Here is a 144,179-nt window from a genome sequence, read left to right on the forward strand (position 1 = left end):
TTATTGGACATTGATAAATGGCTACATGGGATGCAAAAACAAAGGTAATTGGGGAGTTTCCCATACCATCAACAAAAACAGCGGGTACTACGATTGCTGGGATTGAATGGATTTTATCGAAAATTCGGATCAAATTTTGGCAGTGTGGCTGCTGTACTCACTGAGTGGGTAAGGAAAGGCAAGAAGCTTCAGTGGACAGCTGACTGTCAGAAGGCATTTGACAGCCCGAAACCTGTGTTAACCACTGCCCTGGTATTAGCCATACCTAATTTACGCTACATCATCGCTGATGCCACACGCTCAGTGACTTCCGCCACCCCTACTGCCATGGTCACCACCACTTCCGCCCCCACCAGCGCCACTCACCTGCATTCTGCTGACATGCCCCCCACAGACCCCACTGTCACTATCCCCACCCCCCAGAACCCCAAAGGGAACACTACCCCTGCTCATGACTCCACCCCCATTCCCCCCACCATCACACCCACTCCAGTTACAGGTTCTGCCCCCACTCCCAGCTCTACACCCACACCAGATCCCAGCTCCCAGCCCTGCCGAGTTTTCACCATCCCCCCAGACCTCCCCCTCACTGAGGACGAACGATCAGTCCTCAGTAAAGGACTCACCTTCATCCCCCTCCGTCCACGCATCAATGAATTTAATACACGCCGTGACGTCGAACAATTCTTCCGTCGCCTCCGCCTCCGAGCTTACTTTCACAATCAGGACTCCCGCCCACCTTCCGAGGACCCCTTCGCCCACCTCCAACACACTGCATCCACCTGGACACCCCGCGCTGGCCTATTACCTGCCCTCGACCTCTTCATTTCCAACTGCCGCCGGGACATTAACCGCCTCAACCTGTCTACCCCCCTCCCCCACTCCAACCTCTCACCCTCACAACATGCAGCCCTCCAATCCCTCTGCTCCAATCCCAACCTCACCATCAAGCCAGCGGATAAAGGGGGCGCAGTGGTAGTCTGGCGCACTGACCTCTACACCGCTGAAGCCAAACATCAACTCGAGGACACCTCTTCCTACTGCCGCCTCGACCATGACCCCACCCCCATCACCAAACCATCATCTCCCAGACCGTACAGAACCTCATCACCTCAGATCTCCCACCCACAGCTTTCAACCTCAGAGTCCGGGAACCCCGCACTGCCCGGTTCTACCTCCTTTCCAAGATCCACAAGCCTGACCACCCTGGCCGACCCATTGTCTCAGCATGCTCCTGCCCCACTGAACTCATCTCTACCTACCTCGACACTGTTCTATCCCCCCTAGTCCAGGAACTCCCCACCTACATTCGAGACATAACCCTCGCCCTCCACCTCCTCCAAGACTTCCGTTTCCCCGGCCCCCAACGCCTCATCTTCACCATGGATATCCAATTCCTCTACACCTCCATCCGCCATGACCAGGGCCACCAAGCCCTCCGTTTTTTCCTGTCCAGACGTCCCCAACAGTACCCTTCCACCGACACTCTCATGCGTTTGGCCGAACTGGTCCTCACCGTTAACAATTTCTCCTTAACACTTCCTCCAGACCGAAGGGGTAGCTATGGGCACACGTATGGGCCCCAGCTATGCCTGTCTCTTTGTTGGCTAGGTAGAGCAGTTGATCTTCCGTAATTACACCGGCACCACTCCCCACCTCTTCCTCCGCTACATTGATGACAGCATTGGCGCCACTTCGTGCTCCCGCGAGGAGGTTGAGCAATTCATCAACTTCACCAACACATTTCACCCTGACCTTAAATTTACCTGGACCATCTCTGACACCTCCCTCCCCTTCCTGGACCTCTCCATCTCCATTAATGACGACCGACTTGACACTGACATTTTTTACAAACCCACCGACTCCCACAGCTACCTGGATTTAACCTCTTCCCACCCTACCTCTTGCAAAAATGCCATCCCGTATTCCCAATTCCTCCGCCTCCACCGGATCTGCTCCCAGGAGGACCAGTTCCACCACAGAACACACCAGATGGCCTCCTTCTTTAGAGACCGCAATTTCCCTTCCCACGTGGTTAAAGATGCCCTCCAACGCATCTCGTCTACATCCCGCACCTCCGCCCTCAGACCCCACCCCTCCAACCGTAACAAGGACAGAACACCCCTGGTGCTCACCTTCCACCCTACCAACCTTCGCATAAACCAAATCATCCGCCAACATTTCCGCCACCTCCAAAAAGACCCCACTACCAGGGATATATTTCCATCCCCACCCCTTTCCACCTTCCACAAAGACCGTTCCCTCCACGACTACCTGGTCAGGTCCACACCCCCAAACAACCCACCCTCCAATCCTGGCACTTTTCCCTGCCACCGCAGGAACTGTAAAACCTGCGCCCATACCTCCTCCCTCACCTCTATCCAAGGCCCTAAAGGAGCCTTCCACATCCATCAAAGTTTTACTTACACATCCACTGATATCATTTATTGTATCCGTTGCTCCCGATGCGGTCTCCTCTACATTGGGGAGACTGGGCACCACCTAGCAGAGCGCTTTAGGGAACATCTCTGGGACACCCGCACCAATCGACCACACCGCCCCGTGGCCCAACATTTCAACTCCCCCTCCCACTCTGCCGAGGACATGGAGGTCCTGGGCCTCCTTCACCGCCGCTCCCTCACCACCAGACGCCTGGAGGAAGAACACCTCATCTTCCGCCTCGGAACACTTCAACCCCAGGGCATCAATGTGGACTTCAACAGTTTCCTCATTTCCCCTTCCCCCACCTCACCCTAGTTCTAAACTTCCAGCTCAGTAACTGTCCCCATGACTTGTCTGGACATGTCCTACCTGCCTATCTCCTTTTCAACCTATCCACTCCACCCTCTCCTCCTTGACCTATCACCTTCATCCCCTCCCCCACTCACCCATTGTACTCTATGCTACTTTCTCCCCACCCCCACCCTCCTCTAGCTTATCTCTCTACGCTTCAGGCTCACTGCCTTTATTCCTGAAGGGCTTTTGCCCAAAATGTCGATTTTGAAGCTACTTGGGTGCTGCCTGAACTGCTGTGCTCTTCCAGCATCACTAATCCAGAATCTGGTTTCCAGCATCTGCAGTCATTGTTTTTACCTTCCTAATTTACGCTAAGCCATTCAAGGTAGATGTGGGTTTTGGTGCTGTGCTGTTACAGGAAGACAACACGAAGATGGAAAGACCTATTGGGTATTTATCCAGGAAGTTGAACAGTCATCAGCAGAAATGTTCGATGGTTGAAAAGGAGACTTTGAGACATTTCAATGTTTATGTTACCAGTAAAGTATCTGAGAGAATCATACACACTGACCGTGGAAGTTTGTGGGGAAACTTAAGGATGAAAATTCCAGACTGTTTCAGTGGAGCTTGTTGTTACAGCCATTCAACTTGAAAACTGGGCATGTGTAAGGATGAGAAAATGTGATTGCCAATGCACTGTCCAGACTCGGATGAGAAACAGTATTTGGTGGCGGGAGTAAAGTAAATTAATAGAATGTAGTGTGCATGTTCGCATGATTATTGTCAATGTGATGTGTATTTCTGTTATAGTATGCTATCAGTATAAGATTAAGTGGGTTTTCAATGTAGCCATCTTTGACTATTAATGGTGCATATCTTTAAAGGAGGAGGTCAAATGATGTTGCTCCTTTAACAAGGTTAGATTGTCCTTGGATTCTTTTCAGAGGAATTGTAAAGACAGAGGTTGCATTTTGTCTGCATTCATCTTCTTGAAGAAGCTTTTAAGTTTAAAAAATACACTTGCGCAATGTAAGGGGAGTGGCTAGTTCTCCCAGCTTGGATGTTCTCTGGTCTGGTTTGGTTCGAGCACTCTGGCTATTCAGAGCGACTGCTCAGTTGTTGGCTAGGAATCCAAAAGAAGCAGCTACATGGAAGGTCTTCCATGCTGAATCTCTCTGACATCTCTCTCTCTCCTGTAAGATCCCGTGTTTGATTTTATTTTATGTGCCAAGAGGTGTTTATGGGGATTGTTGCAGGAATTTGGAACAGCATCATTAAGTTGGGATAGTCTATTGGGTTTTTGGAGATATTAAGTTATTCTGCATTCTGTCCTCTTTTTTTTTGTTTTGTTCTGTACTCTGAAAATAAATTCTGTTTTGTTTAAAACTGAGGGGCTTTGAGCAGCTGCATCAGTCCTGGAATATCCATTCTATACCTGCCCAAAACAACTGGAAACATTCAGGCCTGGGCTAGCTTCCTGAAACGTTTTGAGGGGGTCTGGCCTAATCCATAACAAGTTGGTCTCCGAACGTTTGTTAAGTTGAGAACTGGACATGTTCACTATATTGCTTATGAACAGATGTAGCTTCCAGCCATCAGAAATTAATGCAATTATTTTCAATATCCTAAAACCAACTCCTGTCTCCTGATAGAACCAGGTAATGAAGTCATGTCTAGCCATTTCAAAGCAGGTTTCTTACGGGCAGTGGATTGATTTGGAGAGCACTCCCACTCCCCCAATGTTATCTCTGTCAATCAGGTTGTCTGTGGATGGCAATTCTACTCAAAGCACCTGTCAGTTACATTCTGCAAGGACCAACTGAAAACCTGTTCGGGGTTGCTTGATCACACTGTCTACCACCTCCCCCTCCCACCCTCGACACCACCACCACCACACTGCACAAGACTCATTCCCCAGCTAAAGTCCTCTGAATATTGTTTAGTCAACCAGGAAATACCAGCTCTATATATGTTCCCTATCCTCTACATCAAGCTCAACTCTTGCTACGAGGGTTTGAATGACAAGTGTGGAGTCACAGGAGGTTCCCTCAATCATTAACCTCCTCTGACTGAAAAATCACAAGATCCATATGTATCCGTACCTTTTTATTTGAAAACCCCTTTGCAAAATATCTATAATTCCAACATTAGCAATCACATTTTACATCTGAGGACATAATACATATTAAATAAATTTTAATAACCGAGTCATGTTTAGAGAATTAGAAAGGACTGAGTGACTGCTGGTTTCTCGAACATGTCTCAATAGCTTCCTTTAAAATGAAACCGGTTCAAACGATCCTAAGTGGCCATGATTATTTTTGTTTTTCACCCTACTTTTAATGCAACTCCGTTGATTCCTACATTACAACGGTGCCTACACTTCAGGAGTATCTCTGTGGCTGCGAAGCACTTTGAGACAACCTGAAGTCATGAAACGCGCCCATAAATACTCAAGTCTTAAGTTCACTTTGAAATCCCAATTTTTCCTATAGGACACCACACACACATGCAAAACTTGTACCGTGGCAGACCTCCTGTCGTACATCACAGGACGTGTTGGAACACCATGCAGTGCATGAGGTATTAGTCAGTTATATTCATAGAGATTGCTGCGATGCTTCTCTGTGTATAACGGTCTGCCCCTTTCAGGCAAAGAGATACAGTTTGCTGCTATTGCAGCACATCCTGATGTTGATGTGTGTTGGTCTTCTCCAAATGCTGAAGTAAATAGAAGATCAAGCTTTTCCTCTTAGTGATTAGGTAAGTGCTTGTCAAAGCCCAGCTATCCCCGAGATCCGAGTAAACCATTGAGGGACAAATGGCTTTCTCTCCCTTTTTTTGCATAACAATGGAATGATTAATATATAGTGATATATACATACAATGCCTGAAGTGTGGTGGCCATATCTCAATATAGATCAGATAGATCGGTCAACAATTATCTCAACCTGCTTGGCATCACCTGTTGAAATTGGAGTCAGACATCTTCCTATTTAAAATATTGTGAATATTGTGCTCGTTAATAAAAGAAGGTCAATAAACCGCATTTAGTATCCTTCATTCCGTCATAAAATAAAGTCCCAAGGTGCATAAAAGGTGCCGTATTGAAAACAGTCACTGAGCGAGGAAAGGAGACATTAGGAGGAGAGGCCAAGTGTTCAGCCGTTGAGTAAAGCATTTAGAAACAGAGAACAGAAATACAGAGGCTTCAGTGAGGGGATTTTTGGAGAGAAGCAGTCAGGCAGATGAAGGCTCAAGTCATCTTTGCTGAGAGAGTGTAGGGGATGGAGTTCGGAGCTACATAGAGCTGGAGAAGGATGGCTACTAAGTGGCCAAACTCATGGAGGGATTGAAAGACAAGGATAGATTTAGAACTGAGCATTTTGTCATCTTTGAATATGTCAAATACTTCCAAATTGGATTTGGGGGATGGTTAGATTAGGAGAAAATTTTCTTCAACCCTACATTAACTTGAACCTTGGCACAGCACTCAGTGACGCATGGGTGCATCATTCTCAGTTCGATATCAGCGAGCCATTTGCTTAGGGCACAACTACCAGTACAGTACACCAAACACATGTCTGACAGATAGAGTGTTTGTAAAGGACAGAGAGACAATGTGTGTGTGAGAGAGGTAAGAGTGTGTGTGAGAGAGAGAGAGAAAGAAAGACAAAGAAAGAAAGTGACAGAGAAAGAAAGAGGCGAGCGAAAGAAAGGAGAGCGAAAAAAAGAGATAGAGAGGGATAGAAAAGCGAGAGAGAAAGAAAGTGAGAGAGGAAGAAAGGACAGAGGAAGAGAGAGAGTGAGATAAAGAGAGAGAAGAGAAAATAACAAATTGAAAGAAAGAAAGGAAAAAAGGAAGGAAAGAGTATACACAACAAACGGTGAGAAAAAAAAAGAAAAATACAATCATGCCAAATGCTCATCTTTCCTGAGGCCTCAGATGAGGGAGTTGTATTTAATCCATTATTCAATCCAGTGCTGTGCTGCTGTTTCTTTCTTTATCACAGTAGCAGCGTTTCCACACAGTGCTGCAGCATGGTTGGAGCCAAGGCTTCCAAATCAAATTACCTATTGATAACTGATCGGGCACTGGTGTCAGAGTCTCCTGGTGCTTCCTTACAGCCTCCTTCATCACTTCCAGAATCTGGTGATATTGGGATTCTGAGGTGGGTGTTAGTGGGAATGATTCTGATGGGTCCCTCAAGAGGTCGTAGAGCAAAGGTGGGTCATGAGGACTGATGAAATCTCCATAGCAGAAGCAAACATGTGTGTCAAAGCAACCCTGAGACCCCTCTGGATTGAAGTTTGGTGTGAAGAAGTGAGCTTTCCATATAGAGGAACCTGTGATAAACATAGGAGGATAAATCATAGATGAGATATTAACATTATTAAATAAATCATTATTGCTGGCAAGTTTGCCAGTTCACATAGGTATTGCGTGACAATGCTGCTCCTTTAATAAAGTTCTATTGTCCTTGGTTTTTTTCCAGAGGGTTTGTAAGCACAGAGACTTTGGGGTGTCTGGCTTAGATGGGTTTTTAGGGCTAGTTTGATTACAGCCAACAGATATTGCCTTAGGCAAAAGGCTTTCAAGTTAAAAAAAACACTTGTACAATGAAAGGGGAGTGGCCAATTCTCCCAGCTCGGCTTTTCTCTAGTCTGGCTTGGTTTGGGTTTAGCTGTCTGCTGTTGAGATCTGCTAGTCAGTTGTTATTTGGAAATCCAAAAGAAATAGCTACATGGGAGAAGGTGTTCCATGCTGAATCTCTCTGCCATCTCTCTCTCTCTCTCCTGTAACGCCCTGTGTTTGATTTTAAATTCTGTGCCAAGGAGTGTTTATGGGGATTGTTGCAGGAATTTTGAACAGCATCATTAAGTTGGGATAGTCTGTTGGGTTTTAGGATAGGTTAAGTTATTCTGTATTCTGTTCTCTTTTGTTTGCATTTCATTTGGTAATCTTGCAAGTAAATTCTGTTTTGTTTAAAACTAAATGGTTGGGCCAACTGCATCCCTCCTGGAATATCCACTTTACACCTGCTTAAAACAACTAGAAAAGTTAGGGTCTGGGCTACTTTCTTGATATGTTTTGAGGAGGTCTAGCCTGGTCCATAACAAGTGTGACCACCCAAGTGTTCAGATCAGACCTCCCAGAAGCCACCAGTAGATACACAATATTTGTTACGCTGCACTATTATAGACCATACAACATGAAAGCATCTAGACACAGAACTGGCTTGAAGGTAGAAGGCAGATGGTGCTGGTGGAGGGTTGCTTTTCAGACTGGAGACCCGTGACTAGAGGTGTGTCGTAAGGATCAGTGCTGGATCCATTGCTTTTTGTCATTTATATAAATGATTTGGATGAGATTATAGTAGATTTGGTTAGTAAGTTCGCAGATTATGCCAAAAATGAAGGTGTAGTGGACAGCAAAGAACGTTACCTCAGAGTATAACGGGATCTTGATCAGATGAGCCAAAGAGCCAAGGAATGGCAGATGGAGTTTAATTTAGATAAATGTGAGGTGCTGCATTTTGGAAAGGCAAATCAGGGCAGAATTTATACATTTAATGCTGAGGTCCTGGGCAGTGTTGTTGAACTAAGGGACTTTGGAAAGCAAATTTATAGTTTCTTGGAAGTGGAGTCCCAGGATGGGCAGGATAGTGAAGAAGGCGTTTGGTATGCTTTCCTTTATTGGTCAGAGTATTGAGTACAGGAGTTGGGATATCACATTGTGGCTGTACAGGACATTGGTTAGGCCACTTTTGGAACACTGCGTGCAATTCTGATCTCCCTGATTTAGAAAGGATGTTGTGAAACCTGAAAGGGTTCAGAAAAGATTTACAAGGGTGTTGCCAGGGTTGGAAGCTTTGAGCTGTAGTGGGAGGCTGAATAGGCTGGGGTTATTTTCTCTGGAGCACCAGAGGCTGAGGGCTGATCTTATAGAGGTTTATAAAATCATGAGGAGCATGGATGGGGTGAATAGCCAAGATCTTTTCTCCAAGTGAGGTAGTCCAAAACTAGAGGGCATAGGTTTAAGGTGAGAGGGGAAAGATTTAAAAGGGATCTAAAGGGCAACTCTTTCACACAGAGGGTGGTGCATGAATGGAATGAGCTGTCAGAGTAAGTGGTGGAGGCTGGTACAGTTACAACATTTAAAAGGCATCTGGATGGGCATATGAATAGGAAGGGTTTAGGGGGAATATGGGCCAAGTGTTGGAAAATGGAAATACATTAATTTAGGATATCTGGTCAGCATGGACAAAACAGGCTGTACATCTTTATGACACTATATCACAGTGCGCAGCATATTTTCATTCTTGAAATTCTATATACTCAAAAAAATGATTTAAATTCAGATGATCAACAGTTCTTGCTAGTTATTGTTGTTCTCTCTCACTCAGCCCTCCCGAGACCTTTCCTCACCCCTGATGTTTGTGGCTATTGCTTGGGTATGATTCAATGAGGACAGGGAACCCTGTAGTATCTGCAATCAGCTTGGCATGTTTTGGTCCTATTCCTGTTTGCAAAGAATGATAACCCAAGCTCCAAAGGATATACACACCCCCTGAAGGGCAATTAGGGATTGGCTATATGTAAATACTGCCTTTGCTCGTGACGTTTGAGGGTGCTAAGTGCCTGGAACGCGCTGCCAGAGGAGGTGGTGAGGGCAGATTCAATAGTAATGTCTAGGAGGCATCTTGACAGATATACAAACAGGCAGAGAATAGAGGGATATAGACCCCAGAGGGGCAAAAAGTTTATAATTTAGAAAAGCATCATGTGTTGGTACAGTCTCTATGCCAAAGAGTCTGTTCCTGTGCTGTATTGTTCTTTGTTCACATCCCAAAGATGAACATGTAATAAGAGGAGATCCACTAATCTTTCAGCACATTGAGCAGTGTGAAGTCTACTCATTGAGTTAGTTTCTTTCTATCTCATATGAGAATAAGTTACGGTATAAATTGAACAGCAAAAAGAAGCTCTGCTGCTTTGAAAACTCCGTTTCTGTCTCTTTTTCTGCTGCCTTTTTACTTGATATGGCCCCACAAACATGATCTGTCACGAAGATAGAATTACTTTGTCGGAATTCAGCTGAGATACTATCCATTGTAGATACTTTACTGTCTTACACATCATATTATATGCGCTACCTCTAGTATGGAAAACTGGGTCTCAAGACCAAGTATAATTTACAGGTGAAAGGGGTGGGACTCAGACGGAATTTAGTTCCCATTTTAATATGTTTCCATAATAAATCACCACGTTTACACTCAGAATGGAGATTAGGCAAATCAGACCTACTGTCGTCATTCCCTGTCGTGCAAGAGCAAGGAGAGCGTAACTGTAACTTGAAAATGTATAACATGTACCCATTTAAAAATTTCAGATTTTAAATAAATATCTAATTTGATTATTGCAATGGAATGAATATGGAAATTTAAAACCTATCTATTCAGCAGATTTTTTTTGACCAGTTATTGCAGTAGTCTCTTTAAATTTTATTTGATAGCATGTGGTTTGAGTCACCCACTCATCCCAAAACTGCTGTACTGTATCCCTGTCAGTCGCATATGGACACATGGAGTATCATCCCCAGCAGAATTACTTTTGCATATTAAGAGGACATATTGTCTGCAGATGTGGATTTAGATAGACAGGCAGGTGCTGCAACACATCAGTATGATCAGAATGAGTGAAGTACTTAATTCCCTACAGCGTGACATAGAGCCCAAGATAACAGTGGCACTCAATATCTCATATTTCTTGGCATGTTCTGCAAGAGGTTGCGATCTTTAACAAAATGCCACCACCGTCATTGATTTTCCGAACTACTTCCTTCATTTTTGATTCATACTCTCCTTACCTCGTCAGTCATGACTTATTACTGCTGTTCTTGAGTCTTATTTCCTGTCAGTTGCGGTTCGGTTAGTCGTACTGTCAGCTCAGAAGGTCGTGGCCTCAAGCTCCATTTCAGAGACCTCAGCAGATAATCTAGGCTGACAGTCCAGTGAGGTACTGAGTGTTTACTGTACTGCCTTCATACTGTCTGGTGAGGTGACGAAAACAAGGTATTGTCCACACTCTCAAATGGAAATAGGTCACACTTGGTGTGTTGGGTGCAGTTCTAGTTTCCACATTATAAAATGGCTATAGAAGCACTGGAGGGGGAAGAGAGTTGATTTATAAAGATCACAGATTAAGAAAGGATTGCCAGACCAGATCCATTTTTTTTAAAAAAAGGTCCAGTGTTGGTCTATTAGATATTGTTGAAATTGTAATGTTTTAGTAGAGTAGATATAGAGAGTGTTTACTTTTAATGAGAAATCATAACCAGAGGCTATCAATGCCAGATACAGTCATATAGTCATAGAGATGTACAGCATGGAAACAGACCCTTTGGTCCAACCCGTCCATTCCAACCAGATATCCCAACCCAATCTAGTCCCACCTACCACCACCCGGCCCATATCCCTCCAGTTCTGTATCCAAATGGCTAGTTTTTCCTGTATTCCATGAGATCGAACCTTGTTAACCAATCTCCCATTGGGAACCTTGTTGAATGCCTTACTGAAACCCATATAGATCACATCCACCGCTTTGCCCTCATCAATCCTCCTTGCTACTCCTTCAAAAATCTCAATCAAGTTTGTGAGATATGATTTCAGACACACACAGGCAACAAGAAATCCAACAGGAAATTCAGAAGAAACTTCATTAAACAGAGAATGGTGAGAATGTGGAACTCGCTACCACAGAGAGAGAGAGAGAGAGAGAGAGGTTGTATCAAATATTTTAGATGCTTTTAAAGGGAATATAGACAAGGATTGGAGGGAGGAGAGAGAGAAGCTAAATGGTGATCGATTGAGGAAAGGTGGGAGGAGATGTAAGTCTAGCACAAACACCAGCATGGACTGGTTGGGCTGCATGACCTGCTTCTTTATCATATCTTCTGTGCACTTCTCAGGTAAAGGCTAAAGTCACCATCATCCTACTGAACCATGTGGCTGCTCTCTCATCAGATAGCGATGACTGGTGGTGGTTTAAGGTGAGGGTCACCACATTTAAGGTGAGGGGAGAGGTTGAGGAGCAGAGTCCTTCATGGCAATCTCAGCCGCTGTGGGAATTAAGTCCACCCTGTTGGTGTAACTCTGCATTGCAAACCATCCATTTCACCAACTGAGCTAACTAACCCCAACATAAATACACGGGACTTTTTCTTTGACTGGTGGATCAGTGCATAAAGAATAGTGGGGTCAGTCTCACTTTTCTCCTATCAGGCTAAACTAGCGAGTATGAGTTGACCAATTTTAAGTGAATCTATTTGTATGTCTATGTGCAGCTAATGTTTGTCTTCTTTCTTCAGGATTAAATAAAATACACTTGTTGAGCTGGACCTGAAATCGATCGGCAGGTACAACTCTTCTTTGAGTGACCTGTCCCATTGTATTTAACCATTTAAACCAGTGCCTAAATGAGTACTCCTAGTGCAAAGAGCTGAGGCAGCAAACTCCAAACAGCCCAACCTGTAGACCCAGCAAAGGATACATGTGTGTGAACTGCTGTAACTACCAAACTGTTTTTTATAAGTTAGAGCCTTAACATGCCTACTTCAAAGCTTCTGTTAACTACTTTAAAGTACCAGAAACTATTGGACTTACTGTGCCTTGGATGCCAGCGAACTGCACTTAAATAGCTGTTACAGTAGTGGAAGAGAAACTCATGCTCTGACTGCTGCACTTCACCTAGTAGCAGAGGCATCAGGTCCTGGCCATCAATTATCCTGGGGGGAGAGCAGGGTAGAGGCAGGTTTAATATTTCAGTCATTCGAGCTCATCTGGAGGGTAACTGAGGGGTAGTCAGTTGCAACAGGAAAGGCAAGAGTATATGTGATCATAGCATTATACAGTACAGAAGAGGCCATTTAACCCATCGTGTCTGTACTAATTCTACACGCATTCCACTTTCCAACAATAGAATCATTAATTGACCTGAAATGATGGTTGTCTGTGACTTTACACCAATAGGAAAATATTCACTTTGCACACAGATGTGTCAGAGAACTTTGTTGAACAGAGTGAACTGGACAGGTGACAGCTTCCCAAGTCACAGGTAACAGCACTTCCGAATGACCCAATGCAAGGTTCACACGAAATAAAAACCAAAAGAAATGGGAATGCTGTAAATCAGAAACAAAAACAGAAATTGCTGGAAAAGCCCGGCAGATCTGGCAGCATCTGTGGAGAGAAATCAGAATTAACGTTTCGGGTCCAGTGACCCTTCCTCACTGGACCTGAAAGGTTAACCCTGATTTCTCTCTACAGATACTGCCAGACCTGTTGAGCTTTTCCAGCTATTTCTGTTTTTGTTCACGTATGTGTGCAAGGCTCACATTGTCCTCTCTCTTCTGCATCGCCTGCTTACCGGTCTCTGGGCATCGTGGCTTCTGAGAGTCTGACAATTGTTGGGAAGAGATCCATGTTGCTGGTCGGCTCATCAATGCTCCTGCCTGCTGTTAACACTCCAGACCACCTGAGGAGTCCAGGTACTCGGATTCCACCTTCCCAATTTGTTGCTTTTCCACCTAAACATTTAGGAAAGAAAATACAAAGCCTGTGAAAAAGCCTAAATGTGGACAGAAAGATTAATTAATGGAAACAAGATTGATCAGACGCCCGGTAGGGTGGTGGGCATAGAATGGTTGCTGAACTTGCCCTCATAACAAGAGAAGTCACTGCACCCGAAATTGTGAAGAGAGTAGACGTGGTTAATGGAAGACTTAGTACAGCTGTTCAAAATTTCGAGGGGTTCATACACAGAGTAAATAAGGAAAAGCTATTTACACTTGCAGAAGGGCCAGGGGTCACAGATTTAAGTAATTCAAAAAAGAAACATCGTGGAGAAAAAGTATTTCTGCAAAAACAAAATTCTGTATGATCTGGAAGACTGATGGATTCAACAGCGACTTTCAAAACGTCATGCGATAAATATTTTATTTTTATTTATTCTTGAGATGTGAGTATTGTTTGGAAGGCCATCATTCAGTGCCAACTCCTCGTCGCCTTTGAGGAGATGGTGGGAAGCCACCTTTTTGAAGTGTTGCAGTCAATGTGATGTGAGAAACCTGTTGTGCTTCTGCTTTTGTAACATTTGCTGTAACGGAGTGACTTGCTGGGCCATTTCTGGGGGGAGTTAAAACACACTCACATGACTTGCATCTGGAGTCAGGCATAAGCCAGGCTAGGTGAGAGTGGCAAATTGTTTCGACCAAAACCATTGGTGAAACAGCTGTGTTTTTAATGACAATAGAGTAGTTTCAAAGTCATTATTGATCAGAACGGCATTTTTTTCTCCAAATTTATTCATTAAATGCATTGAAATTCTGCCAGCCACTGTTGCAGGCTTTGAATCCCTGTATTGAAACCTTGTGCCTGGTCTTTGGATTACTAGTCCAGTAACATTACTTCTGTGCCATAGAAAGGAAATAAGTTACAGTACTGTGTGAATAGGGAAGAGGACTGGAACGACTATCCAGGCACAATGGGCAAATGGTATCCTTCAGTACAGGTACACAATCCTTTATCCGAAATTCCAAAATCTGAAAAGCTCCAAAATCTGAAATTTTCTCCGTGAAGGTTTTTTTTCTGCATAACAAAGTTGTTTGGCATGCGATCGGGTGATCCAACTCCACACCCACTCGATCCACATCACTCAGGTATGGTGTGGTGGCGTGGCCCAGCACTGGCAGGCATCAATTGTGTCTCAGCACTCGTATTAGTCACACGTGGGTCTGCTGTTTGCTAAGTTTCTTTTTATTTCACTGTGAAAATGTCATTTACTCTGAAATCCAAAAAATTCCAAAGCCCGAAAAACAACTGGCCCCAAGGATTTCGGATAAAGGAATGTGTACCTGTACTATACAATTTTATAAGGGGTTCGAAGCATTTTAATTTGATAAGATGTCACATTTGGAACATATAGAATCAGAAGATAACAAATGAGACTTTTTCTACACAGCATACAAGAGAGATGTTGTAATGTACTTAATGGAGTGGAATGTCTGGATCAGTGTTATCATCAATATTTTACCAAGGATCACAATTCCAAACAGCACCCAGCTCAGTTATCTCACTCAAGATGTTTCAACCTGCACCATCAGACACTAATCCACTGACGTGGAGTAATCGGATCAGCCATGATCTCACTGAATGGTGGAGTAGACTCGGGAAGCCAAATGGCCTATTCCTACTCCTAACCTGTATGTTCAAACGTGACACAAAAGCAAAAAACTACAGGTGCTGGAAATGCAAAATTAAAACAAAATTGTCAGCAGCATTGGTACATTGAGGAAGAGAGTTAATGGTGTGACAGCTTGCCCCAACCCCCTTTGGTGACGGTTGGAGTCACAGTGGGCAGGCAGGGACGCAGGATAGCCTTCCTGCTCTGAAGGGCCCACCGGGGGTTTGAGAAAGAATTTGCCAGCTGAAAACACAGCTTAGGGCCCATTGGGTCAGGTTCCTAGCAATCAGGTACTCTCCCCTCAATTGACTGACCAGGCATTGGGAAACAGGGGCCCTGAAGACTGCCTTGCTGCCAATCCTGCCATCGTCTGGAGAAGGACAAGATGGCCCAGCTAATCTGATGTTAAAACTGAAAGTGCTGGAGAGCTCAGCACGTCTGCAGCATCCATGGAGAGAGAAACAGAGTTGATGCTTCAAATCCAAAGACACATCTTCTTGTTGCAATTGTACAGTGCCTTGGCAATGCCACACTGGGAGCTGTGTGGACAGTTGGGCCTGCTTAGCTGAGGGAAGTTAGGTGTGCCTCGAAGGGGAGGTAGAGGAAAGGAACAAGGAAAGATTGAGGGGAAAGACTTTTTTATTGTCAAGAATTTAGGAGAATAAAAGAGGTCCTTATTGACGCGCATCAAATTCTTAGAAGGGTTGATGGGACACATTCTAAAGGCTATTTTCTCTGCCTGGGGAGGATAACAAATCAGCCACTAAAGACTGAGATAAGGAGAAATCTCTTTACAAGGGTCATAGAATCCCTACAGTGTGCACACAGGCCATTTGATTCAACGAGTCCACACCAACCCTCCAAAAGGTAACCCATCTAGACCTACCATTTAACCCTTACCATTTAACCCTAACTAATGCACCTAACCTACACATCCTTGAACACAATGGGCAATTTAGCATGGCCAATTCACCTAACCTGCACATCTTTGGATTGTGGGAGGAAACCGGAGCACCCAAAGGAAACCCACGCAGACACGGGGAGAATGTGAAAACTCCATACAGTCACCCGAGGCTGGACTAGAACCCAGGTTCCTGGTGCTGTGAGACAGCAGTGTTAACCACTAGGCCAGCGTGCTCAGTTGTGAGGCTTTGGAATTCCCCATCTCAGTGAATACATTCAATGCTGAGAACAGCTCACTGCCTTAGCCAAAATATGGTTTGTTGGAGCCGGTGTAGGACTGGGGTTGACAAACTGAAAAATCACACAAATGATATGATATATTGAACAAACCCTTGTACTGTAACAGTTGCATGACACTGTGATCTTTTGCTATAAATTCTGTGTCTTATGATCCTGCTCCACAGCTGTCTGATGAAGGAGCAGAATTCTGAAAGCTAATATTTTCAAACAAACTGGTAGGCTGTAACCTGGTGTTGTGTGATTTTTAACTTTAGCCAAAATAGACTGGGGTTTGAATCTAGAAGGACTCAGTATCCAGCAATCCCCATTTTGGTTGGGAGGGAGATCAAAGAATGGTATCAAGGTGGGGCATATTTGACACATCCCAGACTCTCAGACGCTGCAGCACATTGAAAAGTGCAGCTGGCTTCACTTAGGGCAATTTTCATCATCCAAGGTTTCTGAAACATAACCCGTAGCGCTTACAAATTTGAAGAAAAAGTCTCAACGTAGCCTTGGAGAGATTAGGTATCTTTAAGAGAGGTCAGTTACTGCTTTGGGATCTTTAATAGTAGATCGGAACATGGGTGAAACATGAAAAAAAAAAGTATGTATTAAATTATGACAATTCTTAGCTTCTTTATTTTTGAAAACTGTCAGACTGCTGTGTCTCAGTTGAAAAAAAAAGTGACAAAAGCCTAAAGGAACAGACTAAGGAGTTAAAGTCTCCAAGGTCTTGACTTCAACGCAATGACGATGAGGACAGGAGGAAAGCTGTGCAAGACAACTTTATTGGAACTGAAGAATAAGAGAAGAAACAGCAAGGGAAACTGGCTGAAGCTTTGCACCATCATCAGAGATGGTGGGGCACACTTCTGCTTGTAACATTTCTATAGTGTCGAGAATGAAGTCCCCAATGACGTTCTTAGAATGAGTAATTTCAAAATAAGGAGTAAAGCCTCTTTTGTATACAGCTAGGTCAGGAAATTCCAGCAATCCCGCATTTAACACAAGATTAAAGGCACTGAAGTGTTACTGGAAAATCTAGCAGTTACTAATTACAAAGCAAGTTTGAAAAAGATTTCCTCCATAATCCACCACTAAATGAGCTTTAAATGTAAAAGAAGTTCCGTTTCTGTTTCGTTGAGTAATAATTAATTGCTTAAATTAAACTCTGAGGTAAAGTACTTTGAAGAGAACATGATAATTTCAAATGTGCACCAACTTCATTTAGAGATAGTATCCGCTAAATCTACAGTAGTTATTTTACATGCACCATTTAAGTGAGTAGTCAGAAGTTGCACTAATTAAGAAGAAGCACCTTCATGGGAAGACTCAGTTAATTAAAAAGTTAAGAGCTTCAGATGTTGACATGTTATGCTGGGAAACTGAAGCAATGATCTTGATATTATTTTGTGTGCACTTCAAGCTTGGATAGAAATACGTTCAACATGTCTTTCTGAAGCCTTTCATCTCACTCACTTCAGCATCAGTTTATTTCCTGATATAGTCTCAGTTATGTCACAGTGGAAGTCTTGAGAACTGCATTCAAGGGGCAAGTGGTTAGCACTGCTGCCGCACAGTGTCAGGGTTCCAGGTTCGATTCCAGCCTCGGGCGACTGTCTCTGCGGAATTTGCACATTCTCCCAGTGTCTGCGTGGGTTCCTCTGGGTGCTCCTGTTTCCTCCCACAGTCGAAAGATGTGCAGGTGAGGTGGATTGGCCATGCTAAATTGCCCCATAGTGTTCACGGATGGGTAGGCTAGATGGATTAACCATGGGAAATGCCAAGTTACAGGGATAGTTGGGGGGGGGGGGAGCTGGGTAGATCTGGGGGGATGTTCTTTGGAGGGTCGGTATGGGCTTGATGGCTGAATAGCCTGCTTCCTACCCTGAAGGGATTGCATCAGTCAAAGTTGGAGCAGCTCAGAAGCAGCTTCTCAAGGCTAACTATGGATGGGCAATGAATTCTGGTCCAGCCATCAATGCCCACACCCAGTGAAGGAATAAACAAAATATCATAGCTTGATGCAAGCGAAGTCAAAGAAAGACTACGGATTTCATAAACACTGTGCCCTACTTCAAGGACACCTTCCTTACTATCATTCTGAAGGTGGAATACAGCCAGTGGGAGAAACTCTGGCAATGGGAGGAAGGAACTGCAGCTTTAATGGGGGGCTTCCCAGCAGTCTCAACATAGATGCTTTTTTGTTCACTCATGGGAATTGGGCACCGCTGACTGGGCCAGCATTTATTGCCTGTCTCTACTTGCCCTTGAGAAAGTTGTGATGAGCTGCAAAAGAATGATTATTTAGTGAGGTAATGGAAGCAGCTGAAAAGTGTCACCTCCTTTCAGAGGGAAGGGACAACACATAGACAATAGACAGTAGGTGCAGGAGTAGGCCATTCAGCCCCTCAGGCCAGCACCACCATTCATTATGATCATAGCTGATCATCCACAATCAGTATCCTGTTCCTGCCTTATCCCATAACCCTTGACTCCACTATCTTTAAGAGCTCTATCCATCTCTTTCTTGAAAGTATCCAGCGACTTGGCCTCCAATGCCTTCTGGGGCAGAGCATCCCATATGTCCACCACTTTCTGGGTGGAATTTGAACCAGTCATACAGTATTATTTCTAGGGCTCTTGTGGTGCACTGGTTGTGTTCCTACCTCTGAGCCAGAAGCCTGGGTTTAAGTACCACATTCCCAGAGGTTTGTGATAACAACTCTGAACAGGTTGGTCACAAAATATCTACAGTACTGTTTCTGGGGCTCGTTATTCTGCTGAAATTCTCATTGGGTAAAACACTAGCAGAATGATTTGTTCTCATTATGGTGATGCTTACTTACCCTTGTAGATGCCATTCCATCCTCCATGGACCTCCCCAGTGTCAGAGATCTCTTCAACATGGGCCCCTTGATCTGAGGTGAAGTAAACCAGAGTTCTGTCACTGAGATTAAGCCTTTCCAAGGAAGCCAAGATTTGTCCTGAAATTTCAAAACGCAAATGTATTTAGCATCCCTCCCAGTGACCGAGGAACTGAGTTCAACATTTTGAACTCCACCCAGCCCTTCGTCTTCCCTACCCCTGACCTTCACAGCTGAACACGAATGTAGTTAAAGATTTAATTATGTGAGAAGGTAATTTCTCTTTAAGAGAAATCAAGAACAAGGGCATATAATCTTAAAAGTAGAGCTGGACCATTTGGGAGGGAAATCTTTTTCAGACAAAGTGCATAAAAAATCTAGAATTTCCAACCACAAATGTGCATAGATGCTGGGGGACAGCTGAAGGTTACCACTCTGGATTAGATTAGATTCTGTACAGTGTGGAAACAGGCCCTTTGGCCTCACAAGTCTACACTGACCCTCCAAAGAGCAACCCACCCAGACCCACTCCCCTACATTTACCCCTGACTAATGCACTTAACTCTACAGGCAATTTAGCATGGCTAATTCACCTGACCTGCACATCTTTGGACTGTGGGAGGAAACTGAAGCACCCAGAGGAAACCCACAAAGACACAGGGAGAAGTGCAAACTCCACACAGACAGTTGCCAGAAGCAGGAATTGAACCCGGGTGCCTGGCGCTGTGAGGCAGCAGAGCTTACCACTGAGCCACCATGCCACCCAAAGGTAGATGAGGTGTCAGTTCAATATCTCATCTGCAAACATTAATTCCAACAGTGCACTACACCCTAAACTTAATATATCATAGAATCCCTACAGCATGGAAACAGGCCATTCAAGTTCTCTAGAGTATCCCACCACATAGCCCTGTATTTTCTCATGGCTAATTCACTTAGCCTGCAAATGTTTGGATTGTGAAAGGAAACAGAGTACTCAGAGAGAACCCCGTACAGACGCCGGGTGGATGCACAAACTCCACACAGACAGTCACCCAAGTTTGGAATTGAACCTGGGTCCCTGGTGCAGTGAGGTAGCAATGTTAACCACTAAGCCACCATAAGCTATTTGTTAGGTTGGAGAGTCAAGGAACATGAAATTCAATTCAAGAACATTAATCAACATTAACTGAACGCTGGAGTAAATTCAAGGGACTGAAAGGCCTACTCTGCTTTTACTTTGGTGTTGCTGCTTTGTGGTGCTACATAGAAAAACCCCAAGGAAAGCTTATCATTTTAGCCTCCAACCTCAGACAAGCATCTCTCTTTTTAAAATTCATTCACAGGATGAGGGGGTCGATGGCTAGGCCAACATTTATTGGACATCTTTGTGGAGAGGTGTCAGTTTTCAAGTTGCAAACTGGCCTTTCCCTTTCCAAATCTTAGGGGATGTACAGGATTGGAACCAATACTGCACCACCCCCCCCCAGCCCCATCTATCCACTCATAAGACCATTGGAAACAGGAACAGGAGTCAGCATCCGGCCCTTTGAGCTTGCTCCACCATTCAATAGGATCATCGCTAATTTGATATTTCTCACCTCACAACCCTTGATTCCCCCTATTGATCAAGTATACCTGAAAATAAAGCAATACCATATGCTTTCTCTCTTGCATCTTTAGTTATTTTCACTGGAAACTAGACCCAGTTAGATTTTGGGCTGCTGACATGATCCACCACATTAACTGGTAACACTCCCACCTTTCAATGAGAAAGCTGTAGGTTTTAACCACACATAAGACTGTTGAGCCAGAACTCTAGCCTCATAATTTATTGGAGTGAGGAGGGAGTCTACTCTGTGGAAGATGCCTTTTGCTTCAGATGAAATAATAACCAAGGCTTATTATGTACTCCAGCGTGGATGTAAACGTCACAGTTTTGATGAAGAGCAGGGAAGCTCTTCCTTGGCTAACATTCATCCTTTAATCAGCCACACAGAGAAAGGGATTATCCGGTCATTATCACATTGCTGTTTGTCACAGCTTGTTGTGCACAGTTTGCACAGTGGGTTTTCTGCAAGGCAACCATTCAACCACACTCATTTTGCCGAACAATCAGACATTCCCTGTAACCAGTGCACACTGATACATGTCTTTGCCTAGTAATCATGAGTCCTAAAAGTACAGCCTCTTGATTAAATGCAACTCACAAATGCTGGCAACTCATATCCAGTATCAAATTTTGATAATATTGCTTCCTGGAAGTGCCTTGGAACATTTTCCTCTGTTGAACTTGTGAAATAAGTATAAGTTATTTGTCCAATTTGAATTTCTAGGCCACCAGATTTACCAAGACAAAAGTGGTGCATATGCACAGAATGCTAATATCTGCAAAAAAAAACACTGAAACACTCAACTGATCTGGCCGACTGGGCAGAGAGAGAAAAAGAGGGTTAATATTACAGGTCGGTGACATCTCAGCAGCAGACATCTTTGCTTTCCCTTCCCCACAGACCTGCTGAACATTTCCAGCATTTTGCATTTATTTCCACCAAATGTACACCTCTCCATCAAGTGGACATCCAGGGTATGCCTTAACCCAGGTCATAGGGAGGACACCTATGATCAGATTACTTGTCTCCGTACAAAAAACAAAATACTGGGAATTACACCATTACAGCTAGGACTGCTTAAATGTAAATGCAAGGTAAAAACAATGACTGCAGATGCTGAAAATCAAATACTGGATTAGTGGTGCTGGAAGAGCTCAGCAGTTCAGGCAGCATCCAACGTTGATTTCGCTGCTCGTTGGATGCTGCCTGAACTGCTGTGCTCTTCCAGCACCACTAATCCAGTAAATGTAAATGCAGTCAACTTACAAACACAATATGCCTAGCAGTGGAATAATGATCTATGTTCATGAGTGGAACTGTAACATTCAAAGTTAATAATGTAATCAGACGTCCTTAATTTAAATATTCCTGCAACAAGATTTAATGTGCACATTCAAAAATCTGGTGACAAAATCTCTCGTAAGAGGCGCAGTAACAAAAGAACATCAACAATGCAAGATGTGATCAAAACTGTTGCATGACAGAGGCAACAGTCTTTATCTGATTGCATGAATATTTTAGCCTTTATTTCCCTTCAGAACTTACTCAGCATTGTTGAAGTAAATCTACATTTAAATTATTTATGTCAACCAACTGAAGCCCTGGCAACCTGACGGAATGCTGAACATAAAAAAAAATTCATGTGCAAAAATGTACTGTGTGCAGCGTTGTCAAACTTATTCACTTCTCAAATGGATCATTTGACTGATGACGCCAAGAGTTGACTTTCAGACAAGTAACTCATCAAAAATCTGGCCAAGCACAAAACTTAACCTGAATGAATAGTTTTTAGATCATTTCCACATACACACAGATACTAACATCATATTTAGCTCTCTGACAGCTTTTCATCCACTGAGGCACATTCCACTCCATTCCAGAAGGACCAATCTGCAGGCAGCTGGAATCCTAAAGCACAGGAAACCGCTCAGTGGAGCCATTGGTCCAAGAGCTAACCAATCAGTCACAAACCCTTACTTTTCCCTCCATTCCTGCACTTCCATAGTTCCATCAGGTACGTATCCAACTTCCATTTGAGAATTATAACCTAATATTTCAGGTAGTACATTACAGTTCAGAAAGTCTTTCAATGTGATTTAAGAGCCAATTGTGGTCACTGTATCGCACATTGGGATCAGAGGTTTCTTCATCTCTTCCCACCTCACAAAGCAGGATGCAAACAATGTTGAAAATATCCACTTCAGGTCAAGGACAGCAGTGCCAATGTTGCGCTATCACTCCCAGAAGGACACATTTTGACCTGAAACACCACAGGAGGTCGATGGTGGGGGTGTAAAGCTGAGTCACTGCTCTTGATGAGTGCTTTCTGAGAACCAGCTTGGAGACACCAGAGATCAAGTGTTCTTTATCTTCATTTCCCTTCTCAATCCTTCAGATGTTTCAGCATTATTGGTGAGAGAGCAGATTCCAAGGGATTGATAACTTATTTTCGATCATGGTGAAAGGGACAACTTCTATATGAGCCCACTACACCTTCCCACCTCTACCAATGATAAAGTTAAAAAAAAAAGACCATATTCATAAGAACTTAAATTCCAAAACCACAGCCTACCAGTCTTAACTAATGAATAATTCTTTGATTCCAAACAAAAGTACATCACTGTGAAGTATAGACTGGATATAATTGAAGCCTAATAGTCTGTGTGCATTCACGTCACGCTGATAGAATAACAATTATTTACTGGAGCTGGCAATATTTTCAGCTTATTACCATACTTATAATTGCTTCCAGTGTTTTCAGCCTTTCATATTAAAGCCAGTTGAAAAGTGAACATCTCACAAAAGTAATTTATTTTTTTCCTTGATAAAGAACATTTAGTTTTGTTCTAATCTTTTAATTTGATTTATACGGAAATGAATAGCTGACACACAAGCTGTTTTGAGAAGAGGTGAGAACTTTCCACAACTTTGCTGCTGTCTATGATTCTTAGAATACCTGATTTTAAAATCTCTGTTGTGCAAAGTGGATGCTCTGTGTCAACTGTTCAGTAAACATCACTTAATATATTTCCTTGCAGCCTAAGGGGTTTGTAAATTGCTTTGATTAAAAGCAACAGTCTTGGAAACACGTCTATCACAGAATTGTATTTCCTTTCTCTTCACAGCACAATTAGACAAAGCAGACATTATGCGAGCATTTGGGAACTGCACAGTCACAGGAGGGAAAGAGGAATCGAACATTAGAGCACTGTGAATGACGAAAGACAAGAAACAGATTTCTGTCAAATGTGAGACTTGTAACACAGTAGAGAATCAAACCAAATACAGAATAGATAAAGGAAATCTTAAAAAGAAGAATAAGAACGACAAAGACAGGGCATGAGGCCAAACCTAGAGGGCATAGGTTTAAGGTGAGAGGGGAAAGATTTAAAATGGACCTCAGGGGCAATGTTTTCACGCAAAGGGTGCTGTGTGTATAGTATGAGCTGCCAAAGGAAGTAGTGAAGGCTGGTACAATAACAACATTTAAAAGGTATCTAGATGGGGATACGAATAGGAAGGGTTAGAGGAATATGGGCCAAATGCTGGCAAATGGGACTAGACTAATTTCGGATATCTGGTTGGCATGCACAAATTGGACCAAAGGCTCTGTTTCCATGCTGTATATCTGTATGACTCTATGAGAAAGGATGAACAGTTCATATAAAAGAAGTCCTTTTGGACAGGAAGTCAATGTGGGAGCAAAATGGAGAATTAATATGAAAAACAACATGAAGCTCGGGGTCATGCTTGCAAATTAAGTGAGGTGTTCCACAAACCACATCGTCTGTCTTTGGTGTCCCCAGTCTACAGAAGACCACATTGTGTCCAGCAAAATCAGTTTGGTATATTGAAAAAGGCATATGTAAATCATACCTTGAAGAACGGAGGTACAGTGGTAGAGTCCTCACTTCTGAGCCAGGAGGCCTGAGTTCAAGTCCCACCTGCTCCAGAGGTGCATCATAATGTGTCTGAACAGGTTGATGACAAAAATATCTTCAAGCAGATCCAAAAGGACCCTTGCGGTGCAGTAGTAGTGTCCCTATTTCTGGGCCTGGAGGCCTGGGTTGATGTCCCACCTACTCAAGAAGTGTGTAATAGCAATTCTGAGAAGAGAGTGTGGTGCTGGAAAAGCACAGCATGTCAGGCAGCATCTGAGGAGCAGGAGGTTCGATGTTTCGGGCAAAAGCCTTTCATCAGGAATGAGGGATTTCTAAGAAGGTTGATTGTAAAATACATAACTCGTGGAGTTGTATTGCTGCAAGTTGTAAGTTAGCTATTAGGATTTTATACAATATTTAAAGGACCCAGAGGGTTCTAGTGGTACAGTGGCAGTGTTCCTACCTCTGAGCCAGGAGGCCTGGTTCAAGTGCCATCTGCTGCAGAGCTGTGTAAAAAACATCTCTGACTAGAAAATATCCTAAAACAGACCTAAGGGCTTGTGTGGCACAGTTGGTACTGCCCCTACCTCTGGGCCAAGAAGCCCAGTTCAAATTAACCCTGCACCAGTGGGTATGTAATAACATCTCTGAACTCGTTAATTAGGAATATCTTAAATCAGATCCAAGGATTCTTGTCTCACAGCATCACTAAGACCATAAGACAAAGGAGCAGAAATTAGGCTATTCAGTCCATCGAGTCTGCTCTGCCATTCAATCATGGTTGATAGTTTTTTCGACCCCATTTTCCTGCTTTCTCCCTATAACCTTTGATCCCCTTGACAATCAAGAACTTATCTATCTGTTTTAAATATGCTCAATGACCTGGCTTCCACTGTCTTCTTTGGCAGTGAATTTCACAGATTCATCACTTTCTGGCTGAAGAAGTTTCTCCTTATCTCCGTTCTAAAAGATCTTCCCTTTACTCCCAGGCTGTGCCCTTAAGTCCTTGCCTTCCCTGCCGATGGAAACATCTTCCCAATGTTCACTTTGTCCAGGCTGTTCAGTATTCTGAAAGTTTCAGTCATCTTTCTACACTCGGTTGAGTATAGTGCCAGAGTCCTCAAATGTTGTTCAATTGTTAATCCTTTAATTCCTGGAACTATTTTCGTGAACCTCCACTGGGCCTGTTCCAGGGCCAATACATCTTTGCTGAGGTATGGGGCCCAAAATTGCTCCCAATACTCTAACATGTACAATACATGGTGACCCAGCGTCTGAGCCAGGAGGTCCAGGTTCAACTCCCAACTGCTCTAGGGGTGTGTAATAACATCTCTGAACATGCTGATTAGAAAATATCTTAAAACAGACCCAGGGTTGGAACTGGAGAACTGCCTGTCCTGGACTGGGACAAGCCTATGTACACCATGGATAGTGCCTCTACTTTGGTGTTCAACAATAAACAAAGTCCCTTTTCAGTCAGACTTCCTGAGTCATTATGCTGGTGATGAGAGTCAAGAAAATGTTCGGTCAGCCTTTGCCTGGTAAGATCATGACAGGGAGAGAAAGGAAATGTTGCTCTTTGTGAACAGGAACCTTAAAATGAGGGTGTGGAGGATTAGCCTAGTATGCTGATAAAATGACAAACAGAATAGAAGGTCACTGCCAGAAAGTCAGTTATGGGGCCCCGAATTTCAGCATCAGGAAGAGTTCAACCTACCCAGCAATCCTGAAAGGGTTTGGAGGGATATGAGCCAGGTGTAGGCAGGTGAGCCAAGTTTAGTTTGGGGTTATGGTTGGCATGGACCAAAGGGTCTGTTTCCATGCTGTATGATTCAATGACTCCATAACTGATAGATATGGTAGTGTTATATACCATTTGCTATATACCAGCATTAGACGTTTAATAACAGACTTCCTGGAGAGCCAGTTACTGAGTTCTTGATGATACTATGGAAATTGGCAGAACACTGCAAGCATAGGCCAGCACTTCAGGGAATGTTAAAGGATCATTAGTTTGTGAAATTAATGACATTGCGATCTGAAGGAAGCTACTGACTAAACCTCATCTGGACCTCAAGGAAGCCACAGAACTGGCCACAAAAATGTGGAACAAGGGACTCATCAGCTTTAGGGGTTCATTGATGGTTCCTTCCTCAACCTTGGACTAGCCCATACCACAGAGCTAAGTCCTCATCAGACAATATCCCTGCTGGCTGCCAAGGAAGGGCAATTAGAATCAGAGGCCGCAAGGTACCACAACTGGATGGGATGGTTCTCCACAATATTGTGAGGAACAATAATTTCCATGCTGCACTTGTAGTCATAGGGTCTGCCTAGACAAGACTATTGAAACAGGTGAAACAAGTACTGTCAAGGCCAAGAGCAAAGCCATGTCAAGACAGGGCTTTGCAAATAAATCAGCCTGAGGTTGAGGAATTGATACAACTAAATTGTATCAATATCCTCAAAGTAATCCCAGTTAAGGTAAATGGCCACCCCCTAAACAGAGTTAGACACAGGTACAGCTGTATCTATTGCTGGGGAGCAAACCTTTAGGAAACTCTGAAGTGGCATCTTGAACTTAAGCATGTGAGACACCAAGCCTGAATTGGTCACATGCTCTGAGGAGCCATTACATATCATTTTAACCACTGTAACCCTCAGGGGTGATGCAGGGGTAGTACACAATTCAACACCCCTTAATGGTGGTGCAAGGGCCAGGCTCCAAACATTTGGAAAAGGATTTGCTACAGAAAATCTGCTAGGATTGGTAACACATTTATCAAACACATTGGTACCGGTAATCAATATGAAGTCCTTGGGAAGCATCCAGAAGTGTTCCAAGAGGGTGTTGGGGTGGATAAAAGGTACCAAGGCCAAAGTTTATGTAAATCCACATGCCCAATCTCAATACTTCAAGGCATAACTAGTCCCTTCTACCCTATATGCCAGAATAGAGGCTGAATTGGAATGTCTCGAGGAACTGGACATCACACACCCATTACAATTTGCTGAATGGGCTGTGCCAGTCGTTCCAGCTGTAAAACCTGACAACTCTCTGTGGGGATTATGAGTTGATAGTCAAAAGTGCTTCCCACTTCAACAGATACCTTATGCCAAAGCATAGAAGGCAGATGAAAAGCTGGCTGGGTCTCACATTTTCTAAATTGAATGAGTCATGCCTTCCTCCAGCTGGAGCTTGAGCATCCAGGAAGTATGCTACTATAAATACTCACAAAGGACCATATGAGAACACTTGCTTGCCCTTTAGAGTATCTTCAGCTTGCACCATCTTTCAAAGAGTAATAGAGAGCATCCTCCAAGAAGCGCCCAGAGTGGCAAACTATCTGGATGATGTTTTTAATCTCAGGAGCGACTGTAAAGGAACATGTGGAGAGTTTGGAGGGTGTTTTTCTGAGGCTGGCATCCAGTTACAAAAGGAATGGTGTGTGTTCCAGGTAAATGAGGTAACAAGAGTTGTACAAGAGGGATATGGGATCAAATAAAAAACATTGGTGTGCGACAGATTTCACCAGGGCCTTGTTTCAAGCATAATCTCACTGAATGGAGGTAACAACCTTAGGTTCTTTGATTTGAATGGTCTCCTTCTCTTGTATTTTGAGAAAAGAAGGAATTGATACTTCAGATTTACTCTTTAATCTTTTCCATATTTTAAGGTCAGTTAAAGTCACCGAGCAAATCTGAGCTTCACCACAAATTTTGGATAAGCAAACAGAAGCCAAATGATTTGAGCAAGAAAGCTGGGAAGTGTAGCGACAACGCAACACCTACCTACGCTCCAGTCCATCTCCTCCACACTGTCACCATACAAACCATGCTTACTCTTTCCTAAAAATTCTGGAGATGCATATAGTGCCGTGTGGACAGGTATGAAGGACATAAAGAGCAGGAATGGACGGTCTGAGTTCCTGCAAAGCAAGAAAACACAAAAGAAAATTCTGATTAGAGAAGTTAAGTGAAGTGTGTATAATGGTGTACAATGCATGCCTGGCAAGCCCAACAATATAGGAAGCAATGGCAAGAGGTGGCCCACTGGTCACAAGTGAGGTGATGGCCAATCTGGTTTTCAGGCAGGTTTCCCTTTAACTGTCCTATTATAAAAACAGATAGATAAAACAGGGTAGAAGTAGACCATTCAGCTCCTTGAGCCTACTTGGCCATCAAAGTTGATCTATCTGTACATCAAATTCCACATTCCCATTTACTCCTGAAAATAACTGATTCCTTTGCCAAACAAGGATCTGAGTATCATTGCTTTAAAAGCAGTTATTATTCAATTACTGTGCCTCTGTTGCAGATCCAAAGTCCTTTAGTCCTTGGAAACAAATTCTCAGTTTTGTCCATAAAGGGTGACACTTAATTTTAAAATAGTGCCCTCTACTTCTAGACTGACCCACAAGAAGAAACATCCTTTCCATGTCACATTGTCAATCCAGTCAGGCTCTTGTACACTTCAATCAAGCCACCTAGTTTCCACTTGAGTTCAGAAGAGCAAGTGCAGACTGTTGAATTTATCATTAAAAGCCAACCTACTCATTTTAGGTATCAACCTAATGAACCACATCTGACTCATCTACAATGATTTACATCCTTTTTTAAATAAGGAGAACAAAGCTACACAGTATATTGGAGATGTGGTCTCACCAATGCTGTATAGAACTGAAGTATAACTTCCTACGTTTACCTTCAGTTCCTGTCATGATAATGCACAGCATCCCATTGGCCTTCTCGATTACATGCTGTACCTGCATACTAACGTTTTACAACTCATGCACCAAAACACTTAAATCCCTGCACATTACAGTTCTGCAGTCATTACAGAATCATCGATCTACAGCACAGAAACAGGTCCTTTGGTCCATCGCATCCCTGTCAGTCAAAAATCACCACCCATCTATTTTCTAGCACTTACTCCATACTTTTCTATGCCTTGGCATTGCAAGTGCAAATCTAAACAAGACAATATTATGAAGGTTTCTGCCTCTTACAGCCTTACAGGCAGTGAGTTCCAGATGTCCCCAGCCTCTGAGCGAAAAGGGTTTTCCTCAGATCTTACATTCACTTGCTCCCTTTTTAAATGCCTGCAGAAACTCTTGCTCTTACATTTCTAGGAGAAAGTGAGGACTGCAGATGCTGGAGACCAGAGTTGAAAAATGTGATGCTGGAAAAACACAGCAGGCCAGGCGGGCACACCAGCCTCATTCCTGAAGAAGGGCTTATGCCCAAAACGTCGATTCTCCTGCTCCTCGGATGCTGCCTGGCCTGCTGTGTTTTTCCAGCATCACATTTTTCAACTCTTACATTTCTAGCAAGCTTCCTCTCTTTGACCTGATTAGTCTTTCAGTCATTCTTTAGATACTCTGACAAATAAGCTCAAATGTCATTTATCTATGTGCAGTTATGCTTCTTCCTCAAGTTGGATACTTCCCCTAGCTTTGATAGTTAACCATGGTTGGTGCGTCCTCCTTCTATTATTTTTCTTGATGTAGGAATATGCTTATTTTGAATATTCTGACATTTCCCCTTAAGTCTCTGTCACTGTGCCTGTACAGATGTATCCTCGAGTCTAATTTGGCAGTTCACTTCAGCTTTCATACCCACAAAGTTGGCATTAGTTAGGTTCAAAATATTAGATTTAGTCTTCTCCAAATCTCCGTCCTTTCAAATTAGAATTCAATCATGTTGTGGTTGCTACAGGTCCCTTAACTCTGAGGTCATTAGTTAATCCTGTCACATTACACTATACCAAGTGTAAAACAACGTGCTCTTTTGTTGGTTCCAAAACATGCTGCTCCAATCAGTTCACCAGCTCCTACTTTGCATCCTGAAGTTTAATTTTACCATCTCTCTTTCAAATTATTTTCTTTTTGGCAGGACGTATGAGATGAACCAATTGCACTAATGAGCCAATCTAAAATCCTCTTGTGCTTTTTGTATGTGCAGAAGACTAGGAGACTAGTGAATATTGACCTTTCACTAATAAACAGTTTTTATTAGCCTCAGGATATACAAAGAGCTGGCAGGAAGATGGACAAAAGCCAAATCTGTGGAAGTTTTGTTTATTATTTGTGTAAAATAAAGCTGTGGCAAGCTTTTTGAGCATTTTCATTTGCTTTCTTTGAAGAAACTGAAGTGACCGCGATAGGCAGGGTGGTGAAGGTAGGCATTTGGTACACTCGCCTTTAGCAGAGGGGGGATCTTATAAAGGTGTGTAAAAACCATGAGGGGAAGGGAAAGGATGAATAGCTAAAGTCTTTTGCCCAGGGTACGGGGATCCAAAGCAAGGCGACATAGGTATAAGGTGACAGGAGAAAGATTTAAGAGGAACCTAAAGGGCAATGTTTTCACCCAGAAGGTGGTACATGCATGGAACGAGCTACCAGAGGAAATGGTGGAGGCAGGTACAATTACAACATTTAAGTAGCATCTGGATGGGTACATGAGTAGGAATGCTGGCAAATGGGACTAGCTTAATTTAGGATATTTGGTTGGCATGGACGAGTTAAATTGAAGGGTCTGTTTCTGTGATGTACATCTCTATAACTCTATGACTCGAGAACGTATCCCAGTACATTGCTACAGCTGGCTTGAAAATTATGAAGCTATGATTCAGGTATATAATTCCCTAGTTAGATCACACCACACACCTGGTATACTGTGAGCAGTTGTAGACACCATATCTCAGGAAGGAGAGAGTGCAATGTTAATTCACTCGAGTGATACCTGGATTTCGAGGGTTAAATTACAAGAGGAGATCACACACTAAGATTTCATTGTCTCTGATTTAGAATGTAAAGGGGTCATTTGTTTGAAATTTTCAACATTGCAAAGAAAACTGTTAGTTTTTCTCCATCTATTTCCACTGTTTACAGAATCAAGGTACCAGTTGCGTAGATTAATGCATCAAGCCAGGAATTAAGGGGTGAAGTTAGACACTACTTCTACACAGAAATGATCAAAGAAGTTTGCAAACCTGGCGCAGAAATGGCAAGTGATGATTGGCAAACTGTTAATTTGAAATCTAGCATTAGTAACACTTTTGCTAACAAATGCAATTTGAGATCCAGTAATGCTTGGGCACACAAGAGCCTGGGAATGACCACTTCCAACAAGAATGAATCCAAATATCTCCACTTGATATTCACTGACATTCTCATCGCTGAGTGGCCCATTATCAACACCCTTGGGAAAGGGAACTGAGTCAGCCATAAAAATACTGTGGTTACTGGAGTGGCTCTGGGCTGGGAATTCTGCAGTAAGAATTTGTTTTCAGACTTCTGAGGGCTATTCAGACGATGGTAGATAAGTGGAAAGGATGGGAAGATATGCTAATCGGGTTATAAAGAACTAGTGGGAGCTGGCACTCATGGACCAGTTGCTCGAATACCCTCTTTCTGTTCCTTCTACTCTCACATTCTACATGAAATATAAACTTTAAACTCGAGGAATGCAAATCAAACCATTATGATGGACATTTGGGATTTCTCAAGGGAAAACGTCAATATCCAAAAATGGGTTAAGGGAAGGCAGCAAATCGGCGTTCGCAAAATATACTGACAGTGACTGACCAATGGCATTCTGGATAAGCCTCGGAAAGGGAATGACCCAAGCTATTGACATTGAAGCAATTTCTTCAAGGTACAGAGCCAATTCATCTCCTCCAAGGCAATTTCCTCTCATTCAACCATTCTCCTTCTCATCATTAGCAATCAAACAAAACGATTAAAGGTAAGATACAGTCACCACAGTCTTAGCATACTAAAGGGTTGTTCTCTGTACAATAGAAGCTAAATTATATTTCTTTCTCCCTAATGTGACACTGGCAGCAATCTATCCACTTAGAGAACTGAGATAAAGAACTAGACTCAGTTGCAATCCATCAACTTTCCTGCATGAACTAATTTCAAGGAAGTTGCTACAATTGGCAAGTATTGGAGTGAGGAGAAAGACTTAAAATTTAACTGCACCTTTCACAACCTCAGGTTGTGGCAGAACACTTTGTGATCAAAGTGTACTCTGTGTGCACTATTAGTGCAGAAGTACTGCGCATACTTTCATAAGTATTCTCTATGGTAATGTTAGAAAAGTGGCGACCTATTTGCCCATCGCAATCTCTCAATAACAAATGTGATAATGATCTGTAGATCTGATTTATTTTCGATGATATTGGTTGAGCATTAAATATTGGTCAGGACACCAGGCAGACCTCCTCTAATATTCTTCAAAAGAGTACTGTAGGATCCTATATAACTAGCTAAGGAAACATTTTGCCTAAAAGTCTGCACTTCTGACACTTCTTGAATAATGCACAGTGGAATATCTGCCTGGAGTTTGTGCTCAAATCTCCTGAGAGGCACTGGAATCTTTCTGCCTTAGAGTGTGTGTGCGACTAGGGAGTAAAGAGAAACAGAGGAAAGAGAAGAGAAAATAGCAGGATCCTAGTTTCCAGACTGACTGTTGCAAAAGCATGCATTGGTTGATGTTCAGGGAAGAAAGGATAAAGCACATGTGCCTTTCATAGTCAAAGACATGAGCTACTACTGCGATGGTCCAGGGTTACTCACAAAGACTTGCTATTATCGCCAATGTAATTGGCCTGGACTTTAACTGTAGTCAGAGATACGGTTGTGGTAGTGGTTTCCATTGTCCCAAAAAAAAACAAAAGAGAGAGAGATGACTGGTGGTGGGTTTAACCCTCGGGTCACCTCACCTCAGGCAAGGGGCAAAAGAATGTGGGACCTTTGTGGTGACCTCAGCCAATGTGGGCATTGAACCCAGACTGTCGGCATCATTCTGCACCACAAACCAACCATGTAATCCAATGAGCTCTTACAATGGACTCTTGGGAATCCATTGGACTCTTACAATCCAATGGACTCTTACAAGTCCAGCATATTTTGGGTAGCAGTCACTTATGTTAGCGAGAGAGAACAGGAAGGAATGATACCTCTATAGTTTGAAGAGGATTATCCTTCAGATGGGCAACAGTTGGTTCAGAGCCTGCTCAGAGCACAAGTAGTCCTCCATCACCAACCGTTGCATGGAAGAAAAATGTCAATCTGAAAGAAAAAAAAACAGAAGATGCTGGAGATATTTCGCAAGGCTCTAGATATAAGAAAGAGAAAGTGGAAGATGTAGGTGGTGATTGACTTTAACATAGAAGTGGGGTGGGGGAATATAGCAAGCCAGAGGAAAGACAAGAAACTTATAGAGAAATATAGAGATACTGGCAATACCAGTAACATCAGACTTTGAGGTGCATTGCTCGTCTGATATTTGGAGAAGTTGCTTATTGTAATTCTGTGAGAAAACACAAAGGACTTCAAAGCAAAATATCAGGGAATTGCAATTTCAAAGGAAATAGGTATCAGAAACCATGTGCCGGTAAACACTGACCTCACTGATTATCAACAGAAATATATTGTCAATGGCATAGCTGTGGTATTGACTCTGACATTAATGTGACATCACAAGGGTAGATTGGCCAAACCATTAACCACAGAAGACTCTAACTCACTGCTTTTTCTCTGAAATGTTTTCTGAAGCAGAAGCAGCAGTGATAAGGAGTAAGAAAAAACATGTGACACCTCAGCTGAGGTCTGTGCCCAGAATCAAGATATTCTGAAGGAGAGATCGAAGGGAACATCAAGAAATATCAGCAAAAAGGAGAGTCGGTGGGTCAGACCAGCTTTAAAAATCGAGGAACTGAACATGCTACAGATATGATTTAGTTTTAGGTTTATTTAATATTGTCACTTGTACCTCGGTACAGTGAAAATTGCATATTGTCCCCACACTCCGGTTCCATCTTGGAATACAGAATAAATTGCTGAATAAATTGTATATATGGTAAAATACTGAATAAACTAATATTAAATTGATATTACTAAGACGAAACAGCTTCAAAAGTTCACCTTTCCCTTTCCATAGACTTCATCCTCTCAGAAGGTGAATTCCAGTCTTCAAGATGAGGTCAGTTATTTCTTGTATAATCAGGGGCAGCAAAACTCTTGAACTGACTGAGTAAAAGACATCTCCTTCTCCTTATAACTCTGAAATTGGTTTTCCTTGTGCTATATTTAGGAGGTTACCATGAAGGACTCTCCTTCTCAATCTCTCCCCTCCCCTGAGGCGAGGTGACCCTCAGGTGAAACCACCACCAGTCGCCTCTCTCTGACAGAACAGCCTTAAGGTCTCTGTGGTGACTTTAGCTATTTTTTTATGTAGAATTAAACATTGGAAGAGATTACAGAGGTGGGAGGGTGATGAGGAAGAGAAGAGGAAAAATCTCACAGTCTACCCCCTACCACTGAGCTTTCAGCTTTGGTTTAGAGTCTCTCTCCATGATTCAATGGCTGAGGCAAGTGCATTCACCTTCTGGAGAATGTGGAAGTTTGGGAAGAAGGGAATTATTGGAGACAGGAGTTGGTACTTGGTTTTAGGTTGCAGAATTTCTAATTGATGGGTTCTAGTTACTAATAAAATCAAAACATGTGGGGTACTGGAGAAACATGATAGATGATCGGTTATGGTCTAGTTGAAAGGCTTTAGATCTGATTAGCTTAATCCTGCTTCTATACTCTCAGCTTTGTAAGGTCAGAAGTCACACGATACCAGATAATAGTAGAACAGGATTATCTAAAATCACAAGATTTTGGAGCGCTGCTCTTTAGTCGGATGAAGTTAGACTATAACCTGGTGTCGTGTGACCTCTGACCTTGCCCATCCCAGTCCAATACCGGCATCTCCACATCATGGTTTATCTGTAGTGTGCTCAAGCAGGTAGATGATCAAGCTGTGAACTCTACATCAACGGTAAGCAGTAAGTGTGAGAGATTCTCCTGGTCAGGCAAGCTGGATGCAGAATGGCAACCCTCAAACCACAACCTCTAGCGACAGGCTACAGAACTGCCCCAGGGAAAAACAAAACTAGTCATGGAAACATGTGTAAGCAGATAATTTGTCTGCCCCATGGATCACTACTTGTGGAGAATAGAAAATGGAAAGTGGTAACTTTTGCCAGTGTGATAAAAATAAGGAAGCCAGAGTGTTGGGCAAGGGAGAGACATGCCAGTGAGAGAGAGATATGCAAGACAGCAACAGAGATAGAAAATAAGTGCAAAATGGGAAATGAGTATAAATAGAGAATGAAACCTGAAAAGCCTAAAGAAGAAAATAAAGTGATAGCCAGATAAAAAAATTTGAGTGCAAGAATAAAGAGGATAACTATGATGATATCGAACTAGATTTTTGCAGAAGCAGTGACTTCATAGACCTTTCAAAGTGTTGGGTGAGACTTGCATCTCATGGCAATTTCTGACTTGCTGGTATGAAAAAGGGGGTGAACAATTGGATACGTTTCCAAATCAGTGGGTGTTCCATTCGTCCAAATGGGGGAGCCAGGAGACAAAACGGTTTTGCTGTGCCTGCCCTAGTGAAGAAACTTTGCTTTCAACTCAATCTGATCACCATTGAAAACTTCTCAACTGAAACAGAACAAAAGCCAAGTTTGTGCAATCTTGCTGTTATAATGACCACATCATTTTATTTCCCTTTATGCACTTTTTGAAATCAAGATGGATGCAGTTTTGAAAATGTTTTACTCAAGCACCTTGTGAGTTGCACACAATGCTCTCTTTCCCAGGACTAGTGAGCCTGAGTCACATCAAGGAAAGCAGAACTTAGTGTTAAGTTCAAACAGATCGCGTTTTCACTGCAGTAAAATCCTTAATTCACTGTGGATGTTGCAAATTTTTAGAGTAAAATGCTCTTGTGTGATCTCCAAAAGTTAACCTATCTTTTTAGACCTGTTACATCCATTATTTGATGCTTTTAAACCCAGAGAATGTGAGATTGTTTGGCAAGAGAGGAAGCATTGAAGACAGGAGTTGACAATTTATTGATTGTTGGTTATAGAATTTCAGATAAAAGCCAGATAAATGTAACAGATGTGACAAACTAGCTTTAAGCTGGACCTCATGTCAAATTTGCCCTGTGGAGTTTAAGGAACATTATCGAGTTATAGAGGTCTACAGACCATTGAATCTGTGCCAGTCAAAACCAACCACCTACCTACTCTAATCCCACTTCTAGCACTTGGACTGTAGCCTTGTAAGCCTTGGTCTTAGTGCCATACAGTTCAGAGTCAGATTTCAGAAATGATTCATTTAATTGTGAAATTTCTGAAGTGACTAGCCTTGAAGTAGATAAACAGGGACTTTGCCTGACAATAACAATCCACTAAATATGGCTGGAGTTAACCATTCACATCCTGTGTAGGGAATGGTTAAAGTGAATAGGTATGTTTAAGGATAGGGCTAGACTAGCACAAGAAGGAGAAATAGGTCACACATGAGAGATTTTGATGAGGAAAGCTGAGAGGAGATATAAGCCAAGGTTGGACTAAATGGCCTGTTTCTGTGCAGTTGATCCTAAGTAATATAGAAAGGTGTCATTCATAAAATGACTGGGGCTTCAACTTATTCCAGATAAGCAAAAAATGCATATCACAGATCACAACTATATATTTATAGTCCCTACAATTTAATAACATGTCAAGTAATCAAATAAAATTTGTCATTGAGTCATACATGACGACAGATTCCTAAACATTTGACCGGAGAGGTCTAAAAGGAGGGAGGTGGATAGCCAGAGAGAGTTAGGAAAGAAATTGCCGAGTTCAGGACCACACAACAGCAGGAACAGCTGTAATGGTGCGCCACTGAAAACCCTCGGGCATGCAAGAAGCAGAACTGGAAGAGGTCAGAGGTCTGAGGTGTGGGACTGGAGAGGTCATAGAGACAGGGAGAGCTGAGACCATCATGCATTTTGAATATCAAACTGAGTGTTTTGAACTGAAATCATCATAGGGATGATGAATGTGGGACATACTGTGGGATTTTTAAATTCGTTCATGGGATGTGGGCACTATGGATTGGCCCACAATGTATTGCCCATCATGAGATGAGTGACCATCTAGGCCATTTAGGAGAGCAGCTCAGAGTTAATCACATTACTGTGGGTCTAGAGTCAGATGTTGGCAAAACCAGAGAAGGACAGCAGATTTCCTTTCCAAAATGACACTGAACCAGAAGGATATTTACAATAATTGACAGCAGTTACACGGTCAATATTAGACAAGCAATTTAAAAAAAATACTCCAGGTTAACTCAAATTTCACCATCTGCCATGCCTGGATTGGGGTCCATGTCCCTAGAACATGTTGGACTCTGGATGATTAGTTTGCCGACATCGTCACTATGCCAGAGTCTCCAATTGTGTGAACTCCAGTTCATGGATTCCAAGATTGAAAGTGAGGCAAGAGGGCTTTGGAGTATTCAAGACTGGAGTTCCGAACACAAGCTCCTGATGGTTATTCAGGAACTATCCTTGGAAACTGCACAAGGCAATTTGCACCCTCATTATCTGAGTGAAAAGAGATGAGGAAAAATTTTTTTTTCTCTGAGGGCTGAAATTCCCTTCCTCAAAAGATAGTGGATGCAGAGTCTTTTAAATATTTTTAACACAGAGGTAGATAGATTCTCCCCGAAGGGATGAAAGATTATTGAGGATATAGAGAAATGCAGAGTTAAGGTGAAAATCAGACCACTCATGATCTTACTGAATGGCAGAGGGCTTACTGATTCCTCTGTTGCTGACTCAGATGTTCCTATAAACATCTGGTCCAACAAATAACCTGGCTGCCTACAGTTTATATGATTTTATCCCAACAGAATCGAAGGGATAAATAATCGGGTGCATTTCTGAGTGAGTGGAGAAGCCGTTTCTATGGGTGGAGGAGCTGAGAGAAGAGATGGGCAGGATGGTGGCTCAGTGGTTAGACCCAGGTTCAATTCCAGCCTCGGGCGACTGTCTGTGTAGAGTTTGCATATTCTCCCCTTGTCTGTGTGAGTTTCCTCTGGGTGCTCTGGTTTCCTCCCACAATCCAAAGATGTGCAGGTTAGGTGGATTGGCCATGCTAAATTGCCCAGGGTCAGAGAAGAGAATCAGAGAATCTCTACAGTGTGGAAACTGGCCATTTGGCCCAACAAGTCCACACTGACCCTCCGAAGAGTATCCCATCCAAACCCATTCCCCTACCCTATTACTCTCCATTTCCCCTGACTAATGCACCTAACCTAGACACCCCTGTACACTATGGGCAATATACCATGGCAAATGCACCTAACCTGCACATCTTTGGAGTGTGGGAGGAAACTGGAGCGCCCGGATGAAACCCACGCAGACACTGAGAGACTGTGCAAACCCCACACACAGTCGCCCGAGGTTGGAATTGAACCTTGGTCTCTGGAGCTGTGAGGCAGCAGTATTAACCACTGAGCCATCATATCCAAGGATGTGCCATGGATTAGCCATGGGAAATGTAGGGATAGAGTAGGGGTCTGGGTGGGATACTCTTCAGAGGGTCGGTGCAGATTCGATGGGCTAAATGGCCTGCTTTCACACTGTAGGGATTCTATGAAACAGTTTTACTGTGTCTGCACTATTGAATAAGTCCTGTTTTTTGACACAATTCAATCACCCTTCAAACTGCGAAAAGAAAGGGAACCGGAGGCAAATTTGTGTAATCTCACCATGTAAAATCTACTCTTTCAGGACCCTATCAATTCTGATGCAACACTTACACTGAAATAAGACAAAACGTATCAAGGATAATGACGCAGGTCGGAACATATCTCCTACCGTTCAATGAAACTTGTGGCTTCGTTGGTCATTCTCTGCGTCAGGTTCTCACATGAAAAGGGCTGCTGGATGACTGTCCAGTTCCTCATCAGGATGCAGTTGAGGTTGTGAAATTGGGAGAAGAAGAGCAATACAACAGCAAGTAACAGAGCGACAGCCAGAAAGATGAAACCCAGAGCTCTCCAAGGCGCCCTCATGAGCTGACAGAAATCCAGCAGCAGCAGCGTGAAGAGGGATAGAGTTGCAACCTGGACCACGCCGCGCACGGTACTCCGAGCCCCCACACTGATGACACTGCCTCCATCGGGCTTGCAGTTACGTAGGTTGGTCAATGGAAGACCGTAGAAGTAGTCAAAGCCATGGCGGAGTGGGTGGTGACAATGATCCTCGCTCGATTCACAGTTTAAACCAAGGTGCCACTTCCCTGAAAGACAAGAGAGCAGGACATAAAGAGCAGACTCGTATTTATGTAGCGCCTTTTGTAACCTCAGAACATCTCAAAATCTACTACAACAAAGGGAGGGCAGAATTTTTGAAATGGAGGGCAGAATTCACCCCCGTGCTGTTCAGGCAAGAGGAACGGGAGTGAGATGACTGAACTAACACAAAATGGAAAAAAAACAGATTCTTGAGAAAGTTATCCACAAGCCTTAACTGATGAAATCAGAGCTTTGCCCTCAAATTACAAACGAGCAAATTCCACCCAGGGTCACTGTTGCAGTGTCAGAACATAGAACAGTACAGCCCTTGATATTGCGCCGATCTTTTATCCTACTCTAAGATCAAACTAACCTACATTCCCTTCATTTTACTATCATCCAAGAGTCCCTTAAAAAGCCTCCCCCCCATTTATCTCTCCACCCTGGAGGCTCCCTGCCTCCATTCCTGATGAAGTCCTTTTGCCCAAAATGTCAATTTTCCTGCTCCTCGGATGCTGCCTGCCCTGCTGTGCTTTTCCAGAACCACTCTAATCTAAACACTTAAATGTCCCTAATGTATCTGACTCTACTACCACCGCTGGCAGTGCATTCCAAGCACCCACCACTCTCTGTGTGAAAATCTTCCTCAAATCACCTTAAAATTATACCCCTTCATGATAGCTATTTCTGCTCTGGGAAAAAGTCTCTGTCTATCCACTCTATCTACACCTCTCATCATCTTGTACACCTCTACCAAGTCACCTCTCATTTCTTTTCGCTCCAATGGAAAAAGCTTTAACTCCCTCAATCTTTCTTGTTAAGAAATGCCCCCCGTCCAGGCAGCATCCTGGTAAATAGCCCCTGCACCCTCTCTAAAGCTTCCATATTCTTCCTATAAGGCAACCAGAACTGAACACAATATTCCAAGTGTGGTCTAACCAGGGCTTGAGTGCAGCAACATAACCTCGCAGCTCTTAAACTCAATCTCTCTGCTAATGAAAGCCAACAGACCAAATGCCTTCTTAACAACCTTATCAACTTTGAGGGATCTATGGACATGGACTCCAAGATCCCTCTGTTCCTCCACACTGCCAAGAGTCCTGCCTTCAATCCTGTAACCTGCATTCAAATTCGACCTTCCAAAATGAATCACTTCACACTTTTCCAGGTTGAACTCCATCTGCCACTTCGCAGCCCAGTTCTGCATCCTGTCAATGTCCCATTGCGACCTACAACAGCCCTCCACACTATCCACAAACTCCACCAAACCTATTAACCCACCCTTTCACTTCCTCATCCAAGTCATTTATAAAAATCACAAAGAGCAGAGGTCCAGAACAGATCCTTGTGGAACATTACTGGTCACCGAGCTCCAGGCTGAAGACTTTCCATCTACTACCCCCTGTTGTCTTCTATGGGCCAGCCAATTCTGTGTCAAGACAACCAAATTTCCCTGTATCCCATGCCTCCTTACCTTCTGAATGAGCCTACCATGGGAAATCTTATCAAACGCCTTGCTAAAATCCACGTACACCACATTCACTGCTCGACCTTCATTAATGTGTTTTGTCACATCGTCAAAGGATTCAATATGGCTTGTGAGGGATGATTTGCCTCTCACAAAGCCATGCTGACTATCTCGAGTCAAACTATGGTTTTCCAAGTAATCATGAATCCTGTCTCTCAGAATTGTCTCCAATAATTTGCCCACCACAGACATAAGACTGACTGGTCTGTAATTCCCAGGATTATTCCTGCTCCCGTTCTTGAACAAGGGAATATCAGATGCCATCTTCCAATCTTTGTGAGGACACAAAGATCATCACTAAAGACACAGCAATCTCTTCCCTCACTTCCTGTAGTAACCTTGGGTATATCCCGTCTGGCTCAGGGCGTTAAGGTCGGTCTCAGTAGTGAATACTGAAACAAAGTATTCATTAAGGACCTACCTCCTCTGATTCCAGGCACGTTCCCTCCACTATCCCTGATCGGCCCCCACCCTCACTCTGGCCATCCTCTTGTTCCTCACATAAGCGTTGAATGCCTGAGGGTTTTCCTTAATCCTCCTTGCTAAAGCTTTCTCATGCCCCCTTCTCACTCTCCAAAGTCCATTATTCAGTTCCTTCCTGGCTACCTTGTAACCCTCTCGAACCTTGTCTGATCCTTGCCTCTTCAACCTCAAGTAAGCTTCCTTCTTCCCCTTGATTAGATGTTCTACATCCCTTGTCACCCAAGGTTCCTTCACCCTACTATCCCTTCGTTGCCTTGGTGGGACAAACCGATCCAGCACTACTCAGCAAGTGTTCGCTAAGCAACCTCCACATTTCTGTTGTGCATTTTCCGGGTAACCCAGCAGCCAACTTGCACGATCCTATTTGGCAGCTTCCATTATCAATGGGATAATGGGATGATGACTGCCTCCAGTAATCTGTGTTTTGCGATGTTGGTTAAGAGATAAACATTGACCAGGTCACCATGCAGGAATTTCATAACCATCTGTGAAATATGGCTGTGGGTCAGGGTCTTGGTTTGACATTGCAGTACATGCCTCCCTCACATTGGACTGTCAGCTTGAATTATACGCTGGGGGTAGACATGGAGGTGAGAATCCTGTCAAATGAGCCACAGCTGCTACATAGAGAACAAGAGGGAGCTGCAGAACCTCCTAAGCCCCCTCTACCATTGGATGAGATCAGAGCTAATACACACTTCAACCTTTTCACTGAGATTCTTCGAGTTGCTTATCCACCAAGAATGCATCAACTTTAGATGTCAGAGTTCCAGCTGAGCCTTCAGGAGTACTTTCAGGGCACAGTATTCCAAATTTCCTCTGTGCTTTGCATAAAAAAAGTGCCATCTAATTTCTCTTTTGAATGTCCATGTTTAAGATCGTGCCCCCCTCTACCCCCTTGTTTTAAGTTCCCTCATTGAAGGAAGTAGTTTCTCTGCATCTTCTCTGTTCATCCCTATTGTCATTTGAAACACAGCTCACCAAGAATGGCAAAGTTCTTTACTCCTCGGATGCTGCCTGAACTGCTGTGCTCTTCCAGCACCACTAATCCAGAATCTGGTTTCCAGCATCTGCAGTCATTGTTTTTACCTTGCCAGATCTATTGAGTATTTCTACCATTTTGTTTTTACTTCAAATTTCTAGTATCTGCAGGACTTTGCGTCTGTGGAATGGCATTCTGGTCGGACTAACTGAAAAGGGTTGGGATGAGGTTTCTGAGGAGCAATCTCCTGTGTGAATTGGCTTAGCTGAGTGGCCATTTTGTGTGCTGTAAATTCTGTGGGATTCACATGCAGTGGGATAAAAGGTGTATATTGTATCTCGGGATATGAATTTTCAAATAGAGGCCAATGGATGTGGGTCAGCTCTGTGAAGGTATTTTTTTCTCCCCACACTTCGGAATGTCATTTGAAACAATGGCCAATGACGTCAAAACCAAGTTGTCAAGTGCAGTCCAGTGTCTGGGAGAAATGTTGCAGTGGTAACAAATAGAAATTTTATATTGCTGAGTGTACAACAGGTCAGAAATGCCATCAGTGTTTGGTTTAGACTTCAGGACAGAAAGTTCAAGGTCTCAGTTTAGAGGAACGAGGAGTGCAGTTCAGAAGGGAGTCAAGTTTTTCCTAACTGGTGAATTTTAGTTCCCGGGAACCATTCAACCCAGCTGAAGCATTGTTAGTGTTCAGAACTTCCAAAATCTGAGAGCTTGGACAGACGTCTTCAAGTTATTAGAATTGAAAAAGTTTAGGGAGTCAAAATTGTGAAAGCAGACTTAGAAAGGAATCACAGAGTTCTATCTGCAGTCCAAGGACAGGAAACTGGGAGGAGTTGGTTGAGATAGAGATGACATAGGAGTAACATTTCTCTGGAATTGAGTGTCTGTAGAAGAGCCATGTTTGGAAACAGGTTGAATATTTGTTTTGCTGTTTGTTAAGATCTAACTGTTGTATATTTTTTTCTTGTGCGCAAAACCTTTATGCTGTTAAAGGACATCCGAAGCCTAATGTGAATATTTGTGGTGACTAACCACACACTAACCAACTGCAAAGATTAAACATGTGATCTATCGAGGCCAGTTTTGTTCTAGGATCTGACTAGTTGGGTGTTACCATCAGCTAGGATCATTAAAAAAAACTGATTTGATTAATCAAAACATTTGTGGCTAATCAAATCAATTTTTATTAATGATCCTAGCTGATGGTAACACTTGCCTCGTCAGATCCTAGAACAAAACTGGACTCAATAGATCATGTGTTTAATCAAAGTATTTTTGATTAATTAGGAAAAGAAACACAACGTGAAAGTTGGCTCATTAAGCTTGCCATCTTCTCCAGGACTTCTGCAATCAATACAATTTCATCCTGAGAGGGGTAACTGGGCAAGCATTTCTTGAATTTAGCATAAAGTTTCTTCAACAAATAAATCCTGCCCCAAAGCAGAACAATTTAATGCCTTGGACATTGATGAGGCATTTCTATTGGCACCGAGAGTTAAAACAGAATAGTTGCTCATACATCGAAACCAAAAGAACCGCGGATGCTGTAAATCAGAAACAAAAAACTGAAATTGTTGGAAAAGCTCAACTGGTCTGGCAACATCTGCGAACAGAAATCAGAGTTAACGTTTCGGGTCCGGTGACACTTTCTCACCAGACTCGAAATGTTAATTCTGATTTTCCTTGACAGTGCTGCCAGACCTGTTGAACTTTTCCAGCAGTGCCTGTTTTTGTTTGTAATTGTCCATACATACCATCAAGAGGTATATATATAGATATATATATATATACACAATCTTTTTTAAATTAGATTACCTACAGTGTGGAAACAGGCCCTTCAGCCCAACCAGTCCACACTGGAAAAGCACAGCAGGTAAGGAGCAGGAGAATTGACATTTCGGGCATAAGCCCTTCCTCCTGCTCCTTTTCCAACAACACATTTTTCAGCTCTGATCTCCAGTCCTCACTTTTTCCTAGCAATTTAGCATGGCCAATTCACCTGACCTGCACATCTTTGGACTGTGGGCACCCAGAGGAAACCCACGCAGACACGGGGAGGATGTGCAAACTCCACGTAGACAGTCGCCCGAGGCTGGAATCGAACCTGGGACGCTGCTGCTGTGAGGCAGCAATGCTAACCACTGAACCACCGTGCCACCCCATTTCATTATTATATGCTGTTCAAAGGTTTCATGGTGGGAGGAGTAATATTGTGTAACATTGTATAAGACAATTTAATGGCAATAGCATGGGGTGGCACAGTGGCTCAGTGGTTAGCACTGCTGCCTCACAGTGCTAGGGACCTGGGTTCAATTCCGCCTTCGGCAGCTGTCTGTGTAGAGTTTGCACATTCTCCCTGTGTCTGCATGAGTTTCCTCCCACAGTCCAAAGATGTGCAGGTCAGGTGAATTGGCCATGGTAAATTGTCCATAGTGTTAGGTGCAGGGGTAAATGTAAAGGAATTGGTCTGAGTGTGTCCCTCTTTGGAGGGTTGGTGTGGACATGTTGGGCTGAAGGGCCTGTTTCCACACTGTAGGGAATCTAAGAAAAACATACTGGATAAAGAGCAGTTATCATTTTAAGAGTCCGTTAATAGAACGCGCAGACCTCAATGTTTCCAGCACTGACTGTCATCTGAAGAAATTACTGGAATAGGCAAACCGGTAGTTAAATGAGGTAGAGGGGTGGAAATAAACAGGAGAGCTACCAAAAAGAAAGAACCTGGAAGGTTGAAGGCATGATTACTAAGACCCTTATCTCTTACCAACAAGTCCAGTGGAATAACCTTGCTCTTTCAACAGCTTGACAAAGGTTGTCTCATTTGTAGGAAGTCCACCTGACCCAGCTGCGAAAATGTAGACACCTATTCTTTGGAAGGTGGTCATTCCTAAAAGGAAGAAAACAGATTTTGTCCTTCACTTTTAAAGATGTGTGCCGATTGAACAAATATAACTATGCATCTTCAAAGCAGTACATTGAATGATACACCAAATTATAATGACAGGAGCATTAAACACACAAAAAAGTCTGAGGTATTGAAGTACACCAATGTATAAACCAGTTTATTACTGGTTAGGTAATAAAACCAGTTAGGTGAACAAGGTTTAAATTATTGTTCATTCCCCAGTTCTAGTGAAAGGTTTCCAGTTACTCTATGCAAGTGATCACTTACAAGTGCTATTTGACTACAGGGTGGTCAATGAGGTTACCCCTGTTGTGTCAATGCCATCAAACACATTTCCTGGATAGCGATACAAGAGTGGGAATACTGACTGATTTTTACAAGCTTGAACTGTGTTAGTGAAGCTATGCATAGATCAACTTTTATCACTTCACTATTATTCTGAACAGGATCAACTAACCCATGGAGGAGGATCAGCCAGAAGGTCCAAGGATTAGAATCAATTTTATTGATCAGCACAGATTTGAGAGCAGACGTGACTGACTGAGCAATCCTTTGAAAGGATTTAGCTATAACTAGTGGCATACCACAAGAGATCTGTACTTGGTCTTCAGCTTTTCTAATCTTCATTAATGACTTGATGAACGTATTGACTGTAACATATTCAAGTTTACTCACATAGAAAGTTAAGTGCAAAAGCAAGCAGTGAGGAGGGCACCCAGAAGGATATACATTGGTGAGGGAGCAAAAAGGAGCAGATAGAATGTAAAACCTTGGAGTGTGAAGTTATCAGTTTGGCAGAAAATTAAAAAGAAAGAATATTTTTGAATTACAGGTATACAATCCTTTATCTGAAATCCTTGGGACCAGTTGTTTTTCGTATTTCGGAATTTTTTGTATTTCAGAATAAATGACATTTTCACAGTGAAATTTAAAAAAATCTTACCGAGCAGCAGACACCCGTGTGACTAGTACGAGCACTGAGACGCAATTGATGCCTGCCCGTGCTGGGCTGCACCGCCATGACACATCTGAGTGATGAGGGTCATGTGGGTGAGGAGTTGGGTCCCCTGTTCACATGCCAAACAACATTGTTATGCAGAAAAACACTTCACAAAAGAAACTTCGGATTTCGGAGCTTTTCGGATTTTGGAATTTTGGATAAAGGATTGTATACCTGTACTAAAGAATGGGAAAATATGCATTCACAAAGACTTTGGCATCCTGATACATGTGTCACAGAAAGTTAACATGCAAGTACAACAAGCAATTAGAAAGTCAAATTGTATATGATATTTTGTTACGAAGTGATTTGAGTATAGGCATAATGAAGTCATACAACAATCATAGAGGGCATTGGTGAGGACACTTAGAGTGTTGTTTACATCTTTGATCTCCTTACCCAAGGGAAGACTTACTTCCTCTATCGGGATTACAATGAACATTCTTTGTACTGGTTCATGGTGGGAGAGTTGTCCTAAGAATAAAGTAAGTAGACTCAGCCCATGTTTTCTGTATTTCAGAACAATGAAAGGTAATCTGATTGGAACTTAAAATTCTTAATGGGCAGAAAAGGATAAATGCTGACAAAATGTCTACCCCAGCTCAGGAGTCTAGAACATGGCGTCACAGACTCAGAATAAGAGGTTGGCCATTTAGGACTGAGGTGCAGAAATATTTCTTTACTCCAAGAGGTGTGAATTTTTGGAGTTTGCCACCCAGTGGGCTGTGGATGCTCACATGTTGAGCAGATTGAAGACTGAATTGGATACATTGTTGGGAGATAAAAATAATGGGGGATTTGGTGACGAAGCAGATGATGATCAGCCATGATCCTATTGAATGACAGAGCAGATCAAATGTTCAAATAGCCGACTCCTTTATCATTTGATTCTGTATGGTGTGTGAATTGGATAGGTCTCGGATTAGTAGACGGAAAGCATGTAAAATATCTAGGCACAATTAAGTTAGGCATTAAATACCACCTATTACTATAAGAGAGTCATTATCCACTTTAACACAATATTGAAGCAAATAACTTGCGCAAACCTTTGAAGAGCAGGCAAAAAGACTCCTCTCAGGGGAAGTCTTTTCCAATTGGAGGGTAAATTTTCAGGGTCATTGGAAAATTAAGTATTTGAGAATCTCTCAGAGTCTTACATCCGCTGAATTGTGTATTGAACAGAGTGCGAATTAAATCAAATTGTCCAATTCCTCACGTGAATTTTGACTCTTATTTTGTAACTTGAAAAGTTCATTTAGGATAAATCTCACATGCAGCATTCCATTCTTGAAAATGAATTGACTGGTGGTGTTAAACCAAGGCACGTTAAACCCATTAAAATAGTTTCGGTACCTCCCAAGATGATTATGGATGAGAAATGTCATTGACTGCACTTAATAGATCCAAAAATGTTTCCAACCAACTTCAGAGATCGGACTGAAGTAAAACAAAATGACAAGAGATGTCAAATTGGTGCTGGCCAGTATTTATTGCCCATCCACAGTTATCCCTGAAGTGATGGTGAAGCTGCCTTCCTGAATCGCTGCAGTCCATATGCTGTAAGTAGACCCACAATGCCCTAATGGAGGGAATTCCAGGGTTTTGACCCAGCGACAGTGAAGGAACAGTGAAATATTTCCATCACACTTTTGACTTGTGCCTTGGAGATAGCGGACAGAGTTAGGAGGTGAGTTACTCACTGCAGTATTCCTCTCTAACCTACTCCTGTTGATACTCTATGTTGAGTTCTGTCGAGTTTCTAGTTAATGATAAACCTCAGGATGTTGATAGTGGATAATTCAGTGATGGTAACACTCCTGAATGTCAAGAGGTGGTGGTTAGTTAATCTTGTATTGGAGATGGTCATTGCTAATTTATTTATTTTACGCCATTTAACAAAGTCAAAACCTACCCTGCTGCATGTTTGATAGTTGAGAGGCAAATCAGGTGCTATATGAATTATTCATGTTTCCTTTTTTAGAAGGTACAGGGAAAATTATAGGTTAGAGGGAATAATTACTGGCTGCACATTATGAGGCGCTTGTATTAAATACAGATTTCATGGAAAATAATGTGTTTAAAAAAAACAGCTGTTAATGATAATTATAGGACAGAAATAAAAAGTTCCATTTAAAGTAATTGTCCGATGACTGAATCTGGCCAAGGTTGTAATTGCTAGCCCAGCAAAGGCTAATGATAACTGATGGCACAGAACATTCACATAAAACACTGAATGCAAATGAATTTTGCAAACTTTTATGTTGCAGATAGACAGGCTCTCAAAACAGCTGAACAGAACACTTGCCAATTCAGATCGTGTGAACAAGAGAATGAGCATGACTGAGGGCAAACTGATCTCATGGTTCAGTGAATGCCCGCTTGCATAAGGTGAGCGAAAGCACACTAGGTTCAATCGTCCATGGACAGTTGGCCATCCCAAACAGTTGAGCTCAACATGTTGTGAGAAAAGGCGAATGACAAAAGAGAGAGAGAGAGAGAAAGAGAGGGAGTGAGAGAGAGAGGGAAAGAGAAAGAGGGAAAGAGAAAGAGGGAGAGAGAAAAAGAGGGGGGGGGGAGAGAGAGAGACAGAGAGAGAGAGATAGAGAGAGAGAGAGAAGAAGAAACATTGGCCAGTGTTCTTGTTATTTCACAACAATTGGCATAGCAGTGCAGGTTGGATCTTAAATTTGACTGCGAACCACTGCCAATAATGTTCTGCCAGCCAGATAATATAAATATCTTTCGGGTTGATTTTGATTAAAGCACCTGAGTTATTCACAGCCTCTCACTGAGATGTCAGATAGCAAAAAAACACCTATACACTGAGCAGATTCCTGGACCTATTCAACATGCTATCCTCCAAGCTATCATTGGCAATCAAACTACATTGTGAGCAATGGTCAGAGTACTCATTAATATACACAAACATGAAGCAGCCAAATGATCCCAAAATAAGTGCTGCAGTACTATCACCCCAGGGCTGACTTAATTTAATATCTACATGGAAGATAAGGCTGATAGGGAGCAACAGCATAAGATGTACACCCAACTCCATTTCCAATGATAATTTGGATCTAATAAATATATTAAATGTAGAAAAGCATCCCAAGACATTTCACAGCAGTATAATCAGACAAAAATTGAAACTTAGTCAACAGAGATATACTGGGCAACAGGATAGGTGACCAGAGAGGTGAGCTTTAAGTGGCTTTGAATTAAGTGATGAAGCAGGAAGAGGAATCAGTCTAATAAACCTTCTTTGCACTCCCTCAATATCCAAAAGATCCTTCTTCAAATGCGGAGACCAAAATTGCGTACAATATTGCAATGCTGGTCTCACCAATGCAGGGAGAAGGTGAGGACTGCAGATGCTGGAGATCAGTGTCAAAAGGTGTGGTGCTGGAAAAGCACAGCAGGTCAGGCAGCGTCCGAGGAGCAGGACAGTCAACGTTTCAAGCATAAGCTCTTCATCAGGATGTCAACTCTCCTGCTCCTTAGATGTTACTTGATATGTTGTGCTTTTCCAGCACCACATTTTTTGACTTTGTACAATGCAGCAAGTCGTCCCTACACTTGTACTTGAATCTCTTGCTTTGTAGGCCATTATCAGCTATAATCTCATTGAATGGTGGAATAGGCTCGAAGGGTTGGATAGTCTACTCCTGTGCAGAAAGTGAGGACTGCAGATGCTAGAGACCAGAGTTGAAAAATGTGGTGCTGGAAAAACACAGCAGGCCAGGCAGCATCCGAGGAGCAGGAGAATCGACGTTTCGTGCATAAGCCCTTCTTCAGGAAAGAAGATTCTTTCCAGAAGAAGGGCTTGTTCCTGAAACGCCGATTCTCCTGCTCCTCGGATGCTGCCTGGCCTGCTGTGTTTTTCCAGCACCACATTTTTCAACTCTACTCTACTCCTGTTCCAATGCTCCTAATATACCATTTGCTTTCTTCACCACCTGCTGAACCTCTATGTCTACTTGTAGCCACTGGTGTGCAAGGACACCCAGGTCTTGTTGCATCTTCCCCTTTCACAATGTATTGCCTTTCAGATAATAACCTGCCTGCCCATTTTTGCTACCAAAGTGGATGACCTCATAATTATCCACATTATAATGCATTGCCATGTATTTGGCCACTCCCTTAATTTCGCCCATTCTATAGGGAAACACTCCTTTTGGCCAGTCAAAGAAAAGCTAGCCAAGGTTTGGGAGGAGATGAAGGATCAGGTCAGAGAGAGATTTGATGAGTGATCCCAATTCCCTGAACTGAGGAGCAAATAAGCTTGGAGACACGAATTATTTGATTGGGGAAAATAGCAAAAGCTCTGTCATGCTGAAATGATAAAAGCAACACCACCACTGAGAAGGGGACAGGCTGGACTCGGACAGTCTCACTGCCGACAATATAGAGGATGAGGGTAGCAGTAGGGATGAACTGGAGGTAGATAGGGGTGAGGCCCATGTGGAACCCTTGACGACCTGAAATATGTACTGAAATATGAGCAACCGAGATGCTTCATTGCTCCCCTAGGTGCAGAACAGTGATTAACAATACCACTCACTACACTCAAGGGCTTGTGGAGAGACAAGCACTTCATGACATGGATGTTGGAGAAGCCCCTCTCATGATGCAATATTTAGAGTTATAGAGATGTACAGGAGGGAAACATACCCTTCGGTCCAAACCGTCCATGCCTCCCAGATGTCCTAACCTAATCTAGTCCCATTTCCCAGATCTTGGCCAATAACCCTCCAAACCCTTCCTAATCATATACCCATCCAGATGACTTGTAAATGTTGCAATTGTCCCAGCCTCCACCACTTCCTCTAGCAGCTCATTCCATACACGTACCACCCTCTGCATAGAAAAGTTGCTCCTCAGGTCTCTTTTACATCTTTTTCCTCTCACCCTAAACCTATGTCCACTAGTTCTGGACTCCCACACCCCAAGGAAAGGACCTTGACTATTTACCCTATCCACGCCCCTCATGATTTTATACACCTCTATAAGGTCGCCCCTCAGCCTCCAATGCTCCAGGGAAAACTGCCCCACCCTATTCAGCTTCTCCCTAAGTCTCAAATTGTCCAACCCTGGCAACATCCTTGTAGATCTTTTCCGAACCCTTTCAAGTTTCACAACATTCTTACGATAGGTGGGAGACCAGAATTTGCACACAATATTCCAAAAGTTACCTACCTAGGAGGTATGGCTGCAACATTACCTCTAAACTTTTATACTCAATGCTCTGACCAATAAAGGAAAGCACACCAAATACCTTCTTCACTATCCTATCTGCCTGTGACTCCACTTTCAAGGAATGTGAACCTGTATTCCAAGGTCTCTTTGTTCAGCACTATTCCCCCAGGACCTTACCATTAAGTGTATAAATCCTGCTCTGATTTGCTTTTCCAAAATGCAGCACCTCATGTTTATCTAAATTAAACTCCATCTGCCACTTCTCAGCCCATTGACCCATCTGATCAAGATATCTGAGGTAACCTTCTCTGCTGTCCACTACACCTCCAATTTTGGTGTTAGCTGCAAACTTACTACCTAAACCTCCCGTGTTCACATCCAAATCATTTATATAAATGATGAAAAGCAGTGGACCCCGCACCATTTCTTGTGGCACTCCACTGGTCACAGGCCTCCAGTCTGAAAGGCAACTCTCCACCCTCACCCTCTGTTTTCTACCTTCGAGCCAGTTCTGTATCCAAATGACTAATTCTTCCTGTACTCCATGAGATCAAACCTTGCTAAACAGTTTACCATGAGAAGCCTAACTGAAGTCCATATGGATCATGTCCACCGCGCTGCCCTCATCAATCCTCTTCGTTACATCTTCAAAAAACTCAATCAAGTTTGTGAGACATGATTTCCCACGCACAAAGCAATGTTGACTTTCCAAATACATGTAAATCCTGTCCCTCAGGATTCCCTTCAACAACTTTCCCACTATCGATGTCAGGCTCACTGGTCTATAGTTCCCTGGTATATCCTTACCACCTTTCTTAAACAGTGGCACCACGTTTGCCAACCTCCAATCTTCCAGCACCTCACCTGTGACTATCGATGATACAAATATCTCAGCAAGGGGCCCGGCAATCACTTCTCTAGCTTCCCACAGAGTTCTAGGGTACACCTCATCAAGTCCTGGGGATTTATCCACTTTTATGCATTTTAAGACATCCAGCAGCTCCTCCTCTGTAATATAGACATTTTTAAAGATGTAACCATCAATACTCCCACATTCTATATCTTCCATGTCCTTCTCCACAGTAAACACTGATGAAAAATACTTGTTTAGTATCTCCCCCATCTCCTGCAGTTCCACACTTAGGCTGCCTTGCTGATCTTTGAGGGGCCCTATTCTCTCTCTCTAATTACTCGTTTGTTCTTAATGTATTTGCAGAATCCCTTTAGATTCTCCTTAACCCCATTTGCCAAAGTTATCTCATGTCCTCTTTTTGCCCCCTGATTTCTGTCTTTAGTATACTCCTATTGCCTTTATATTCTTCTTGACATTCACTCGATCTCTGCTGTCTATACCTGACATGTGTTTCCTTCTTATTCTTGACCAAAATCTCAATTACTCTCGTCATTCCCTACACCTACCAGCCTTGCCTTTCACCCCAACAGGAATTGTCTCTGGACTCTCGTTATCTCATTTCTGAAAGCTTCCCATTTTCTAGCCGTCCCTTTACTTGTGAACATCTACCCCAATAATCTTTCAAAGGTTTTTGCCTAATACCATCAAAATTGGTCCTCCTCCAATTTGGAATTTCAACTTTTAAATCTGGTCTATTCTTTTCCACCACTATTTGAAAACTAATAGAATTATGGTCGCTGGTCCCAACTGCTCCGCTACTGACACCTCAGTCATCTGCCCTGTCTTACTTTCCAAGAGTAGGTCAAGTTTTGCACCTTCTCTTCTATTGGCTAGGCAAAGAAATGCCAGCTAAGGTAGGGGAGGAGGTCAGTTACACGCTGGTTTAGCAGCAGTAATTCCAGTTGTGCCGGATGGCTCCACAAAGCTCTGCATTGACTACTGCAAAGTTAACGCAACGACTAGAGTAGGCATCAACCCAATATCCTGGCTGAAAGATTACGTGGATAGGGTATGCAAAGCAGTCTACATTACCAAGAGAGGTTTACTCAAGGACTACTGGCAGATTTCTGAGACTGCCGGTGTGAAGGAGGTCTCTACCTTCATAACTCCAGGTGGGTTATATCAGGATTGAATCAACTCATTCGGAGTCCATCTGGATCTGGTTGTAATCTAAACCTTCTCAGTTTTTGTTTTCTTTGTAGAGATTCGACTCTAATTTCTCTTACCATTTCTGTTATTCATCAGTTTCATTTTTGCTCTTTAATCTCATGGGTTGAAGAAGATGGACTATTGGTACAGTAGTTCACCAAGCTCTCAGATTTCGCCAGGCCCTCACTGTGCTCGTTTCGCTCTCACTTCGAGTAAATTGCAGCAAATGCTCAGGGAGAAACCCAACTGTACCATGAAATACCTCACTCTGGCAACAATACTGCAATCATTGCGCATTCTGTTATTCTGCAATTCCCTTCCTTAAGTTGCTTTAGTCGAGAGCACACCTACCTGACCTGATTGGATACCGGCCGGTCAGAACAGCAGCTCTGCTTGGGGTACATAATGCGGCTGCAGCTATGTGCTGGGTCAGTGTTATTCCGTCCTTTGCCAGGCTGTCTATGTAGGGTGTTCTGCAACAGAGGACAAAGTCTTAAAACAAAAGTATAAAAATTAAAAGAAGAAACACTCAAATACTCTAGTTTAATATCAGAAAAACTACTGACGTTGTTTATGGATAAAATAGCCTATAGCACTTGTACGATGCCATTTTTCTGGAGGTCGCTATGAAATTTGGTAAGAAGGTAGCAATGTAGTGTTGGTTATACATATCACTGTCACATCCTTGTGCACTAAACAGTCCTATTTTGTATAAATTACACTTTGGAAATGTTTTTCTGTATCTGAAATGTTGGTCACAACTTGGAGTTACACAATTTGAGTGAAAGTAATCGTACATCAGTAGCTTGTGTTGTATTTTCAAAGCAGAAGTTGGAGGAAATAAACGAGTCACTGTTCCTTTTATCCCCCACCTTGGCCAAGTTACCATCAAACTGCAATGTTCAGTTTCAGTTTCCATCCAGTGCTGTGGATCTCAGCTTCTGGTTCCCTTTACTGTTTCTATGATGACGCACTTCTCCCTGTTTATTCTAGCCCCATGTCCTGAACTAAACTGTTTAAGAATCACTGAATGACCTGACGTTACACAGTGCAGCCAACAGTGAATTGGATACTCAGATTCTTCGCTTCAGAGGCCTCCTTCCTCCAGCATGTTTCCAGAAATCATAGAATCTCTACAGTGTGGAAGCAGGTCTCTCGGCCTATTAAGTCCATATTGAGCCTCCGAAGAGCATCCCACCTAGACCCAACCTCAGCTCCCTACCCTATCCCTATAACCCTGTATTTCCCATGACTAATCCACCTAACCTGCATATCTTTGAACTGTGGGAGGAAACTGGAGCACCGAGAGGAAAGCCACACATATATGAGGAGAAGGTGTATACTCTACACAGCCAGTCACTTGAGGATGGAATTGAACCTGGGTCCCTGGCTCCGTGAGGCAGCAGAGCAAGCCACTGAGTCACCGTGCTGCCCAATCCTTCCTCTGTCATGTCTCATTTAGAGAGCTGGGACAACTTTCAAGCCTCAAAATGTGGTCTCAGTGGGAAAACTGTCATAAGCGCCTCACACTGTATTCAACAGGAACTTGAATGGCCATCCCTCTGCGCCTACTTTGGGAACATTGATAATTTTAGCTAGAATTTCCCATTAGTTCAAAACTTAGCTTTCGAACCCCCAGTCACTTCAATGAAATATTAATTAGAGGAGAATAAAAAGAAAACTGCACCTCAAAACTTAAGTGACACCAAAATCAAAAAAAAGCAAAAGCCTGCAGATACTCGAAGCTGGAAACAAATACTGAGAACGCTGGAGAAACTCAGCTGGTTAGTCAGCATCTGTGCAGAGAGAAACAGAGGTAACATTTGGAGTCTAATGGCTTTTCTTTGAAACTGAAGGGGCTAGAAAATAATGGGGATACTGTTTGCTGTTGACAAAATGGGAGGAGGAGCAAGTGGAACAGGTAGCAACAGTGCCCAAGCAAAAGTCAAAGAGAGTGCTAATGTTGGTAGAAGAGAGATTAAGATGCATAATAGGTGATAATAACAGGCTTGACTATGAGAAACTAGCTCAACTCTGCTGATGAAAGGCTCTGGCCCGAAATGTCGATTTTCCTGCTCCTCGGATGCTGCTTGACCTGCTGTACTTTTCCAGCAACACACTCTTGATTGAAAATCCATGAGGCGAAAGTGAAGACTGCAGATGCTGGAGATTAGGGTCAAGATTAGAGTGGTGCTGGAAAAGAACAGCAGGTGAGGCAGCGTCTGAGGAGCAGGAAAATCGACGTTTCAGGCAAAAGCACCACACTCCTGACTCTGCTGAGAGCAAATTCAACAAGACACTGACAAAACACAGAGAGGGGTGAGTCAAGTTACAATCAAAATGCAGATCAATGTTCATACTCTGATGTCATTGAATCCAATGTTGAATCTCAAAGTCTGTAAAGGACTTCCTAAGCAGAAAATAAGGTTGCAAATCCTCCAGCTTCACTTGAACATCGTTGGAACACTGCAACTGGCTTAGGATGGAACTATGAAAAATGTTTCCCATCATTACACTCATCAATTTCTAGCCTCCTTCAGTTCCGGGGAAGCCATACTGGACTTGTTCCATTGTTTCTCTCTCCACAGCTGCTGGCAGACCTGCTGAGTTTCTTCTTTTTATTTAACTCCAAAATGAATTCCTTCAGAAAGTAAATTTCACATTGGTCTTTTATTTGCTCAAAATTGAGCTTTTGCTGTTCAGCTCAGATTTATTGGGTCTTAAAATATACAATAGCTCAGGGCAGGGCTCCTTGGCACAGTGGTAGTATTCCTAACTTGAGACCAGGGTTCAAGTACCCTCTGCTCCGGAAGTATGTAACAACATCTCTGAACAGATAACTTTGCTTTAATTGGTATTTTCAACTTGCACCGCATGTTATTACATACCACTGGAGTAGGCCATAATCATGGACCTCCTGGTTCAGACATAGGGACATTACCACTGCATCATCAGTTTGAATGTCATTTTTTTTAAAAATCAACCAGTTCAGACACATCTCTGTAGAATGTGAGACTTGAACCTCGGCCCTCTGGCTTAGAGATAGAGACACTATCACTGCATGACTAGAGTGCTCAGAATTAGCCTAGATCAGTGAATTGGCAATCAAAACTTTGAGATATTTTCTAATCAACCTGTTCAGAGAAGCTATTACACACCCTGGCCTCCTGGCTCAGAAGTATTGACACTACCACTGCACAAGGGCCTTCGATTTCAAAATATCTGCAATAGTACAACAGCTCATGATAAAAAAAACAGCCAATTATAGAACAACCCAACGACTTATTAGAGACTCAAAGGAACCTACAATTAAGGAAACACATTAGCAAGTTTGAACATGTCCAACTGAGTAACAGATGCATACATGAAAATAAACTAACCGAGAATTTCAGTATTTGCATTCCAATCAGTCTATGGTCCTGTCACACCCTTCTCACAAACAGCTCAAGGCTTCATAAATACTGATTGTTTTCGAACTTAGCTCGCTCTGAACTTTCTAATGCTTTTCTGAAGCTGCTATCCCCAGACCGAGGTTAGGGACTGGGAGACCCTGATTTGCACACCACATCATGTGATCTGATACCCCACTCTTAAAAGGCAGACTTTTAATCTCTTGGGTGGTGGTGAAAAAAGGAAATATATGGGTGTCTTGGTTCTGGAGAGATCTTGTCTCACCAGTTAGATTCCTGGTTAAGAAGATCCACTGGGGACTTTCCTGAATCACAAAAACCCAGCATCCACGTTCAGCAGGTAGCAGAGAGGGCAAATACAATATTGGCCTTTATTTTGATTCTGATCTCTAGCATCTGCAGTCCTCACTTTCTCCTCCTTTATTTCAAAGGGAATGAATATAAATGGAGAGAGATTTTGCTAAAACAATACAAAGCACTAGTCAGAGCACAGTTGGAAAACTGAACAGTTCAGGGCCCCTGTGGATTTTGACCCCGTGCCAGTGAAGGAACGGCGATATATTTCCAAGTCAGGATGGTGAGTGGCTCAGAGGGGAACTTGCAGGGGGTGGTGTTCCCATGTATCTACTGCCCTTGTCCTTCGAGATGGAAATGGTCGTGGGTTTGGAAGGTGCTGTCTAAGGAACCTTGGTGAATTTCTGCAGTACAGCTTGTAGCTAGTACACACTGCTGCCATGGTGCATCATTGGTGAAGGGAGTGAATGTTTGTGAATGCAGCACCAATCAATTGGGCTGCTCTGGCCTGGATTGTGCTGAGCTTCTTGAATTTTTTTGGATTTGCAATCAGGCACATGGGGAATGTTCGTGGACTCTCCTCCCGTGAATTGCTCACTGTTCACCACCATTCATGACTAGATGTAGCCGTACTGCAGAACATAGATCTGACCTGTTAGTTGTGGAATTGTTCAGCTCTGTCTATTGCTTGTGCTGTTTGGCATGCAAGTAGTTTCGTTTTGTAGCTTCACCAGGCTATGGCCTTATTTTTATGTATGCCTGGTGCTGCTCCTGTCATACCTTCCTACATTCTTCATTGAAACAGTGTTGATCCCTTGCTTAACAGTAATGATAGACTGGGAGTTACACCAGTCATGTGTTTGCAGATTGTGTTTGGGTACAATTCTTCTACTGTTGTTGGCTCACATCACCTCATGGATGTTCAATTTTGAGTTGCTCAAGTTGTTCGAAGCCTATCCCATTTAGAACCTTGATAGTGTCACACAACATGTTGGACATATTCTCAAGTGAAAGTGGGATTTCATCTTAACAGGGACTGTGTGGTGTCACTGAGAGATGCATCTGCAGCAGGCAGACTGGTGCAGAGTGGTAAACTATGTTTTCTCCTCTTGTTGGTGCCCTCACTACCTGATCCAGTCCAGCAGCTTGGTTGGTAGTGTTGCTGCTGAGTCACTTTTAGTCACATTGAAGTTCCCCACTCATTGGACATCCTGTTCCTTGCCAGCCTCAGTGATTCCTCCAAGTGTTATTCAACATCAAGGAGTGCTGATTCATCAGCTGAAAGAGGATGGTATGTGGTAGTCAGCAGGAGGTTTCCTTGTCCATGTATGACCTGATGCCATGGAACTGTACTCCACTGAACCACCACATCTTCTGGCTCTGTGCTGTTGGTAGGACAGGGATGGTAATGGGGTGTCTGGGATGTTGTGTGTAAGGTACGATTCAAGAGTGTAGGTATCAGACCATTGCTGGACTGGTCTGTGAGACAACTCTTCCAATGTTGTCACTGAAGGCAGTTTCCTTTTTTAAATGGGCTGTGGTGGGATTTGAACCTGGGACCCCTAAACATTACCAGGGTTTCAGGATTACTAGTCAACTGACAATTCCACTTGGCTGTCGTGTCAATAATAGCCAGCTTTCTACCTTATCACACGTGTTGAACAAACAGAATATCAAACAATCTCAACATGGAAATCAACACTAGTACATGGCAACTTCAGCTTGTAACTCACTGGAAGAAGTCTCCATATTGTTCAGCACCAACCGGCACCTTAGGGCACCATCTGGCAATAGATAAAAGCTTTTGTTCACAATCCTCATGGCACCTCTCCTATACTTTTTGATGCCAATTGGAAGCACAGACTTGCCTCTCGTGGTGCACTGACGAGCATTAAAAGGCTTTTTTAAAATGCACTCACAGGACGTGGGCATCGCAGGTTGGGCCAGCACTTAGTGCCCATCCCAACCTGCTCTTTTCGGGGGCAGCTGAGAGTCAACCACATTGCTGTGGGTCTGAAGTAGACCTGACTAGATGAGGATGGGAACTTAATGGCAGGTTTCCTTCCCTGAAGGACATGAGTGAGCCAGATGAATATTTTTTCTGAGAATCGGCAATGGCGTCATGCTCTTCATCTTCATGTTCTTCATTCTAGATTTTCTTTTATATTGAATTTAAGTTCCATCATCTGCCTTGGTGGCATTTGAACTTTGGCCCCCAACATTAGCTGAGTTCCTTGATTAATTCACTAGGCCATCGCCTCTCTTCAGGAAATATGACAGGGACAGGCACCTAGCTCACAGATTGGACCAGGCTGCATCTCAGGGCTCCTCATTGTTCTCGTAGTGTTCACACACTTAGCACTTAACTGCACTCTCGCAGCATCCACATCTTGTCTTGCCATGGTTGTTTGCATGCTGAGTGTGTTGGTCACTTAATAAGTGTGGCACCTTCACCAAGTTGACGCACATGCTATGACTAAGGCTGTGCTGGAATACATGACACAGCTGGTGAAGATGTGGCTTTGCAGCTTGGAGCATCTGGGGAGACCTCCGGTATAGTCTGGCAGATTGCACCACACCACCCTATGCCCTGTACAACTGCAGCAGGCAGTTGGTGATGTGATAGATGCCTAGGAGCTGGGGGAACGGGAGCTGCTATCTGAGGAGAAGGATGAGAACACTGTGCTGCAGGAAGGTCTCCTTGTTGTTCAAGAGTCCACCTGCATCATGTGCTCTGAACGAGAGAAGTCTTGACTAACATCCAGTTCCAGTAGACGGGAGCTGGTTACAGAAGACCCATCATGGAATGTCAAGACAAGATGTCAGTGTTTGACTTGCATTGTGGTTACAAACTGCAGCCTGTCTTCATCTCCTTTCTGTTCCCTTTAGTGGCCATCAATAAATTTCTGTTTGGAACTGTCCAAATGCTTGTCTGTCTGTGATGTTCTTCTGTTGGAAAACAACAAACTGCTGGTCTCCAGTGGGCATTGGAGACATCTGGTATCCTTCCACAGTCCAAAGATGTGCAGGTTAGGTAAATTGACCATGCTAAATTGCCCATAATGTTAGCTGCGTTAGTCAGAGGTAAATGTAGGAAAATGGGTCTAGGTGGTTGCTCTTCGGAGAGTCGGTGTGGACTTGTTGGGCCGAATGGCCTGTTTCCACACTTTAGGGAATCTAATCTAAATCTAAAGTTCTTGGGGGACTTGAGAGGGTAGATGCAGGAAAAAATGTTTCCTGTTGTAGAGCAGAGGGCTTATTCTCAGAATAAGGTGTTGTACACTGAAGACAGAGATAAGGAGAAATGTATTCTCTCAGAGGGTAGAGAATTTGTGGAATTCTGACAGGGAAAGGGCAGGAAAATGGAATCAAAGATTCTCAGGACAGTCATGATCTCACTGAGTGGCTGGGCAGGCTCGATGGGTTGAATGACCTACTTTGGGTCACTCCTCCATTTAGACATCATGATTGAGAAGCAACAAGTTGGTGCTACATGGGATTTGGGCATAATGTTAAACATAGACCCTGTCTGCCATCACAGGTAGCCATAAAGGATTCTATGATATTCCCAACAAAGAGTGGGCGTGATTTTCACATTGTTGTGGCCACATTTATCACTCAGATTAGATTCCCTACAGTGTGGAAACAGGCCCTTTGGCCCAACAAGTCCACACCAACCCTCCTAAGAGTAACCCACCCAGTCCCATTTCCCTCTAACTAATGCATCTAACATTATGGGCAATTTCTCATTGCCAATTCACTTGACCTGCACATCTTTGGACTGTGGGAGGAAACCCACACAGACACGGGGAGAATGTGCAAACTCCACACGGACAGTCGCCCAAGGCTGGAATTGAACCTGGGACCTTGATGCTGTGAGGCAGCAGTGCTAACCACTGAGCCACTGTGCTGCCCACTTAGGATTGATTATTTCATTATTGCATTGCTGCTTGTGGGAATTTGCACATAATTTGGCTACCGCATCTCTTACATTGTACACCCAGGTTTAAAAGTACTTCTTTGGCAGTAAGGTTACAACCTGAGACTATGGAAGGAGTGACATAAATGCACATTTTTATTCCTAATTGTACATCAGGCCATCTTTCTCCATCACACCCCCACCCCGAACCAAGCAAGTTGAGCTTCTTTTTTTCTTTTATTCTCGCATGGAATATTGGTGTTGCTGGCAATTTATTGCCTTTTCTTAATTACCCTGGAACAGATTGGAATGGCCTTGAGAGCCAGAGGGCCGTTAAGAGTCAACTGTACTACATGGGTCTGGGATCAGGTAGGCCAGATCAGGTAAGGATGGCAGATCACCTCCAGGAAAGGACATTAATAAACCAGATTTACTTTCATGACAATTGACTATGGTTACATAGGCACCATGAGATGAGATTTTATCTTCACAAAAATTCCATGTTTTTTGGATTTACAGTCATAAAGATGTACAGCATAGAAACAGACCCTTCAGTCCAACTCGTCCATACTGAACAGATATCCTAAATTAATCTAACCCCATTTGCCAGCATTTGGCCCATATCCCTCCAAACCCTTCCTGTTCATATACCCTTCAAATGCCTTTTAAATGGTGTATTTGTACCAGCCTCCACCACTTCCTCTGGCAGCTCATTCCATACATGCACAACCCTTTGAATGAAAAAAACTGCCCTTAGGTCCCTTTTATATCTTACTCCTCACACCTTAAACCTACATCCTCTAGTTTTTGACTCTGCTACCCTGGGGAAAAGACCTTGCCCATTTATCCAATCATGATTTTATAAACCTCTATAAGGTCACCGCTCAGCCTACAACACTCCAGGGAAAACAGCCCCAGCCTATTCAGCCTCTCCCTTTTGCTTAAACCCTCCAACCACAGCAACATCCTGGTAAATCCTTACTGAACCCTTTCAAGTTTCATAACATCCTCCCTCTAGCAGAGAGATCAAAATTGTATGCAATTTTCCAAAAGTCACCTAACCAATTGATTGAATTAAAATTTCATCACCTATGATGATGGCATTGGAATTTATATTCAAATTGCATTTTACCTGCCTATCTAGATTACCAGTCAGATAGACATTGCTGCTAGATAGACAGGCAGGAGGCTGGAAGAGCACAGCAAGCCAGACAGCATCAGGAAGTAGAGAAGTTGATTTTTCGGGATGTAACCCATCTTCAGGGGTGTTGACTTCTCCACCTCCTGATGCCTCCTGGCTTGCTGTGCTCTCTCAGCCTCCTGCCTCTCTATTTTAGTTTCCAGCATCTGCAGTTTTTTTTGTCTCTAACCAAGACATTACGAGGAGGATATCACCTTGTGTGGCACAGTGGCCCAGTGGTTAGCGCTGCTGCCTCACAGGGACCTGGGTTCAATTTCAGCCTCAGGCAACTGTGTGTGTGTGTGTGGAGTTTACACATTTTCCCCATGTTTGTGTGGATTTGTTCTGGTTTCCTCCCACAATCCAAAGAACTGCAGGTTAGGTGAATTAGTCATGCTAAATTACCCATAGTGTTCAGGGATGTGTAGGTTAGGTGCATCAGGTTAGGGTTAAATGTAGTGTAATGGGGAATGGGTTTGGGTGGGATACTCTTCAGAGGGTCACTGTGGACATATTGGGCTGAAGGGCCTGTTTCCATGTTGTAGGGAGTCCAATTCTAAATTGATTGCCTTTTCTCGCCACTAAATAATTTCCTGTGGATTGATAATAAAGTTCATTTGCTTCTTAACTAGTTTTAAAATGTTAAGGGAAGCACAGCAGAATGCTGTCAGATCTGTTGGTTCAGTCAGAGACTGGGTTTAGCAGTACAACAAGTGAGTCTTGCCAACACATTTCTCCCACTGAAAGCATGCTGATAATCAAAACCAATGCTTCAAACAATACAGATACCACAATGTGCATTTATCTTCTCTCCCACAGCCACTTATATAAGACTGTATGTTTTTGTTCTGAAGCACAAATCAAAATAATTTGTGATAAGCTCTGTATGACTTTCTACTTTAAACACTTTGTTGCATCGAAGGCAAGCACTTCTCATTTCTGCCTTGCTGGTTGCCAACTTTGAACACTCCTCTCTTGAAGGTGCCAACTTTCATTGTGCAGTAACTCCACTCGTGGCCATTAACCCTCCAACTGCAGGGTTGTACTTCATGCCGCTGACTTGTGCACATGGCTTTGTTTAGAATCTAGCTGTCTACCTCTCTGGAGCTCTGCAGACTCTTGAACAGCAGGATGAAACTTTGACCATCATAGAACATAGAAAAGTACAGCACAGAACAGGTCCTTAGGCCCACGATGTTGTGCCGAGACTTAATCCTAGTGTAAAATATAGTAACTCAACCTATGCACCCCTCAACTCACTGCTATCCATGTGCATGTCCAGCAGTCACTTAAATATCCCCAATGACTTCGCTTCCACCACCTCAACTGGCAACGCATTCACAACTCTCTGCATAAAGAATCTACCTCTGACATCTCCTTTATACCTTCCTCCTAATATCTTCAAACTATGACTCCTCGCACCAGTCAATCCTGCCCTGGGGAAAAGTCTCTGGCTATTGACTCTATCTAGTCCTGTCATTATTTTGTACACCTCGATCAGGTCTCCTCTCTTCCTCTTTCTCTCCAGAGAGAAAAGTACAAGCTTATTCAGCCTTTCTTCATAAGGTAAGCCCTCTAGTCCAGGCAGCATCCTGGTAAACCTTCTTTGCACCCTCTCCAAAGCCTCCACATCTTTCCTATAGTAGGGCGACCAGAACTGGACACAATATTCCAAGTGTGGTCTCACCAGGGACTTGTAGAGCTGCAGCAAAACCTCGCGACTCTTAAAATCGATACCCTGAGCGTTTCCAAAGCCTCTTGACAAGGGTGGATTTAAATGCTGACTATCCCAAAGCTTTTTGGATCTTGATGCGTACAAAATGAACCCGACATCACAGCGCTGCAGCTGTGGCTCAGTGAAAAATGTTCTCGACTCCTGTATATAAAGGAAGATAGTTCAATTCCCACTTCAAGAATATGAGCACAAACCCCACTTTGATTTCATGAAAAGAAAGCTGCGCTATCAGGGATCGTTTGATGTGTCATTAAACATTGCTCCTCTCAAACAATTTCACTGCTTGAAAAGGAGCAAGGGAATTCACCTCCAGGCCAATATTTAGTCCCTGAACGAACACCAGAGCAGATTACTTTATCCTTACCACATTGATGCTTATGGGCGCTTGCTGTACACAAATTGGCTGATGTGTTCAGTACACTTCAAAAAAATGATTAGTTACAAAGCAACGTATTGGACAGTTTTCTGATCAATGAGTTAAAAGGGTATGGGCAGCTGATAGGAACATGGAGTTAAAGACTCATTCATCTATATAGAATCCCCATTCGGCCCGACAAGTCCACACCAAGTCTCCCACCCAGCCCCATACCCCTACCCTATCCCTGCATTCCCCATGGCTAACACACCTAACCTTCACACCTCTGGACACTACGGACAATTTAGCATTGCCAATCCACCTAACTTGCACATTTTTGGATTGGCACACCCAGAGGAAATGCACGCAGAGACGGGGAGAATGTGCAATCTCCTAATTTGGGTGAGTCGTCATGACTTTATTGAATGGTGAAACAGGTTCAAGGGGTAAAATAGCAAAATTTGGTTCTAATTCTTGTATCAAAATCTATCCAGGAATGTCACTGTATAAATTATTTTCTCTTTTATTGTACTATCTGGCCACATTTTAATTATTTACCTATACAGATACAGAGGGAAGCCCTGATTCGATGCCAGTCCACTTACACAGACCACTCTCCTTGGCCAGTGCTTTCATATGGCCGCCATTGGAAACAGCTACTTTTTGAACACCAGATGCAGGCAGCACAAGCCATTCATAATGACTTTAGTAAAAAGAAAAAGGCGACATATTTAACTTCAAACCTCAATGTGGTGTTTCCATAACATCCCAGGTCTCCAATTCCGAGGTCATCGGCCATGATAAGGACATAGTTGGGCTGCGAGCTTGCACTTTGCCCCACATTTACTTTTGCCAAGTATAGTAGAAAGAACATCAGCAAGATGTTCATGTTCCTAAAAAAAAACAAAGTCAGTGTGATGAAACATTATTCACAGTATGAGAGAGGTTACTGCTGCACAGTCATTTTAGCGCAAGGGAACAATCTCCTGCAGGAGTGGTGTTCAATTCTTTGCCGTTGCCAATGCAGGTTGCAAGAAAACTTTCAGGCAGGGCTATTCTTCAATCATAGCCAGTTGCTACCACTTACATTTTCAAAGTGGGATTGGGGGCAGTATGGAGTGGAGCACCAAATTCTCACATGCCCTTCAATGTTGTCGCGTATCAGCACTTTTTCTTGCATGGCAAACAGTATCAGGAACCAACAGCTGACTTCCGCACCCAAATCAATGAGATCTTTTGCAATGTTTCAGATCAGTGCAGCATATTCTGAGGGACTGATTGTGGTGTCTATTAATCTGTTCATAAATGTCACAATTTCCAATGAGTAATGTAATTCTTCCTTTTGGAGATAGTTACACATATGGTAACAGCCACCACTTATTCAGTCTATCAGATATGCACGTCTCTCTATTGCTGATTATAGAGTGCTTACATTTAAGTCAAAAAGATTGTGAAATACTGCACACCACTTTAGCAGACTGGCCTGATGCGAAAATGTATGTGAATAAGTTGAAGCTAGCCAATTACCTTTTAAGGAAATGTGACTAGAATCAAACAGTGACTCAACATTGTCATTTACATTAAGTAAAACTCAAACCAGTGCTGAATGGTCTTCCATAAAGGTTAGTTACACCTGTCATGGGTCTACTGGAGTCAGGAGTCACCATAACCAATATTGTACAAGCAGACACAGAAGGATGTTGGTGAAGCCTGTTCTGGAGTGCTACGGGCAATTCTGGTTGCCCTGTTATAGGAAGGGTATTATTAAATTGGAGAGGGTTTAGAAAGGATTTACCAGGATGTTGCCAGGAATGGAGGGCTTGAGTTACAAAAGTAGACTGAGACTTTTTTTGCTGGAGCGTTGGAGGCTGAGGGGTGACCTTATTGAGATTGGTAAAATAACAAGAAGCATCGAAAAGGTGAGTAGTAAGAAACTTTTCCCTATAATGGGAGACTTCAAAACTACAGGGCATACTTTTAAGGTGAGAGGAGGAAGTTTTACAAAGGACATGAGAGGCACTTTTTTTATACAAACAGAATGGTTCGTGTGTGGAATGAACTGCCAGAGGAATTGAAGATGCAGGTACAGTTCCAACATTTAAAAGACATTTGGATAAGCACAAGGATAGGAATGGTTTGAAGGGATGGGGCCAAACGCAGGCAGGTGGGACAAGTTTAGTTTTGGAACATGGTCGCTGTGGATCAGTTGGACAGAAGGGTCTGTTTCCATGCAGTACGACTGCATGACCCTAGAACCTTACTGATGTGACACAAAAGTGGCAGCGTGATTGCCTGAATTAATACATTGGACACCCCTCAGTAACATGCTCTGAGACTTGATCTTGACAACTGACTGAAGAAACAGGAAGTGGCTCCTAGGAGAGGGTGTAGTCTTGGTCAAAAAGGCTCAGAAGAATTGTTGGTTACCAGCACTGGGCTGAAGCAAAGAGCCAAGAGACAATCACATATCAAATAGCAATCTGAATCAATGTGCATGCAAAAAAAAAACATCCTGAGCTCAGCAGTACCATCGGTGGAAGCTGTCAAGGCAGGAGCTCACTTACCTGCAGTATCTGATGAAGGGCTTTTGCCCAAAACCATAAGACCATAAGACATAGGAGTGGAAGTAAGGCCATTCGGCCCATCGAGTCCACTCCGCCATTCAATCATGGCTGATGGGCATTTCAACTCCACTTACCCGCATTCTCCCCGGAACCCTTAATTCCATGTGACATCAAGAATTTATCAATCTCTGCCTTGAAGACATTTAGCGTCCCGGCCTCCACTGCACTCTGCGGTAATGAATTCCACAGGCCCACCACTCTCTGGCTGAAGAAATGTCTCCGCATTTCTGTTCTGAATTTACCCCCTCTAATTTTAAGGCTGTGTCCACGGGTCCTAGTCTCCTCGCCTAACAGAAACAATTTCCTAGCGTCCACCCTTTCCAAGCCACGTATTATCTTGTAAGTTTCTATCAGATCTCCCCTTAATCTTCTAAACTCCAATGAATACAATCCCAGGATCCTCAGCTGTTCCGCTGCTCGTTGGATGCTGCCTGAACTGCTGTGCTCTTCCAGCACCACTAATCCAGTATATAATCTCATATGTTAGACCTACCATTCCAGGGATCATCCGTGTGAATCTCCGCTGGACACGCTCCAGTGCCAGTATGTCCTTCCTGAGCAAACGTCGATTTTCCTGCTCCTCCAATGCTGCCTGACCTGCTATGCTTTTCAGGCACCATTCTAATTTGACTACCTGCAGGTATCTGGAAAAGCACAGCAGGTCAGGCAGCATCCAAGGAACAGGAGACTCGACGTTTCGGGCATGAGGCCCTTCTTCCTGCAACTGCACTTTTCCAACAACACATTTTCAGCTCTGATCTCCAGCATCTGCAATCCCCACTTTCTCCTACCTGCAGTATCTGTCAGCCTTACCTGCGCTGGTAGCCCCGTCTCCCAGACATACCCCGCCCACCACTATCTGACCACACCCTCTCCATAGGCCCCGCCCACACACAGAGTCCAGCCTACGCCGACAGCCCCGCCCCTCACACCATGGCCACGCCCCCTTCCCGTTGGCCACGCCTTCTTCCTCACCGGCCCCGCTCCTCACACCCATTAGACCACGCCTCCTTCGCCCGCCTCCGTCAACCACATGGCCCCGCCTCTATCGCCCAGCCCCACCCTTCAGCCTGAACCAGTCGCCACGCCCCTTCATTCTCTAGTCACGCCCAGCCCGCCCCTCAGATAACCCCCGGCACCCTGACCACGCCTCCGAAGGATCGCCCCGCCCCGAGGCTGGCAGATGGTGGCCGACTGAAACCAGACCCGGAGTTGGAACGGAAGCCTCCGACAGTTTCGCTCATTCGTTTTAGGACCAGCTACAACAGCGATGCCAAATGGATGGATGATACCATTCTCTTTAGAACATAGTATTAAGGTGATCGACAAACCAAGATATTAATCCGTACCCTTTTATTATGTTTGGGGCTGGAAGGATGATTTATCAGTCTTCGGAATGTATTTTCGGTGAAGGTGGATTTTATGGCTCACATCCCCTGGATGGTAACTCTGGGAAGCTGATCGTCGGCCCTCGGTTCCTCTGGAAATGGCGGCGAGCTGGACAACAGACTTCAAGCCGGTTAGTCATGTCATCTTTGACATGGACGGCCTCCTCCTGGGTCAGTGTCCGCTTGTCGCCGCGCTCCGTCCCTTCACAGCGTCAACACGTTGCCGACCGCAGCCACCCCGCTTTGTCGCCCGATCCCTACCCGCTCACCCATCGCTAACTCTCAGTCAGTTCATCCCGGCCCCGCCCACTACCCCCCGGCCTGTCAGTTACCCTGAGCCCCGCCCACTCAGTGAGCTGTCAAACGCACCGGGCTCCTCCCTCTGCAACCCGGCTGTCAATCACCAAGGGTCCCGCCCACTGCCACCAATTCCCCTGAGTTCCGCCCACTCACACCGAAACCCGCCCACGGCCATCCGGGCCACGCCCAGGTTTCACGCTGTCAATCAACAGCTGGACCCCGCCCCCGGCACGCTGAGCCCCGCCCCCCCATTGACAATCCCCAGACTCTCGTTGCCCTTTTCCTCCTCCCTCTCCCCATAATACTCCACCACCCCCACTCTGCCTTCACACACCTCTTCGCCCAATCCCTCTCCGACTCCTCATTTCTTCATCTACACCCCACCCCTTCCATTCCCTCCCCCCCATACTTCCCCACCCCTCTCACTCCTACCCCTCCCCTGCACATCCCCTCTACTCCACCCCTCCCCTCCACCCCTTCCTTCCCCCTCCACACCTCTCCCCTCCCCTCCCCTCCACCCCACCCTGCTCTCCTCACTCCCACCCCTCCCTCCCCTCTCCTCACTCCCACCCCTCCCTCCCCTCTCCTCACTCCCACCCCTCCCTCCCCTCTCCTCACTCCCACCCCTCCCTCCCCTCTCTCCCCTCTCCTCTCCTCTCTCCCCTCTCCTCTCCTCTCTCCCCTCTCCTCACCCCGACCTGACCCCTCCCCTCACCCCACCCCACCCCTCAGCACCCCCACCCCACCCCTCACCACCCCACCCCACCCCTCCCCTCACCCCCCCACCCCTCCCCTCACCCCTCCCCTCCCCTCACCCCTCCCCTCCCCTCCCTTCCCCTCCCTTCCCCTCAACCCCACACCTCCCCTCCCTTCCCCTCAACTCCACACCTCCGCTCCCCTCAATCCCACACCACCCCTCCCCTCAACCCCACCCGTCCCCTGTCCCCTGTCCCCTCAACCCCACCCGTCCCCTCTACCCTCCCCACCCCACCCCACCCCACCCCACCCCACCCCACCAAAGATCTGGCCAGTTCATGCAAGCCCCCTTCATGTTTCAAGAAACACATTAGGCTCCAGTGTACAAGCTAAGATTTTAAAATGTAATAACCTGATTACGGGTGGAGAACACACTCCTCCAGGTCTGAAATTCAATGCATGTAGACTGAGGGGAAAAATAAAACAGTGCACTTTTTTTTTTCTGCAGCTGTGCTAAACCTGACCAAAGCCAGTTCTTTCCAGCACTTCCTGTATACAAAAGCTTATCTGTTTGTTTTAAGTGGTATAAAAAGTATTGCGAAATGCTGCTAGAATATCTGAAAGCACTTTAGAAAAATTAAAAGAATGAGAGGAGACCTTACTGAAATGTATAAGATTGTTAGGAGGCTTGATGGTGTTGAAACGTGTGGTGCTGGAAAAGCACAGCAGGTCAGGCATCATCCGAGCAGCAGGAGAATCAATGTTTCGGGTACAAGGCCTTCATCAGGAATGATGGTGTTGATAATGAGGTTGTTTGCCCTTGTGGGAAAGTCTAGGATGAGAGGGCACCATCTCAGGACAAGTGGTCACCCACCGAAGGTACAGATCGGGGTAGTGAATCTGTGGATTTCTGTACAACAGGGGGTTGTCAAAGCTCGGTCATTAAGGCTGAGACAGACAGATTTTTAATCAGGAAGGGAATCAAGGAAACAGGTAGGAAAGTGGAGTTGAGGATTGTCAGATCATATAGGAAGGATTTTGTGAAACGTGAAAGGGTTCAGAAAAGATTTACGAGGATGTTGCCAGGATTGGAGAATTTGAGTGATAGGGAGAGGTTAGGGCTGTTTTCCCTGGAATGTCAGAGGCTGAGGGGTGACCTTTATAGAGGATTATAAAATCATGAGAGGCATGGATAGTGTAAATAGACAAGGTCTTTTCCCTGGGGTGGGGGAGTCCAGAGCTAGAGGTTTATTGTGATAGGGGAAAGCTATAAAAGGGGCAAAGTTTTCAAGCAGAGGGTGGTGCGTGTGTGGAGTGAGCTGCCAGAGGAAGTGGTGGAGGCGAGTACAATTACAACATTTAAGAGGCATTTGAAGGGTATATGGATAGGAAGGGTTTGGAGGGATATGGGCCGGGTGCTGGCAGGTGGGATTAGATTGGGTTGGGATATCTGTTCAGCATGGATGAGTTGGGTTGAACGGTCTGTTTCATGCTGTACATGCTGCTATGGCTCTATGAGATCAGCCATGATCTTGTTGAATGGTCGAGGAGACTTGATGGGCCAAATGACATACCCATCCTCCAATGTTGAATGGTCTTATTGGAAGTAAATGCCAACTGCCAGAGAAGCACAAATCCCCTGAATCAATTAAAAATGCAGCTTCACATTCAAGAAGCTCAGCATTATCCAGGACAAATCAGGAAGCATGACTGACCCATTGACCACCTTCAAGTTACCCCCTTCATAGTCAATAAACAGTATTCCTACACCCCAGTTACTGTGGCAGTTCAAGAAGGAGCTTGTTACCACCTTCCAGAATAAATCCTGGCCCATCCAGTGACAAGTGCATTCCATGAATTTTTAAACATGTCCTTAGTGGGAAATCTACTTTATGTATCTCAGCAGCAGAAGCTCAATTGCATGATGTTCTAGTCCTTTTAGAAGCAAACTGTTGTATCCTCTAGCTTATAGTAAGCAATGCCATGGGAGATTTCTGCCATAACTGTTGGCTTGCCTCTCAGTCATAAAATCCTGGATCCAAGTTCCGCTCGAGAACTTGAACATAGAAATCAAGACTGAGATGCCTTGGTTAGACTGAGGGAGAGCTGAGCCATTGGGTGTTCCGCCTTTTGGGAAGTTGGTTAGCTTAGTTGACAGGATGGCTGATTCATGATGCCAACAGAGTGAGTTCAGTTCCTGCACTGGCTGAGGTTACCATGAAGGACTCTCCTTCTCAACCTCTCCCCTCACCTGAGGCACGATGCCCCTTCGGTTAAAGCACCACCAGTCATGTCTCTTCATTGAAGTCTGGTAGAACCATGGCAACCTGTGATTTTAAGTGAGACTTTAAACAAGGTGAGATCCCGACTACGCTATCAATTGATGTAAAAGTTCCCATGGTACTATTATGGCAAATATTGGCATTCTCCCAATATTTATCTCTCCATCAATATTCTTTCAACAAATAATCTGGTCATTGTGGTCTTGCCGTTTGCATGATCTTGCTTCAGGTAGGCTAGTCACTGCATTTCTTGCAAAAGTAAGTATACTTCAAGAGCACTTTTTAGATTAGATTAGATTAGATTACTTACAGTGTGGAAACAGGCCCTTGAACCCAACAAATCCACACCGACCCTCTGAAGAGCAACCCACCCAGACCCATTCCCCTACATTTACCCCCTCACCTAACACTACAGGCAATTTAGCATGGCCAATTCACCTAACCTGCACGTTTGCTGTAAAGCTCTTTGACATATTCTGTTGCTGTGAAAAGTTCTGCATAAGTGCAAAGGACTTCTTTTCTTCACATGCTCCTGCCCTTCCTCCTGGTCATGGCTGCACCCAGACCAATGTTATGCATTCACAGCATTTCCAGAGCTGAGAACAGACGTGAATCAAATCTCCTGAATTAATTAAAGATTCTTGGGAAAAGGCAGGAGAGTGGAATTGAGGATTATCAGATCAGTCATAGTCTTTGCTGCTTTTGCTTCTGAATCCATGAAACTACATGTTAACACAGTACATTCCAGTTCCATGGACAGGGTAAGGGAGGGAGTGGTTGAATCTTTTTGAATGTAATGTATTTGCTTTTCTGATTCTCTCTCTCAGACACGGAAAAGCTGTACACTCTTGTGTTTGATGAAGTCTGTGGCCGTTACAATAAGAAGTTTACATGGGAGTTGAAATCCATGGTTATGGGTATGCAGACCATGATCGTGGCCAAAATTATTTGTGAAAAACTGGAGCTTCCAATTACTCCAGAGGACTTTGTGAAGGAATGTTCCCTCATAGAGAAACGCTTGTTTGCTTGTGCAAGCTTAATGCCAGGTAACTGTCTGTTATTCACAAATTTAGCAATCAAAAGAGAAGTCCACCTCCATTGTTAAGTCAATGAGCAGTTGTGCCATGGAGAAAGAGTAAAGAAAAATTGGGGTAAATGACCCCATTTTAATCCTCAATACATTCCCACAGCGGAGATAAATAAAAAGTCGCGCATTAGCAGAATTCTGGATTCCCCCTGTGCCATTTGTAGCTATTTGATATCTTCAAGGTGAAGTTCGAGAGGAGGGATTCCAAGGCTACTATAGAGTCTTACAACACAAAAACAGACCCTTCATTCTATCCAGTCCATGCTGACCCTGTTCCTAAACCAAACTAGTCACACTTGCCTGCATTTGGCCCATATCCCACCAACCCTATACTCTTCATGTGTGTATCCAAATGTCTTTCATATGTTTTAAGTGTACCTGCATCCACCACCTCCTCTGTAACTTCATTCCACATATGAACCAATCTCTGCAAAGAAAAAGTTGCCCCTTCATGTCCTTTTTAAACCTTTCTCCTCTCAACTTAAAAATATGCATCCTAGATTCTTAGGGTCCACATCACAGGGAAAGGCTCTTTGAGCCACTGAGCCCGTGTCAGTCAAAAACAACCACCTAAGTATTTTGATCCCATTTTTCAGCTTGTATGCCTTGATGTTGCAAGTGCATTTCTGAATCCTTCTTAAATGTTATGAGGGTGTCTGCCTCTACTATCCTTGCAGGCTCTGATTTGAGAGGCTGAATAACCGACCTCCATTCACAGCCAACAATATTTTGCAGTACAGTCATTGTTTCTTCGTGGGGAGACATGATACTAATGTATTAATGACCAGATAATGGGTTTTTTTAATGTCAGTTGGCGATTTCATATTGGTCGTGACAGCGAGGAGAAACTAGCTGGATGCACTGACCCCTTCCAAGCTGATGGTACGGGTGGCATCACAGACTAGTTGTCCATGTGTTGAATTAGGCAGCAAAAGACTGTCAGAGATTTACAAGGTTTTTTATTGTAAATCTATAGCACAAACACCAATTCTGCACACACCGCCCTTCTGAATCCTTTCCCTATCCAGGAGCCAACCCCAGGGAGAAGCATAGCTTTTTTGTTCTAAATCAACTTGTTCAGATATTAATCCATACACGTCTGGAGCAGATAGGACTAGAATCCAGACCTTCTAACTTAGAGGTAGGGGCACTACAACTGTGACACAAGCACCCTGAAAAGGTAATTCATAAGATATTAGTCCATTCAGTCCATCGAGTCTGCTCTGTCATTCGATCATGGCTGATAAGTTCTTCACCCCCATTTTCCTGCCTTCTCTCCATATCCCTTCCACCCATTACCAATTAAAAATCTGTCTAACTCCTCCTTAAATTTACTCACTGTCCCAGCATCCACTGCACTTTGAGGTAGTGAATTCCACAGATTCACAACCCTGTGGGACTAGTAGTTTCTACTCAGCTCTGTTTTAAATTTGCTAGCCCTTATCCTAAGACTAAGGCGGGGGCATAATTTAGATATTTTCTGATCAACATATTCAGAGACATTACTACATGCCTCTGGTGCAGGTGGGTCTTGAACCTTGCCCTCCTGGCTCAGAGGCAGGGACTCTACTATTGCACCATGGAGCCCTTAGATTGAATGTTGCCAATACAAAGTCCAATGAGTATCTCCTGCTTTGAATAGATTACTGGAGCTGTTCTGGTTTACCCTTAAAAGGAAATGCATTTTAGATTTCAATGGGAAACACAGATTGTAGGCCCAGATACTGCTCACCATTAATCAGCCATATTGGAATTATAGGGAAAAAAAACATTAATTTTGCTAAATTTTGTGTTTCCTTCTCCAGGGCCACCCCACACACGAATCCTTGTGAGCCTAGCAAGCCTATTGGTGCAGACTGGCATATTGACATACATGAGGAGGATACTTGAGTGTTGTACTCAATGGGTTGCTTGAAAATAGTTAACTATTGCTCCTTTATCCGATCTTCCCTAAGGCGTAGAGCGGTTAGTTCGCCATCTCACCGAATACAATGTGCCAATCGCAGTGGCTACCAGCTCGCCGAAGGAAAAGTATAACCTAAAGACATCCAGGCACATGCCGATCTTCTACTTATTCCACCACATTGTGTGTGGCGATGACCCTGACGTCAAGAAAAGCAAGCCTGCACCTGACAGCTTCCTGGTCTGTGCTAAGAGATTTGACCCTCCACCACCTTTTGAAAAGGTAAGACAGAGAAAACTATTTCCTTTTCTTTAGTGCCAATTTTAGTCCCACTTTTCCTCCATTTTCATATTTTTATTAGGTGCTGCCACTTGCTCTATGACATTACTAATTTGTGAGCTAGGTAGTAGAGTGACATACTTCACAGTTCATCACAAAGTTTACTAAATGACATATGTGGTAATTCAACGGAAAATGGGCTTTCATGGATAATTCAAGTTCAACATGGGTCAGTCTGAACTTGTGATGTTAGGTAGAAGAAATAAAAAGTAAGAACTAGCAGCAGGAATAGGCCATTCAGCCCCTCGAGTCTGCTTCACTATTTGATACAATCATGGCTGAGCTCATCTTGGCCACAAGTCCACTTCCTTGCCCATACTTCATAGCCTTTCAAACTGTTAATATGTAACCATCTCTCTATCTCCTCCTTAAATTTATCCGTGTCCCAGTGTCTACCGCTCTCTGAGGTATGAATTCTGCAGATTGACAACGCTGTTTGAGAGAAGTATTTTTTTCCCCTTTTTCTGTTTGGAATCAGCTAGCCCTTATCCTAAAACTATGACCTCTCATTCTGGATTGCCCAATGTGATGAGATATCCTTTCTACGTCTACTTTGTCAATCCCCTTCGGTACCTTATATACCACAGTTAGATCGCCTTTTGTTCTTCTAAACTCTAGAGAGTATTGGCCTAAACTGCCCAATCTCTCTTCATGAGGCAAACCCTTTATCTCTGGGATCAATCCAGTGAACATCGTCTGATGCAACTAAATCCCTCCTCAAATAAGGGGACTAAAACTGTACATAATAATCCAGGTGTAGTCTCACTAATACTTTGTATAGTTGCAGTAACACGTCCCTACTTTTACACTAATCCTTTACCAATAAGTGTTAAAATTCCATGAGCCTTCCTTATTACCTGCTGTCCCTGCATATTAATTTTCAGTGATTCATACATGAGGGCATCCAGATCCCTCTGCACTGAAACATGCTCAAGTTTCTCTCCATTTGAATAATAAATTGTTTTTCTATTCCTCTGACCCAAATGGTTAACCTGACACTTATTCACCTTAAACTTCATCTGCCAAATTTTGGTCAATTCATGTAATGTATCCATGTCCATTTGTAAATTTTGTACTTTGTCATTGCAACTTATCTTCCACCTATTTTAGAATTTAAACTACATAAGAAATAAGCTTCTTGAGCCTGCCCCATCACTTAATGAGATCATGGCTGATCCACGCCAATGTTGTGTTTCGAAATTACATGTGTCTCCTGGAAATTTGATTGCAGTTTTGAACATATTCAACAACTGAGCCTCCATAGCCCTTTGGGAGAGGAAATTTCAAAGACTTAACATCTGCTGAGTGAAGAAATTCCACTTCATTTTAAACTGAAGTTCTTGATATCCTTCAATGGGGAAACATCTTTCCTGCATCTGCACTCTGGACCTCTATAAAAATTTTATATGTTTGAATGATATCACCTTTTATTGTTCTACACTCCAGAGAATATAGGATCAGTCTATTCTATCTTTCCTCATGGGACAATCCCTACGTCCCAGACATTGGTTTGGTGGGTCTTTGTTATGTTTCCTTTCTGAGAAGTTTCCATTTGCTTATGGAGGAGACTAAAATTGCACACAATACTCCAGGTGTAGTCTCAACAAGGCTCTATATATTTTCACGATCATAACTTTACCCTTCTTGTAGAACAAAGAACAAAGTACATTACAGCATGGGAACAGGCCCTTCATCCCTCCAAGCCTGCTTGCGCCTATCCAGATAATCTATCTAAACCTGTTGCCTATTTTCTAAGGACCTGTATTCCTCTGCCCCCTGCCCATTCATGTATCTGTCTAGATACATTTTAAATGGCGCTATCATGCCCGCCTCTACCACTTCTGCTGGCAACACATTCCAGGCACCCACCACCCTCTGTGTAAAGAACTTTCCACATTTATCTCCCTTAAACTTTTCCCCTCTCACCTTTAACTTGGTACTCCTAGTAATTGAGTCCCCCACTCTGGGGAAAAAGCTTCTTGCTATCCACCCTGTCTAAACCTTCCATGATTTTGTCGACCTCAATCAGGTCCCCCCCTCAACTTCTGTCTTTCTAATGAAAATAATTCTAGTCTACTCACTGTCCTCCATACTAGGCAACATCCTGGTGAACTTCCTCTGCACCCTCTCCAAAACATCCACATCCCTCTGGTTACTGTGGCGACCAGAACTGTCTGCAAAATTCAAATGTAGCTGAACTAAAGTCCTATGCAATTGTAGCATGACCTGCCAAATCTACTCAATGTAATATGATGTGGAGGTGTCAGTGTTGGGCTGGGGGAGATAAAGTTAAAAGTCACACAACACCAGGTTATAGTCCAACGGGTTTATTTGGAAGTCCGAGCTTTCAAAGCGCTGCTCCTTCATCAGGTAGCCAGGGGGCAGGATCATAAGATGCCAAATTTCTAGTTATAAATGCTGTGTCTTATGATCCTATCCCACTAGTTACAGATGAAGAAGTCGCGCTCTGAAAGCTAGTACTTTCAAATAAACCTGTTGGACTATAACCTGGTGTTGTGTGTTTTTTTTATCAATGTAACATGACCTGCCAACTCTTGTACTCAATATTCAATAGTAGACCCTGAGTGGGAGTCAGCAGTGTCCACTCACCTGGTAATGCTGCTAAAGCTTCAGAGCTGTGAGGTAGTATTAGGAACCTGCTGCTGCCCTTGAGCTGCCCTGCTCCTGCTGTATGTAGATGCAGATCCAGAACCTTTTCTAGACCTTTTGGAATTTTATGAAATTGTCAGCTCAATATCAGGGTCCTGAAGCCTGCAGTAATAGCTCAAAATATTTGAGACAGCAGGAAAAGAATAGCCAAGCTATGAATATTGGTGAGTGGCTTGTTTTATACCTTCCAATCTACCTGTTCAGCAATGTTATTAAGCAGCTCTGGAACAGGTGGGACTGACACAGCAACTCAGGAGCTCTATGGGTGTTTTTAAAATGACTTAAAAACAATAAGTCTGTTGATAAAACCATTGCTTCTTGTTTACAAGAACTGTAAAGAAAGGAAGTTTTGACAATGCACTTAGAAAATCATGGTATGGTCTGACAAAGTCAGCAAGGTTTTAGAAAGTGAAATCGTATTTGATAAATTTAATAGAACGTCTTGTGCATTTAACTAAAAGAGAATTAAAGAGAAACCAGTTGATGCAGTATACCTGGACTTCCAAAAGGCATGTGATAGGGTGCCAGACAAAAAGTTAATAGGTAAGTTTATGGAGTACAGGGTGGGTATGAACTATTAGTTTGGGAAGAGAGTTCATTAATAGACAGGAAGTGAAGAGTAGGAATTAATGGAACATTCTCCATTTGCAGGCTGTGCCTTGTGAAATGCCATAAGGAGCAGTGCTGGGACCTCTCAGCTGTTGAGAGTGTGGTGCTGGAAAAGCACAGCTGGTCAGGCAGCATCTGAGGAGCAGGAGAATCGACCATTTGGGGATAAGCCCTTCCTGATGAAGGGCTTATGCCCAAAATGTTGATTCTCCTGCTTCTCGGATGCTGCTTGACTTGCTGTGCTTTTCCAACACCACACTTTCAGCTCTGCCGTCCTCACTTTCTCCTCTCAGCTGTTTAGAACTTCTATTAATGGCTTTGACAAACTGGACAGAGAGTAGATTATAAGTTTGCTGATAATATAAAGCTAATTGTAAGTGTTAATTTATGAAGACACGGTGAGGTTGCAAGTAAATAAAGACTTAGTAAGCGAGTGGACAATGTGATGGTAGATGCGGGGAAATGCGGTGTTATTCACTTTTGTTGTAACAATAGATAAGCAGAATTATTTTCAAAAGCCATAATGTGCAGGCAACTATGGGTATGTTTGTAGATGAAACTCAGGAGTTAACACTCCAACTGAAGTCAGCAATATGGGAGGCAAATGGCAGGGAAGGCTTTCTTGCAAGAGATTGGAGTGCAATTTTTAAAAAAGTCATCCAGCAATTGTACAGGGTGTTAGTAGTACCACATTTTAGATACTGTGTGCAGTTTTGGTCTCAACACTTAAAGAAGAATATACTTGTATTGGAGACAGGGCTATGAAGGTTCACCAGATTGCTCTCAATGTTGGGTGAGTTGTCATTTGAAGAAAGGCTGTGGAATTTGGGCCCATGCTGTGCATTCAGAAAAACAAGAGATGACTTCATTGAAACATACAAATGATTCAGAGCTTACATTCTTTTATATTGGTGAAAATATACGGCTGCTTCATGAAGACATTAAAATCCATTAATGTGGGGAAAATAGGCATCTGGTATATTTTAAAAATTTAGATCTGCATTTCCTGTCCACAAAATTTTAATTCATATACAGAGCAAAACAGAAACTTTATGGTTGGTATCTCTATTGCATTGAGCGAAATTTGATCTGTGCATAAGGAATTTCACTGTACCAAACAGAACCATTGAACTGGTGTAAAGCACAAAGGCAAAGCTTTAACTTACATCAGTCGGTGCAAAACTAAACACCAGGCAGGACACAGTGGACTCTACTTCAGTGGCATCTCATTCCACAGTTTCTCCACCACTCATGCACATTGGCAGCAAGATGTACTGTAGCATCTTGGCTATGCTCCTTTGACGGAACCTTCCAAACCCATGGCCTCTTCCATCTTAAACGGTCAAGGGCAGCAGCTGCATGGGAACACCCCCTACTGCAAAGATCCTTTCCAATCCACACATCTTCCTGTTCTTGGAACTGTATCTTCAGTGTTACTGGTTGAAAATCCTAGACTTGCCTATTTACATCCCAAGGAATGTAAGGGAAATTCTCAAGGGAAATTAGGAATAGGCAATAAATATGGTCTAGTCAATGACACCAACATCCCATGGACAAATAAATAAAGAAACTGAAATATGCCAACCTTAAAAGAGCAACTGGAACAACTTGGGAGCAGATCCTTCCTGCAGTTCGGATTGATGGGGAGCTTTCTCGCACCCTTCTTCCAGTGTGCATTCATTGGCATAGGAAGAAGTCACAAAGTCACTATTGCAACAAGCTGGGGAACAATGCCAGCAACAACTAGATTGCAAAAGATCAACATCCAGCCAGATAAAAGGCAGAAATTTCCATGAGCAATGAGGCAGGCTGACAGCATGCAGAGGAGGGGTTAAACTGATGATAAAAGGGATTTCCATCAAGGGTACGGACTGAATTTTGACTCGAGGTGGAGGAAAGCAGATGAACCTTAAATGTGACTGAAGGAGTACCACACAATTGAACATCACATGATCAATTGTTGCATAATCAACCCTCCATGAACATGTCCAGCCACAGTTCACTACTGACTAATTTACTTCCGTGTTGCTAACTCCCACGGGACTTCCAGGATTTCACCCCAGGGTTGATAAAGGCACTACGGTCCATTTCCAAATAAGGATGGTGTGGGAATTGGAATGAAAGGTGGAGGTACAGATGTCCCTGTGTGCATACTACCCTTGTACTTGCAGGTGGTCAAAGTTGCAGGTTTGGGAGAAGGTGTCAAAGAAACCCTGACTAGGTGATGCAGTGTGTCTTGCATATGGTGCACACCACAGATGGGATGTACTGTTGAGGGCGAAGGAACATTAAAAGTGATGGTGGATTCCTGATTAATCTGACTGGTTTTTACAGGCTTATGACAACTCTATGAATGGGTAGCTGTGCTTGTCCTTCCCTGTACAAGCAAGTAAGATCAGTGAAAAAGAGATCAGAGACTGAGAGTTTCTGAAGTGTTGTTGAAGGTGCACTCCTCCAGAAACAATTGCCTCACCCTCCACACTTGTCCCTTGTAAATACTGGAAAGGTTTTCGGAAGTGGTGGGGAAATTATGGAGAAGATCCTTGGGGACAGGATTAGCTCACATTTGGAAAAATATGGACTTAATAGCGATAGGCAGCATGGCATTGAGCGGAGAAGGTCGAGTCTCACAAACGTGATTGATTATTTTGAGAAAGTGACAAAGATGATTGAGGGCAGGACGTTAGATTTTTTTATATGAACTTTGGCAAATCCTTTGACAAGGTCCCTCATGGCAGGCTGATGCAAAAGCTGATGTCACATGGGATCCACGATGAGCTGGTAAGATGGCTACGGAATTGGCTTGGTTGTGGAAGACAGAGTCGTGGTGGAAGTGTGTTTTTCTGAGTGGAGATCTGTGGCCAGTGGTGTGCTGCAGGAATCAGTACTGGGTCCCTGGGTTGTTTGTAATATATATAAATGATTTGGAGGAGAATGTAGTGGCCTGATTAGTAAGTTTGTGGAAAGCAAGGCTCAGGATCATTTGTCCAGCTCCCTGGATTACTAGTGCAGTAACATAACCACTGCGATCACAACTATAGCTAACAATCAAAGGGATTTACTTTGTAGCAGCACAATTATTACCATTTAACAACACTATTTATCAACTTTTAAAATTAATACAGCTCTTGAAATCGACAGATTAAAATTAAACTTTAAACTGTGATTTGTGGAAGACCTCTCTTGTACCCACTAAGAAGGTCATGGGCTGTGGATTCAGGAGAACTTGCAGGTTCCCCTCCAAGCCACACATCATCCTGACATGGAACGAATTCAGCCAAACCTTCACTGTTGGGTCAAAATCTGGGAACTTGCTTCCTAACAGCATTGTGTGTCCCTCCACCACATGGACTCTTGTGGTTCCAAGAAGGCAGCTGGGTTAGGCAGTAAATGCTGGCCCAGCCAGCAATACTCACATCCCATGAACAAGTAATTTTTTTTTTTAAAAGTGACTAAATACCTTACTCTCTAGTGAAACATTAGCTCTCATCATTAACCCTACAGACTGATGGCATATGACCACAGAAGACAGCCTGTTCAATCAGAGGATAGTTTAACTGTTTTGCAGAAACCATCTGATGGGTTCCAAACCTTTCTAGTAGAGGCAGGCAATTGATCATAGGTTTGATGTGCTCACTCAGATGTCTCCTGGAAGAGTCAGAGCATGCCTTTAATGTTCCTATGCTGCAAACCAATCTTTATAGTTGATGATTACAGTCAAGCTTCAGTCCTTTTAGTTTTTTTTTTACAAAATCTGACAGAGACCAGGTAAATTCTTGCTGAAAAATGTACAGTGCAGAATGCATACCAAGTTGTACCGTGTTGGTATCTCTGCAAGTGCTGACAAACATTGATGAATCAACAGTAGAATTATAGAAAGCACAAATATCCAACATAAAATCAGAAACCTTATTGAGTCACAGAGTGAAACAGCACAGAAACAACCAGTCATAATCCCAAATTAACCTGCCTCCTCCTGGCCCATATCCCTCCAAACTTTTCCTAATCATGTACTTATTTGAATGTTTTTTACTCATTGTATTTGTACCTGCATCCACCACTTCCTCAGGAAGTTCATTCCACATGCGAACCACCCTGTGTGTAAAAAATATGCCCCTCATGTCTTTTTTAAATCTCTTTCCAGTCACCTTAAGAATGTGCTTCCGCGTCTTGAAACACCCCATTCCAGGGAAAAGACTACTACCATTAACTTTATCTATACCTCTCATTATTTTATAAACTTCTATTAAAACATATAAGCTCCCGAGGGGTGTTAAAAGAATGGATGCAGGAAGGATAGTTCCTCTTGTGGGAGAGAGACATGAGGTGACAAAATTTAATAGTGGAGGGTTTCCCATTTAGGATGACCATGAAGAAAAGTTTTTTGTTCTGTGTGTTGCGAGTCCATAAAACCATAAGATGTAGGAGCAGAGGTAGGCCATTCAGCCCATTGAGGAGCAGGAAAGTCATCAGGAATGAAGGGCTTTTGCCCAAAACATTGGTTTTCCTGCTCCTCGGATGCTGCCTGACCTGCTGTGCCTTTCCAGCACCACTCTGATCTTGACTCTAATCTCCAGCATCTGCAGTACCCACTTCTGCCATTCAGCTCGTTGAGTCTGCTTTGTCATTCCATCAGATCATCAGGAGGCTGGAAGAACGCAGCAAGCCAGACTACATCGAGCCTGAAGAAGGATTACACCCGAAACATTGACTTCTCCACCTCCTGATTTCCTGTGCCTGGTTTCCTGTGTTCTTCCAGCCTCCTGCTGGTCTACCTTGGATTCCAGCATCAGCAGTTTTTTTTACTCATTTCATCAGAACATGGTTATTCTGATAAACTGCACTTGCCTGCCATCCGTCTAATTCTTGATTCCCTTACTGATTAAAAATCTGTCTATCTCAGCCTTGAGTACACTTAATGGTCCAGTCTAACAGCCCTTTGTTTTAAAGAATACCTTAGGTTATCAAACGTTGGAGGAAAAGAAATTCCTCCTCATCTCTGTCTTAACTGTGCGAACTCTTGCTCTGAGATTAGGCCCTCCGCTATTAGACTGTCACACAAAGGGTAACAATCTCTCTGCATTTACCATAGTCAAGTCCCTATGAATCTTCTAAGTTTCAATAAGATCACCTGTTTTTCTTCTAAATTGGAATGAGTACAATCACAACCCCGTTTCATAAGAAAATCCTTTCATACCTGGAATCAATCTCGTGAACCTCCTGTGGACTTCCTCTAATACCAGTAAATATTACCTTTAGTTATAGAGTTATAAATTGTTATCAATGCTGATCTGCCATTGAATGGCAGAGGGAGCTCCTGGGGCCAAATGGCTTATTCCTGCCCCTAATTCATCTGCTCACGTATATGTAAAGATTACCTTTGTTTCTTGAGTATTCAGTCTTTTTTAACTTTCAAAATCATAAACCTCATTTCATACCTCTTCATGGTCTTTGCTCCCTATTACTGTAGTTTCCAGCCTCATAATCTTACTATGCTGATTTTTTAAAAATCTCCCAGATTTTAATCATTCAAACATTTGATGCAGCTACCAAGTCTTAAGCTCTGGAACTCCCTTTGCTAGTGAGTTTTGAGAAGATATTTAACTCAGGTTGAGGTTTTGAATGTAGGTTTGCTCACTGAGCTGAAAGGTTCATTTCCAGAGGTTTCGTTACCTTACTAGGGCTTATGCCCGAAACGTTGATTTTCCTGCTCCTTGGATGCTGCCTGACCTGCTGCGCTTTTCCAGCAACACATTTTCACCACTGAAGATGTTACCAAGTAAGGTAACGAAACGTCTGGAAATGAACCTTTCAGCTCAGCAAGCAAACCTACATTCAATCCCTTTGCCAGCCTTTCTGCTGCTTAATTTCTCTCTCTCTTCCATTTAAGACACACCTTAAAACGTGTCTTGCCAAGCAACCTTCTGGTCCCCTGCCCCAATATCTCATCTTAGAACTTAGAACAGTATAGCACAGGAATGGGCCCTTCAGTCCATGATGTTGTGCTGAACATGAATGAAACTAATCCCTTCTGCCTACCCTTGGTACATATCCTTCCATTCCCTACATATTCATATGCTTATTTTGTTAAATTCAGGAATTTGCTTCTTGTTTGCTGGAGATGTTCATTGGTTGGCATGTGGGTGGCACAAATGTAGCTTGCCAGTTACCAGCCCAAACTTGAATGATGGGTTGCCTCAGTATCTGAGGTGGCTATGATGTTACGTGGTTTTGTGTAATTTTTAACACTCCTTGAGACAGTTTTGAATGCTTATTATGTTAAAGCGGTTTTAAAAATGACACCTACTGTTGTACCTACAGGAACAATGGCAATAATGAAGTGAACTATCTGAACAAAATTTCTTCCAACTGTGTTAGTGATCTCACAAAGATTGCATGGCGGGTTTTGACTGGCCATGAGTTATAAACAAAGGCTGGGACTTTATTCACTGGAGTGTAAGATGTTGAGAGGTGACCTTATAGATGTTTATAAGATCATGAGGGGTATAGATAGGGTTAGTGGAAGGTGTCTGTTCCTTAGCACGGAGGATTCCAAGATTAAGGGGCACATTTTTAAGATGTGAGGAGAGAGATTAAAAAAAAACATGAGGGTAAATTTCTTTACACAAAAGGTGGTCCCTGTGTGAAATGAACTTCCTGAGCAAGTGGTGGATGTGGGCATAGTTACAATGTTTAAAAGGCACCTAGATTAGTACATGAGTAAAAAATGTTTGGAAGGATATGGGCCAGGAGCAGGCAGACGGGACTATGTTTGGGATTATGTTCGGCATGGACTGGTTGGACCGAAGGGTCTGTTTCCATGCTGTATGACTCAATGACAGGTGTAACATTGTACTGGAAATGGTTGCAACTGAAAACTGCTCTCAACCACTTTGCAGAGGCATGAGGTAAATGGATGCTAAGTCAGAGAGAGGGTTAAGGTGACACAAGTTTTATCATGGAGGGGAACTTTAAGGAGGGCTTTAAAGGAGATGGGGGAATGATTAAAAAGAAGGGTGTAGGATGGAAATTTGAAATACAAGATGATGCATTTTCTTTGTACATGACCTTATGAACTGAATAATAAAGCATCAAAATCTAGTGCAAGAAAACACAATTTAACGAGCCTGTTTTGCGGGTTTGTGATTAAGCATTAGTTTAGCTGTTGCCAGAGAACTTCTTAAATTCTGGCCCACATGCAGTTTGGGTACATTCAAATTAATTTGCAACCTGATGGTAACAAGGTTGCAGCTCTTAGAAACTGCAAAGCGATTGTTAAAAAGTAACTAATATCTTTGGAACGATCTTTGAAGTCAGATAAAACCCTTAATACTAACCTCTATCAATGTGTTGGTGGGTCAAGAATATGTACAGTGTTTCGGCCTCAGGAAGGAGAAATTGCTGCAGGGACTGGATTTTTTTTAAAGGAAAAGCCATATTCAAGATCCATCCAGCTAACAGCTAAAAATGAGGACAATTGCCAAGTTATATCCTGTCCACAAGAAATATGACTAGTTCAAACTGCTTAACTACTATCCCACCTGTCTGCAATTGATTATCAGTGAAGTAAGCGATGGAGGGAATCATTGGAAGTGCTATGAAGTGACACTTGCTCACTGAGCTTAGTTGAGTTCCACGTGGGCTATTCAGTCCCGTTATGGCTTTGGTTCAAACGTGGACAAAGGAGCTAAACTCCAGAATAGATGTGAGAGTGAATACCCTTGACATCAATGCAGCATTTCATAGAATATAACCAAACTAATGAAAATCAGGGGGAAACTCTTCACTAGTTGGAGGCTTATCTAACAGAAAAGATGATGGTTGTGGCTGTTGAAGTATCTCTGCAGGAATTCTGCAGAGTAGTTTCCTCGCCCCAACTGTCTTCGGCTGCTTCATCAGTAATTGTGCAACTTTACGCAATGTTCATTATCATTTATAATTCTTCAGATACTGAAGCATCCTATTTTCTTATGCAGCAAAACCTGGACAACATTCAGGCTAGGGCTGATAAGTGGCAGGCAAACTTCACCCCACACAAGTACAAGATGGTCTCCAATAAAAAGAAACTAACCGTCTCTCCTTGACATTTAATTACATTACTGTTGCTGAATCCCCAACTAACCACGTCATCATTGACCAGAAACTGACTTTAAACACTGCTCACCAGAGCGAATTAGAGACTGGGAATTCCCCAGTGAGTTACTCACCTGCTGTGTCCTCCAAGCTTGTCCACCATCTATAAGGCCCAAGTCAGGAGTCTGATGGAATACTCCTCATTAGCCGAGATGGGTGAAGCTCCAATAATACTCAAGAAGCTCAACATCATCCAGGAGAAAGCAATTCACTTGGTCAAGTATCCCATCTGCTACCTGAGGTATTCACTGTCTCTGCTACCAATGCACAATGTGCACCATCTACAAGGTGTAACTCGCTACTTTTTCAACAACATTTCAGCGACTCAGGAAGGCAACCCATCACCATCTTCTTAATGCAATCAGGGAAGGGCAATACATTCCCGGCCTCACCAGTGATACCCACATCCCAGAAGTAAATTTTGAAAAAGACCTTCCCCTAACTTTAACTGCCTTCGATCAGCATACTTCAGAGAGAGGGACTTAAAGTCACCTTTCTCATCCTCGTTTCTGAGGGTTGGACCATCGACCTCCATTAGATTGCTTATGGGCAAAGTACCATAATGGCTTGCCATTGCCTTATCCATAATGGTTGCCCTGGAAACTCTCCTGCTTTTATGACCTGCTATCACCTGAATTGGAAGAATTTGCAGGCTGACCACAAACACACCTTCCACGGACCAACAGGTCCTGGCATCGAATTCAAACTCAGGATTTCTGGCCCACAGCTAGGCTATCCACCATTCCAGCCCCTCTAGCCAGAGGACTGATGGAAACAAATCCCCAAAGACCCTGCTACTAAACACTCCCAATGAAAATTGAGTGTATCAAGGTTGAAAGTACCTGAAATCAAGTTCATAGATCATAGAACATTACAGCGCAGTACAGGCCCTTCGGCCCTTGATGTTGCACTGCCCTGTCATACTAATCTGAAGTCCATCCCACCTACACTATTCCATGTACGTCTATTTGCCTGTACAATGACGACTTAAATGCACTTAAACTTGGCGAATCTACTACCGATGCAGGCAAAGCATTCCATACCCTTACTACTCTCTGAGTAAAGGAACTACCTCTGACATCTATCTCCCCTTGCTTTAAAGTTGTGTCTCCTTGTGTTTGCCATCCCCATACTTGGAAAAAGGCTCTCCCTGTCCACCCTATCTAACCCTCTGATTATCTTGTATGTCTATTATTATCTTGTATGTCTCTATTAATTTCAGGTTCCTTCAACTTTGATACACTTGCCTTGTCCAGAGGTCATAAATCGAGCATATATTTTCAATCCGAACACCTCTCACTGTTCTAAACACTGATGAGTTATAAGATTTTGAGGACACTTGGCAGGATAGGTTTTGAGAGGATGTCTTCTTTGTGTTGGAATCTAAAGCTAGGGGCTGCAGTTTAACTGTAAGGGGGGCCTTTCATTTAAAAACTAAGTAAGGAAATGTTTCTTGTCTCGGGGGTCGTTATTCTTTGGAATTCTCTAACCCAGAGAACATTGGGGGTTTGTGTCATTGACTATCGTCTAAGTTGAGTTGGAATTTTGAACGAGGATTAGAGGGCCAGACAGCACTCTGAACAACCATAATCTTATTGAATATTGTAGCAGGTTCAGAGGGTCCAGTGGTATATTCCTGCTCTTGTTTCTTGTAATCTTGTTAAATGATTTAGCTTTCAAATTCTTCCACAATGACAGGTTTTCTAGATTCGATTAGATTCCCTATAGTGTGGAAACAGGCCCTTCGGCCCAACCAGTCCATACCGATCCTCTGAAGAGTAACCCACCCAGACCCATTTCCCTCTGACTAATGCACCTAACACTATGGGCAATTTAGCATTTTATGTGATTGTGGGAGGAAACGGGAGCATCTGGAGGAAACCCACGCAGATGCAGGGAAAATGTGCAAACTCCACACAGACAGCTGCCCGAGGCTGGAATCGAACCTGGGACCCTGGTGCTGTGAGACAGCAGTGCTAACCACCGAGCCACCGTACCGTTTAAAGATTGAAGGGAGAAAGACTTAAACATCAATATTGAGTTTGATATTTTGTGACGTTGCTAGGTGGGGTTAGATCTGACTGTGTCCAAATATGCATTGGATGGCTATGGTTCTAATTGGCATTGTAAAAGATAGCTTTGCAACCTCTAGATAAACGTAATGTGTTATTGAGCCAAGCAGCTTATGAGTTCCTTGGTTTAATTCCCTGAGCAAGCTGTACTCGGTCAGATGGGAAACAGTAGAGCTGGGGCTAAGGAAGGAAAGGGCATCTAACATTCCCATTCCCCATTGCCCTGTGACCACTGACAGGGTGTGCATGCATATCGGGTGGGATCAGTTGAAATACTGCTTTCTGCAGTTCTACTTTGCTTTCAACCTGTTGAACAAACATTGAGTCATATGTGAAGTGCATACAGAACTTCAGGGGTGCTACTCCTCTAGGGAACAAAAGGAGTTGGAGCCCACGGGAAACCTCTCAGCTTTTACTTTATAACTGGACATCATCTGAAATGTAAGGTAAATTCCATGGCATTGTTGGAGCTGATGATAGATGGCGAGGTGCTGAAATTACATTGGAGGTCAGAAGAGGTCATCAAAATCTGCAAGTTGGAAAGTCTGTCAATATCATTCTTTTAAATTCTCTCCATTTACAATGCATAGCAAAGGTATATCAAAGAATTTTAGTATTAGGGTTTAAGTAATTGGTCATGGTGGGTAGGATTTTTCACTTTAGAAAGATCTCCATTTACAATCTAGGGTAGTTATTGATTTTTACAGACCTGTCATTAATGGTAACTGTTGAGTTATTCTTGGTAATGAATGAAGAATATTGCACAGGGCCCAGGATGTAGTATTAAAATGCACTGGCTTTATGGAGCAGTTTTACACAGCAAAGCACCTGAACCAATGGAATTTTTTTTTCTCTCTGTTGCCTCTATTGCTCCTCGTTTTTTTTTGTTTGGTTTCTAGAGTCGCTTAACAACAATTTCATTATGACAGAGGTGCTTACCTAGACTCAATGTCCTTTTTGTACAAGGCACTGAAATGGTGGCATTCTTGGACTAATTGAATGTTTTAGCAGACTGGTGCACTGTTGGTTACTTTCAGCTTTACGCTATGGGTTGTATGTCGTTGCTTGCAACAGGGTCTGGGATAGTGCAATAATGACAACAAGTGGCAGCAAAGTGAAACTGCAATTTCTTTGCTGCTCTATTGGCTTAGAACATAAAAACAAAACAGTTGTGTATCCTCCTGTCTTCTGAATTGCTTATATTTAATTTGAATGGGAGAATGGTTGCTGGATGTTGGAAGAAAAGGCAATAATTACACTATTATGCAAATCGGGCAACAATTACATCTGGAAGAATGTTACAGAACACGTTAGCAACAGTGAGGAGGATAAGGAGGAGACTGCAAAAGACAAAACTAGGAATCCAAAATGGTGAAAGTGAGTGCTTTGGAAGAGGGTTCTGAAAAGCTGTACCATACCACCTGTGAGAGATTAGAATGAGTGAAGCTTGTTTAAATGTAAAAATATGCTGTACAGTCTGCAATTTACATTTAAAATCTTTAAGTGTGGCTTTATAGGAGTAGGTGGAGGCTATTCAGTCCCATGAACAACTTCTGCCATTCATTTGGAACATGGGTAATCTATACTTTAATCCAATGTTTGTGCAGCCTCTGGGCGGGTCTGGCACGTTAGCTTCTGCTTCTGGGAGTTGCTGCTATGCACAGATCCTGGAGGTCTAATAGTGGGGGGAAACAAATTACAGGGAACATTCCTTGAGCTGTATTTAGAATCATAGGGTTATACAGCATGGAAGCAGAGCCCTTGGTCCAACCCATCCATACTGATCAAATTGTACAAATTACACTAATCTCACTTGTCTGTGTTTGGCCCATATCCCTTGAACCCTTTCCTATTCATGTACCTGTCCAAATGTCTTTTACATGTTTCATCTGTACCTGCATTCACAACTGCCTCTAGAAGTTCATTCTACATATGAACATGTGAAAAGGTTCCCCCTTAGGTTCCTTTTAAATCTTTCCCCTCTCACCTTAAAAAAAATGCCCTCGAGTTTTGAGCTTCACCTTATCAATGCCCTTATCATGATTTTATAAACCTCTACAAGTCGCCCCTCACCCCTCCTATGCGCCAGTGAAAAAAAGTCTCAGTCTGTCCAGCATCTCCTTCACCTGATAAAGGAGCAGCAGTCCAAGAGTTTGAGATTTCAGATAAACCTGTTGGACTATAACCTGGTGTTGTGGGACTTCTGACTTCAGCTTCTCCATGTAACTGAAACCGTCCAGTCCTGGCAGTATTCTTGTAAATTTTTTTCTGAACCTCTCCAACTTAATAATATCCTACCTATAGCAGAGCAACCAGAACTGTATACAGTACTATTTGTGCTGACTTCGATATTTAGCTGCCTTTTTTCTTCTCTTCATCCCTTAATACCATTAGTCATCAAAAATTTATCAATCTCAGATTTGACAATTGAATTTGATCTAAAATCGATGGCCTTCTTTTGAGAGGGAGTATTTCAGATTTCCATTACGCTTTGTATGAAAATACACTTCTTAATTTCACTTCTAAATGGCTTCATTCTAACTATCTCCCTTGTCTCAGCAGAGATAATAGCTTCTCTGTGTCCATGTTATTGAATCCTTTTATCATTTTTAAACACCCCTGTTAGGTTACACCTCAACCTCCCAAACTGTTGAAAGCAACCTACAAAACTCAGTAACTCAGTAAAGTTGACAAACAGCTTGCATAAAAAACTTACAGCCCCAAGAAAGATGTGACAACTTGAGAAATAATGTACAACTGAAAAACAACCCTTAATAAAAGCCAGTCGCCAAGATAGCTGTTTCAAGAGGGCTAAGTAAGTTAATTTATTTTTTATTACTTTGGAGTTCAAGGTTTTTATTATTGTTTTGGGATCACATTTTGCAATTCAGTTTGTTTTCTGTGCAGAGAAAAAAAATTAAAGTTGAATTCTAGAGGAGATGAAAAAATCTGACCTCAACAATCAGACAGTATTCAACCAAGTTTCATGCTAAGGAGTGGCAGATAAACTGAAGTCAAGGAAAAGTATTTTCATTGGCTGACACGTGGTGTGTGGCTCAGTTAGCAGCACTGTCTCTCGTTTCTGAGCCAGAACATTGTGTTTATTTTGAGACTTGAGCATATAATCCTTTTGGATACACCATACCTTGTCAGCTGCCTTCTGGATGATTGCACAATGTTCAGCACCATCTCAGAATTCCTCAGAAATCTAAATAAAGCATGACCTGGATAACATTTGGGCTTTGGCTGATAATTGGTAAGTAACATTTGAAATGCCTGGCAATGGCCGTCTCAGGACAGAGGTCAGAAATTCGATGGTGAGTACCTCTTCACCTGCCCTCCCAGTGCCTTTCCACCACCTACAAGGCACAGGCCAGGAGTGTGATGGAATATTCTTCACTTGCCAGAATAAGTGCAGCTTGACGCTATTCAGGATAAAGCACGCACTCCATTCGCACCCCATCCACAACCTTCAGCATTCACTCTCTTCACCATGATGTACAGTGGCAACAGTATGGACCTACAAGATGAACTGAGACACTCCCTCACCAACACCTTGCAAACCCATGATTTCCGCCTCTTAGAAGGATGAGCAGGAGATACATGGGTATGTCACCACCTGCAAGTTCCCCGCCAAGCCCCTCAATGTTCTGACTTGGAACTATATTGCCAATCACTGAGTCAAAACTACCCTCCTGACAACACACTGGATGTGCCTCAGTCACATGAAAGGCATTAGTAGTTCAAAGGCCTGGAACTCTCTCACTGCAGGTGTTTGTATTATTCAAGGGCTGCAGTAGTTCAAGGAAGAAGCTCAATACCACCTTTTCGAGGGACATTAGGGCTGGGCTGTAATTGCTGGCTCCAACCAGCGGTTGCCATGTCCTAAGAATGTGGCAAGTGCCTGTGACCAGTGGAGTGCTACAAGGATCAGTGCTGGGTCCACTACTTTCCGTTATTTATATAAATGATTTGGATGCAAGCATAAGAGATTTAGTTAGTAACTTTGCAGATAACACCAAAATTAGAGGTGTAGGGGACAGAGAAGAAGGTTACCTCAGATTACAACAGGATGTTGATCAGATGAACCAATGGGTTGAAGAGTAGCCGATGGAGTTTAATCTAGATAAATGCGAGGTGGTGCATTTTGGGAAAGCAAATCTTAGCAGGACTTATACACTTAATGGTAAGGTCCTACGGAGTGTTTCTGAACAGAGACCTTGGAGTGCAGGGTCATAGCTCCTTGAAAGTGGAGTCGCAGGGAGATAGGATAGTGAAAAAGGCGTTTCTTATGCTTTCCTTCATTGGTCAGAGAATTGAGTACAGGAGTTGAGAGATCATGTTGTGACTGTGCAGGACATTGGTTAGGCCACTTTTGGAATATTGTGTGCAATTCTGGTCTCCTTCCTATTGGAAGGGTTCAGAAAAAAGATTTATGAGGTTGTTGTCAGGGTTGGAGGATTTGAGCTATAGGGAGAAGTTGAATAGGCTGGTGCTGTTTTCCCTGGAGCGTTGGATGCCTAATAAAGGTTTATAAAATCATGAGGGGCATGGATAGGATAAATAGACATAGTATTTTCCCTGAGGTGGGGGAGTCCAGAACTAGAGGGCTTAGTTTTAGGGTGAGAGGGGAAAGATATAGAAGAAACCTAAGGGGCACGTTTTTCACGCAGAGGGTGGTGCGTGTGTGGAATGAGCTGCCAGAGGAAGTGGTGGAGGCTGGTACAATTGCAACATTTAAAAGACATTTGGATGGGTATATGAATAGGAAGGGTTTGGAGGGATGGGGCAGGGTGCTGGCAGGTGGGACTAGATTGGGTCGGCATGGACGAGTTGGACTGAAGGGTCTGTTTCCGTGCTGTACATCTCTTTGATCATGCTGGTACCTCCCATGCGTATATAGGCTCAATCATAATAGCTTAGGCAGTAGTGTTAGATTCAGGAAAAAAAAAGACATACAAATATATCAAGAATTGAGGTTGAAGTATGCAAGTATCAGAGAAGGATGAGGAAGAAGCATGCTGAATACTCAGCAGGATTGAGTATAAATCTGCCGTTGTAGGGAGACCGGTATAATGAATTACCTGGTTGGCAGGAAGAGCTCGCTGAAATGAGATGGGGGATGAATGCACTGGATTACTTGAAACATCGGTGATTTGCATGGAATTCAGTCAGGTTTTGATAAGCCAGCCAAAACACACTTGGGGATTTTTGATTGCATATTTCACATCCTGTGAGTTCTTGACCTGATCAAATCAATAGATGTTGTCTGGGTGTCCAGCACCTGGTAGGATTTAATTTATATACAGCTCTGAAATTTATCTTTAGCTGTAGGTCAGTGGCAGTGGGCAGAAATTCAGAACTGCAGCAATCATCCTGGCAGTAGTTTCTGAAGAGTGTGTCATTATTCAAATGCACAAATATGGGTCCTCGTTGCACATTAAGAATTTGAATAAACAGTTTTAATCTGTCAGACTCTGTACATGGAATAGGTTTTAATAATCAGCCAAGTTGCCTGGGATTGGGTGCCTTCCATTCTGGTGGATAATAAAGGTTCCACTGTATCATAGAGGCGTTAAGTGCACACAAGCGATTTGCTTTGGTTTGCAGCTCACCAGAACTATGAAAATAACTTTCCCTGTGCAGCTTATGTGAGTGGATTTTCTTTTTCAGGCACACCATGGTGATTTTCCACATTAAATGGGATTTAGCTTTTTGGGTCCTAAGATGCCACAAAATAACACTTGCAGCTTTCTCTGCACAAATTTGCATTCCCCCCGCCTCCCTCCTCTTCCACCTTTATTGTTCATGGATCCTCTATTCACATTTTACAAATACACACCTTTTTTTTAACATTTCATAAAAAGTCTTTAAGCCCTCGCTCAAGGAAGTGTGTGTAAGTGAAGACGTAAAATGGGCACATCAAATGCCTCAAGACCGTGTATGCAAGAAACATATTTTCCTGTGTTTGTTCACGGGATGAATGTGTCACTGGCTAGGCCTGTATTTGTTGTCCATCCCTAATTGCCCAGTGGGTAGTTTCAGAGTCAGCCACATTGCTGTGGGTCTGGAGACACATGTGGGCCAGACCAGGCAAGGATAGACAGGCTAATAATTGGCTGGAAGAACACAGCAAGCCAGGCAGCTTCAGGAAGTGGAAAGGTCGACATTTCGGAAAAAACCCCTCAGTCCAGGCTGTTCAGATGCTGCCTGGCTTGTTGTGTTTTTTTGAGCCTCCTGTTGTCTATTTTGGATAACAGTATCTGCAGTTTCTGTCTCAGACCAGGCAAGGATGGCAGTTTCCTTCCCCAAAAGGCATTCATGAACCTGATGGCTTTTTAATCCAACAGTAGATTCATGGTCATTATTAGATTCTTAATTCCAGGAATTTTTGTTGAATTCAAATCCACCTATCTGCCATGGTGGGATTCAAACCCAGGTCCCCAGAACATTCGCTGGGTCTCTCGATGAACAGTCCAATGATAGAACCACTAAGCCATCACTTCCCCAACATTATATTATGTTTTATATTGTGAAGGCATAATACCTGATAGGAGCAAACAAGAGTGAGGAATAAAGTTGAACCGGCAATCTCTCCTTCAGCTTTCCTTTGTCGTCTTCTGTCCCCCACATTTACTGTTGTTGGCTGAATCTCCTCTCTGGCAATGTGCAAGCTGAAAGCTACCCTACCAGCATGAACCTCGTGGCGCCATAGAAGACCAAATTCACCTTCTCCCATAATTGCCTGCTGCTTGTTGTGTCCGTTGGGTCATTCTCAAAGATCACAATGGTCACTGGGCCTCAGACAGACTGGAATCTCTGGGACAGCTTGCATTCACCAAGTAAAACAAGAGATCTCTGACAGTGGTGTCTCTGGGAGGGAAAGAAAATACTTGATTTATACAAATCTTACAACTTAATCTTTTTTTTTGCTGCATTCACTGTTGTAATGCATGAAACAAACAGTTAATTTTACACTCAGTGCACCGACAAACACCAATGTGACATTGATCAGATCATCTGTTTTGGTCAAACAGCACAGAAACAGACCCTTTGGTCCAACTCATCTAGGCCGACCAAGTTTCCCAAACTAAACTAGGCCCACTTGCCTGTGTATGGCCCATATTCCTCTAAACCTTCCCTATTCACGTACCTATCCAAATGTCTTTTAAAGGTTGTAACTGTACCTGCATCTACCACTTCTTTTGGCAGTTCATTTCACATATGATCCCCTCTTTGTGTGAAAAGGTTGGCCCTCAGAACACTTTTAAATCTTTCTCCTCTCACCTTAAAAATGTGCCCTCTTGCTTGGAACTTCCCTATCCTCGGTAAAAGGCATTTGTTATTTACCTGATCAATGCCCCTCATGATTTTGTGAGCCTCTATAAAGTTAGCCTTCCATTTCCTCTTGATTGAGAGAGAAATATTGGCCTGATCAACTGTGAAATAGTATCATGGGATATTTTATATCCTCCGGAGTGGTCAAATAGGAAGCCTTCATTCATTGTCTCATCTGAAAATGTGGCATCTCCGATAGTGCAGATCACCTTCAGTAGAGTGATACAGTCACAGAGGTCTACAACATGGAAACAGGCCCTTCGGCCCAACTTGCCCATACCGTCCATTACTACAAAGGAGCATCAGTCTTGACTTTTGTTCTCAGATCTTGGAGTGGAGACTCAGAGGCGAGAATGCAGCTAACTGAGCCACACAATATGTGCACCTTTGCTTTAAGATTCGCTCGTGCTGTTTTTAGTATCCATCCCCAAATTTTAGGGAAAGCTCTGTACGAGAGAGACACATTAAAAGTAACAGAAAGATAACACATTGATAAAACCAGGGGGCTGCAGCAGCCTTAATGAAACTTTAAATGTGAGGCTTGTGATCTAGAGATAGCCTTTTTCACATTTCTAAGCATTGTCTATGTCTCTGTTGCTATGATCTTACTTGGCAGGTACAGCATTGCTGTGTACTTTTGGGATGTCACTAAACCCACACTCCAAACTTATTGAAGATCAAGAATGGAACAGCCTTTCAATTCTCAGCATATTAGCGCCTATAGATTGTTATTAATCTGACATTGCTCTCATAACTTGCTGGTTTGCAGCTTGACCTTGTACTGCATTCCACTGTCCATAATCAGTATTCAGAGCAGCCCACTTCATCATAGTGCATCATGGGAATATGAATGGACCCGACATGAGGAGGAGAAAGAGTTTAATTTTTGTCACAACTATCCTTTGAAATCTGTAATACTAGGCACGGGTGAATGTGAGCGGTGAACAATCTTATTTCCTGTATCTTTATTAGATGAAACTGAGACCGAAACAGTCATCCATTCTCTCCTCTATGACAATAAGAAATACTTTAAAATTTAGCTGCTGCCTTTCCTCTCCTTTTTCCATATCTGGTGATAATAAGGATGACTTCAGTCCTTCTGCAGGCGCTATGTAATATCTTGTTGTTCTTCTCTTCCACCAAATTTGTAATGCACACCAGTTCAATGCTGATGAGGAACAAATGTCTTTCATTGTGGTCAAAAGCAAACATGACGAGTATGCGCATACTGTAACAAATAAGCAGAATGATTATAGGTCATTAACGTGCCTTCTGTGGGAATGAAGAGTTTTAATTACCTCTAGTTTCAGGGAATTAGTTAAGTCCTTCCAATATGCAGATTACTGGGCTAATAATTGGTTGTTCCCATATAGCTAGTTCTGAGACATCACTGAAGTCAATTAGATCTTTCAGTGCAAGCTTGTCAAGTACATTTCTATGCTATATCTGGATACTAAAGATTTCTGAAAGGGACTGATAATGCTATTTTGTGTAGCTTTTAAGCTTACTCACAAAAGTCAGACCATATCTCAGCTGTGGTTTCAGAGCTTTGAGGAGACAGACCGAGAGCTTTTCAGAGACTTTGAGTTAATGCTGTGGAGTGGGTAGACACTCTGCAACAAAGCCAATTGGCAAGGTTTGCTTTTACTTTGACGTGCATATCGTGAGAAGCATTCAAAGCAGTAATGGAGATGGACTGTCCAGGGCATGATAAAAGACTAATATGGAGGGGTTACTGTCACCAAAATATTATTCTATGTAAAACCTGTAATTGAGACGCACTTTGAAACACAAAGGAGAGTGGCACAGCCATTGAGGTTAAATCTGAGCAGAGTACAAGTGTGTTTCAAAGTTTCGAGGACAAGGAAGTTTGTGAAAAATCACAATACAAAGATTTCAAAAGGATTCCGACAAATTGAATAGAAAACAACTGTGATTGTTGCTGTTTACTTTGATCACTTGATCAAAAATGCACTGATTTAAAGGTGCATGAAAGAGATAGGCTTGCATGCTTGATGGTGTGTGGAAAGAAAAATCAGAGAAACCCATTTTGCCTTAATTTTGTATTTTCTTTACATTATCGCTTTATAATAGGACACAATGGAGTGGAGAGGTGATGGCATAGTGGTAATATCACTGCAATAGTTATCCAGAACCCTGGGCTAATGTTCTGGGGGTTGTAGCCTCAGATCCTATCTTGGCAGACACTGAAATTTATATTCATTAGCCTAATGGCAACCACTGTTGATGTTGTAAAAACCCATCTTGTTCACAAATGTTCTTTACTGGAGGAAATTTGGACCTTACCTGGTCTGACCTAAATGTGACTCCAGACCCACAAAAGGAGTAGGAGTAAATTACTGCAGATGCTGTAATCTGTACTGAAAACAACAAATGCTGCAGATCGCAATGGCTCAGGCAACATCCAAGGAGAGAGAATAAGCTAACGTTTGATCCTAGATGACTCCTCAACAGAACTGACATGAAATGTGGAGGGGGTAAAATATATGGTTGACTCTTAACTACCCTTTGGGAGAAAGTGAGGACTGCAGATGCTGGAGATCAAAGCCTAAAAAATGTGGTGCCGAATGGGAAAGCAGGTCAGGTAGCTTCCAAGGAGCAGGAGAGTCGATGTTTCAGGCAAAAATCTGATGAAGGGCTTTTGCCCGAAGCATCGATTCTCCTGTTCCTCGGATGCTGCCTGATTTGCTGTGGTTTTCCAGCACCACATTTTTCGACTCTTAACTGCCTTCTGGGCAATTACATATTGCAATAACTGCTGTCCTGGAGAGGTGATGTGCATATCCCATGAACAAATAGTAAAATAAAAATGCTATATTTATTTCACTCCTGAAACTTTGAAAGCATTTTAAAATCACAGCAGATTAAGTTGTCTGAGTGAGATTATTTGAGTAATTGTCCCTTGCAGAATTTTGTATTTGGCCTGTGCTGAATTGACTGACTACAGCCAGGGTAATGTTTTGGAGACAGTGGTCTACCTCACGTTCTTAGGAACTAGAGAAAAAGGTGGAGGGGTGAAAGCTGTCAGGGTTGCCATTTTTTAAAATGTTATGAGATAGGATGAGAGAACAAATAAAGTGGAGGGCGTCACGGTGGCTCAGTGGTTAGTACTGCAGCCTCACGATGCCAGGGAACCGGGTTCAATTCTAGCCTCGGGCAACTGTCTGTGTAGAGTTTGCTTATTCTCCTTATGTCTGTGTGAGTTTCTTCTAGGTGCTCCAGTTTCCTCCCACAGTCCAAAGATGTGGATTGGCCAAGCTAAATTGCCCATAGTGTCTAGAAATGTGTAGGCTAGGTGGATTCGCCATTGGAAATTCAGGGTTACAGGAATAGGGTAGAGGGGGTGGGTTTGGGCGGACTGTTCTTTGCAGGGTTGGTGTGGACTCGATGGGTCGAATGGCCTGCTTCCACACAATAGGAATTCCATGATGATGATGGTCATAAAGTTCAGTCCCTCATGATTGAATAACACGTTGACTTTCATTGTCTAGTTTAGCACATAAAGAATGGCTAGTTGAACGTAATACCAGAGGGTGTCAAGTGGAGAGTGCAGTCAAGATCCAAACCATTAGTGTCTGGATGAAAGTGTGAAGAGAAAGGGAAAACTAAGAGTTTGAGGGCAAACAAGAGAAACTGTATTTTTCTCATAGGCATGCTTTCTTTCTTTCTTTCCATTAGTGTCTTGTATTTGAAGATTCCCCGAATGGAGTTACAGGTGCATTGGCAGCAGGAATGCAAGTCGTCCAGATTCCAGATCCACAGCTTGACCCAGAACTGACAAAGCCAGCCACCTTGGTACTCAAGTCAATGGAGGATTTCAAGCCAGAATTGTTTGGTTTGCCTGCATACAAGTAGAAACAGTTTCTGGGCACAGATTGGAACTTCTGCCTTTCTCTTTATCTGCATTTTTTTTTCTTTCTGTTTCCTCCCAGAGCATATGATGAAAGAAGACGTTTCACCAACACATTGGGTTTTGCTTATTTTCCCAATTTGCACAACCTGTTTGAAAACAAATGGAGTGACCCATGCAACACTCACACCACCAAGGCTAAGTCAAAAGCTGAGGCCTGCACCTCTGCCAGCACCTCCACTATCAATCAGGCCTTCATGTGGGTGTGTCTTTATGTTTCTTAGAGTGAGTTGCAACCAAGCTAAGGCAGCTAATATGGCTTGCATTATCTGGGGCATTCTGTCATAACATCGGAGCTGTTGTTGTTGGACATGCAAAAATTACCTCGTGATTATTTTCAGTTTTTTTTTACATTGGGTCTAGGTCACCTAGGAGCAGACTTCAAAGTGAAATGTATGACATGCAAGCACTGCTGGTTTGCCTCTCCATAATGTGTGCCTTAGGTCCCCATTTGGTTTTCTGGATGACCAATAGGAGGACAGTAAGCAGCTTCTTGGTTCAGCTGCTTCCCCATTGGCCAGTACAAATCTGCCAGTTACTGTAAAATTCATTGATAATGGAAGGATTCATTTCTTAGCATCTCTGGCATAAAAGGGAAATCTCATTGTCATTCTCATGCCAGTGTTACGATACCTTTCATCATTGGGCTCTGTGTTGCTAATATCCCAGGTCAAGCTGATTATCCTACTCCCAGTCAAACCTTCAGTGGAAAAGAACAAGTTAATTCCTTCCTTATGCTTTCTGATTTGCTCTAACAGCTCTATCTCTCTCTCTCTCTCTCTCTCTCTCAGCTCTTGATTATTTAAAACCTTCTGATTGATTGTTACCTCATAACTTGCAAACTAATGTCATTTTATTGCAGTCCAAAGTATGCTTCATAATATTATACGTGTTAAAAGACTGAAGCAGAAAGACCAAAGAACAAGTGTGGTTTCTGCAGCCAGACCCACTCAAATTATACCTTCTATTTGATCTTTTCAGAGTTTATTACACACCTCTGGAGCAGGTAGCACTTGAACCTGGACCTCTTGGTTCAGAAGAATGCTCAAAATGATCAGGATAGGTTGATCTGCAGCTGAAAATAATGAATATGAAATAACAATCAAAGGCTTTGAAGGCTTCTTGTGGTGTAGTGGTAGTGTTCTAACTCTGGGCTAGGAGACCTGTGTGTCAGATCACCCTGAACAGGTCAATTATCAAAGAAAAAAGATCAAATGCTTTAAATGGCAATGTAAACTGTAGGGTCAAAGTTTGAAGAGAGAAACTTGTAATCTAAACACCAGGATCAAATGTGTAATTTTTACAGTAATATCCTGTACATGTTTTTTCTTTGATATTTTAAACCTTAAGAACAGTTTTGTCTTTAACTTTGTTTCCTAACACCCTCCCAATTCATCAGTGCCACCTGTTTTGATGCACTTTGACAGCTAAGCCACTCTGCCTCATTGTTTTAGACAGCATCCTCACTGAGATAGGAGAAGTTGTCATTTCATCACTTGTTTTTCCAGCTGTGATTTCAGAGCTCCCACCTTTCTGTCCATTTGACTTCATTGCTGAGAGTGGCCCAACCCATGCAGTCAACTTGTGTCACACGCTGCTTCTGTCAGATTGCAACAAAAATTACCTCAGAATATACTGTACAAAGCTGCAGGTGACTGTAAAATAGACTGTAAGTGTGTACTGCACATGGAATTTGTCATCGGTTCTGTTTGTGATTGTGGAGAGGTTAACGTTAAAACATTACTCAGGGCATTCATTCCAGCTTCTACAGATATGGGCCTAGTAACTAATGCTTCGCCCAGTGCTGCTAAATTGAAACTATAACTCATTCTCCAATAACCAAAATATTATGAACAGATGACTATGACTCTGAGGGAAATTATATTTCCACTAATTTTGGAAATGTAAGATAGTCATATTTGGGTTATTCAGCATATTTTTGGGGGGAGAATAAATTTTACACTGCATTCAACCTGATGACAGGTGCTTGAAATGGTGAATTCATGATTACAATATTATCATCCTCATCTTGAGTATAAGTATTCAAACAGAAAATGAAGGTGCATGCACACATTTATCTACTGAGTGTGCTGTCCATATATATTTATAGTTTGGATTATATTGTTAAAGTGAGCGTGTTCATCTTTTACAGGTATGCTAGATATATCTTCCATTTCCTCGGTTTTCGATTTTCCTGTTCTGGTAATTTTGTTGTTTGCAAAATTTGTCTTTTATTGGGAATAAATCTCTCTGTGATGGTTGTTTTGCTCATTATCTACTAATATTTGATGATTGCCCTATCTATTACATTTCACTGCCTTGGAGAAGATATAATTATTGATGGATTTTGCTCGTTAGAAATGATCACAAAACGCTTTCATAACGAAACTCCATGTCGAGTAAGAATCCAATTTATTGGCTTTGCACCTCAAAGGAATAATATTTGTATGATACTAGACCTTAATTCACCTCTTCAAATGGAGTTCTGAGCTACAAAGAAGCATTTGAATATATCTCATTTTAAGAGAACAGGAGCAGAAATACTATTTACACTGACAAAACGAATACAGAAGGTATCAGGCAGCTGGGGTGAGAAGACCATTTTATTCAGCAAGCAGCAATTGGTGCAAGATGTACAGAAGGAATTAAATTATTCTATCCCTTGACTCTTTCAGAGGGTAACCCTCTCCAGGCGTGAATTCCTTCTCCACGATGCTGTTATGAATTTTCCTTTGTTGCAGTGCCAGCTGTTATTTCCCGATGGTGGACATGGAAGCTGAGTTTATGATGTTCCTAGCATCTGTAGGATCCTGCAGCCGACATCATGAATCGGAGTCTAGAAATCAAACTTTAAAACACTTCATAACCTCCTCAGTTGTAAATTTTTGAAGCATTTGCTCCGGTTAAGCCCCTGAAGCAGAATTATCTTGTATTTCACAAAAAAAACCGTATGTTAAGATGCTGGTCACAAGTGCCAGGGATGATGTGAGGAAAGACTTATTTAGTGACTGGTTAGGGCTTGGACTGCACTTCATAAAAGGGTGATGGAGGCCGTTGTTTTCAGACGGTATTGAGATAAATATGTGAGGAAAAAATGTAGGGATGTGGAAAAAGAATGAGGTAGTGGAAGCAACTACATAGCTCTTCAAGAGATGAACAGGATGGGCTGTTTCTGTGCTTTGTTGGGCTGGTCTGTGATTCTACTCAGACATAATCAGTGTCCATTAGGAACACAAAAAAAAATTATTATTAACATCTTTGAGACATTTTCTTAAATTTGAAGATGTAGCAATTTCAATTTGTGTGGATTGCTTACTGTGGCTGAACAGAAAGCTTGTTGCTTTAACCATTCATCAAGCTGACCCTCGGGTTTGCTGACTCAGCCAGCTCCATCCAGGTGCAGAGAAGTTCTGGATAGTGATGCTTTGTTGTGTCAACTAGTTTTGCAGCAGAAGACTTCCACTCCCTGTTGCATTGCTGACAAGTTTTGTTTCCCTGCACATCACGCTCACAAAATTATTCGCTTTCTGTGACGAGTATGGATAGGTTCAAGCATCCAGCCACTCGCATGGACCTCCAGTTATCTTACTAACCTTGAATTTCACATTCAGATAAATTATATGAGCGATGAATAGCTGCTATACAACCAATAATGGAAAATGATTTGTGCTGACTTACCACTGTAGCGAGGAAGGTTCTCAAAAGAAGATGCTGGAGATCTGAAATCAAAGCAAAAAGTGCTGGAGAAACTCAGTGAGTCTGACATCATCTGTGAAGAGTAAAACAGAGTTAATGTTTAGGGCCCAATCTACTTTTGCCTGGCTGTTCCTGTCTTTTGCACCCTGATTCTGTTTTAGTACGATGCATAGAGGAAGGATGCAGCTTCCTGTTTTATCCAATCACTATTGTACATAGAGTCACTGAATCAGACCCTATGGTTCAACTCATTCATGTTGACCAGGTTTCCTAAATTGAACTAGTCCCATTTGCCTGCACTTCCTACTAAACCTTGGGGTGGCACGGTGGCTCAGTGGTTAGCACTGCTGCCTCTCAGCGTCAGGGACCCAGGTTTGATTCCAGCCTCCGGAGACTGTGTGGAGTTTGCACATTCTCCCCGTGTCTGCATGGGTTTCCTCCGTGTGCTCCAGTTTCCTCCCAAAAGATGTGTGGGTCAGGTGAATTGGCTATGCTAAATTACTCATAGTGTTAGGTGCTTTAGTCACGGGTAAATTTAGGGAAATGGATCTGGGTGGGTTGTTCTTCGGCGGGTCGGTGTGGACTTGTTGGGCCGAATGGCCTGTTCCTGTGTTGCAGGGAATCTAATCCTTTCTTATTCATATACCTGTCCAAATGTACATTTCCAATTTTCGCCCATGGCGCAGGACAGGACTGGATGCATCAGAGCCCGAGAACCCTAGCTTGAGATCAGTGTGCTCCGATCAGGGCACAGGTTGGAGAGGTGGGTCTGGGCGAGCGATTGAACTAGAGCCCAGGCCTTTTGCCTGAGCCACTGGTCCCATAGACCGTATTGGAGACCTTCCATCTGATCAGGGCTTCTTTGGCATTACTTTCCAATTCTCCATAATTTAGAAGAGTAAGGGTAGCAAATGCACCGCCACCTGGGACTTCCTCTTCAACTCACACAGGACTTGGAGCTGGGACACAGTTCCTTCCTAATAGTCCAGATAAACACTACAGACAGCGGAATGGACCTCGTTAATTTCAAATCTAATGTTAACCTTACTTTTGTGCACCTCCTGTGCAGCTCTAACCTGGTATGCCTCACTCTGTCTAAACACTCTATAGTCTGTTTGTCCTTGTATGCTATGATTTCGCACAAAAGAACTAAATGTGGTTACTTAGCTTTTTAAATTCTCATTTTCCAACCTACAACCACGGTTGGATTTGAACCGGTAGTCCCCAGATATTTAGACTGGGATTTTGTATTGTTAGTCTAGTGACATTGCCACTACACCGTCACCTTGCCGACAGTCCTATGTATAGACCTATAAAGCTGTGAACGTAACTTTCTAAAGTTGTGGAAACAAATTCATTTGCACAATCAGTGCTTATTGACATCTTTCAGCTATTGTCATGTTTTCAAACCTCGACAGTTAGCACTGTGCTCCCATGTCCTTTCCACTGCAGGCAACTTGGAACAGTTTTTATTCATGAGTCAATTCTAGAAGCCACATTTACGTCAAAGTACTTGAACATTTCATATATGGGCAGGTCCCCGGTTATCTTGGGCACGTTCACAAGTTGATTCGTATGAACATCAGAACACACTGCAGGCCAATATAAAGTAGCTGTTCGTATGTCAGATCTTTAAACTGACAGTGCTGGGCGGGATCACATTCATAAGTATGAGTGCTCATGAGTCTATTGGGGAAACTGTACTGGAACGGATGATCTATCTTTGCCAAGTGGTGTTCCTGTTCGTCAAAGTCACCAAGAACATGCTGGTACCTGCAGAGAGGTTGTCATGACCAAGGTTGTGACATGTTAAGACGAAATGCAGATTAGGAGGGTAATGGAGAACTAGCACAGCAACGGCCAATGCTTCTTCCTCAGTAACCAGGATATGGATGTTTCAGCGTGTCATTTCCAGTCCTCGCTGGTGAAGATGCTGAATGCAGCCGTGAGACCGCTCGATCAGGATTGTTGGCAGGAGCTGGGTGCTGTAGCAGAGATACAGTGAGTGTGAGGTGTTATGATGGTGTAGAGTTACTGTACCTTTAAGAGAGTTGAAAAACAGGAAAGGACTTCGAGAAACGCAGAGAGTCCAGAGCAAAGTAACAAAGTAACATTTGGTCCAAGCAGCTAGAGTAGATGGGTTGCCATGAGACAAAAACAAATTCAAATTTGGCCAATCAGTTTAAATTATGCCCCAAGATATCAAACTCCAAACAAGTTTGAATTTAGTGTTTTGATAATATTGAAACCAATGAAATGATCCGATGTTTTGGGGTATAAAACCGAATATTTTTTGAACAGTTGAGAGAGAACTGCCAAAAGACCAATAGATAAGGCTACTAGTTTAAGAGCTCTCTGAGAAGTACCTGTCTCTAAGTTTGTGCAGCAGAACATTGAGGCCAACCTGGAGAGTGAATCTACAGAGGAAAATCTATACAGGGCACTTGGCAAAGCTGACTGGTTTTTTGTAAATCGTAATCGGGATTTTGTATCGGACTAGTATTGGAGAGTGGGAGGTAAAAAATAGGTTTAAGAGAAAGGAGTTGTAAACAGTTGTTAGTTAATATTCTCTGTTAGACTTAAAGAATAAAGTTCTTAAATTTTTACTCTAAATAGTGACTTTTGGGATAGTTATTTGTCTTGAATTTTAATAGATTTCAGCACAGAGTGAATGTTTTTTGTGTGGCTGGTTTAAATTAGCAGAGGAGTTTGCTCCATGTCATAACAGAGGTCATAAGCTAGACTCATAGAATCCCTGCAGTAAACAGGCCATTCAGCCCACTGAGTCCACAATGACGCTCTGCATCCCTGCAACACTGCATTACCTATGGCTTATCCACCTTGCTTGTACATCCCTGGATACCATGGGCAGATTACGATGACTGCTGATGGACTGAGGGTGGGAACCCACACACACACACTGCGAGATTGTGCAAACTTAATACAGACAGTTGCCCGGGGCTGGAATCGTGGGTTCCTGGTGCTGTGAGGCAGCAGTGCTAACCATTGAGCCACCATGCCAGCTAAAGTGAGCTGAGAGAAGATAGTGGCACTTACCCTGGCAGAGATGATCATTTGCTTTCTTGAGGCAGTACTATGTGTTTCTCTGGATAGTGAAATCTGAACTGACTCATGGTGTCATGGCTTCCTCTGACAGTCCTGGGGATGACAATGTTCCTTCTCTGCACCTCACTATTCGTCAGGACCCTGCCACTTTCCAGTCTGTAACAACGTATTGTTGATTTCCAAGTCTCCGCAATGTCCAGAGTGAATGTCTACAACTGAGCAGAGAAACTCTAGTATACCAGCACTGACTGGGTGCTCAATGGCCTTTTGAATATTGTAATGGACACTTGTTTGTACCAGTAATACCAGCCTAGTAGCTAGAACCTCGAGTGGGAGAATAGGACCAGCATTGGACAAGAGGAGCCAAAGGGTTGTGATAAGTAATTAATGAGGCGAATTTGGGATAACTTCTTACTGTCCCTCATCAAAGCCCTCCATGAAACCAGAAAAAAATTACTCCTACCAAAAATATATTAAAATTCAGCTCATTACCTTCTGCATTACTTTGATTTATTTGGTATATGGATTCACACAGCAGTAGAACTAGAAGAATTTATCAATTTCCTCAATAATTATGATCCCTTCATTAAATGTAAACCACAGCACTCAAGAAAATCATTGATTTCTTCGACAGCGCAGTATTTAAATTAGCACAAAATCACAGACATAAGCTAGCAAAATAAGTGCTGGAATAATAGCCAGAATATCTTAACTAGGCAGTTACTGTCTTTCTTACTTACCTCAATCCCAGATTTAAAGTTAACAATTCACACAGTGTTTCTTACCATAACATTTTACCCATATTGCTTCAAAACACCCTTAATGGTAGAGATTCTATGTTGATTTGCAGGTACGTTAGATCCCCTACAGTATGGAAATAGGCCCTTCAGCGCAACATGTAGTAAGCTAGAGAAGTGATTGCTGGGCCTCTTGCTGAGATATTTGTATCGTCGATAGTCACAGGTGCAGTGCCGGAAGACTGGAGGTTGGCTAACATGGTGCCACTGTTTAAGAAAGGTGGTAAGGACAAGCCAGGGAACTATAGATCGGTGAGCCTGACGTCGGTGGTGGGCAAGTTGTTGGAGGGAATCCTGACGGATAGGCTATACATGTATTTGGAAAGGCACAAACTGATTAGGGATAGTCAACATGGCTTTGTACGTTGGAAATCATGTCTCACAAACTTGATTGAGTTTTTTGAAGAAGTAACAAAGAGGATTGATGAGGGCAGAGCAGTAGATGTGATCTATATGGACTTCAGTAAGATGTTCGACAAGGTTCCCCATGGGAGACTAATTAGCAAGGTTAGATCTCATGGAATACAGGGAGAACTAGCCATTTGTATACAGAACTGGCTCAAAGGTAGAAGACAGAGGGTGGTGGCAGAGGGTTGTTTTTCAGACTGGTGGACTGTGACCAGTGGAGTGCCACAAGGATCGGTGCGGGGTCCTCTACTTTTTGTCATTTCCATAAATGATTTGGATGCGAGCATAAGTTGTATAGTTAGTAAGTTTGCAGATGACACCAAAATTGGAGGTGTAGTGGACAGCGATGAGGGTTATCTCAGATTACAACAAGATCTTGATCAGATGGGCCAATGGGCTGAGAAGTAACAGATGGAGTTTAATTTAGATAAATACGAGGTGCTGCATTTTGGGAAAGCAAATCTTAACAGGACTTATACACTTAATGGTAAGGTCCTCGGGAGTGTTGCTGAACAAAGAGACCTTGGAGTACAGGTTCATAGCTCCTTGAAAGTGGAGTCACAGGTAGATAGGATAGTGAAGAAGGCCTTTGGTATGCTTTCCTTTATTGGTCAGAGTATTGAGTACAGGAGTTGGGAGGTCATGTTACGCCTATACAGGACATTGGTTAGGCCACTGTTGGAATATTGCATGCATTTCTGGTCTCCTTCCTATCGGAAAGATGTTGTGAAACTTGAAAGGTTTCAGAAAAGATTTACAAGGATGTTGCCAGGATTGGAGGATTTGAACTATAGGGAGAGGCTGAACAGGCTGGGGCTGTTTTCCCTGGAGTGTCGGAGGCTGAGGGGTGACCTTATAGAGGTTTACAAAATTATGAGGGGCATGGATAGGATAAATAGGCAAAGTCTTTTCCCTGGGGTGGGGGAGTCCAGAACTAGAGGGCAGAGGTTTAGGGTGAGAGGGGAAAGATATAAAAGAGACCTAAGGGGCAAGTTTTTCACACAGAGAGTGGAATGTGTATGGAATGAGCTACCAGAGGAAGTGGTGGAGGCTGGTACAATTGCAACGTTTAAGAGACAGTTGGATGGATATATGAATAGGAAGGGTTTGGAGGGATATGGGCCGGGTGCAGCAGGTGGGAATAGATTGGGTTGGGATATCTGGTCGGCATGGACGGGTTGGACTGAAGGGTCTGTTTCCATGCTGTACATCTTTATGACTCTCTGACACTTAACTGTCCTCTGGGCCATTTAGGGATGGACAGTTAATACTGGCCTAGCCAGTGGTATCCACATCCTGTGAATACATAAAGAATAAAAATGCACTGGAGTGAACCAGTAGGTGATGTGGGAAGAGAGGTAACTCTCTGACTGAATTTACACAGGGAATTTGGGGGTGAATTCACTTGCTGTCCTCCTTCCCCCAAACCCCCATTTATTTTGAGCCCTGGTGCAGCCTAACATGCTGCATTGAAAGGGGGACTCTGGGTTGGAGCCAACTTCTAGATATACTGTTAACTTTCTTGCCTTTACTCTTCCTGACCTAATCCCAAACCCATTTCTTTCCCGCAACTGAAAATCCATCCTGGAATCCTGTGAACTGTTCTAAGCTCCTTAATGAAGGAACGATACACTGGTGCTAGAGGCAGTCCAGAGGAGGTTCACTCGGCTGATCCCAGGTACAGAGGACCTGTCTTATAAGCAACTGTTGAGTAGGTTGGGCCTGTACTCATTTTGAGTTTAAAAGCATGAAAATGAACTTATTGAAACATAGAAGATTCTTAGAGGAATTTATTAGATTAGATTCCCCACAGTATGGAAACAGGCCCTACACCCCAACAAGTCCACACTGACCCTCCGAAGAATAACCCACCCCACCTACATTTACCCCTGACTAATGCACTTAACACTATGGGCAATATAGCATGGCCAATTCACCACCTGACCTGCACATCTTTTGGATTGTGGGAGAAAATCAGAGCACCCAGAGAAAACCCACGCAGACACTCGGAGAATGTGTAAACTTCACACAGACAGTCGCCTGAGGTGGGAATTGAACCCGGGTCTCTGGCGCTGTGAGGCAGCAGTGCTGACCACTGTGCTGCCCAACAGGGTAAATGTGGAAATGTTGTTTCCCCTTGTGGGAGAATGCGAGACCACAGGAGTGTAATCTCAGAGCAGGAGGTTACACATTTACTACAGAGATGAAAAGGAATTTCTTCTCTTGGAGGGTAGTGAATCTGTGGAATTCTTGACTGCAGGGAGTATCAGGGCAAGGTCATTAGAGGCTGAGATACACAGATTTTCAATCGGGAAGGGGATCAAGAATTATGGGGAAAAGGCTGGGAATGGATTGTTAGATCAGCCATTATCCCATTGAACGTTGAAAACAACAAATGCAAGAGATCACAGCGGGTCAGCTAGTATCCATGGAGAGAGAGCAAGCTAATATTTCAAGTCTAGATGAGACTTCATCAGATCCACAACTAGACTTGAAATGTTAGCTTGCTCTCTCCATGGATGCTGCCTGACCTGCTATGATCTCCAACATTTGAGATTCCAGCATCTGCAGTAATTTGATCCTCCACTGAAAGCAGACTCAATGGGCTGAATAGCCTACTTCTGTTCAAACGCCTTAGGGTTTTATTCCACTGCATCTACAGGATGTAGCGATGTGCATTTAGGAATGCAATCATTTTGATATTTGATGCTCCTGAGCATGGTCAGTGTTACATGTTTAGATGGGAATAATACTTATTTCAAAACTAAATTCTACAATTTTTGACATTAACACCAATGGGTTGGAGGAGTGGATGACCAACTCACTGTCTGCAAACTGAGCTATGGCTGAAATATCTTTAGAAGACTGTGTGCCTTGATCTTAACTCGATTATTAATTTTAATGTATGAAGGCCACCAGTACCGGAGGCAATTTGGAAGGATCCGGATCCGGGAGATGTATCCATTATACGACTTATGGGGCCTAGAAGGAACAGGATTGTTGTTCCCCAATCCCAGAAAGCTTTCCAGAAAGGGGCTGCCTGGTGGCTCAGTGGTTAGCACTACAGCCTCACAGTGCCAGGGACCCAGGTTCAATTTCACCCTTGGGTGACTGTTTGTGTGCAGTTTGCACATTCTTCCCTTGTGTGCATGGGTTTGCTCTGGTTTCCTCCCACAGTCCAATGATGTGCAGGTTAGGTAGATTGACCATACTACATTGCCTGTCATGTTGTGGGGTGTGCAGGCTGGGTGTGTTAGTCATGGGAAATATGGGGTTACAGAGATAGGGTAGGGAGGTGGGTCTGGGTGGGATACTTTTCAGAAGGTTGATGTGGACTCAGTGGAATGTAGGGATTCTTAAAAAAAAGCCCCCTGCTCCAAGATTCATCTCCACCATCTAATGACCCCAACCCCATGACTTACCAATCCCCCTGCAATGATTGATTTACATGGCATTGCACCCCATGTCTGGCAGGAATGAGGAACGCACCCAGAAATTGCTGGAGCAACTCAGCAGGTCTGCCAGCAACTGTGGAGGGAGAAACAGAGTTAATGTTTCGAGTCTTGTATGACATTTGTAGCAATTTTCAACAAGAGGATCCAATCTTCGATCCAACCTGGCCTCCTCCAGAGGTCCCCAGCATTACAGATCAGTCTTTATTCGAATTCAGTTCACTCCACATGATATCAGATGGTCCCCAATACAAGCTGTTCCAGTATAGCTACAGCACTGGCATCTACCTGACAATATAGAAAATTCCTGAAGAAGGGCTCATGCCCGAAACGTCGATTCTCCTGCTCCTTGGATGCTGCCTGACCTGCTGTACTTTTCCAGCAACACATTTTCAGCTCTGATCTCCAGCATCTGCAGTCCTCACTTTCTTCTGATTCCTGAAGAAGGGCTCATGCCCGAAACATCGATTCTCCTGCTCCTTGGATGCTGCCTGACCTGCTGTGCTTTTCCAGCAACACATTTTCAGCTCTGATCTCCAGCATCTGCAGTCCTCACTTTCTCCTCCAATATAGAAAATTATCCAGGTATGTCTTGCCCACAAGAAACAGGACAGATCCAAACCAGCCAATTACTGCTCCATCAGAATACACTTAATTAACAGCAAAGTCATCGAGGCGTACACATGGAAACAGGCCCTTCTGCCCAACTTGTTCATACTGTCCAGTTTTCACAATTAAACTAGTCCCTGGGTTAGGTCCATATCACTCCATACCTTTCCCATCTATGCACCTGTCCAAATGTTTCTTAAATTAAACATTTAAGGAAATGATGGTAGGTGTTGTTAACAGTCCATCAAGTATCATTACTCAACAATAATTTTCCTACTGACACACAGTTTGGATTCCACTAGCACATTCAGTTCCTGGTCTTATTACATCCAATTGTCTAAACACGGACCATTGAGATGAACTCTAGAAGTGAAGTGAGAGTGGCTACTCCAGACAACAAGACAGCATTTGACCTAGTGTAGTATCGAGGAGCCCAAGCAAAACTAGTGTCAATGGGAATTGGGCAAACTCTCCACTGGTTGGAGTCATACGAATATGTTTGTGGTTTTGGATGTCAGTCTTGTCAGCTCCCGAACATTTCTGCAGGAGTTCCTCAACATAGTGTCCTAGGCCCAGCCAACTTCAACTGCTTCACCAACGACCCTCTCTCTGTTATAATGGCAGAGGGGTGGATATTCATGAATGATTGCATAATGTTCAGCACTATTTGCTGCTCTTCAGATACTGAAATAGCAGTCTGTATCGATTGCAACAAGGCTTGGATAGCATTCCAACTTGGGCTGATAAATAGAAAGTAGCATTTCATCAAATCACAGAAATTTCTATGGCTCAGAAGCCCTCATGCCTGCTTCTCTTGTTCAATGAATATCATTACCGAAAGCCAATTCCCTACTGTTTCTCCATATTCTTGCACATTATTTTATCCAAACAGTCATCCAATGCTCTCTTGATTGCCTCGCGAGTGCCAGGCAATGATTTTCTCCAACAAAAGAAAATCCAATCACAGTCCCTTGAAATTAATTGATATTATCATCATTGAATGCCTCACTATCAGTGTCTTAGGGGGCTACCATTGATCAGAATCTGAACTTGACCAACCATATAAATACTGTTGTACTAGAACAGGTCATCGGCTTTCAATTCTCTACCAGGTAGGTCACCTCCCAAACCCACAACTCTTCTCTATCCCAAGGTATGTCAGGAGTGGGATGGAATAATTCTCGCTTGCCTGGATGAGTGCAGCTATAGCAACCATGAAGAATCTCCACACCATCCAGAACAAGGCAGTCTGCTTGACTGACACCCTATCCATCACCTTCAATTGTCAATCCCTCCACCACCAATACTCAGTAGCAGCAGTGTTGCAACTTACAACATGCACAGCACTAACTTATAGAAGACCCTTCAACAGCACCCTCCAGGACAAGGGCAGCAGACACATAAGAACACCTGCAAGCTTCTCTCTAACCAATATATGATTCTGGTTTGGAAATATATCACTCTTCCTTAAGTGTTGCTGGGTTAAAATGTTGGAACTCCCTCCCTTGTATTCCTCAATGTGGGTATTCCTCAACCACATGGAATGCAAGGAAATGGTTCACCAATATCTTCTCAAAGGCAGATAAGGATAAGATATAAAAAGGCCCAACTAGTGATGTCCACTGTAGTGATTATCATGAGGTCAGCCAAGTGGACCTCATCGGATATGAGTTCCCTGATTGGGTCTGTTAACCTGGTCAAATCAGGGAGCCTTGGCTGACAGGTGCAAACAAGACAGACATCCTGATCACACTGATTCTGAGGGAGTCAGATCAGTGTCAAGGGCTATGCATATATAACAAAGGGTGACTTGGTGACCAGTACCAACCTCTGTGGAGATTTTTCATCCACGTCTTGTGAATGATGTTTAAAAAAAAGCTCTTCTTGCTAAATACTGACTTTATGAAGTTTGGGTTCCCCTTTCGTGCTTGTTGTTTTTGCTTTCCATGAGGGTCTGCAAGAGAGCCCCCTCAAAGTTTAAATGCTCGTAACCCTGGAGCCACACATCCTGGTTTACCTCCTAATTCCTTCTGAAACCCAGCTGCTCATTTGTAAAACACGTGGCAAAGTTCAAAAGTTCAACAACGAAAGTCCCCCACAAACTTGAAGCAACTGGGGCGGGGAGAGATGTTTTTTGTGGGGGGGGGGGGGGGGGGGGGGGGCGGGGGAGGTGGGGGTGGGGGTGGGGGTGGAATGGAGGGTTTTGGATGTCAGTCTTGTCAGCTCCCGAACATTCCTGCTAAAGAAAATGTTGCTGTACATTCTGAAGCAGAAAAGAACAATTTTAGTTTTTATTTGAAGCCATTGTTTTTATATTTTAAAACCTCAAGCATGGAGAAATGTATTTAACTTCAGACAGGAGTATTTGCATTTCAGTGAGGAGTCTTGTCAGGGATGATATTTATCACAAACCATGATGGATGGTTCCTGATCAGGTAGAATTGAGAATCAACCATGAAATTGACAGAAATCTTCTTAATTTGTATGAGCAGCCAGTAACTTCATCACTGCTTGTGAAATAATACATAGCACTAACAGCGGATGCAAGTATTTGACAAAGTCTGCCTTTTGGTTTTGAGATTTTGGTCTTTTTTCATTCTCTTTGATGCCCCTCAGGAGCACATTCCTGTAAGGATAACCTTTCTCATGTACTGACTGTGAACCCTTGAACCGACAGTGAATATTGTCCAGGTCGTCAAACAATATCCATACTGATCTCCTAGACAGATAAATGAATATGTTTTCCGTCAAGGATCAGTAAAAAAGGCAGAATTGCTTCTCTATAATTCCTTCGAGTGCTGCAGTGAAGTGTCTGCTTCTCACAACTCTGCAGCAGGACTGTGACCCTACACCCTTCTGACTCAGTGCTGAGAGTGTTACCCAGTGAACTGCAGTTTGTAGTCTGTAACTGTATCAGCAGGAGACAAGGCTTATTATACTGCTATTCTTTGCCATTCATCGAGATTTTGAGACACATCACAGTGTCCGAACTGCTGCTGCATTAGATTAGCCCTAGAGAACTCGGCTTTCCATTTTGATTCTGTCATCACCCACCCTCTCTGAGTGTCTACCTTGTTTTCATGTTTTTGCTTTCAGCTTGAGCTGGCCTTGCATTTGCTGTTAATACTCATTCTGGGCCAATGCTTTGGTTCTTCTGTACAACCTTAGACGAAGAGCAGATTCTTCCCTGCTATTATTAGACTTCTGAGTGGACCTCTCAAATTTTAAATTTAATGTTGATCTCGCTGTTTATGCACCTTCTTTGCAGCTGTAACATTGTATTCCTCGCTCTGTCCTATTAGTCGAATGCATTTTGTGTGGTATGAACTGCCCATACTGCACACAAAACAAAACTTTTCACTGTATCTAAGTACATGTGACAATAATAAGTCAAATCAAATCAAACTGCTACCAGTTCTTCCATCAAACAATGAACTGTGGCTGCTGAGGATCTGAGATGAAAGCATCAATTGCTGGGGAAACTCAACAGGTCTGGCTGCACCAGTGAAGAGAAAGTGACTTTGACTTTGATTTATTTACAATTGCGTGTATCCAATACAAAACACAGAGAGAAGTGTTGTTCGGTGTCACCACCTTCCAGCACCATCTTAAAACATAGAAAATAAACTAAAACACAAAATTCAAAGCCAGAAGAATAAAACTTAAAATCCATCTTATAGTCTTATCTCAGTAAAGTTGCATGGTGTTTTGGAGCAACTCCTGTTTTTGGCTCAGCTCCTCCACCCTGAAGCCTCACATCCCTCCTGCTAAACTGCACTTTCCCGCATCGTCACTGCTAGGACAAAGTAGAGGTAAGGTTTCAGATCCAGTGCCCCTTCTCCTTTTATTGTTTGTTCTCTGATGCTTTTAATTGCAAACCTGCCTCATCCTCTCACCTTCCCCCTGTCATACAATCATACAGCACGGACACAGACCCTTTGGTCTAACCAGTCCATGCCGAACATAATCCCAACCTGAATGATTCCCATCTGCCTGCTCCTGGCCCATATCCCTCCAAACCTTTCTGATTCATGTACTTATCTAAGTGTATTTTAAACATTGTAACTGTGTCCACATCCACCATTTTCTTTGGAAGTTCTTTCCACATGCAAACCACCCTCCGTGTAAAAGATTTGCCCCCATGTCTTTTTAAAATCTTTCTCCTCTCGCATTAAAATTTTGTCCCCTAATCTTGAAATTCCCCACTCTAGCTATATCTATATACCCCTCATTATCTTATAGACTTCTTTACGTTTAATACAACCTCCTACACGCCAGTGAGAAAAGTCCCAGTCTACCCAAGCTTTCTTTATAACTCAGACCCTCCATTCTTAACAACATCCTGGTAACTCTCTTCTGAACACTCTCCAGCTTAGTAAGATTTTTCCTAATAACAGGGCGACTAGGACTTTTGTTTTTGCTTGACTTTTTGTTTGACTTATCTCCCCTGCCTTTTCCAACAGCACAAAACAAAAACCACATTGCAACAGTCTGTCTCTTCAGCTCCAAAATCACTTTGGAATTGTAAAATCTCTGACTGATGTAATGTTAACTCTGTTTCTCTCCCTCCACAGATGCTGCCAGACCTGCTGAGTTTCTCCAGCACTTTCTGCTTTTATTCTAAATCTTCATCTGCACAGTACTTTGCTTTAATTTGCTTATAGGAGCTGACAGGAATTAGACTTCTGACTGCCTGGTCAGCCCTTGACAAAGCCAAGTGAAGTTTTGGTGGTAGGGAATAAACAGTGATGGATGGTTCACAGGATTGAAGTTGATGATCAGCACTGAGCGAAAGTTCCATTATATCATTTCAACCACCAATGCAGATCAAATATTGTTGTCGATATGCAGAGCACATAGGACTGAATGTTTACTTTGGGTGCAGGAAACAGAGACAGAAAAATCTTCCCCTGGCCTGAAAAGAGAGGGGAGAAATAGCCACAGATCCAGAATTTCTCTGAAGAATCCCCTTTTATTGGGCCAGCCTCCCAATTCAGGTTAGCAGATGCGCTCTCACATCATACAGTGTGGAAGCAAGCCATTTGACCCATAGAAGCCAGACCAGCCCTCCAAAGAGCATCCTACCCAGTCCCTGCATTTTTCATGGCCAATCCACCTTGGCTGCACATCCCTCAGCAAACCCAAGCACCTGGAGGAAACCCTCACAGACGCAGGGAGAATGTGCAAATTCCACACACTGGCCTGAGCATGAGATTGATTTGAGGTCACTGGCAGTGTGAGACAGCAGCGCTAAACACTATGCAAACATGCCACCCATTGTAATACAGTAGAGTCACTGGGATTTGAACTGAAGATATCCTGTTTACTGGACAGATGCTTTAACTATTCCTGATGAAAGGCTTTTGCCTGAAACATAAATTTTCCTGCTCCTCGGATGCTGCCTGACCTGCTGTGCTTTTCCAGCATCACTCTGATCTCCAGCATCTACAGTCCCCACTTTCGCCATCTCAGCCACAGCACCGCAAAAGGCTAGAGGATTCATCAAAGGACTTTCAGTTTCTGAGAAGTCAGAGTAAGGAGGACATTGAAGTGCTGTTTCAAACCTAAAAGATTAAGGAACTGCCAGGCCAGCACCTGGGGTGTCCTGGGTGTTGGTAGTAGGGCTATTCTTATAAGGCTGAACATTGGCTGCACTGTCCATTGTCTGACAAAGAGGTAGGTAAGCTGCCATATAGAATCATATAGTCATAGCGATGTATAGTATGGAAACAGTCCAACTTGTCCATGCCAACCAGATATCCTACATAAATCTAGTCCCATTTGCCAGCATTTGGCCTATATCCTTTAAACCTTTCTATTCATATACCCCTCCAGATGCCTTTTAAATGCTGTAATTGTACCAGCCTCCACCATTTCCTCTGGCAGCTCATTCCATACACGTACCACCCTCTGCATGAAAAGTTTACCGCTTAGGTCTCTTTTAAATCTTTCCTCTTACACCTTAAACCTCTGCTCTCTAGTTCTGGACTCCCCCATTCAGAGAAAAAGACCTTACCCTACCAATGTCCCTCATGATTTTATAAACCTCTATAAGGTCACCCCTCAACCTCTGACGCTCCAGGGAAAAAAACCTTAGCCTAATCAACCTCTCCCTGGAGCTCAAATCCTCCAACCCTGGCAACATCCTTGTAAATCTTTTCTGAAACCTTTCAAGTTTCACTACTTCCTTTCTGTAACAGGGAGATTAGAATTGAACAAAGTATTCCAAAAGTGGCTGAAACAATATCATGTCTGGTTGCAATATGACCTCCCAACTCCTATACTTTATGCATTGACCAATAAAGGCAAGCATACCAAATGCCTTCTTCACTATCCTATCCTATCCTTTCAAGGAACTATGAACCTGCACTCCAGGGTCCCTTTGTTCAACAACGCTCCCCAGGACCTTAACATTAAATGTATAAGTCCTGCCCTGATTTGCCTTTCCAAAATGCAGCACCACACATTTATCTAAACCATACTCAATCTGCCACTTCTCAGCCCATTAGCCCATCTAATCAAGACCATTTAGTAGCCCCACACACAGATGACAAGCAACATGAATTCAACTGGGACAGCACTACTATTATAGAACAAACCAAACAGAGAACAGCCAGGAAATTCCTAGAGGCATGGCATTCATCCACAGATTCTATCAACAAACACATCGACCTGGACCCAATAAACCGGCCACCGCAACAGACAGCTGGAACTGACAACCGGAAGCGGCAGAGACAAACCACTATAAATGTCAGAGGAAACATCACAGAAGCGCTTCGCAGGAGGCTCCCAAGCACTGAGGATGTCACCTAGACCGGGGACGAAACGTCTGCAACACAAATTCCCAGCTCAGCGAACAGAACCACCACAACAACGAGCATTCGAGCAACAAATCTCACAAACTTTGAATCAAGACCCCATTATACTGTGAGGTAACCATCTTTGCTGTCCACTACATCTCCAATTTTGGTGTCATCTATACTGGACTCACTATATCTCCTCTGTCCATATAAAATAATTTATACAAATTATGAAAAACAGTGGGACTAGCACCAATCCAATGTGTCATGCCACTGGTCATAGGCCTCCAGTCTGAAAAACAACCCTCCACGACCACCCTCTGTCTTCTACCTTTCAGCCAGTTCTGTATCCAAATGGCTAGTTCTCCCTGTATTCCATGAGATCTAACCTTGCTAATCAGTCTTCCATGAGGAACCTTGTTGAATGTCTTACTGAAGTCCACACAGATCATGTCCACCGCTCTGCCCTCACCAATCCTCTTTGTTACTTCTTCAAAAAAACTCAAATTAGTGAGACATGATTTCCCACACACAAAGCCATGTTGACTATCTCTAATCATCCCCAACTCTTCAAAATACATTTAAATCCTGTCCCTCAGGATTTCCTGCAACAAATTGCCCACCACCGACATCAGGCTCACTGGTCTATAGTTCCCTGGCTTTCCCTTACCACCCTTCTTAAATAGTGGCACCATGTTAACCAACCTCCAGCCTTCTGGCACCTCACCTGTGTCTATTGTTGATACAAATACCTCAATAAGAGGCCCAGCAATTACTTCCCTAGCTTCCCACAGAGTTCTAGGATACACCTGATCAGGTCCTGGGGATTTATCTACCTTTACACATTTTAAGCTGTCCAGCACCTCCTCCTCTGTAATATAGCCTTTTTAAAGATGTTGCTGTTTTATTCCCCCTTGTTCCCTATCTTCTATAACCTTCTCTGCAGTAAACGCTGATGCGAGATATTTGTTTAGTATCTCACCCATCTCCTGCAGTACCACACATAGGTGGCCTTACTGATCTTTAACAGGTCCTATTCTTAGTTACCCTTTTGTCCTTAATGTATTTGGAGAATCCTTTTGGGTTTTCCTTAACTCCATTTGCTAAAGTAGGAAGTAATGCCCCAATCTTGACCTGTCACGAAGGTCTGTGCCACTGAAAGTTAGGGGGTGACTGGTCAATCATATTTATCTGCCCTAAATAAACCTAATTGCCTAGCTTGTGAGGAACAGCTCCTCTGCTGGCCCCAAATCAACATCTCCTGATCAGCTGATGCGAAGAATATATCAACAGTGGCTTGGGACATGCTTAGAGTATGCCTTACTGTATAATTTATATTTTATATATATATAAAAACTGCATTAATATAAGTCTTAATTGTAATGTCCTTGGAGTAATGATGTCTGACTCCTATTTTGGGAGAAAGTCCCACCTTACAAAGATTTTGGATCATTAGAATCCCTTTTGGGGTAGAAGTGACCTGTACAAGAAGGACAGATTGCACCTAAATTGGAAGGGGACTAATATACTGGCAGGGAAATTTGCTAGAGCTGCTCGGGAGGATTTAAACTAGTAAAGGAGGGGGGGCGGTGGGACCCAGGGAGATAGTGAGGAAAGATATCGATCTGAGACGGGTACAGTTGAGAACAGAAGTGAGTCAAACAGTCAAGGCAGGCAGGGACAAGGTAGGACTAATAAATTAAACTGCATTTATTTCAATGCAAGGGGCCTAACAGGGAAGGCAGATGAACTCAGGGCATGGTTAGGAACATGGGACTAGGATATCAAAGCAATTACAGAAACATGGCTCAGGGATGGGCAGGACTGGCAGCTGAATGTTCCAGGATACAAGTGCTACAGGAAGGATAGAAAGGGAGGCAAGAGAGGAGGGGGAGTGGCATTTTTGTTAAGGCACAGTATTACAGCTGTACTGAGGGAGGATATTCCCGGAAATACATCCAGGGAAGTTATTTGGGTGGAATTGAGAAATAAGAAAGAGATGATCACCGTATTGGGATTGTATTATAGACCCCCTAATCGTCAGAGAGAAATTGAGAAACAAACTTGTAAGGAGATCTCAGCTATTTGTAAGAATATTAGGGTGGTTATGTTAGGGGATTTTAACTTTCCAAACATTGACTGGGACTACCATTGTGTTAAGGATTTAGATGGAGAGGAATTTGTTAAATGCATACAAGACAATTTTCTGATTCAGTATGTGGATGTACCTACTACAGAAGGTGCAAAACTTGACCTACTCTTGGGAAATAAAGCAGGGCAGGTGACTGAGGTGTCAATGGGGGAGCACTTTGGGGCCAGCGACTATAATTCTATAAGATTTAAAATAATGATGGAAAAGGATAGACCAGATCTAAAAGTTGAAGTTCTAAATTGGAGAAAAGCCAATTTTGACGGTATTAGGCAAGAACTTTCAAAGGCTGATTGGGGGCAGATGTTCGCATGTAAAGGGACGGCTGGAAAATGGGAAGCCTTCAGAAATGAGATAACAAGAATCCAGAGAAAGTATATTTCTGTCAGGGTGAAAGGGAAGGCTGGTAGGTATAGGGAATGCTGGATGACTAAAGAAACTGAGGGCTTGGTTAAGAAAAAGAAGGAAGCATATGTAAGGTATATGGACATGAGATAGCTTTGGCAAATAGAATTAAGGAGAATCCAAAGTGTTTTTACAAATACATAAAGGACAAAAGGGTAACTAGGGAGAGAATAGGGCCCCTCAAAGATCAGCAAGGCAGCCTTTGTGTGGAGCCGCAGAAAATGGGGAAGAGACTAAATGAATATTTTGTATCAGTATTTCCTGTGGAAAAGGATATGCAAGATATAGACTGTAGGGAAATAGATGGTGACATCTTGCAAAATGTCCATATTACAGAGGAGGAAGTGCTGGATGTCTTGAAATGGGTAAAGGTGGATAAATCCCCAGGACCTGATCAAGTGTACCCTAGAACTCTGTGGGAAGCTAGAGAAGTGATTGCTGGGCCTCTTGCTGAGATATTTGTATCATCGATAGTCACAGGTGAGGTGCCGGAAGACTAGAGGTTGGCTAACATGGCTTTAAGAAGGGTGGTAAGGACAAGCCAGGAACTATAGACCAGTGAGCCTGACGTCAGTGGTGGGCAAGTTGTTGGAGGAAATCCTAATGGACACGATGTACGTGTATTTGGAAAGGCAAGGACTGATTCGGGATAGTCAAAATGGCTTTGTGCGTTAGAAATCATGTCTTGCAAACTTGATTGAGTTTTTTGAGGAAGTAACAAAGAGGATTGATGAGGGCAGAGCGGTAGATGTGATCTATATGGACTTCAGTAAGGCATTCGACAAGGTTCCCTATGAGAGACTGATCAGTAAGATTAGATATCACGGAATACAGGGAGAACTAGCCATTTGGATACAGAACTGGCTCAAAGGTAGAAGACAGAGGGTGGTGGTGGAGGGTTGTTTTTCAGACTGGAGGCCTGTGACCAGTGGAGTGCCACAAGGATCAGTGCTGGGCCCTCTAATTTTTGTCATTTACATTGATGATTTGGATGTGAGCATAAGAGGTACAGTTAGTAAGTTTGCAGATGACACCAAAATTGGAGATGTAGTAGACAGCGAAGAGGGTTACCTCAGATTACAACAGGATCTTGACCAGATGGCCCTTGGGCTGAAAAGTGGCAGATGGAGTTTAATTCAGATAAATGCGAGGTGCTGCATTTTGGGAAAGCAAATCTTAGCAGGACTTATATACTTAATGGTAAGGTCCTCGGGAGTGTTGCTGAACAAAGAGACCTTGGAGTGCAAGTTCATAGCTCCTTGAAAGTGGAGTTGCAGGTAGATAGGATCGTGAAGAAGGCGTTTGGTATGTTTTCCTTTATTGATCAGAGTATTGAGTATAGGAGTTGGGAGGTCATGTTGCGGCTGTACAGGATATTGGTTAGGCCACTTTTGGAATATTGCGTGCAATTCTGGTCTCCTTCCTATCGGAAAGATGTTGTGAAACTTGAAAGGTTTCAGAAAAGATTTACAAGGATGTTGCCAGGATTGGAGGATTTGAACTATAGGGAGAGGCTGAACAGGCTGGGGCTGTTTTCCCGGGAGTGTCGGAGGCTGAGAGGCGATCTTATAGAGGTTTACAAAATTATGAGGGGCATGGATAGGCTAAATAGACAAAGTCTTTTCCCTGGGGTCGGGGAGTCCAGAACTAGAGGGCATAGGTTTAGGGTGAGAGGGGAAAGATATAAAAGAGACCTAAGGGGCAACCTTTTCACACAGAGGGTGGTACATTTATGGAATGAGCTGCCAGAGGAAGTGGTGGAGGCTGGTACAATTGCAACATTTAAGAGGCACTTGGATGGGTATATGAATAGAAAGGGTTTGGAGGGATATGGGCCAGGTGCTGGCAGGTGGGACTAGATTGGGTTGAGATATCTGGTCAGCATGGACGAGTTGGACCGAAGGGTCTGTTTCCATGCTGTACATCTCTATGACTCGATGAGTAGATCATTCGGCCCTTGACAGCAGATTCATCACTCCATAAGGTCATGGTCTGGTTACTCCACATTACCACTTACCTCTTGATAACCTTCCTTTAGAGGAAGTAGAGGAGGTGACAGCTTCGAGGTGTTGTTGTTAGGCTGTTAATGCCTCAGCACCCAGGTTCAAATCCTGCCATGGCAAATGGTGTAATTTGAAATCAGTTTTTTACAAAAGTCTGGAAGTCTGATTCAGACTATTGTTGATTGTCAGAAAAACTGATCTGGTTCACTGAGGTCCTTCAGGGAAAGAAATCTGCCATCCTCATCTGGTTTGGCCTACATGTGACTCCAGATGTACAGCAATGTGGTTGACTCTTGACTGTCTCTGAAGTGGCTGAGCAAGCCACTCAGTTCAAGGGCAGCTAGGGATGGGCAATAAATGCTGGCCTAGCCAGTGATGCCCACGTGCCACATGTGAATAAAGCAAAATTCCAAAGACTCGCAACTCTCTGTGACAAAAACTTATGCCTCACCTCTCTCTTACGTGGGTGTCCCCTGATTTTTAAACAGTGATCACTAGATCCAGATTCTCCCACCAGCAGAAATATCCACTTCACACCTATCCTGTAAAGACCCTTTCAGATCTTTGTTCAATCAGGTCACTTTTAAAAGTCAACAGGTTAGACAGAGGTAAAAACAATGACTGCAGATGCTGGAAACCAGATTCTGGATTAGTGGTGCTGGAAGAGCACAGCAGTTCAGGCAGCATCCAAGGAGCTTCAAAATCGACGTTTCGGGCAAAAGCCCTTCATCAGGAATAAAGGCAGTGAGCCTGAAGCGTGGAGAGATAAGCTAGAGGAGGGTGGGGGTGGGGAGAAAGTAGCATAGAGTACAATGGGTGAGTGAGGGAGGGGATGAAGGTGACAGGTCAGGGAGGAGAGGGTGGAGTGGATAGGCGGAAAAGGAGATAGGCAGGTAGGACAAGTCTGGACAAGTCATGGGGACAGTGCTGAGCTAGAAGTTTGGAACTAGGATGAGGTGGGGGAAGGGGAAATGAGGAAACTGTTGAAGTCCACATTGATGCCCTGGGGTTGAAGTGTTCCGAGACGGAAGATGAGGCGTTCTTCCTCCGGCGTCTGGTGGTGAGGGAGCGGCGGTGAAGGAGGCCCAGGACCTCCATGTCCTCGGCAGAGTGGGAGGGGGAGTTGAAATGTTGTGCCATGGGGCGGTGTGGTTGATTGGTGCGGGTGTCCCGGAGATGTTCCCTAAAGCGCTCTGCTAGGAGACGACCAGTCTCCCCAATGTAGAGGAGACTGCATCGGGAGCAATGGATACAGTAAATGATATTAGTGGATGTGCAAGTAAAACTTTGATGGATGTGGAAGGCTCCTTTAGGGCCTTGGATAGAGGTGAGGGAGGAGGTGTGGGCGCAGGTTTTACAGTTCCTGCGGTGGCAGGAGAAAGTGCCAGGATGGGAGGGTGGGTTGTAGGGGGGCGTGGACCTGACCAGTTCGTCACGGAGGGAACGGTCTTTGCGGAAGGCGAAAAGGGGTGGAGAGGGAAATATATCCCTGGTGGTGGGGTTTGCTTGGAGGTGGCGGAAATGTCGGCAGATGATTTGGTTTATGCGAAGGTTTGTAGGGTGGAAGGTGAGCACCAGGGGTGTTCTGTCCTTGTTACGGTTGGAGGGGTGGGGTCTGAGGGCGGAGGTGCGGGATGTGGACGAGTTGGAGGGCATCTTTAACCACGTGGGAAGGGAAATTGCGGTCTCTAAAGAAGGAGGCCATCTGGTGTGTTCTGTGGTGGAACTGGTCCTCCTGAGAGCAGATCCGGCGGAGGCGGAGGACTTGGGAATACGGGATGGCATTTTTGCAAGAGGTAGGGTGGGAAGAGGTGTAATCCAGGTAGCTGTGGGAGTCGGTGGGTTTGTAAACAATGTCAGTGTCAAGTCGGTCGTCATTAATGGAGATGGAGAGGTCCAGGAAGGGGAGGGAGGTGTCAGAGATGGTCCAGGTAAATTTAAGGTCAGGGTGGAATTTCTTAATTCTTCCTGCCAAAGTGAACAATTTAACAGTTAAGACCACAAGACCGTAAGAAATAGAAACAGGAGTCGATCATTCAGCCCCCTGAGCCTAGACCACCAGTTTATAGAATGTGACCTGATGTTTCTTACTTCCATCTTCCTGCCCTTTCCCTGTAACCCTGGATTCCTTGACTGGTCAAGAATCTATTTCAGCCTTAAATACACCCAAGGAATCTGCCCCCACTGCTCACTGGTAAGGTGTTGCAACGACTTACAAATCTCTGAGAGAAGAAATTCCTCCTTATTTCAGACTTAAATTGGTACCACTTTATTCTGAGACTTTGCCTGTTGGTCCTCAAGCCTCCAAGGAGGAGAAGAAACATCCTCTCAGCATTGACCCTGTTAAGCTCCTTAAGAATCAGATATGTTTCAATGAGATCACCGCTCATTCTTCTGAAGTCCAGTGAGTAGAGTCCCAGCCTGTTCAACCTTTGCTTGTAAAACAATCCCTCCATTGCGGGGATCAAAATAAAATTTTTCCTCAATTAAGGAAATGAAAACTGCCCACAGTACTCAAGATGTAGTCTCCATCACCTTGTACAGTTACATTAAGACTTCCCTGCCATTATACTTGAAATAAAGGCCAACATTCCATTAACCTTCCTGATTAGCTATTGCCCCTGAATGCTATCTTTCTATGTTTCATTCGCAAGTCTCCCCAAGTCTCAGTTGCAGTTTGCTGCAATGTCATCAGCAATTTTAGCCACCAGGCCTTTGGTCCCTTCATCCAAGACATTGCTATCAGTTGAGAGCCCAGCACTAATCCTTGTGGCATATCATTCATTAGATCTTGCTAACCTGAAAATGATTCATTTATGCACTGTCTATGTCCACTTAGCCAAAAAGTCTTCTATCCAGGCCGATATATTGTCCTCTACACTATGAGATTTTATTTTCAACGTAACATTAATGTAGTCCCTTATCAATTGCTTACTGGAAATTTATGTACAATATATTTATTGACTCCCTTTCATCCACAGGGCACATCACTTTCCAAAAAACTTCAATAATGTGATTTCCCTTCCTGAAAACCATGTTGACCCTGACTGATTTCCTTGACATTTCATGTGTGCTGCTATGACATCTTTAATAATAATCGTAAAATTAATTTGCTAACATCTTTCCCTTCAAAGATGCTAATTTGTTTTATTCACTCATGGGATGATGGTTTCTCTGGCTGGGACAGTATTTATTATCCATCCCTTGTTGCCTTGAGAAGGTGATGGTGAATTTAACTGGCTCATTTTTTGTCTCCCTTTCTATTTAAATGTACATGTTTCTATTGCTATTTTATAATCTAATGGAAGCTTCCTCAAGCCTATGGAATTTTGGAAATTTAAAACTGATTAATTACCCAAGTGGATAGGGTTGTCAGGAAAGCATATGGTGTTTTGGCTTTCATTAATAGGGGGGATCAAGTTTAAAAGCCACGAGGTTTTGCTGCAGCTCTACAAGTCCCTGGTGAGACAACACTTGGGGTATTGTGTCCAGTTCTGTTCTCCCTACTATAGGAAAGATACAGAGGCTTTGCAGAGGGTGCTCAGAAGGTTCACCAGGATGCTGCCTGGACTGGAGGGCTTGCCTTATGAAGAAAGGTTGAATAAACTCGGACTTTTCTCTCTGGAGAGAAGGAGGAAGAGAGGTGACCTGATCGAGGTGTATAAACAATGAGAGGAATAGATAGAGTCATTAGCCAAAGACCTTTCCCCCGGGCAGGATTGACTGGTAGGAGAAGTCATAGTTTGAAGATATTAGGAGGAAGGTATAAAGGAGACATCAGAGGTAGGTTCTTTATTCAGAGAGTTGTGAATACATGGAATGCGTTGCCAGTTGAGGTGGTGGAAGCAGAGTCATTGGGGACATTTAAGCGACTGCTGGACATGCACATGGATAGCAGTGAGTTGAGGGGTGTGTAGGTTAAGTTACTATATTTTACATTAGGATTAAATCTCGGCACAACATTGTGGGCCAAAGGGCCTGTTCTGTGTTGTACATTTCTATGTTCTATGATCAATGGAACCCAGAAAGATGTCAGCATACAACTCCAACAATTTGTTCATACCACTTCCCTGACAGTTGTAATTTTCTCAAGTTCCTCACTCACTTCTGTTTTCTGATGTACAGCTATTTCTGAGATGGCCTTAGAGCGACTGGTCAATCGGACTGAAAAGCAGTTTCACCAGCACCCCCCAGGAATGGTGGCCACTGCTGGAACTGCCATGCCAGGCAAGTCCAGGGTTGAGTGTCTTTGTAAGGGGCAGTTGAGGGTGTGGCTGGGTTCAAGGGGCCCAAGGAAGACAGTCAAGGAGTTTGGGGGGGGGGGGGGTAAGTGGGCATGTCAGGCAGCTGGAAGGAATGACCTTTGTAGGATTGTTTCTGATATTTGCTGGGGATCCACAAAAGAATTCCCCATGCCAGCCTAACACCAAACTGTGCAGATAGAACTGTGACCTTCCTCTGTGTCTTGGCACCCCAATGGCATGGAGGTATCAGGATTGTACCATTCATTGGTCCAATAATAATGGTAAAACCCAATTATTATTGGACCTTTAATTGAGGTAGTAACAATCTTAAAATCAATACCCCCAAGGTCGGCAAGCCGTCTAATGCCTTCTATTGCCCCACCTTGGTAACATTTCAGACTGATTGTGGGAAGAGGTTGGACAAGGAACAGGAAGGTGACCTCTGGGATTTTATTGTCCTGCGAGCCCCAGGACAGGGTAGCTTAAGATCCAGCTCTTGAGTTTAAATCCCAACAGGAAGAACTTAAATTCAATTAGTTATTAAATTGGGTCATAGAGATGTACAGCATGGACATAGACCCTTTGGTCCAACTTGTCCATGCAGACCAGATATCCTCAATTAATCTAATCCCATATGCCCCATATCCTTCTAAACCCTTCTTACTTATGTACCCATCCTAATGCCTTTTAAATGTTGCAATTGTACCAGCCTCCACCACTTCCTCCGGCAGCTCATTCCACACACGCACCACCATCTGTGTGAAAAAATTGCCCCTAGGTCTCTTTTATATCTGTCCCCTCTCACCCTAAACCTATGCCCTCTGGAATAAAATCTGAGTCTCATTAATTATGAAGTGGCCAGATTGTTGAAAACTCTGGTTCACCAACCTGGACTAATGAGAGATCTCTGATTTTTAGCAAGAACGCAGCATATTTTTTAGCCCTTATCTGTTACAAGCTCACATGTTCCCTTTCCCACAATGTGTAATGTTTCTTTCTCTAAGTTCTCTCAATTAGCAATCAGTTGATTAATATATTTTAGTCTTATTCTCATAGATCAAACATAACTGTAGATTTAAACTGTTTCTACATCTGGTGCCTTTCTCTTGCATCATAGCGGATAAAGCTAATCAGTTATTAGTATTTTATTCATTGTAAGTTTTGTGAGAAAGAACAGCTGCAAGATTATGCCAAGGTCCTTACACTTCTAATTCATTCTCATGGTCACTGTGAGTGCAGTAGCTATTTTAAACTTATAAGACAAATTATTATTGCAAGATGGAAATTTAAAATGGATGTTTTTCAATGTTGGTTCCTCTATACTTTATCATCCCCACCCAAGGGGAAAAGACTTTGGCTATTCACCTTATCTGTGCCCCTCATGATTTTGTGATGTTAGGATGTACCAAAGTGATTTAAAAGCAGTTTTTGAAGCATTGTCAATGTTGCAATGTTGACAGACTGGCAGCCAGCTTTGCACACAGCAAGATCCCACAGACAGTAATGATCGTGTTGTAATGATCTCGATTGGAGGATCAATCAGTGTACAGATATGTTTTAAATCCAGCCCAATGCAAAGGGGTGGTGATGGTTTCTCATCTCACTGAAAAGACAGTGCCTCCAACGGTGCCGCATGCCATCAGCCTGAATTTGCCTGCTCAAGTGGGACTCGAGCCCATGCTAATTCTCCCCTCCATCAGCAAGGGGTACACAGGCCATCTGCTGTGTTCAAACATAAGTGACAGCTGAGGTTGGCTAAGTCATCACAGATCGCAAATTAAATCCGAGACCTTCCTGAACCTTGAGAGCACCATTGCTCACCAGACGGCACGTTTATACATTCAGCTGTGAATACGCGCTTCATACACAGAGACCTTTTTTTCATTAGTTCCTTCTCTGCTCTTTGGCAGAGTTAATAGTGATCGATAATAATCACTTGTTGATTTTGAATCAAAAAAGACTTCCATTGGAATCATGCACTTCTGGCCACATGTTGCCTTTGAAGTTCAGAGACATTTTGCCTTGAGGTGTAAGAAATACAGCCATTACTTTCAGCATGGCCAACCCTCACAAGTGAATACTTTATAATGAACAACTCACCTTCTTTCAGATGTTGGTTGTAGGCTAAATATTGCTCAGAACATTGAGGATAATGCAATGGAATTTTTTTCAAGACGGCCTCACGGATTCTTTTATGTTCACCCCGAGAAGGGAAATGTCTGTTCATTTCTGACTGCAGTCATTCCCTCATCACCAAGGGCCTTGATTTCTGTGTGTAGGCAGTTAAGTGTTCAAGTGGGACTTCAGCCTGCAATCCTGTGACTCAGAGCTGAGAGTTCTACCTCCTGGGCCACAGCTGACAGCCTGCAGTGTTGTGAGCAATGAGCAGGGTTGCAGTATCACACTTGGTGTAAGAGGTGATAAATGATGGGAAAAGTGATGTGGAGACTTCAAGGGCCTCAGTTCTGAGTTGTGGAAGTTGCCAGAATTACAGATGAATTTTGCAGACACTGACGTTGCATCGAGTTAGCAAATGATTCATACAGTCATAGAGATCCAGAGCAAAGAACAATTCCATGCTAGTCGAAAGAAACCTGGCTGTTATCATCCCATTTTTCATCACCATGGCCTTGTACACCTTGATATTGCAATTGTGCGCCTAAATACTTATAGAGTCATATAGCATGGAAACAGACCCTTTAGTCCAACCAGTCCATGCTGAATATAGTGCCAAACTAGACCAGTCCCACTTGCCTGCTCCTGGCCCATGTCCTTCTAAACCTTTCCTATTCATGCATTTATCCAAATGTCTTTTAAATGTTGTAATTGTGCCCACATCCACCACTTCCTCAGGAAGTTCTTAAATGTTATGAGGGTTTTTGCATCTCCTAGCCCTACAGGCAGTGAGTTCCACATTCCCATCACCCTCTGGATGACAAAACGTTTCCTCTAAACCTCCTGCTCCTTACCTTAAATCTATATCCCTCAGTCATTGATTCCTTCATCAAATGTTCCTTCCTGTCTACCCCATGCCCCTCAATTTTATCCATCTCAAACATGGCCCCTTTCAAAACACTCTGGTCTAAGGAAAACAACTCCAGTCTGTCCAATCTATTCTTACAACTAAAACCCGAGAGCCCAGGGAACATCCTGGGTAAATCTCTTCTGTACCTTCTCCAATGCTATCATATGCCTCCTATAATGTAGATTCAAGAACTGCACGCAATATGAATCTAGTTCACAACACAGAGTACTTTCACATTAAAGTGCCTTGTATCTTAGACCACAGTCTAGATTTTAAATGATCAATATCCAAGAAGAATAAACTTGTTATGATTTAGCATCATGCATAATCTAATGTTGTGCCAAACAAATTCACAGGCAATTAAACTTTTTTGTGAGTGTGTTTTTGTTACTGATATTTGTTGAGACAAAAGCATTGGTCAGGACCTCAGGAAGGAAACGTAGCAACTCTACTTCCAGTGGGCCATGGGATCTTTCACATCTATCTTGTGTCTTTAGCCCAACCATCTTCAGTTGCTTGATCAATGACCTTCCCTCCATCATAAAATTAGGTGTGGAGATGTTCGCTGATGATTGCACAATGTTCAGCACCATTTGTAATTCCTCAGATACTGAAGCCATCCATGTTCAAATGCAACGAGATGTGGGCAACATTTACATCATCTACATCCAACAAAAGCGAGTTTGACCACTCCTTCTTGATGTTCAACAGCATTACAATTGCTGAATAACATTTCAACCACTTTGATTCCAGCTGATAGCAAACCTGAACAAGACTGATGCCAGAATGAGATCCGGCTTTATAGATTTTTATAAAAAACATTTAATTAATGTGATGGTCATTCACTAAAAGACTGCAAATTTTCTCTAACAAAAGAAGAGAAATTTAGTAAAAAAGACCAAACAAAAATAAATGAGCGATCTAAAAATAGAACACAGTATAAAAGATATTTAATAACACAGCAAAAAAATTACATACTTTCTTCTGACAATATCCATCATAGAAGTTTACAAAAACTACCCCTTGTACAAAAATTTAAATTAAATTTAAATGATCCATTTCAATTCTTTCATGCACTGCAGGGTCTGTTTCCGTGCTGTACATCTCTGTGACTCTATGTGAATAGTGAAGTCTTCTTACATGAATACTCAAACCAAGAGCTTAGATTTTCTCTGCTTTTAATACACTGCAGATTTCCATTCAAACATACCTGGTCTGGAAGTTGCACAAACTAAACTTTCCTACTGAGGTAATTTTACTTCCCTTAATTTGTCTTATTTTCCTTTCTGGAGAGAAGCTATGTTTGTCGTGATTCTGAACTGTTGCAAAAACCTTCGATCTATGGCTATCCAAACCTAAAATCAATCAGTGGTTATCCTGAAACAAAACCAAGCAAACTGCCTTCAACATCCACACTCCCCCTTGTAAACAATCACTGGAAAAATTATTTTGTATTAACATTACAGGAGATCCTTGCAGCTCTTCAATCCAGGTATGGGATGTATATATGCATTTATTTATGTATGTATGGTACAATCTGCCTGTATAGCATGCTAAACAACACTTTTCACTGTATCTCAGTACATGTGACAACAATAAATCAAACTTAAACTAAAACAAATTTGTGGAGGGGCAGTAAATGCTGACCTAGCCAGCAATGCTCAAATTCTATAAATAGATTTATAATGAAGCTAAGAGGGAGAACCTTGATCAAACATCTGTTTTAAAATAGAACAATCCCAGCAGTTCAGCACACCCTCAACACTGCAATAGAATGTCAGCCTGTATTACGCATTCCAAACTCTGAAGTGGACTTGAACCCATATCATCTTGCTGTCGTGAGCTTCAGCCAGCAAGAGGTCAAAGTGCAACACTTAAGCAGCTGCCTCATTTAAATCTTTGTTTTTTTTTGAAGCTGCAGTAATGCAAACGTTGCCATGAAATTGGCAGCACTGCTTAAAGAAGCCACATGACAGATGATAAAATATTGCTTTCCACTAAGGCACTTTGTATAGACAAAGGAATTAGAAGTCGTCCATCCTGCAACAGAGCAGTGATATAGAGTCATAGAGTCATAGGGATGTACAGCATGGAAACAGACCCTTTGGTCCAACTCCATGCCGAGCAGATATCTCAACCCAATCTAGTCCCACCTGACAGCATCCGGCCCATATCCCTTCAAATTCTTCCTGTTGCAATTATAGTAGCCTCCACCACATCCTCTGGCAACTCATTCCATACACATACCACCCTCTGTGTGAAAATGTTGCCCCTTGGGTGTCTTTCATATCGTTCCCCTCTCAGAAATTGCTGGAAAAGCTCAGCAGGTCTGGCAGCATTTGTGAAGAGAAATCAGAGTTAACGTTTTGGTCGAGTGACCCCTTCTCAGTGATATATCTGACCTGGAAATGCATGAGGATGTGGAATGAGTAAGAAGTGCATTGGCTAGACTTAAAATCCCTGGCCTTCCTAAGTGTTAAAAAGAAAAGTATGATGTAGGTTTTATTTTCTAAAGGATTCTAAATATAGTCCAGGCATGCGAATATAAAAGGGATATTGCATCAAGTTTCATAATTCATTCACTTTTACCACAGTGTTCCATAAATATTTGATGTCTAAGTTATGACATGTTATATCTTATTAAGTTCATGTGGATCTATAAATGCTCGGCAGCAACATGATGGGTATTGGAAATATCCCTCAAAATGACAAATTTGTGTTTATTATGGAGCTCCATGAAGGTAACCGAAAATGAATGGTTGAGACAAGGAGGATGTGGCTGCATGTACAATTCCTGTGAAGAAAAAGGAAAGGAGAACATAGCCTTCACCTTGAGAGCATCTTTCCTGATCCCAGGATATTCCAAAGGATTTTTAAAGTGCAGCATTGTTGCAATCTATAAACGCAGAGGCTAATTTCAGCACAGTAAATTCCCACAGATAGCAATAGCATGATGACCAAATAATCTGTCTTACAATTGGTTTATTATGGGATAAATATCCACCTGCCAAAACCCCCTCAGCTCTTATTCATAATTGTGGTCATTCATAACATGGCTCTGTTACATCCACCTGGAGAAGAGAGAGAACTTAGTTTAACTTCTCTTCTAAAAGATGGCACCTCTGACAATCCACCGCTTCCTCAATATTGCACTGGTCTGTGCTTTGACTTAATTGGTTGCACTGAGTCTCACCTGGGTTCATGCCCCACTCCAGGGCTTGAGCACAAAAATCAAGGCTAATACTCGAGTGCATTAGTGAGAGAGTACTGACCACCTAATGTGCCATCTTTTGGATGGGATGTTAAATTGATGCCAAATTTACCTGCACAGATAAAATTAAAAGAACGCACAAGACTATTGTCAAACAGAGAAGGGAAATCATCCCCACTGCCTTGCTCAATATTTATCCCTCAATTAAGTCACAGAAGACAGATTATTTGTTTTAATTTTTTTTTATTCACCTATGGACATAGGCATCGCTGGTGGGGTCAGCATTTATTTCCTGTCCCTAGTTGCCTTTAAGAAGGTGGGGGTGAGCTGCCTTCTTGAACTGCTGCAGTCCATGTGCTGTAGGAAGACCCACAATGCTGTTAGGGAGGGAATTCCAGGAATTTTACCCAGCAACAATGAAGGAATGACATCATATTTCCCAGTCAGGATGGTGAATGGCTCAGAGGGGCATTTGCTGAGGGTGGTGTTCCCATGTATCTGCTGCCCTTGTCCTTCTAAATGGAAGTGGTTGTGGGTTTGGTAGGTGCTGTCTGAGAATCTTTGGTGAATTTCTTCACTGCACCTTGTCGATAGTACGCACTACTGCTACTGAGCATTAGTGTGAAGGGAGTGGATGCTAATGAATGTGGTGCCAATCAAATAGGCTGCTTTCTCCTGGATGGTTTCAAGTTTCTTGACTGTATTTGGACCTGTGCCCTTCGGAGCAAGTGGGGAGTATTCCATCACACTCCTGACTTGTAGATGATGGACAGACTTTGGGAAGTCAGGAGGTGAGCTACTCACCGCAATGCTCCTAACCTCTGACCTGCTCTTGTGTTTATGTCCTAAAGTGTGGCGCTGGAAAAGCACAGCCGGTCAGGCAGCATCCGAGGGACAGGAGAGTCGAGGTTTCGAGCATAAGCTCTTCATCAGGAATGTTGGGGGTGAGTGCAGAGCAGGTGCAAGGGGGCTGAGAGATAAATAGGAGGGGATGGGGATGGGAGAAGGTAGCTGGGAATGCAATAGGTAAATGAAGTTGGGGGGGTGATGGTGATAGGTTGGAGAGGAGGGTGGAGCGGATAGGTGGGGGGGAAGATGGACAGGTAGGACAGTTCAAGAAGGCGGTGTCGAGTTGGAAGGTTGGATCTGGGATAAGGTTGGGGGAGAGGAAATGAGACAACTGGTGAAATCAACATTGATCCCGTGTAGTTGGAGGGTCCCAAGGCGGAAGATGAGGCATTCTTCCTTCAGGTGTTGGGTGGCTAGAATTTGGTGGACGAGGCCCAGGGCTTACACGTGCTTGGAGGAGTGGGAGGGGGAATTGAAGTGTTCGACCACAGTGTGATGGGGCTGATTGGTGCGTGTCCCGGAAACGTTCTCTGAAACATTCTGCAAGTTGGCGCCCTGTCTCCCCAATGTAGAGGAGACTACATTAAGAGCAACAGACAAAGTAGATGATGTGTTTGCTTGAGCAGGTACATCTCTGCCAGGTGTAGAAGGGCCCTTTGGGGCCTTGGATGGAGGAGAATTTACTCCTTTTGAGGTGGCAAGGGAAGATGCTGAGTATGGAGGGTGGGTTGGTGGGAGGCATGGACCTAACAAGGGAGTCGCGGAGGGAATGGTCTCTGTGGAATGCAGAAAGGGGTGTGGAGGGGAATATATTTCTGGTGGTGGGGTCTGAATGTAGGTGGCAGAAATGGCGGAGGATGTGTTGAGTACAGCTGAGTTTCTTGTCAATGGTAACCCCTTGGATGTTGATGGCAGGGGATTCAGTTATGGTAGCACCATTGAATGTCAAAGGGTGGTGGTTAGATTGTTTCTTACTGGAGATGGTCATTGCCTATTTTTGTGTGGTGTGAATGTTTGATGCTACGTGCCAGTCCAAGCCTGGATATTGTCCAGATCTTGTAGCATTTGAACTTGGACTACTTCAGTCACTGAGGACATTGCTGTTTAAGGGCAAATTAGTAATGGCTTTTAGAGTCATGGAATTGTAGGCATCTGCCACACAGCAAAAAAGCCCTTTGGTCCATTACGTCTGGGACCAGTCAGAAACAAGCACCTAGATATTCTAATCCCATTTTCAAACACTAGACTCATAGCTTTGTTTGCCTTAGCATTGCAAGTGCACATCTGAATACTTCTTCAATGACCTTCATGGCAAGTGATAAAAATTGTACTGGATGTCAAGTGAGATTTAGAACATAGAACATAGAACAGTACAGCACAGAAAAGGCCCTTCAGCCCACGATGTTGTGCCGACCACTGATCCTCATGTGTGCACCTTCAATTTTTTGTGACCATATGCATGTCCAGCAGTCTCTTAAATGTGCCCAATGACCTTGCTTCCACAACTGCTGCTGGCAACGCATTCCATGCTCTCACAACTCTCTGTGTAAGAACCCGCCTCTGATATCCCCTCTATATTTTCCTTCAACCAGCTTAAAACTATGACCCCTCGTGTTAGTCATTTCTGCCCTGGGAAATAGACTCTGGCTATTGACTCTATCTATGCCTCTCATTATCTTGTATACCTCAATTAGGTCCCCTCTCCTCCTCCTTTTCTCTAATGAAAAAAGTCTGAGCTCAGTCAACCTCTCTTCACAAGATAAGCCCTCCAGTCCAGGCAACATCCTGGTAAACCTCCTCTGAACCCTCTCCAAAGCATCCACATCTTTCCTATAATAGGGCGACCAGAACTGGACGCAGTATTCCAAGTGCGGTCTAACCAAAGTTTTATAAAGCTGCAACAAGATCTCACGACTCTTAAACTGAATCCCCCTGTTAATGAAAGCCAAAACACCATATGCTTTCTTAACAACCCTGTCCACTTGGGTGGCCATTTTAAGGGATCTATGTACCTGCATACCAAGATCCCTCTGTTCCTCCACACTGCCAAGAAGATTTCTGGAGGTTATGAAAAGTGCTATAAAATACGAATAGTTTAGGAGCATGGGGCTAGAAACTTTGCTCTTAGAGTCTTTCTGAAATGAAATTTGCACCTGAAAGCTCCCGTTTCAGAGGTAAAAGGGCTCCCAAATGGGGTTCTTATACAGACGAGCCTTGTTTAAGGACCTCGAGGGTGAAGGGGGTGGCTGTAATGTAACATGCACTGGGGCATTTATCTCATGAAACAAAGCATTGGTGCAACGTAACCAGTTATCCTTAAAGAGCTGTCACCCACAAGTTAACTTTGTAAAATAATAATCACCTTAATGTGTCAGTACGAGGAGTGAAAATTGTGTACCATACTGCAAGTCCAACTGGTGTTCCTATATTTGTTGTCAGTTTAATTCTTCACACATTCTGGATCATTTTATAAACTTGCACGTGCAGGCAATGACTTAGATTAAAGCACAGGGCCCTGTTATTTACAGAAGGGAAAAACATCCATGCTCACTGTGCCTATTTCAACTCATAAACATAGATGACATCCATTCTCTGATTCATTTCTCAGCAGTTAACTGTCAATTGTCATTAACAAGGACAGAAAAAAAGATCAGGGTAGATAAGGATAAACTATTTCCACTGGTTGGAGATTCTACATCTAGAGGCTGTAGTCTAAAACTTAGGGTTCAACCATTCAGGACAGATGTCAGGAAGTAGTTCTACACAGGAAGGATGGTAAATGTTTGGAACTCTTTTCCAGAAATGGGAGTTGATGTGAGATCAGTTACAAATCTGAAATTTGAAATTTGAAATTTTGAAATGGGATAGACTTTTTTTTTAATCAAGCAAAGATATTAAAGGATATGTGCCAAAAGCAGACATATGGAATTAAGGCCACAGATCAGCCATGAACTTCTTGAGTGGTGCTGAGCTGCCTTCTTGAACCACTGTGGCCCACTTGCTGTGGGTTGACCCACAATGTTATTAGGGAGGGAATTGCAGGAATTTGACCTAGTGATGGTGAAGGAACGGTAATATATTTCCAAGATGGTGAGTGGCTTGAAAGGGAACTCGCAAGTGGTGGTGTTCCCAGGTATCTGCTTGTCCTTCTAGTGGAGGTGGTCATGGGTTTGGAAGGTGCTGTCTGAGGATGTTTGGTGAATTTCTGCAGCGCTTCCTGGAGACAGTAGATAGTATACACTGCTGCTACTGAGCATTGGCGGTGGAGTGAATGCATACTTGTGGATGTAGTGCCAATCAAGCGAGCTGTTTTGTCCTTCTTGAGTGTTGTTGGAGCTGCACTTAACAAGGCAAGTGGGGAGTATTCCATCACACTCCTGACTTGTAGATGGTGGTCAGGCTTTGAGGAATCTGGAGGTGAGTTACTTGCTGTGGTATTTCTAGCCTATGACTTTTTGTTGTTACTGTATTTATATGGCTCGTCCAGTTCATTGCTGGTCAATGGTAACTCCTCAGGATTTTGATAGAATAAATGTTGTTTTCCCTTTACATTGGTATATCTTACAAGTATCTCAATGAGTGTAAGATGAAAAGCTTTGAGAATGTGTGTCTTTCTTTCAGCAGTACTGAGGTTCCATCTGACCAAACAGCTATTTGAAAATTCACCTTGATTTCACACAGCATGTTTCACTCCTAGATGTCTCAATGCAATTGTAATGGCTCTAATATTTACAATACACAGACTGTGTCAGGCATACAGCCCAAGGGTAAAACACTTCCAATTGGAATTTGCATAAAGTTCATTAGGAATTATATTTTCATCATATATCACTATCCACTCTGAGATGCCTCAAGACAATTTCAATGTTCTTGAAATTCATAATGTAAGTTCTTTGTTGGCCGCACAGCTTGAGGGCTTTTACCATTCCTAGCCCATCAGTATATTATAGCCGAAAGGCCTGATTTGGAGTCCTTTTCCCATTGTGACCATACAGTGGCTACACCAAGCTATCATGCGTCCTTTTAGGCAAACGTGAGGATTGCAGATGCTGGAAATCAGAGTCTAGATTAGAGTGGTGCTGGAAAAGCACAGCAGGTCAGGCAGCATCTGAGGAGCAGGAACATCGACGGTTTGGACTTCACCAGTTTCCTCATTTCCCCTCCCCCCACCTTACCCCAGTTCCAACCTTCCAGCTCAGCACCATCCTCATGACCTGCCAATCTTCCTTCCCACCTATCAGCTCAACCCTCCTCTCTGACCTATCACCTCCATCCCCACCTCCATCCACCTACTGCACTCTTGGCTACCTTCCCCCCAGCCCAATCCCCCTCCCATTTATCTCTCCTTGCCTCATTCCTGATGAAGGGCTTTTGCCCGAAACGCTGATTTTTCCTGCTCTTTGTATGCTGCCTGACCTGCTGTGCATTTCCATCACCACTCTAATCTATCATGTGTCCTTCAATAATCCTTGGAATGTGCCAATCTGCAATCCTTGGTAATGGGCAATCCTTTATATGGATGACCAGTGAATTCTGGGAGCTCCCTGAGGACCTGTGTCACAGTGATACTCAGGATAAACCTCAAGAGAAAATAAAAGTCACTCCATCTGTCCCCAGATCTTCTTTTTACCTTGGCTATTCATCTTGTCCATGCTTCTTATGATTTCACAAATCTCTATAAGGGCACTCATCAGCCTCCAATGATCCAGGGGAAATAATACCAGCTTATTCAGCTTCTGCCTATAGCTCAAATCTTCCAATGCTGTAACATCCTTGTAAAGCTTTCTGAACTCTTTAAAGTTTAACATCCTTCCTATCACAGGGAGACTATAAGTGAACGCAGTATTCCAAAAGTGGCCTAACCAATGTCCTGCTCAGCAGCAACATGATATTCCAACTCAGAAACTCAATGTATTGACCAACAAAAGCAAGCATATCAAACACCTTCTTCACAACCCTATCTACCTGTGACTCCACCTTTAAGGAACTATGAACCAGTACCCCAAGGTCTCTGTTCAGTAATACTCCCCAGGACCTTACCATTAAATGTTAACGTCCTGCCCTGATTTGTCTTTCCAAAAACCAGCACTTCACATTTATCTAAATTAAACTCCATCTGCCACTCCTCGGACCATTGACCCATCTGATCAAGGTCCCATTGTAACCTGAGGTAACCTTCGCTCTCCACGACACCTCCAATTTTGGTGTCGCCTGAAAACTTACTAACCATATCTCCTATGTTCACATTCTAATCATTTATATAAATGATGAAATGCAGTGGACCCAGCACTGATCCTTATGGCACATGTTACATGAAGGAGTAAACCCTCCTCCTTAATTTAAACCAGCAACACACAAAAGGTTTATTCTGTGTAGTAATCTGTGAAAATTCGAGAGGCCAAGAACTATTTAAAGTATAAATTAACAACTTTATTTCTTAAAATATAACAGAGAATAATTAACTAAGAACTGTGTACAACTCCTTTCTCTAACCTATCTTTTACTTTCCCTTCTATAATACTATTCCGATAAAACCCCTGATTAAGATTTACGACATCTCATATATCTTCCTTGGTTTTCTTTTCTTCTTCTCAGGGATTTCTATTTCACAGGTTACTGATTGACAAAGTTACCTTTAAGAGAGATTTTTTTCTCTGGTAGTCGATATATGCTGGTGGTTTGGCAGTTCTCCTCCCAACTGTTTAATTTTCCCTGGTCTTATACCTCCAAAGCATTGGATTGTATCATTGGTTTTTAAGATTGTTAATATACTCAATTAAAACTGGATTGGAGTTTGGTATTTTTTGGGGTATAATTTAAATTAATTGGCCTAATTTGAATTTGTTTTGTCCAGGCAGCTAGCTAATTGAGTTGTTTGACTAAATGTTACATTATATCTTCTTCAGAACACTTGGTGCTGTGTCAGGTAGTTCTGCTAGCTTTTAACTCTCTTAAAGATACAATACACCCACATCTTCATAATGCACACTACTGGTCACAGGCCTCCAGTCTGAAAAGTAACCCTCCATCACCATCCTTTGTCTCCTACCTTCAAGTCAATTTTGTATCCAAATGGCTAGTTCCAACCTTGCTAATGTGTCTAGCATGCAGAACTTTGTTGAACGCCTTGCTGAAGTCCATATAGACAACGTACACTGCTCTGCCTTCATCAATCCTCCTCACTACTTCTTCAAAAAACTCAATCAAGTTAGTGAAACATGGTTTCCCATTCATAAAGCCATGCTGACTATCCCTAATCAGTCCTTGCCTTTCCAAATACATGTAAAGCATGTCCCTCAGAATCCCCTGCAAAAACGTATCTACCACCAATGTCAGGTTCACTGTTCTATAGTTCCCTGGCTTTTCCTTACCATCTTTCTTAAATAATGGCTCCACCTTAGCCAACCTCCAATCTTCTGGCACTTCACCCGTGGTTGTCGATGATACAAATATCTCAACAATGTGCCCACCAATCACCTCCCTAGCTTCCCACAGAGTTCTAGGGTACACCTGATCAGGTTCTGGGAATTTATCCAACATTATGCATTTTAAGACCTCTAGCACCTCTGTAATAGGACACTTTTCAAGATATCTCTATTTATTTCTCCAAGTTCCATATCCTTCTCCACAGTAAATCTGACATGAAATACTTGTTTAGTATCTCACCCATCTCCTGCGGTTCCACAAGTAGATAGCCTTGTTGATCTTTAAAATGCCCTATTCTCTCCCTAGTTACTCTTTTGCCCTTAATGTTTTTATTTGGAATCTTTTTGGACTCTCCTTAATCCTATTTTTCCAAAGCTATCTCATGTCCCCCCTTTTGCCCTCCTGATTTCCCTTTTGAGTATGTTGCTACTGCCCTTGTCCTCCTTGAGGGATTCACTCAATCCTAGCTGTTTATACTTACCACATGTCACCTTTTTCTTGACCAGAGCCTCAATTTCTCTGGTCACCCAGCATTCCCTACATGTAGCAGCCTTCCCCTTCACACTAACAGGAACATTCTGCCTCTGGACTCTTGTTATCTCATTTATTGAAAGCCTCTTACTTTGCAAATGTCCCTTTACTTGCGAATAGCCTCTTCACAATCGACTTTTGAAAGTTTTTGCCTAATACCATTAAAATTGGCCTTGTTCCAATTTAGAACTTTAACTTTTAGATCAGACCTGACCTTTTCCATTACTATTTTGAAATTAATAGAATTATGATCACTGGCCACCAAAGTGCTCTCCCGCTGACACCTCAGTCACTTGCTCTGCCTAACTTCCCAAGAGCAGGTTAGGTTTTGCACCTTCTCCAGTGGGTATATTCACATACTGAATCAGAAATTTTTCTTGTACAAGCTAACAAATTCCTCTCCATCCAAGCCCTTATCACTATGGCAGTCCCAGTCTATGTTTGGAAAGTTAAAATCCCCTACCATTACGACCCTATCATGGTGGTGCGGTGACTCAGTGGTTGGCACTGCTGCCTCAATGTGCCGGGGACCCAGGTTTAATTCCACCCTCAGGCGACTGTGTGAAGTTTGCACATTCTCCCCATGTCTGCATGGGTTTCCTCTGGGTTCTCTGGTTTCCACCCATAGTCCAAAGATGTGCAGATTAGGTGGATTAGCCATGCTAAATTAGCCATAGTGTCCAGGAATGTACAGGCTAGGTGGGTTAGCCATGAGAATTACAGGGGTGGGGGGGAGCTGGATTTGGGTGGGACGCTCTTTGGTGGGTCAGTGTGGATCTAATGGCTTGTTTCTACACTGTAGGGATTCTATTATTTTTACAAGTATCTGAGATCTCCTTGCACATTTGCTTCTCGATTTCCTGCTGACTATTGGCGGTGGCGGGGGGGGGGGGAGATGGTTATTGAACAATCCCAATAAGTTAGTCATCCCTTTCGTATTTCTTAGTTACACCCAAATCACTTCACTTGATGTACTCCCCAGAATATCCTCCCTAAGTACAGCCATAATGTTATCCCTAATCAAAAAATGCCACACACTCCCCCTCCCATCTTGCCCCCTTTTTTATGCTTCCTATAGCATCTATACCCTGGAACATTAAGCTGCCAGTCTGTTCATCTCAAAGCCACATTTCTTTAATTGCTATGAAATCCCAGTCCCATGTTCTCAATCATACCCTGAGTTAATCTGTCTTACCTGTCAGATCTTGGCATATCTCACTATTTAACATGTTCTTCTTCTCAACTATATCACCTCAGATGTATCTGTTTTCTGACTATCGCTTTGAGTCTCACACCCTATACTAAACAGTTTAAAGCCTCCCAACCAGTTCCAGCAAGTCTCCCTGCCAGTATATTAGTCCCTTTCCAATTCAGGTGCAACCCATCCTTGTACAGGCCACTTGTACACCAGAAGGGATTCCAATGATCAAAAAATGTGAATCCTACCCCCTGCATCAACTCCTCAACCACACATTCCTCTGCTCTATCCTCTGATTCCTACTTTCACGAGCACATGGCATTGGGAGTGATCCAGGTGTTACTACCCTTGAGGACCTACATTTTAACCTCCTGCCTAATGTCCAAAACAGAGGAACCTTGATTATGTGAATATCAATTATCCAAATTTCAGATTATCCGAAGAAGATCTCAAGGTGCCGATAGAAACATTACATCAAAGAGCTGTTACCAACACTGATTGTGTCTTTTGTTTACAATGATTAAAAGTGAATTCAGCTTACTGAAATGCTGCTGAGAACAGTCCTGGACATCGATGGGAGCCCAGGCACCATGTCCAAATGACTGACCTCCTGTCCCCCTGTCCCGTCTCTCTCCCTCCCCACACTTTCCCTGGAGTTCTAAACAGGGGTGTACGCTGAACCCCTCCCTTACCCAGATAACCTCTCCAAAAAGTTGTGTGTGTGTTTGTATATGTGTGCGTATGTGATTGTGTCTGTGTGTGTGGCTGTGTGTGTTTTGATTGTATGTGTGTATATGTGTGTGTGTGTGTGTGAATGTGAGTGTGTGTCTGGGTGCGTGCTAGTTTGAGACTCACCCCCAAAGGTAGCAGCAGTGTTGCTGTTGGTGTCTAGTCTGGCTTCCGTCTCCATTGCAGGGTCAGGGGTAAGGGCCGGGTGTGGGGGTGGGGGTGGGGTGGTGGGTGTTGCGTGGGGTGGGGGTGTTGTTACAAAGTGTGTTGCTGCCTAGTCTCCTGAATGGGGAGCGGACATAGCAACTGTTCACTCACATGAGTGTGGTGCTGGAAAAGCACAGCAGGTCAGACAGCATCTGAGGAGCAGGAGAGTCGACATTTCGAGCACGAGCTGTTCATCAGGAACGAGGCTTGTGGGTCAGGGCTGAGAGATAAATGGGAGGGGGATGGGGTTGGGGGGAGGTAGCTGGGAAAATGATAGGTAGATGAAGGTGAGGGAGA

General features: G+C 43.2%; 2 protein-coding genes across 9 annotated transcripts; one reads left to right on the plus strand and one right to left on the minus strand.

The window, feature by feature from the left end:
- Window positions 1-4,838: 4,838 nt before the first annotated feature.
- Window positions 4,839-70,189, minus strand: LOC140481140 (steryl-sulfatase-like). Of its 7 annotated transcripts, none has more exons than XM_072576880.1 (10): window positions 70,126-70,189; window positions 65,449-65,598; window positions 54,164-54,285; window positions 45,417-45,539; window positions 39,229-39,652; window positions 28,297-28,433; window positions 19,014-19,151; window positions 13,165-13,324; window positions 12,402-12,523; window positions 4,839-7,083 (listed from the first exon to the last, which is right to left on the minus strand). In XM_072576880.1, the coding sequence occupies exons 2-10, from the start codon at window positions 65,592-65,594 to the stop codon at window positions 6,710-6,712; spliced, it is 1,746 nt and encodes a 581-aa protein (XP_072432981.1). In that variant the 5' UTR covers window positions 65,595-65,598; window positions 70,126-70,189; the 3' UTR covers window positions 4,839-6,709. The 7 variants fall into 7 exon arrangements, with proteins under 7 accessions (XP_072432981.1, XP_072432987.1, XP_072432984.1 ...); XM_072576886.1 differs by lacking the exon at window positions 70,126-70,189 and adding an exon at window positions 68,778-68,999; XM_072576883.1 differs by lacking the exon at window positions 70,126-70,189 and adding an exon at window positions 68,679-68,793 and having other exon boundaries at window positions 19,014-19,085.
- On the plus strand, window positions 68,688-102,351 carry pudp (pseudouridine 5'-phosphatase). 2 transcript variants are annotated; one of them, XM_072576888.1, is made up of 4 exons: window positions 68,688-68,888; window positions 72,823-73,041; window positions 75,038-75,267; window positions 83,240-83,478. In XM_072576888.1, exons 1-4 carry the CDS (start codon window positions 68,816-68,818, stop codon window positions 83,312-83,314), a joined length of 597 nt encoding a protein of 198 aa, XP_072432989.1. In that variant the 5' UTR covers window positions 68,688-68,815; the 3' UTR covers window positions 83,315-83,478. The 2 variants fall into 2 exon arrangements, with proteins under 2 accessions (XP_072432989.1, XP_072432988.1); XM_072576887.1 differs by lacking the exon at window positions 83,240-83,478 and adding an exon at window positions 99,846-102,351 and having other exon boundaries at window positions 68,698-68,888.
- Window positions 102,352-144,179: the final 41,828 nt, after the last annotated feature.

Source organism: Chiloscyllium punctatum, chromosome 9 (genome assembly GCF_047496795.1).
Source record: "Chiloscyllium punctatum isolate Juve2018m chromosome 9, sChiPun1.3, whole genome shotgun sequence".
Lineage (NCBI taxonomy): Eukaryota > Metazoa > Chordata > Chondrichthyes > Orectolobiformes > Hemiscylliidae > Chiloscyllium > Chiloscyllium punctatum.

What these genes read in the sequence shown, in the direction of transcription:
- LOC140481140 (XM_072576886.1), bottom strand. Translation starts at nt 68,857, where the DNA reads ATGACTAACCGGCTTGAAGTCTGTTGTCCAGCTCGCCGCCATTTCCAG. An exon ending in TTATTCCACTGGACTTGTTG is followed by an intron (nt 39,653 to 45,416) that starts GTAAGAGATAAG and finishes CTTGTCTTTCAG; the next exon opens with GGAAGTGGCACCTTGGTTTA. An exon ending in GCCACGATGCCCAGAGACCG is followed by an intron (nt 12,524 to 13,164) that starts GTAAGCAGGCGA and finishes CTCTCCCCCCAG; the next exon opens with GATAATTGATGGCCAGGACC.
- pudp (XM_072576887.1), top strand. Translation starts at nt 68,816, where the DNA reads ATGGCGGCGAGCTGGACAACAGACTTCAAGCCGGTTAGTCATGTCATC. An exon ending in TTGTGCAAGCTTAATGCCAG is followed by an intron (nt 73,042 to 75,037) that starts GTAACTGTCTGT and finishes ATCTTCCCTAAG; the next exon opens with GCGTAGAGCGGTTAGTTCGC. An exon ending in CTCCACCACCTTTTGAAAAG is followed by an intron (nt 75,268 to 99,845) that starts GTAAGACAGAGA and finishes TCTTTCCATTAG; the next exon opens with TGTCTTGTATTTGAAGATTC.